At 43.1% G+C, this 144,179-nt stretch overlaps 4 protein-coding genes, 4 long non-coding RNA genes and 1 pseudogene across 11 annotated transcripts in view; 6 read left to right on the forward strand and 3 right to left on the reverse strand.

The window, feature by feature from the left end:
• Positions 1–13,694: 13,694 nt before the first annotated feature.
• LOC146366348 (uncharacterized) lies at positions 13,695–21,775 on the reverse strand. Its single transcript, XR_014797570.1, has 3 exons — positions 21,605–21,775; positions 14,657–14,744; positions 13,695–14,553 (listed from the first exon to the last, which is right to left on the reverse strand). It is a non-coding gene; the product is annotated as an uncharacterized LOC146366348 (long non-coding RNA).
• A 1,413-nt stretch (positions 21,776–23,188) lies between these two features.
• On the forward strand, positions 23,189–27,854 carry LOC146366349 (uncharacterized). The gene is made up of 2 exons (XR_014797567.1): positions 23,189–26,221; positions 26,432–27,854. It is a non-coding gene; the product is annotated as an uncharacterized LOC146366349 (long non-coding RNA).
• Positions 27,855–27,955: 101 nt separating this feature from the next.
• LOC146366350 (uncharacterized) lies at positions 27,956–31,486 on the forward strand. The gene is made up of 3 exons (XM_084912578.1): positions 27,956–28,043; positions 29,940–30,174; positions 30,701–31,486. Exons 1-3 carry the CDS (start codon positions 27,956–27,958, stop codon positions 30,942–30,944), a joined length of 567 nt encoding a protein of 188 aa, XP_084768704.1. The 3' UTR covers positions 30,945–31,486.
• Positions 31,487–43,513: 12,027 nt separating this feature from the next.
• LOC146366351 (uncharacterized) lies at positions 43,514–45,282 on the forward strand. Its single transcript, XR_014797569.1, has 2 exons — positions 43,514–44,574; positions 44,660–45,282. It is a non-coding gene; the product is annotated as an uncharacterized LOC146366351 (long non-coding RNA).
• A 238-nt stretch (positions 45,283–45,520) lies between these two features.
• Positions 45,521–50,579, reverse strand: LOC146366352 (uncharacterized). The gene is made up of 3 exons (XR_014797568.1): positions 49,896–50,579; positions 45,744–47,164; positions 45,521–45,659 (listed from the first exon to the last, which is right to left on the reverse strand). It is a non-coding gene; the product is annotated as an uncharacterized LOC146366352 (long non-coding RNA).
• On the forward strand, positions 50,427–86,351 carry LOC146366353 (rab3 GTPase-activating protein catalytic subunit-like; annotated as a pseudogene). The gene is made up of 24 exons (XR_014797565.1): positions 50,427–50,474; positions 50,565–50,620; positions 52,610–52,688; positions 52,784–52,916; positions 53,888–53,966; positions 54,497–54,616; positions 59,957–60,122; positions 61,114–61,213; positions 63,725–63,805; positions 63,990–64,058; positions 65,017–65,090; positions 65,812–65,904; positions 66,045–66,217; positions 66,819–66,920; positions 67,098–67,270; positions 72,293–72,347; positions 72,648–72,983; positions 74,085–74,222; positions 75,869–76,095; positions 76,832–76,928; positions 79,681–79,784; positions 80,615–80,730; positions 81,028–81,130; positions 84,156–86,351. The product of XR_014797565.1 is annotated as a rab3 GTPase-activating protein catalytic subunit-like (transcript).
• Positions 86,352–90,639: 4,288 nt separating this feature from the next.
• LOC146366354 (actin-related protein 2/3 complex subunit 5-A-like) lies at positions 90,640–102,191 on the forward strand. Its single transcript, XM_084912051.1, has 4 exons — positions 90,640–91,771; positions 96,029–96,102; positions 101,222–101,398; positions 101,603–102,191. Exons 1-4 carry the CDS (start codon positions 91,633–91,635, stop codon positions 101,663–101,665), a joined length of 453 nt encoding a protein of 150 aa, XP_084768177.1. The 5' UTR covers positions 90,640–91,632; the 3' UTR covers positions 101,666–102,191.
• A 631-nt stretch (positions 102,192–102,822) lies between these two features.
• On the reverse strand, positions 102,823–117,566 carry rnf2 (ring finger protein 2). The gene is made up of 9 exons (XM_084912050.1): positions 117,460–117,566; positions 112,861–112,957; positions 112,587–112,747; positions 111,825–111,907; positions 110,811–110,943; positions 110,631–110,730; positions 106,446–106,618; positions 106,144–106,333; positions 102,823–105,553 (listed from the first exon to the last, which is right to left on the reverse strand). The coding sequence occupies exons 2-9, from the start codon at positions 112,945–112,947 to the stop codon at positions 105,452–105,454; spliced, it is 1,029 nt and encodes a 342-aa protein (XP_084768176.1). The 5' UTR covers positions 112,948–112,957; positions 117,460–117,566; the 3' UTR covers positions 102,823–105,451.
• Positions 117,567–122,826: 5,260 nt separating this feature from the next.
• LOC146366356 (ADAMTS-like protein 2) overlaps positions 122,827–144,179 on the forward strand; it is a 32,586-nt gene continuing 11,233 nt past the window's right edge. The window contains exons 1-8 of one of the 3 annotated variants that reach the window (XM_084913630.1): positions 122,827–123,131; positions 128,855–128,938; positions 133,791–133,894; positions 141,002–141,077; positions 141,185–141,287; positions 141,456–141,601; positions 142,404–142,527; positions 143,794–143,874. In XM_084913630.1, coding sequence (XP_084769756.1) covers positions 123,039–123,131; positions 128,855–128,938; positions 133,791–133,894; positions 141,002–141,077; positions 141,185–141,287; positions 141,456–141,601; positions 142,404–142,527; positions 143,794–143,874 — 811 coding nt within the window. In that variant the 5' untranslated portion in view covers positions 122,827–123,038. Of the gene's footprint in view, positions 123,132–128,854; positions 128,939–131,915; positions 133,707–133,790; positions 133,895–141,001; positions 141,078–141,184; positions 141,288–141,455; positions 141,602–142,403; positions 142,528–143,793; positions 143,875–144,179 lie in introns of those variants that run through there. The other 2 variants (XM_084913629.1, XM_084913631.1) reach the window with 2 other exon arrangements.

Consider the following 144,179-nt stretch of genomic DNA (forward strand, 5'->3'; position numbering starts at 1 on the left):
TCCAAGAAATCCAGACGTGGCTCTGATTGCACACACATGTGATTATGCGCAGAGGTCCACCCTACCAGCCAACCTCAGATCTCCACGCAGGCACACATGAACGCACGTACATTCGCACGTACATCCACAGATACACTCACACCAAAGAATCCACATTCCAAGAAATCCAGACGTGGCTCTGATTGCACACACATGTGATTATGCGCAGAGGTCCACCCTACCAGCCAACCTCAGATCTCCACGCAGGCACACATGAACGCACGTACATTCGCACGTACATCCACAGATACACTCACACCAAAGAATCCACATTCCAAGAAATCCAGACGTGGCTCTGATTGCACACACATGTGATTATGCGCAGAGGTCCACCCTACCAGCCAACCTCAGATCTCCACGCAGGCACACATGAACGCACGTACATTCGCACTACATCCACAGATACACTCACACCAAAGAATCCACATTCCAAGAAATCCAGACGTGGCTCTGATTGCACACACATGTGATTATGCGCAGAGGTCCACCCTACCAGCCAACCTCAGATCTCCACGCAGGCACACATGAACGCACGTACATTCGCACGTACATCCACAGATACACTCACACCAAAGAATCCACATTCCAAGAAATCCAGACGTGGCTCTGATTGCACACACATGTGATTATGCGCAGAGGTCCACCCTACCAGCCAACCTCAGATCTCCACGCAGGCACACATGAACGCACGTACATTCGCACGTACATCCACAGATACACTCACACCAAAGAATCCACATTCCAAGAAATCCAGACGTGGCTCTGATTGCACACACATGTGATTATGCGCAGAGGTCCACCCTACCAGCCAACCTCAGATCTCCACGCAGGCACACATGAACGCACGTACATTCGCACGTACATCCACAGATACACTCACACCAAAGAATCCACATTCCAAGAAATCCAGACGTGGCTCTGATTGCACACACATGTGATTATGCGCAGAGGTCCACCCTACCAGCCAACCTCAGATCTCCACGCAGGCACACATGAACGCACGTACATTCGCACGTACATCCACAGATACACTCACACCAAAGAATCCACATTCCAAGAAATCCAGACGTGGCTCTGATTGCACACACATGTGATTATGCGCAGAGGTCCACCCTACCAGCCAACCTCAGATCTCCACGCAGGCACACATGAACGCACGTACATTCGCACGTACATCCACAGATACACTCACACCAAAGAATCCACATTCCAAGAAATCCAGACGTGGCTCTGATTGCACACACATGTGATTATGCGCAGAGGTCCACCCTACCAGCCAACCTCAGATCTCCACGCAGGCACACATGAACGCACGTACATTCGCACGTACATCCACAGATACACTCACACCAAAGAATCCACATTCCAAGAAATCCAGACGTGGCTCTGATTGCACACACATGTGATTATGCGCAGAGGTCCACCCTACCAGCCAACCTCAGATCTCCACGCAGGCACACATGAACGCACGTACATTCGCACGTACATCCACAGATACACTCACACCAAAGAATCCACATTCCAAGAAATCCAGACGTGGCTCTGATTGCACACACATGTGATTATGCGCAGAGGTCCACCCTACCAGCCAACCTCAGATCTCCACGCAGGCACACATGAACGCACGTACATTCGCACGACATCCACAGATACACTCACACCAAAGAATCCACATTCCAAGAAATCCAGACGTGGCTCTGATTGCACACACATGTGATTATGCGCAGAGGTCCACCCTACCAGCCAACCTCAGATCTCCACGCAGGCACACATGAACGCACGTACATTCGCACGTACATCCACAGATACACTCACACCAAAGAATCCACATTCCAAGAAATCCAGACGTGGCTCTGATTGCACACACATGTGATTATGCGCAGAGGTCCACCCTACCAGCCAACCTCAGATCTCCACGCAGGCACACATGAACGCACGTACATTCGCACGTACATCCACAGATACACTCACACCAAAGAATCCACATTCCAAGAAATCCAGACGTGGCTCTGATTGCACACACATGTGATTATGCGCAGAGGTCCACCCTACCAGCCAACCTCAGATCTCCACGCAGGCACACATGAACGCACGTACATTCGCACGTACATCCACAGATACACTCACACCAAAGAATCCACATTCCAAGAAATCCAGACGTGGCTCTGATTGCACACACATGTGATTATGCGCAGAGGTCCACCCTACCAGCCAACCTCAGATCTCCACGCAGGCACACATGAACGCACGTACATTCGCACGTACATCCACAGATACACTCACACCAAAGAATCCACATTCCAAGAAATCCAGACGTGGCTCTGATTGCACACACATGTGATTATGCGCAGAGGTCCACCCTACCAGCCAACCTCAGATCTCCACGCAGGCACACATGAACGCACGTACATTCGCACGTACATCCACAGATACACTCACACCAAAGAATCCACATTCCAAGAAATCCAGACGTGGCTCTGATTGCACACACATGTGATTATGCGCAGAGGTCCACCCTACCAGCCAACCTCAGATCTCCACGCAGGCACACATGAACGCACGTACATTCGCACGTACATCCACAGATACACTCACACCAAAGAATCCACATTCCAAGAAATCCAGACGTGGCTCTGATTGCACACACATGTGATTATGCGCAGAGGTCCACCCTACCAGCCAACCTCAGATCTCCACGCAGGCACACATGAACGCACGTACATTCGCACGTACATCCACAGATACACTCACACCAAAGAATCCACATTCCAAGAAATCCAGACGTGGCTCTGATTGCACACACATGTGATTATGCGCAGAGGTCCACCCTACCAGCCAACCTCAGATCTCCACGCAGGCACACATGAACGCACGTACATTCGCACGTACATCCACAGATACACTCACACCAAAGAATCCACATTCCAAGAAATCCAGACGTGGCTCTGATTGCACACACATGTGATTATGCGCAGAGGTCCACCCTACCAGCCAACCTCAGATCTCCACGCAGGCACACATGAACGCACGTACATTCGCACGTACATCCACAGATACACTCACACCAAAGAATCCACATTCCAAGAAATCCAGACGTGGCTCTGATTGCACACACATGTGATTATGCGCAGAGGTCCACCCTACCAGCCAACCTCAGATCTCCACGCAGGCACACATGAACGCACGTACATTCGCACGTACATCCACAGATACACTCACACCAAAGAATCCACATTCCAAGAAATCCAGACGTGGCTCTGATTGCACACACATGTGATTATGCGCAGAGGTCCACCCTACCAGCCAACCTCAGATCTCCACGCAGGCACACATGAACGCACGTACATTCGCACGTACATCCACAGATACACTCACACCAAAGAATCCACATTCCAAGAAATCCAGACGTGGCTCTGATTGCACACACATGTGATTATGCGCAGAGGTCCACCCTACCAGCCAACCTCAGATCTCCACGCAGGCACACATGAACGCACGTACATTCGCACGTACATCCACAGATACACTCACACCAAAGAATCCACATTCCAAGAAATCCAGACGTGGCTCTGATTGCACACACATGTGATTATGCGCAGAGGTCCACCCTACCAGCCAACCTCAGATCTCCACGCAGGCACACATGAACGCACGTACATTCGCACGTACATCCACAGATACACTCACACCAAAGAATCCACATTCCAAGAAATCCAGACGTGGCTCTGATTGCACACACATGTGATTATGCGCAGAGGTCCACCCTACCAGCCAACCTCAGATCTCCACGCAGGCACACATGAACGCACGTACATTCGCACGTACATCCACAGATACACTCACACCAAAGAATCCACATTCCAAGAAATCCAGACGTGGCTCTGATTGCACACACATGTGATTATGCGCAGAGGTCCACCCTACCAGCCAACCTCAGATCTCCACGCAGGCACACATGAACGCACGTACATTCGCACGTACATCCACAGATACACTCACACCAAAGAATCCACATTCCAAGAAATCCAGACGTGGCTCTGATTGCACACACATGTGATTATGCGCAGAGGTCCACCCTACCAGCCAACCTCAGATCTCCACGCAGGCACACATGAACGCACGTACATTCGCACGTACATCCACAGATACACTCACACCAAAGAATCCACATTCCAAGAAATCCAGACGTGGCTCTGATTGCACACACATGTGATTATGCGCAGAGGTCCACCCTACCAGCCAACCTCAGATCTCCACGCAGGCACACATGAACGCACGTACATTCGCACGTACATCCACAGATACACTCACACCAAAGAATCCACATTCCAAGAAATCCAGACGTGGCTCTGATTGCACACACATGTGATTATGCGCAGAGGTCCACCCTACCAGCCAACCTCAGATCTCCACGCAGGCACACATGAACGCACGTACATTCGCACGTACATCCACAGATACACTCACACCAAAGAATCCACATTCCAAGAAATCCAGACGTGGCTCTGATTGCACACACATGTGATTATGCGCAGAGGTCCACCCTACCAGCCAACCTCAGATCTCCACGCAGGCACACATGAACGCACGTACATTCGCACGTACATCCACAGATACACTCACACCAAAGAATCCACATTCCAAGAAATCCAGACGTGGCTCTGATTGCACACACATGTGATTATGCGCAGAGGTCCACCCTACCAGCCAACCTCAGATCTCCACGCAGGCACACATGAACGCACGTACATTCGCACGTACATCCACAGATACACTCACACCAAAGAATCCACATTCCAAGAAATCCAGACGTGGCTCTGATTGCACACACATGTGATTATGCGCAGAGGTCCACCCTACCAGCCAACCTCAGATCTCCACGCAGGCACACATGAACGCACGTACATTCGCACGTACATCCACAGATACACTCACACCAAAGAATCCACATTCCAAGAAATCCAGACGTGGCTCTGATTGCACACACATGTGATTATGCGCAGAGGTCCACCCTACCAGCCAACCTCAGATCTCCACGCAGGCACACATGAACGCACGTACATTCGCACGTACATCCACAGATACACTCACACCAAAGAATCCACATTCCAAGAAATCCAGACGTGGCTCTGATTGCACACACATGTGATTATGCGCAGAGGTCCACCCTACCAGCCAACCTCAGATCTCCACGCAGGCACACATGAACGCACGTACATTCGCACGTACATCCACAGATACACTCACACCAAAGAATCCACATTCCAAGAAATCCAGACGTGGCTCTGATTGCACACACATGTGATTATGCGCAGAGGTCCACCCTACCAGCCAACCTCAGATCTCCACGCAGGCACACATGAACGCACGTACATTCGCACGTACATCCACAGATACACTCACACCAAAGAATCCACATTCCAAGAAATCCAGACGTGGCTCTGATTGCACACACATGTGATTATGCGCAGAGGTCCACCCTACCAGCCAACCTCAGATCTCCACGCAGGCACACATGAACGCACGTACATTCGCACGTACATCCACAGATACACTCACACCAAAGAATCCACATTCCAAGAAATCCAGACGTGGCTCTGATTGCACACACATGTGATTATGCGCAGAGGTCCACCCTACCAGCCAACCTCAGATCTCCACGCAGGCACACATGAACGCACGTACATTCGCACGTACATCCACAGATACACTCACACCAAAGAATCCACATTCCAAGAAATCCAGACGTGGCTCTGATTGCACACACATGTGATTATGCGCAGAGGTCCACCCTACCAGCCAACCTCAGATCTCCACGCAGGCACACATGAACGCACGTACATTCGCACGTACATCCACAGATACACTCACACCAAAGAATCCACATTCCAAGAAATCCAGACGTGGCTCTGATTGCACACACATGTGATTATGCGCAGAGGTCCACCCTACCAGCCAACCTCAGATCTCCACGCAGGCACACATGAACGCACGTACATTCGCACGTACATCCACAGATACACTCACACCAAAGAATCCACATTCCAAGAAATCCAGACGTGGCTCTGATTGCACACACATGTGATTATGCGCAGAGGTCCACCCTACCAGCCAACCTCAGATCTCCACGCAGGCACACATGAACGCACGTACATTCGCACGTACATCCACAGATACACTCACACCAAAGAATCCACATTCCAAGAAATCCAGACGTGGCTCTGATTGCACACACATGTGATTATGCGCAGAGGTCCACCCTACCAGCCAACCTCAGATCTCCACGCAGGCACACATGAACGCACGTACATTCGCACGTACATCCACAGATACACTCACACCAAAGAATCCACATTCCAAGAAATCCAGACGTGGCTCTGATTGCACACACATGTGATTATGCGCAGAGGTCCACCCTACCAGCCAACCTCAGATCTCCACGCAGGCACACATGAACGCACGTACATTCGCACGTACATCCACAGATACACTCACACCAAAGAATCCACATTCCAAGAAATCCAGACGTGGCTCTGATTGCACACACATGTGATTATGCGCAGAGGTCCACCCTACCAGCCAACCTCAGATCTCCACGCAGGCACACATGAACGCACGTACATTCGCACGTACATCCACAGATACACTCACACCAAAGAATCCACATTCCAAGAAATCCAGACGTGGCTCTGATTGCACACACATGTGATTATGCGCAGAGGTCCACCCTACCAGCCAACCTCAGATCTCCACGCAGGCACACATGAACGCACGTACATTCGCACGTACATCCACAGATACACTCACACCAAAGAATCCACATTCCAAGAAATCCAGACGTGGCTCTGATTGCACACACATGTGATTATGCGCAGAGGTCCACCCTACCAGCCAACCTCAGATCTCCACGCAGGCACACATGAACGCACGTACATTCGCACGTACATCCACAGATACACTCACACCAAAGAATCCACATTCCAAGAAATCCAGACGTGGCTCTGATTGCACACACATGTGATTATGCGCAGAGGTCCACCCTACCAGCCAACCTCAGATCTCCACGCAGGCACACATGAACGCACGTACATTCGCACGTACATCCACAGATACACTCACACCAAAGAATCCACATTCCAAGAAATCCAGACGTGGCTCTGATTGCACACACATGTGATTATGCGCAGAGGTCCACCCTACCAGCCAACCTCAGATCTCCACGCAGGCACACATGAACGCACGTACATTCGCACGTACATCCACAGATACACTCACACCAAAGAATCCACATTCCAAGAAATCCAGACGTGGCTCTGATTGCACACACATGTGATTATGCGCAGAGGTCCACCCTACCAGCCAACCTCAGATCTCCACGCAGGCACACATGAACGCACGTACATTCGCACGTACATCCACAGATACACTCACACCAAAGAATCCACATTCCAAGAAATCCAGACGTGGCTCTGATTGCACACACATGTGATTATGCGCAGAGGTCCACCCTACCAGCCAACCTCAGATCTCCACGCAGGCACACATGAACGCACGTACATTCGCACAACATCCACAGATACACTCACACCAAAGAATCCACATTCCAAGAAATCCAGACGTGGCTCTGATTGCACACACATGTGATTATGCGCAGAGGTCCACCCTACCAGCCAACCTCAGATCTCCACGCAGGCACACATGAACGCACGTACATTCGCACACATCCACAGATACACTCACACCAAAGAATCCACATTCCAAGAAATCCAGACGTGGCTCTGATTGCACACACATGTGATTATGCGCAGAGGTCCACCCTACCAGCCAACCTCAGATCTCCACGCAGGCACACATGAACGCACGTACATTCGCACGTACATCCACAGATACACTCACACCAAAGAATCCACATTCCAAGAAATCCAGACGTGGCTCTGATTGCACACACATGTGATTATGCGCAGAGGTCCACCCTACCAGCCAACCTCAGATCTCCACGCAGGCACACATGAACGCACGTACATTCGCACGACATCCACAGATACACTCACACCAAAGAATCCACATTCCAAGAAATCCAGACGTGGCTCTGATTGCACACACATGTGATTATGCGCAGAGGTCCACCCTACCAGCCAACCTCAGATCTCCACGCAGGCACACATGAACGCACGTACATTCGCACGTACATCCACAGATACACTCACACCAAAGAATCCACATTCCAAGAAATCCAGACGTGGCTCTGATTGCACACACATGTGATTATGCGCAGAGGTCCACCCTACCAGCCAACCTCAGATCTCCACGCAGGCACACATGAACGCACGTACATTCGCACGTACATCCACAGATACACTCACACCAAAGAATCCACATTCCAAGAAATCCAGACGTGGCTCTGATTGCACACACATGTGATTATGCGCAGAGGTCCACCCTACCAGCCAACCTCAGATCTCCACGCAGGCACACATGAACGCACGTACATTCGCACGTACATCCACAGATACACTCACACCAAAGAATCCACATTCCAAGAAATCCAGACGTGGCTCTGATTGCACACACATGTGATTATGCGCAGAGGTCCACCCTACCAGCCAACCTCAGATCTCCACGCAGGCACACATGAACGCACGTACATTCGCACGTACATCCACAGATACACTCACACCAAAGAATCCACATTCCAAGAAATCCAGACGTGGCTCTGATTGCACACACATGTGATTATGCGCAGAGGTCCACCCTACCAGCCAACCTCAGATCTCCACGCAGGCACACATGAACGCACGTACATTCGCACACATCCACAGATACACTCACACCAAAGAATCCACATTCCAAGAAATCCAGACGTGGCTCTGATTGCACACACATGTGATTATGCGCAGAGGTCCACCCTACCAGCCAACCTCAGATCTCCACGCAGGCACACATGAACGCACGTACATTCGCACACATCCACAGATACACTCACACCAAAGAATCCACATTCCAAGAAATCCAGACGTGGCTCTGATTGCACACACATGTGATTATGCGCAGAGGTCCACCCTACCAGCCAACCTCAGATCTCCACGCAGGCACACATGAACGCACGTACATTCGCACGTACATCCACAGATACACTCACACCAAAGAATCCACATTCCAAGAAATCCAGACGTGGCTCTGATTGCACACACATGTGATTATGCGCAGAGGTCCACCCTACCAGCCAACCTCAGATCTCCACGCAGGCACACATGAACGCACGTACATTCGCACGTACATCCACAGATACACTCACACCAAAGAATCCACATTCCAAGAAATCCAGACGTGGCTCTGATTGCGCACACATGTGATTATGCGCAGAGGTCCACCCTACCAGCCAACCTCAGATCTCCACGCAGGCACACATGAACGCACGTACATTCGCACACATCCACAGATACACTCACACCAAAGAATCCACATTCCAAGAAATCCAGACGTGGCTCTGATTGCACACACATGTGATTATGCGCAGAGGTCCACCCTACCAGCCAACCTCAGATCTCCACGCAAGCACACATGAACGCACGTACATTCGCACACATCCACAGATACACTCACACCAAAGAATCCACATTCCAAGAAATCCAGACGTGGCTCTGATTGCACACACATGTGATTATGCGCAGAGGTCCACCCTACCAGCCAACCTCAGATCTCCACGCAGGCACACATGAACGCACGTACATTCGCACGTACATCCACAGATACACTCACACCAAAGAATCCACATTCCAAGAAATCCAGACGTGGCTCTGATTGCACACACATGTGATTATGCGCAGAGGTCCACCCTACCAGCCAACCTCAGATCTCCACGCAGGCACACATGAACGCACGTACATTCGCACGTACATCCACAGATACACTCACACCAAAGAATCCACATTCCAAGAAATCCAGACGTGGCTCTGATTGCACACACATGTGATTATGCGCAGAGGTCCACCCTACCAGCCAACCTCAGATCTCCACGCAGGCACACATGAACGCACGTACATTCGCACGTACATCCACAGATACACTCACACCAAAGAATCCACATTCCAAGAAATCCAGACGTGGCTCTGATTGCACACACATGTGATTATGCGCAGAGGTCCACCCTACCAGCCAACCTCAGATCTCCACGCAGGCACACATGAACGCACGTACATTCGCACGTACATCCACAGATACACTCACACCAAAGAGTCCACATTCCAAGAAATCCAGACGTGGCTCTGATTGCACACACATGTGATTATGCGCAGAGGTCCACCCTACCAGCCAACCTCAGATCTCCACGCAGACACACATGAACGCACGTACATTCGCACGTACATCCACAGATACACTCACACCAAAGAATCCACATTCCAAGAAATCCAGACGTGGCTCTGATTGCACACACATGTGATTATGCGCAGAGGTCCACCCTACCAGCCAACCTCAGATCTCCACGCAGGCACACATGAACGCACGTACATTCGCACACATCCACAGATACACTCACACCAAAGAATCCACATTCCAAGAAATCCAGACGTGGCTCTGATTGCACACACATGTGATTATGCGCAGAGGTCCACCCTACCAGCCAACCTCAGATCTCCACGCAGGCACACATGAACGCACGTACATTCGCACGTACATCCACAGATACACTCACACCAAAGAATCCACATTCCAAGAAATCCAGACGTGGCTCTGATTGCACACACATGTGATTATGCGCAGAGGTCCACCCTACCAGCCAACCTCAGATCTCCACGCAGGCACACATGAACGCACGTACATTCGCACACATCCACAGATACACTCACACCAAAGAATCCACATTCCAAGAAATCCAGACGTGGCTCTGATTGCACACACATGTGATTATGCGCAGAGGTCCACCCTACCAGCCAACCTCAGATCTCCACGCAGGCACACATGAACGCACGTACATTCGCACGTACATCCACAGATACACTCACACCAAAGAATCCACATTCCAAGAAATCCAGACGTGGCTCTGATTGCACACACATGTGATTATGCGCAGAGGTCCACCCTACCAGCCAACCTCAGATCTCCACGCAGGCACACATGAACGCACGTACATTCGCACACATCCACAGATACACTCACACCAAAGAATCCACATTCCAAGAAATCCAGACGTGGCTCTGATTGCACACACATGTGATTATGCGCAGAGGTCCACCCTACCAGCCAACCTCAGATCTCCACGCAGGCACACATGAACGCACGTACATTCGCACGTACATCCACAGATACACTCACACCAAAGAATCCACATTCCAAGAAATCCAGACGTGGCTCTGATTGCACACACATGTGATTATGCGCAGAGGTCCACCCTACCAGCCAACCTCAGATCTCCACGCAGGCACACATGAACGCACGTACATTCGCACACATCCACAGATACACTCACACCAAAGAATCCACATTCCAAGAAATCCAGACGTGGCTCTGATTGCACACACATGTGATTATGCGCAGAGGTCCACCCTACCAGCCAACCTCAGATCTCCACGCAGGCACACATGAACGCACGTACATTCGCACGTACATCCACAGATACACTCACACCAAAGAATCCACATTCCAAGAAATCCAGACGTGGCTCTGATTGCACACACATGTGATTATGCGCAGAGGTCCACCCTACCAGCCAACCTCAGATCTCCACGCAGGCACACATGAACGCACGTACATTCGCACGTACATCCACAGATACACTCACACCAAAGAATCCACATTCCAAGAAATCCAGACGTGGCTCTGATTGCACACACATGTGATTATGCGCAGAGGTCCACCCTACCAGCCAACCTCAGATCTCCACGCAGGCACACATGAACGCACGTACATTCGCACGTACATCCACAGATACACTCACACCAAAGAATCCACATTCCAAGAAATCCAGACGTGGCTCTGATTGCACACACATGTGATTATGCGCAGAGGTCCACCCTACCAGCCAACCTCAGATCTCCACGCAGGCACACATGAACGCACGTACATTCGCACGTACATCCACAGATACACTCACACCAAAGAATCCACATTCCAAGAAATCCAGACGTGGCTCTGATTGCACACACATGTGATTATGCGCAGAGGTCCACCCTACCAGCCAACCTCAGATCTCCACGCAGGCACACATGAACGCACGTACATTCGCACACATCCACAGATACACTCACACCAAAGAATCCACATTCCAAGAAATCCAGACGTGGCTCTGATTGCACACACATGTGATTATGCGCAGAGGTCCACCCTACCAGCCAACCTCAGATCTCCACGCAGGCACACATGAACGCACGTACATTCGCACACATCCACAGATACACTCACACCAAAGAATCCACATTCCAAGAAATCCAGACGTGGCTCTGATTGCACACACATGTGATTATGCGCAGAGGTCCACCCTACCAGCCAACCTCAGATCTCCACGCAGGCACACATGAACGCACGTACATTCGCACACATCCACAGATACACTCACACCAAAGAATCCACATTCCAAGAAATCCAGACGTGGCTCTGATTGCACACACATGTGATTATGCGCAGAGGTCCACCCTACCAGCCAACCTCAGATCTCCACGCAGGCACACATGAACGCACGTACATTCGCACGTACATCCACAGATACACTCACACCAAAGAATCCACATTCCAAGAAATCCAGACGTGGCTCTGATTGCACACACATGTGATTATGCGCAGAGGTCCACCCTACCAGCCAACCTCAGATCTCCACGCAGGCACACATGAACGCACGTACATTCGCACGTACATCCACAGATACACTCACACCAAAGAATCCACATTCCAAGAAATCCAGACGTGGCTCTGATTGCACACACATGTGATTATGCGCAGAGGTCCACCCTACCAGCCAACCTCAGATCTCCACGCAGGCACACATGAACGCACGTACATTCGCACACATCCACAGATACACTCACACCAAAGAATCCACATTCCAAGAAATCCAGACGTGGCTCTGATTGCACACACATGTGATTATGCGCAGAGGTCCACCCTACCAGCCAACCTCAGATCTCCACGCAGGCACACATGAACGCACGTACATTCGCACACATCCACAGATACACTCACACCAAAGAATCCACATTCCAAGAAATCCAGACGTGGCTCTGATTGCACACACATGTGATTATGCGCAGAGGTCCACCCTACCAGCCAACCTCAGATCTCCACGCAGGCACACATGAACGCACGTACATTCGCACACATCCACAGATACACTCACACCAAAGAATCCACATTCCAAGAAATCCAGACGTGGCTCTGATTGCACACACATGTGATTATGCGCAGAGGTCCACCCTACCAGCCAACCTCAGATCTCCACGCAGGCACACATGAACGCACGTACATTCGCACGTACATCCACAGATACACTCACACCAAAGAATCCACATTCCAAGAAATCCAGACGTGGCTCTGATTGCACACACATGTGATTATGCGCAGAGGTCCACCCTACCAGCCAACCTCAGATCTCCACGCAGGCACACATGAACGCACGTACATTCGCACGTACATCCACAGATACACTCACACCAAAGAATCCACATTCCAAGAAATCCAGACGTGGCTCTGATTGCACACACATGTGATTATGCGCAGAGGTCCACCCTACCAGCCAACCTCAGATCTCCACGCAGGCACACATGAACGCACGTACATTCGCACACATCCACAGATACACTCACACCAAAGAAACCAAATTCCAAGAAATCCAGCCGTGGCAATGCTTGCACACACATGTGGTTATGCGCAGAGGTCCACCCTACCAGCCAACTTCAGATCTCCATGCAGGCACACATGAATGCACATACATTTTCACACATCCACAGATAAACTCCACCTCAGAAACCAAATTCCAAGAAATCCAGCCGTGGCAATGCTTGCACACATATGTCAGGACTGCAACCTTTAGGAACAATATGGAATGAGTGATAATGTCATCATTCCATGAATTGAAAAAATTTGTTTCACCTTAAATCTTTTTTTCTTTTCTTAATTGCAAAAACTGTAAATTTGGCTCAGGGGGACCTGAAAGCCAGGAGACAATTTATTGACTTTGCCCACAATCTTATGGAGGAAAAGATTTCAAATAAATATTAATAAAGATTTCTATCAGAGCAAAATCTCTCTCTCTTAAGTATTTGCGCCTCACCACGTCCTAACCTAGCAGTCATATACAGCTATTACAGGGAGTGCAGAATAATTAGGCAAGTTCCTACTGGTGATGATCCAGTGGAGCTCCAGTCACTCCAGGCTCCCTTGTGGTTCCACAAAACAAACAAACTCGTGCATCCATGACTGATCCTGCTGCTTCACTTCTGTATGAATTGATCTTTTCATCACGGTTCACTTTGGACAAGCAGGAAACAGAGGTGACGCTGACTTGTGGCTTTGCAGGATGATTCCCTTTAACAACAAGAGCATGCACACAGTTTGTTTTAGGCCACCATGAATAGCTCACATTGTAAATCACAAAGAGCCAGTATATTATACTGCAGCTTCCACTCACTGTGACAGGATGGCTCGTAGGAGGTGATTACACTCTGCTTCATTTGGTTCCAGTTCAGATTAAGGGACAACACATGAAAAGACAGAAACTGGAAACAAATGTTAGAAAAATATTTACTGTTAGAAAACATTCAGTGATTGATTTTTCTGTTTGGCTTCAAATCTGAGTCTCCAAAAGCCAGTCAGACAGTACAGGGAGTGCAGAATTATTAGGCAAGTTGTATTTTTGAGGAATAATTTTATTATTGAACAACAACCATGTTCTCAATGAACCCAAAAAACTCATTAATATCAAAGCTGAATGTTTTTGGAAGTAGTTTTCAGTTTGTTTTTAGTTTTAGCTATTTTAGGGGGATATCTGTGTGTGCAGGTGACTATTACTGTGCATAATTATTAGGCAACTTAACAAAAAACAAATATATACCCATTTCAATTATTTATTTTTACCAGTGAAACCAATATAATATCTCCACATTCACAAATATACATTTCTGACATTCAAAAACAAAACAAAAACAAATCAGCGACCAATATAGCCACCTTTCTTTGCAAGGACACTCAAAAGCCTGCCATCCATGGATTCTGTCAGTGTTTTGATCTGTTCACCATCAACATTGCGTGCAGCAGCAACCACAGCCTCCCAGACACTGTTCAGCGAGGTATACTGTTTTCCCTCCTTGTAAATCTCACATTTGATGATGGACCACAGGTTCTCAATGGGGTTCAGATCAGGTGAACAAGGAGGCCATGTCATTAGTTTTTCTTCTTTTATACCCTTCAGGGCTCGCAAAATTTTAAAATCCCTGGTAGCCCTTCGGGCAGGCACTCTTTAGTTTTTGGTAGCCCGAAATAAATTTGAGTAGCCCGAATAAAAAAAGATTATTTTTATTGTATAATATTGTAAAGGAAACAAAACATCAATCAAAAAATTGTTAAAACACAAATTACAACAACTGTGTAAACATTACAATCAACTCAAATATCTGGTTCTAATTAAACAGAATTTTCTGTGAACTTGTTAGAACTGTGTAGAACATGAATTAGTCTGTGTCAGATCCTGAATCTGAAATTTCCACTGAAGTCTCGGATGAGAAAATGCCACTCGACATTGAGGGCATAGCATCTCCTTCATCAGCTTTCTCTTCCTGTGCATTGCCCTCCATTTCACTGCTCTTTGTTCTTGTCGGGGTTTTATGATCCAGGTGTCTTGAACCTTTTCCAGAAAACATCCAGAAACGAATCGACTTGTCAGGGCAAAAAGATTCAACTGTTTCCCCATTAATGGAGAGTTGCATGCAGTCATTCAGTGTTTCAGGGTGTGGAGAGGTACGATGTGTTGTCTTCACTCGGTTCATGCAAGAAAATCCTCTCTCACAGATGGCTGTCGATGGACTAAGTGTCAGCATTAATTTCACCAGCAACAAGATATGAGAGAGATGTTCTGGATTCTCAGAGAGGAGATCTCTGTACAAGCAATCTACTTTGCGACCCCGGCGTTCTGCAAGCCACACTTTTAGATCCATCCATTCTTGTGGAATTTTCTCTTTCTCTTCTGCATCTAGCAAACAGGCAAAATGTGTGACAAGATAATCCACCTCTTCATCCCCATAATTTGCTAGTTCTTCTCTGGGGTAGGGAAGAGTGGAAAGGTCAAAAACCTTGAAACAAGAGAGAGGCTTTTCATGGAGATTTTTAAATCTGTTGTCCATGTACTTGACTGTGTTGTCAATAATCTTCTGGATCTCTGCACCAAAGGTGTCTTTGTCTGTTCCCTCACCTCTTCTAGCAGGTCGCTGACTTTTTGTTAGCTGAGTTCCACAGTAGCAAATGCTACCATCCTGGTTCGCTGTGAACTTTGTGTCCAAGGTTTTCTGATATTCTCCTGGTTTTGTTTTTAGGCTGAGTAAGCGTGATGTTGTGCTCTCAACTAACTGATTTGTTCGTGTGATGTTTAGGTTATCATGCTGAAAATCAGTAGAGCACTTGGATAAGATGGTACTGTAGTCCAACATGAAATGCAGGAAGCGAACAAATTTCTCAGTCTTCATCTCCTGCACCACCCCCTTAGCCTTGGCTGCATCCTCGGCTTTGACATCACTTCCTTCTGCCATGTTCTCCATATGAACAACAGTGGGAGTGTAATTTTTTTTCCACAGCCTTTAGACATCTCAGCCGGCTTGGAAGCCACCGTGTGCTCTTCAGCCCACTGAAATGTGCCAGCCTCTCATTTAGCAGTTCACTTATTTCTGTCAGCTCTCTTCGCTTCTTTGGGGAATAGTAGTACATCTTAAAGATGGTTTTCAGTGTATCTTCAAATTTCACCAGGTACTCACAGCCTTTCACGCTATCCAGCACGGCTAGCTCTAGTTTGTGTGCCACACAGTGGATTGTTATGATGTGGGGTATCCTCTGTTTCAGTCTCCCAGCTACTCCTGTTTTCTCACCCATCATCACTGCAGCACCATCAAAATTTGCACACACTACTTTCTTTTTCCATGTGTCCTCTCTGATACCCATGGTGTTCACTGCTTCATCAATAGCCTCTAAAATACCTGCAGCATTTGCACTCTTGACTGGCTGACATTTGATCATGTATGTGGCTATGTCACCATTATCCCTCACATACCTGACGTGAACCAACTCCTGTTCTATTATACCAGTGTCTGTACTGCCATCTGCAAGAATGGATAAGAACCTGCTTTCTTGAATTTCCTTTTCAATCTGGTCTCTTGAAGTTTGTGCTATTGCTCCAATAAACTCTCTGCAAGCATGGTCATTGAGGTAAGTGGAACCAAGATCTAGGCCATTTGCTTTCTGAAGTTTGCAAAGACTGCTAAATTTTGCCAGTGGTAGTTCACTCTTTGCAACATAGTACGCAGTTCTAAACAGCTTTTTCAGGACTTCTTGTTGTGCTTGGTTTATTTTTAGTATGGTTTTTGCAATTGGTGTTTGTTCTGGGACAGATGCTGCAGACTGAGCACCAATGCATTTCTTGTGATGCAGAGATTTCTCATGAGTTCTGATGGGGTCTTTCCTAAAATTACTGGTCCCAGTAACAAAGGCGCTTGTCGACTCAGCAATAGAGGGAAACTCACGACACACCCGGCAGAACATCATGTTATTTACCTTGTCATATTCCAGCCACAGAAATTCTTTTGTCCATGAATCCAAAAAACTGCGCTTTCTTTTTGCCTCGTAATCTGATTTATCATAACTTTTCCGCTTTGTGGTAGGCCTTTCTTTGCCTGTCCCTTCTTCATCCTGACCTGTCTTTTTTGGCTCAGCAGAACTAAAATACCTGCGTAAATCCATCTGTCTTTACACATGCCAGAGATTTTTTTTTTTTAAATTCTCTGCGCAGTCAACCTCTAGCACGTTTAAGCTTGCTGCGGGAGATTTCACGTGCCACGTTTGAAGAGTAAGCTAGTGAGTGATGTTGTGTCCTGTCTGACTATACCATATTGCACCACTAGAGGGTGGTGTCGTGAAATAAGAGGAAAGTGCAGTCGGGAAATTGTCTCGATATGTCTCCCTGTTACCTCTACGATGTAAAGTTATGTGCTGCATTCATTAAAGAGCACTGTTCTTTGATGAGGACTCAGCTAATTACTCAGCTACATTTGCGAAAGAAAGCAAAGGCATTGTCATATATTTTTACTTCCTATGATAGCCCGACGGGCAGGGCTGAGATAGATTTTGGTAGCCCGACTGGAAATATCACTAGCCCCGGGACGTCGGGCTAGCGATTTTGCGAGCCCTGCCCTTTCTTGCCAGCCACGCTGTGGAGTACTTGGACGCGTGTGATGGAGCATTGTCCTCAGAGATGGGATCGGATTACATTAACGCGTTACTTGTAACGGGTTACTGTAATCCGATTACTTTTTTCAAGTAACGAGTAAAGTAAGGGATTACTATTGCAAAAACGGTAATTAGATTACCGTTACTTTCCCGTAGGAACGCTGCGTTACTGCGTTACTTAAACCGTGATTTTTTGCGAGAATGTCTCATGACAGTGACGTAAGCAAGTGCGACGTTCGTGACAACAGCTGTGTGCAGATCAACAATGGATCACATATCGAGTGCGGGAGAGAGTATGAGCGTGCAGCGTTTAAAGCGTGGAAGTACTGACCTTACTTTGAGTTTGATTCCATAAAAAGTGACAAAAACATTAGCGTCCATTGTGCGTGGGAAGAAAACTTCTTTTTACAGCGAAAAAACCCCTAAACTTCCAAGCAAGCACCGAGTGCGCAACGACGTAATGGGAAACTCACAGAGAAACTCGCGGATTCTTCCACTGACTGCCGCGGCACACCTGCACCAGGGTAAACCTCCGCCTACCCAACTCCTGCTTTACAGGTGAAAATAGAGCAAAAGGACCGCTAGTCTTTGATTTTATTTATTTTCTGCTGTGTTTTACTTGCATCTATTTGAAAGAGTGAGTGTAAACACACAAAAAAAAAAATTATGTGCTGGAATGTGCAGAAAATAGGTTTAAATATTAAACAAATTTCTTCCAGTCAGAGAATGTTGCATATAGGGCTGCCACAAACGATTATTTTGATAGTCGACTAGTCACCGATTATTTTTGCGATTAGTTGATTAATCAGATCATGCATCCATTGAACGTAAAACATACAGCTTATTGCACCAGCATGCATCTGCTCTTATATAACTATCATTAGCTTACAGCTTTAAGTGTTTAAAGTATGTGCTAACTAAAAATAAAGACATGATAGTTTATTAAATTTTAATGAAGTTTGCAGATTGTTTCGGTGGAGTTTAATAAACTCAGCCGTCTGCTCCTTGCTATCTAAAATATAACAGGACACCGGAGTATATTCTCGAGCATTTCACACTTCTGATAATCAGTTGTCTGCTTAACGTTTATTCAGCTGTGTAAAAACTATAACTTTAATCTCAGCCGAAACCGATTTACTCAGGAACAAATAAAATACTGAAAAATGCCAAACAATAACATTTTTAAGTTATCTAAGTGACTTATATATCATGTTTAACCTGAGTAGCGAAAGACGGCGGTGGGTTTGAAAACGCTCTAGTGAGCCTTGCCCCCGGCTAGCTAACGAGCTAGTGGGTAACAGACGTCTCTGAAAACGTCGGAGTGCTTTTGAAAATATGTGGTGTCTTGATAAACTGAGCAGATATTTGAGGTTTACACAGTTACATTCTCGTCTGAAAATATGTTAAACGTTTATTTTGTGGCCCGGAAAGAATAATAAGAGTTAACATTAAAACTAACTAGCTGCCGCCATTGTTGGAAACTGAGCAGGGCCGCGCTATGAATTCTGGGACACAGTTTCTTCTTCTTCGGCGTTTAACGGCAGCTGGCATCCTTGTACATGCAGTGCTGCCATCTTCTGTTTCAGTCCGTTATTACACTCTTAAATCCTACTAATTCCTGCGTCTTTTGGGATCTTACAAAGCTTCAAACGACGTGTCGACTATTAAATCAGTCGTCGACGATTTTGATAGTCGACGTAATCGTGACTAGTCGACTAATCATGGCAGCCCTAGTTGCATATAATTAAATTTTTGCTTGATGCATAAAGTTAAAAGATTAAAACTAATAAAACAAGTTTTAAAAAGGGACTTTTCCATTTGATTACATTTTGTATGATGGATTATGTAGAAAAAATAGAATTGGGCTGAAAGATCTATTGCTTTATCACCTATTCAGGTTGTAAATCGTGTTTTTAAAAAGTAACTAAGTAACTAAGTAATTAATTACTTTTAAAAATAAGTAATCAGTAAAGTAACGGGATTACTTTTTTGGGGAAGTAATCAGTAATTAGTTACTGATTACTTTTTTCAAGTAACTTGACCAACACTGATTGTCCTGCATGAAAATCATGTTTTTCTTGAAGGATGCAGACTTCTTCCTGTACCACTGCTTGAAGAAGGTGTCTTCCAGAAACTGGCAGTAGGACTGGGAGTTGAGCTTGACTCCATCCTCAACCCGAAAAGGCCCCACAAGCTCATCTTTGATGATACCAGCCCAAACCAGTACTCCACCTCCACCTTGCTGGCGTCTGAGTCGGACTGGAGCTCTCTGCCCTTTACCAATCCAGCCACGGGCCCATCCATCTGGCCCATCAAGACTCACTCTCATTTCATCAGTCCATAAAACCTTAGAAAAACCAGTCTTGAGATATTTCTTGGCCCAGTCTTGACGTTTCAGCTTGTGTGTCTTGTTCAGTGGTGGTCGTCTTTCAGCCTTTCTTACCTTGGCCATGTCTCTGAGTATTGCACACCTTGTGCTTTTGGGCACTCCAGTGATGTTGCAGCTCTGAAATATGGCCAAACTGGTGGCAAGTGGCATCTTGGCAGCTGCACGCTTGACTTTTCTCAGTTCATGGGCAGTTATTTTGCGCCTTGGTTTTTCCACACGCTTCTTGCGACCCTGTTGACTATTTTGAATGAAACGCTTGATTGTTCGATGATCACGCTTCAGAAGCTTTGCAATTTTGAGACTGCTGCATCCCTCCGCAAGATATCTCACTATTTTTGACTTTTCTGAGCCTGTCAAGTCCTTCTTTTGACCCATTTTGCCAAAGGAAAGGACGTTGCCTAATAATTATGCACACCTGATATAGGGTGTTGATGTCATTAGACCACACCCCTTCTTATTACAGAGATGCACATCACCTAATATGCTTAATTGGTAGTAGGCTTTTGAGCCTATACAGCTTGGAGTAAGACAACATGCATGAAGAGGATGAAGTGGACAAAATACTCATTTGCCTAATAATTCTGCACTCCCTGTAATTAATCCTGCATTTTTTTGTCAAAGACATTTCTCACCATGAAATTACCCGATTCAAAACATGAACAGATTCACGGAGTAATCAGAAAAGTTTAGCATGAATCTGGACATTAGATTTAAGATTTAAGTTTTAAGCTTATCAGATATCACTTGTTAGAAGCTCCTTACCGTTTGAAGAAATCTCTTCTCAATCTGCTGTCCTCTTCTGCTTGCATCTTTTTTTTTTTCATCTAACACTGACGTTATTCCATGTTAATTATTTTTTCTCCGTGAAAAACACAGCAACTCATCTTATCCCGGGGTGCCAGGAAGTCGAGCTCCGGATCTCAACGGAAAACTTTTCAAACTGATTCCAGGTTGATGTTTGAAACAGGTTCTCCTCTGTGACGTGCCAGTCGGAACGAATCTGCGTAACCATGGTTACAGGGGGACGCTTTGGAGCTCTGCTGCTCAGCAGCAAAATATTTCAGATCAATATGTAAATACTCCAACTCTAAAACCAAGTAAAATAAATATGCTGCATATGTGTATAGTGCACCGCGAACGCGTTCAATTTCTGGAAGAGGCTGTAAAACGGAGTTAAAAGGTGACCGATGGCAGCCATACTGAGGTGAGTTGTTGAGGATATGTCGAGCTGTCGATAAGCACGGCTGTTTTTGTGCTCTTATATACTGTTAGCCTGTTTTGCTGGCGTTAGTGAAGCTGTTTTCAACTGGATGTAACATTGTTGAACTCTGATGATTAATGAATAAACTCTCGATGTGACGATGTGAGCATGTAATTGTAACCCTGTGTTCATTTAGTCGTTTGATACCGTTTAATATCCAGTACATCTATTGGGTGTTTTATAACATGCCCTGGAATCATTTTAAGTTTTACAATGCCGGTGATTTACGACTCTTTCGCGACAGTCAACTGTGGCGTAAACTTTGGCGGGTCTCAGAGCTAGCTTATGTGAGCCAGCAGTGATATCTATACACGCAGTAGCCTTAAAATACTGATTATTTATTCTCCTGCTAGGTAAGAATTTGTGTTTTATACGTTTATTGTCACATTGTGCGCCATGTTATTGTTTCGGTGAAATGAATTTCTACAATGGCGGACTTAGACAAAATAGTGTTACTGTTAATTTGACTCTCTGCAGTGTTTAAATGCTTACATATACACACACAGTTACTGTCCCTCCACACGTAGGACTCAGTTCTGCTTCTATGCCCCATCTTTGTTTACTCTTTCCCACCCAACAAGTGCATAAATAAGATGTTAAAAACGTCATCATCATATCAAACATGATAGATTTGGGGGGAGTTTGTTTGGCACATGCTGACTGCATTCTAATTATAACCAGAAGAGGAGGCGAGAGCAGATGTAGCAGGTTGAAAAAGCTACATGTTTATTTTTGTAAGAAAACCAATTACCCCCTTATTTTTTGTTTATTATTGTGACTTATTTTGACATTGTTATGTGTTGCCAGACCATGGTTATACTTCATTATGCCAGTAGATGGTGCTCTTGCATTGCTGTGGAACTACCAGAGAGACTCTAGCTATAGGCTCTGTGCATGCGCAGCTCAGGAATAAATGAGCTCCGGCCTGAGCAAGACGCTAACTTCGGTGTCCTCTCTATTAATCCACAGGTACTGACAAACAAACTTTTATGTTACCGAACTGGTTCTAAATGTCATGTAAGTTGAGTAACAACTGTTCGGCTATATTTTGAGATGAGAGTGATGATGTTGTTTTGTGGTATTTTGTTGTAATGAGTATTAGTGTATCATCGGCATAATGCTATAATGCTACATCGCACTATAAGTATATGCTATGACAGTCGCAACCTGCGGCTTCAGAAAATGTGTTGTAGTGTTTGTTTTAGTGTTAGCCAAGCAGTACTGAGTACATGTATTAAGGGGAAAGCTTTTCGTTGGTGAAACAACGTTTGCAGTCGTCTGCCGCCATGTTGTGTTGCGTTCAGGGGACGCCATGTTCAAAAGTAATAGCGTATATGGCGCGAATGTGGGGAAAGGTTGTGTGAATGTGAGATGGGTTATTTTGGTATGTTGTTATGCTTTAACCGTGAGTGTTTTGTTTAAGTTGTGAGTATGTAAAGTCATTTTGAATTAGTTTGTATTTATTTTGCTTTTGAGAGAATGCTTTTTGTAACTTTATTTTTGTTTATGAACTCTGTTATTTTATGGGAAGAATGCATTTGTATTGTGTATATGTTGCAGAAATAAATGAGCTCCGGCCTGAGCAAGACGCTAACTTCGGTGTCCTCTCTATTAATCCACAGTTTGCTCATATTTGGCTACGCAGTGCTCTCTAGCCTGTGTGCCGCTTGCTGCCGGTCCAGATTCCCCTAGGTCTGGTGCCGGTAACACAGAGAACGAGAGTGCAGCAGTTTGGTGGAAGGAACAGGAAAGATGAAGAAGAGGTGAGCATCCAAAAGACGAGCAAGAGGACAGTTTCAAAGCAGACATTATGGCACAATAAAAGCTGTAAGAGCAGAGATTCATTCATATCTTTACTATTTTTCTTTAGCTTTTACTCCCGCTGCTTACAATAAATCCGAGATAAAGAACAAACAAGAACAACTCACATGGCATTGATTGTTTAGTTCAGTGTCACTCTGTGATTGTTTGACATTTCATATAAATGTGACTCTAAAATATAGTCAATAATATTAAAAAGCTGCTGTTACTGAGTGAAACTTGAAGGATTATGATAAACTTCAGTTCTTACTGAATCTGTAACATTGCTTTTTAAAATTGTTAAATGACTTTTGTGTCACTGTGCACAGTGAAAAGCTCACCTGATGTAGTGGTGAGGCCATGTTCACCACTAGATGGAGACAACCTGGCACAGGTATTTTCTATACACTAAATTTCACACTGAAAAGCCTTGGTGGGAATTTTTGTTTCATAGAAAGTAAAGGAAAACATGTCTTGAGGTCTTTTTCCAGTGTTTTCAAAATTGTGTTTTTCACATACACATCAAAACTTCACACAGACAAACACACACACACAAAACAACAAAATATGTCAAATTACATGCACGTCTCATTCATTTTCTGAGAATTTCACCACTTTTAGTTTTCATGGAAAATAACTTTGTCAGGTCAGTAAATAGCTGCCACATAAGTACAAATCTAAATCATACATGTGTATTATAGAAAAAAGCACAAACCGTTGTGCTGTTAGTTCATAATAAATGGGTAGGGGTGCATAGTCAGTAAAAGTCACCAAGGCTCTGCAGTAGGGCTGCCACAAACGATTATTTTGATAGTCGACTAGTCACCGATTATTTTTGCGATTAGTCGACTAATCAGATCATCATCCATTGGACGTAAAAGTACAGCTTATTGCACCAGCATGCATCTAACTATCATTAGCTTACAGCTTTAAGTGTTTAAGGTCTGTGCTAACTAAAAATAAAGACAAGATGATAGTTTGTTAAATTTTAATGAAATTTGCAGATTGTTTCGGTGAAGTTTAATAAACTCCTTGCTATCTAAAATATAACAGGACACCGGAGTAAATTCTCGAGCATCTCACACTTCTGATAATCAGTTGTCTGCTTGACGTTTATTCAGCTGTGTAAAAACTATAACTTTAATCTCAGCCAAACCGATTTACTCAGGAACAAATAAAATATTAAAGAAGCCAAACGATGACATTTTTAAGTTATCTAAATGACTTATATATCATGTTTAACCTGAGTAGCGAAAGACGGTGGTGGGTTTGAAAACGATTTGCCGGGAGTCCGGTGTTCTCACGGGCTCTAGTGAGCATTGCCCCCGGCTAACTATTGAGCTAGTGGGTAACAGACGTCTCTGAAAACGTCGGAGCGCTTTTGAAAATATGTGGTGTCTTGATAAACTGAGCAGATATTTGAGGTTTACACAGCTACATTCTCGCCTGAAAATATGTTAAACGTTTATTTTGTGACCCAGAAAGAATAATAACAGTAATATTAAAACTAACTAGCTGCCGCCGTTGTTGGAAACTGAGCTGGGCTGCGCTATGAATTGTGGGACAGAGCTACTTCTTCTTCTTCGGGGTTTAACGGCAGCCGGCATCCTTGTACATGCAGTGCTGCCATCTTCTGTTTCAGTCCGTTATTACACTCTTAAATCCTACTACTTATTCCTGCGTCTTTTGGGATCTTACAAAGCTTCAAACGACACGTCGACTATTAAATCAGTCGTCGACGATTTTGATAGTCGACGTAATCGTGACTAGTCGACTACTCGTGGCAGCCCTACTCTGCAGAGCTCCAAACCTGCTCTGCCACAGACAGAAGCATCAAAAATGTGCGCTGGGAGCTTCATGGCATGGATTTCTACAGCCAAGCAAATCTATATGTGTGTGGCCAAGAACCTTAGTCCATGTAGGGCATCTTAGCACAGTTTACTTGTGTCAGCTAGTGGGAGGGCAGAGAGCGCAGCCTTTACATTGTTTTATTGTAGAGTGACAGGAAGCTTCTAATCAAGCAGAAGTGTTGACGGAAAATCTATCAAAGGAAATACATTGATGAAAATCAAAGAAGAGAAATATTTATGTGATGTTCCATTTTCCTGAGAGCTGATTGGCTGTGATGACTCCTTCAAGTACTACATGCTACTTTGTCCTGCTAGTTAAGCCTGCTGTCTGTTCTCAGGCCTCCTCCTGTTTCACTGCCATATATCCATCACCAGAGGGCTCCACTGACCTGCCTGCTGACATCAGAGCACACCCCTGTGTCATGTGACCTGGCAGGAGTAGCAAAGCTGGACTCAGACCTGGCCCAGGCAAGTTCAAAGGCAGCTGTGGTAGAGAGAGTATATGGGCTCAAATTGTGGTCATAAATATTTTGTACTTGTAAATCAGGATTTGTGTGTGTATGGGATCAGAACGATGCCACCTTGAAATGAAACCGAAAAAAATATTGAAACTGAAATAAATGTACAACGCGGCTGCGGTCACGGACAAACTTGCATGTGTCTGTTCGGGAATGGCAGATGCTGAGAGGTCCAGCGTTTACATTACCGGCTATTTCAAAGTGACAGCCTGAGGTGTTCTTCAGTAAATTGGACTACCAGACAGGAGGACCTGAGGCCCCACCGTATTATTTTCGGTAAGTTAAATGTGTGTGTAAGCTAATCCGTAACTTAGGTCCTTAGGTGAGCACTCGGCTGTCGGGGAAACTTGTTTTGTAAAGGTCGTTTAGCTAACCCGTGCAGGTGAATGAATTTACCCTGACTAAAGAAATCAAGAGAAACGCACCGGGCTGCTCAGTGACTGACCACGGTTACTGTACTTTTATTATGAGTATTATACTGTAAGAGCAACAGGCTGGACTCTGCTTCTGCTCCTGTGCAGAGCTGATTATTAAATATGTGCAAACAGCAGCATGTTTTCTGTCGCTTTCCACATGTGGAAGGACATTAACGCCAACTTTTAAAAACCTGGCACTTCAGTAACCCCTCATTAGTCAATAGCTACGGATTAAATAGCAAAGCCCGATACTTATGTACTGAAACCAACTACTTCCGCTTGGCAGCTTAAGTTAAAATGTTAATTTTTTCCTCTGATTATTTTTTTAGCACTGACTCTGTATATTTTTTGTTTGTTGCAAACATTCAGGTTAAAAAACTGTCCGAATTATATTTAATGAGGTATGTTCACAAAGTCACATGTGCAGTACTCTGTACAGCTTGCATCCTTTAGGACAAATAATTTGAAGCATTAATATTTCTTGTTCAATACTGAGCTGATAACACCTCCGTATTGTCATGGCCCTGGGTCATGTGACCCAGTATTCTGAGTTTCTTGGTGTTTTGTTATTCTTTTTAGTCTAGTTTCATTTCGGTTTATCTAGTTACATTCTGCCATGTTTCATGTCCAAGTTTTCTTTGTTTGTCAAGTTCATGTCATGTCTAATCTCCATGTTTTCTGTTTTACTTTGAAAGTCTGTATTCAATGTCAGTGTATTCAGTTTCACTTCTCCTGTCCTGTCGTTAGGTTCATGTGTGTCAGCTGTGCTCCCATGTGTGGCCACTTCCCCTGATCACCCCTCATGTGTATTTAGTCTCTGTGTTTCATACAGTCTGTGTCGCGTCGTCTGTGTACTTCCCCCCTGGTCAAGTTAAGTGTTTTTCAGGATTCTGTGCAGTTCATGTTTGCCATTTGGTTTGTTGTTTTTCATGCAGCCGCACGATGAGGTTCCGTGCAGGTCATGTTCATGTCTCTTTCGTCACGCCACTTGGTTCACAGCTTCCATGCATCTGCACAGCATTCTGTTCACAGTGATCATAGTTATGCCTTTCAGTCAGGTTAGTGTTTTTCCAGTTTAGGTTTTTGGTTAGTTGCAGTCTCTGTCCCTGTTATGTTTTGTCTACTCCCTTCTGCATCAGCCCAAATAAAGGCTCGCTTTCAGTTTAAGTTCACTCCCGTCTCCTCGCCTGTGTTCGCGCCTGGGTCCACCACACACACTCTCCACACGGTCTGCCCCCGCTGGCCGTGACACGTATGTTGTGACCAGGATGCAGCAGCAGACTGAACCTCGACTGAAACCTGCTCCATCATCTCATCTTTGCAGATGTCCATTTATAAAGCATCAACAACTCAAAGGTAAGCATGATATTAGAAAATGTGTTAGTATATAAGGCCTTTAAAACAAATAAAAATAAACAGCTGTCGGCAGAACTGTAGGACTGAACAACTTCAGATTCCGAGTGTGTGAGGACAGAGAAGGATCAGCTCTATTTCAGATTTGAGAGATAAACTTTATATTTCAGTTTGTGATGAGTTTACAGGACGGCTCCTGTAAACTCTTTGTGATTACAGGAGCCGTCCTCAGATTCAGACCTCAGCACCACCCAGTGACAGCAGACAGATCATCCTATATCTTCAATCTTTGTAGTAACATCAAATTAACTGAAGAAAACAGTACAAAGGTTAAAGTACCACATGTGCTGTCAGTGAAAGCTGCAGCTGTTTTATTGATAAACAAAGTCAAAAGGATTAATCACCCATGTAACTGTGTCACTATACATCAGCATTAACAGGACCTCAGTTTGGTGTTTCAGGAAACTGCTGATCTCAGACCTGCACAACTTCTGTTTTAAACACTGAATGTACTCGGCTACATGAAGAGCACATGATGTTTTCTCTGACACAGTTAGAGAAAACTAACCCTTGTTACTTGTATTTGAACTAAAAACTTGTGATCTGGAATTCTTTCACTGTTTTTGACAATAGTGTTATTTATCATAAAGTAATTCAGAGTCATTCATACCAGAGTAACCAGAGAGCACAACATATATTTAACTTTCTACAGGACTTAAAGCTATGATATTATGTTATGTTATATTATATGTTGATATGTTATATTATATTATGATATTAAGTCCAGACCCTCTGAGGATTATCTGAGTACTTCTAACACTTGAGGGAAGATGAACAACTTTAATAATAGACCAACGGTCTGTTTCGGCTTATTATTAAAGTTGTTCATCTTCCCTCAAGTGTTGCTGGAGTTCCTGCTTTGTGAATTCTTTTATCCTCTCCATGCACCTTGGAAGCAGGTGAAGTTGTGCCAGAAATTTATTTATTTTTTGCTACTTCTAACATTACACAAAGCAAAGGTCTCCATCAGTGTTCATGAAATGCTGGGTTCATCCTTCTTGTAAGGGAGCTGCTGGTGAAGATCACGAGCCCTGCTTCATCCCGGCGATGAGTTTCAGTCTTCCTGGTGTTTCTGAAATGATGCCTCTCACTGTGGGTCAACGGAACATCTGGCACAGGACAGCTGTAATGAAATAAATTGAAAAAGTTTTGAAAAAAAATCTTGGAAATGCCCTATATGTGAGAAGCAGATTTTGTAGATGACTAACAAGATAACTAAAAGTATAATTTTCACCATACAATTACTATCTTGTCATCTGCTGCACTGTCTGTTTTGGGCTCTGGGCGTGTCCTTCCCAGCGCTCATGAGACTGCTTTGCTGCACTGTGGTATGAGGTGCTAACCTGTTGACAGTGTTAATTTTAAAATGTATTCCACCAAAGATTATAGAAGTAACATATTCTGAATACTTTACAACTACATGAATGTCCTATTGCTGTGTGATTTATTACTATTACTGAAGGTTACTCTCCATACCAATACCAACTAGATGTTTAAATCTTAATATAAATGAGTAACAGTAGGTGCACATCAGGTAAGGCTGCACTTTTTGCAGCAATCTCGTATATAAAACAGGTCCGCGGCTCCGAACCGTAGTAAAGGGACCTCTGGCTAATACGTCGGGGTCTTTTTTTTTTTTTTCCTGGATCACCTGTTGAGAAAGAAAAAAGAAAACAAGCAGAAGAAGACTAGAGCAATAAAATAAACAACACCATGATGATCTATGGGAATATAACAGTAAATACTAAATGTTAAACATTATTGTGCAGCACGTAAGATCGACAGCGCACAGTGTGCTTTAAGGTAGGAGCCAAAAAGGAGCAGAGCAGTGGCGTTAAGGACGTCCTCGCCGTACCTGGGTCCATCAGGTCCTCCAGACGCGTGAGCAGTTTGGCGAGTTTCACCATTTGCTCCAGGAGCTGCGCCTGGATGACGGCCGATTCCAGCAATACCACCGTCTTTCACTCGCTCAGTTTGAGGACCTGCTGTCCCGCGTTGGTCCCAGCATTGCCCGCCTAGACACCAACTACAGACGCTCAATCCCACCTGCAGAGCGCCTTTCCATCTGCCTGAGGTTAGTAAAAGTGTTTAATACGGTAGTCCTTTATTGATACCTGTGCTAACATGGATGTGCTATGCTATCAATGAATGCTGTCGGTGTTTACTGATAGCAAACTGTGGTACGGAGAAGACTGTTTAAAATATTTCTAGTGATACTCAGAAGGTCTCATCAAGTCCCAATTGAATTCGATTTATGCTGTTATCAGTGTTTGAATGATAGCATGGCTGTGGCGTCATATCAATGTATGCTCCCGCTGTTTGCTGATATCAAACTGTGGTATGAGGACCACTGTGGGTTAATCTTTGTAGTGATACTCACTCCTTTCGTTTTATTTAGACCTGGTTTAATTCTGGGATAGTTGAATATTTGTATATAATCCCAGCAGACTGTTTTAGATTATGTCTAATATATATCATGTAATTATCCTTGTAATTACAAAAGGTTTTATGTAAGATTTATGTTTTGTAATTTAAATCTGACATCACAAAAGTATTTTAGAATTTGAATAATGAATTTGTAACTGCAGCATTTTGTCCAGGTTCCTTGCCACCGAGGACTCCTTCAGGACCATCGCATTCAGTTTTCGAGTTGGCGTGTCCTTGGTGAGCCAGATCACCCCCCAGGTAGCGACGTCCATCTGGGACTGTCTAGTGGACGACTTCATGGCTGTGCCTTCAACTGAAGACTGGCGGTCCATTGCAGAGGGATTCCAGGAGCGCTGGAACTTCCCTCTCTCCCTCACAGTAGAGGTTGTATCTGCGCTCCATGGAGCTCCGTCCTGAAATTGCGGAGAAGTGTGTGAAGGCAACGTGTGTTCTCCACAATTTTCTGCGCTGTTTGGACAAGAGAGGGGCTGTGAGGGGTGTGGCACCTGCTGTGAGGGGTGTGGCACCTGCTGTGAGGGGTGTGGCACCTGCTGTGGTGGAGCCATTGCAAGGCCTGGGTTGTGTAGCAGCAAACAACTCCTCCAGAGAGGCTGTCCTGGTGGGGGAGAAGTTCATGGCCCACTTCTCGGCGGAGGGAGCCGTGTCTTGGCAACCAAAGGAGTAGCCTGTTTGAAGTCTGAGTGACTTCCCCACAACGGCTCTTTTAAGAGCCACCCATAAACCTCTAAAGAGTGTTCCTGTCTTTTTTAAATTTTTCTTAATAAATGGAGCTCTACTCCAAAATAAACTAACCTCTTTTTACTCTCTTAAATAACTTGTCTTCACTATGTTCCTATATACAGTGTGATGTAAAAGTTTGGGCAACCTTATTAATAGTCATTATTTTCCCGTATGAATCGCTGTTACAGTAAAAAATGTCACTTGCATATATCATATAGGAGACACACACATTGATATACACTAAATATTCATTTCATTTCTCTTTTTTTGTGTTGCCAATTTTTCGCGGGACACGCAATCGTGTTCTCTGATTGGATAGTTAAATTTGGCCAATGTCATGTCAATCACAATCAGATGAGAGGAAGAAAAATAGGGTCAAAATTTGTACTTGTAACTTGAAAGTTTAGTGCAGACTTTCACACGTATTTTTTGGATAAGTCCACACAATCTTTTTTTACACACACAAATCCTGATTTACAAGTACAAAACTGATTTACAAGTAGGGCTGCCACAAACGATTATTTTGATAGTCGACTAGTCACCGATTAATTTTGCGATTAGTCGACTAATCAGATCATCATCCATTGGACGTAAAACTACAGCTTATTGCACCAGCAGCATCTGCTCTTATATAACTATCATTAGCTTACAGCTTTAAGTGTTTAAGGTGCTAACTAAAAATAAAGACAAGATGATAGTTTATTAAATTTTAATGAAATTTGCAGATTGTTTAGGTGAAGTTTAATAAACTCAGCCGTCTGCTCCTTGATATCTAACATATAACGGGACACCGGAGTAAATTCTGGAGCATCTCACACTTCTGATAATCAGCTGTCTGCCTGACGTTTATTCAGCTGTGTAAAAACTATAACTTTGATCTCAGCCAAACCGATTTACTCAGGAACAAATAAAATACTAAAAAAAGCCAAACAATAAAATATTTAAGTTATCTAAGTGACTTATATATGTTTAACCTGAGAAGCGAAAGACGGAGGTGGGTTTGAAGCCGGGAGTCCGGTGTTCTCACGGCTCTAGTGAGCCTTGCCCCGGCTAGCTATCGAGCTAGTGGGTAACAGACGTCTCTGAAAACGTCGGAGCGCTTTTGAAAATCTGTGGTGTCTTGATAAACTGAGCAGATATTTGAGGTTTACACAGATGCATTCTCGCCTGAAAATATGTTAAACGTTTATTTTGTGGCCCAGAAAGAATAATAAGAGTAACATTAAAACTAACTAGCTGCCGCCATTGTTGGAAACTGAGCTGGGCTGCGCTATGAATTCTGGGACAGAGCTACTTCTTCTTCTTCGGGGTTTAACGGCAGCTGGCATCCTTGTACATGCAGTGCTGCCATCTTCTGTTTCAGTCCGTTATTACACTCTTAAATCCTATTACTTATTCCTGCGTCTTTTGTGATCCTACAAAGCTTCAAACGATGCGTCGACTATTAAATTAGTCGTTGACGATTTTGATAGTCGACGTAATCGTGACTAGTCGACTAATCGTGGCAGCCCTATTTACAAGTACAAAATATTTATGACCACAATTGAGCCCATAGTAGTAAAGCACTGGAAGGATGAGGTGGAAACAGGAAGTGTGTAGATTCAGTGGACTTGGCATCCTCCATCTGCCTCCATGCTCTCTTTACTGGTCTTCTAAAAACTTCTCCTGTAGCTGTTTAAATGTTTAGGATAGCATTTAGAATTCAACGTTTGTCATTACACATGTCTAAATACAGGTTAACAAAATACAGTTTGCATCTAATCAGTAAGTGCAATAAGAGCAGATTATGTATAAGTTCAGTAGAGAGCAGATATACAGATGCACTGTTGTATACATATGTACAGATATACAGATGGTGTAGCATACAGATGTTCTGAATTGCTGTACAGATGGGCAGCTATACAGGTGTACTGTGAACAAATATACAGATGTGCTACATATATGCAGATGTATCGGTGTGAGGTAAACAGATCTACAGAGTTCTATGAATATATCTACAGCAGTGGAAGCGTAGCTCTCTGAACAGACTGTAACAGTGAACAGTGTAGGCACTATAACAGAGACTCTGTCAGTGTCGTAAAACTATAGCAGTAACCAATGTGAGCATGTGGTGAATGTTGAGAATGAAATGATCATGGTCACTGGGAGGAGGAGTGTAGAAGGGATCAGTGAGTGTGGATGGAAAGGCTCAGCGGGGGCTGAGTTCAGTAGGGTGACAGCTGTGGGGGAGGAGCTGTTCCTAAACCTGCTGGTTTTAGTCTGAAGGCTCCTGTAGCACCTTCTGGGGGGGAGGAGCTGGAGGAGTTTATTGGCAGGATGAGAGGAGTCCCTGAGAATGATGCGTGCTCGGCATAGACATCTCTTCTTGTGGACATCCTCAATGGCAGGAAGTGGAGTCCCTGTGGTGAAAACTGCCCAACCCGCTGCAGTGCCTTGTGGCCAGCAACAGTTCCCATACCAGAGTGTGACACAGTTGGTCAGGATGCTCTCTATCACATAGTGGTAGAAGTTAACCAGTATGTCAGTAGACAGGTGGTTCTTCTTCAGTGTCCTCAAGAAAAAAAGGCACTGATGGGCCTTCTGACCAGGCTGGAGGTGTCAGTTGACCAGGACAGATTCTCAGAGATGTGGATCCCCAAGAACTTGAAGCTGGAGACCCATTCAACAGCTGTGCCATTTATGTAGATGGGGACATGGGGGTCTCTGTTCTCCCTCCTGAAGTCCACAATGAGCTCTTTGGTTTTGCTGGTATTCAGGAGCAGGTGATTGTCAGCACCACACAGCTAGGTGCTTTACTCTTCCCTGTAGCAGACTCATCATTGCCTCTGATGAGACAGTCACCGCGGTGTCATCTGCAGACTGGATGATGGAGTTGGATCCGGACCGAGGTCTGCAGTCATAGAGGAACGGGCTCAGCACACAGCCCTGTGGAGTGCCAGTGTTGAGTGTGATGGTGGTAGAGCAGTTATGGCCTGACCTTACATGCCAGGGTCTGTTGGTCAGAAAGTCCATGATCCAGGTACAGATAATAATAATAATAATAATAATAATAATAATAATAATAATGGATTGCATTTATATAGCGTCTTGCCCAAGGACACAACGACCAGGGGGATCAAACCGACAACCTTCCGGTTATAGATGAGCTTCCCAATCCCCTGAACCACGGTCGCCTGGAGTTGCTGAGTCCAAAATCCACAAGTTTGGTGATCAGCTTAGAGGGAATGACTGTACTGAATGCTGAGCTGAAGTCAACAAACAGCATTCTTACATAAGTAGTGCATAAATATCTGAGTACACGTTGCAAGAAACTGCATTCCCAGATCACATCCAGTGTGTGCTGGAAAATTTGCAACGATTCTACAAAAATGTTCCACGTGGTGGGTTTTTTTCTTCCTACTGGTGATGATCCAGTGGAGCTCCAGTCACTCCAGGCTCCCTTGTGGTTCCACAAAACAAACAAACTCGTGCATCCATGACTGATCCTGCTGCTTCACTTCTGTATGGATTGATCTTTTCATCACGGTTCACTTTGGACAAGCAGGAAACAGAGGTGACGCTGACTTGTGGCTTTGCAGGATGATTCCCTTTTAACAACAAGAGCATGCACACAGTTTGTTTTAGGCCACCATGAATAGCTCACATTGTAAATCACAAAGAGCCAGTATATTATACTGCAGCTTCCACTCACTGTGACAGGATGGCTCGTAGGAGGTGATTACACTCTGCTTCATTTGGTTCCAGTTCAGATTAAGGGACAACACATGAAAAGACAGAAACTGGAAACAAATGTTAGAAAAATATTTACTGTTAGAAAACATTCAGTGAAAACAAAATTGATTTTTCTGTTTGGCTTCAAATCTGAGTCTCCAAAAGCCAGTCAGACAGTACAGGGAGTGCAGAATTATTAGGCAAGTTGTATTTTTGAGGAATAATTTTATTATTGAACAACAACCATGTTCTCAATGAACCCAAAAAACTCATTAATATCAAAGCTGAATGTTTTTGGAAGTAGTTTTCAGTTTGTTTTTAGTTTTAGCTATTTTAGGGGGATATCTGTGTGTGCAGGTGACTATTACTGTGCATAATTATTAGGCAACTTAACAAAAAACAAATATATACCCATTTCAATTATTTATTTTTACCAGTGAAACCAATATAACATCTCCACATTCACAAATATACATTTCTGACATTCAAAAACAAAACAAAAACAAATCAGCGACCAATATAGCCACCTTTCTTTGCAAGGACACTCAAAAGCCTGCCATCCATGGATTCTGTCAGTGTTTTGATCTGTTCACCATCAACATTGCGTGCAGCAGCAACCACAGTCTCCCAGACACTGTTCAGAGAGGTGTACTGTTTTCCCTCCTTGTAAATCTCACATTTGATGATGGACCACAGGTTCTCAATGGGGTTCAGATCAGGTGAACAAGGTGGCCATGTCATTAGTTTTTCTTCTTTTATACCCTTTCTTGCCAGCCACGCTGTGGAGTACTTGGACGCGTGTGATGGAGCATTGTCCTGCATGAAAATCATGTTTTTCTTGAAGGATGCAGACTTCTTCCTGTACCACTGCTTGAAGAAGGTGTCTTCCAGAAACTGGCAGTAGGACTGGGAGTTGAGCTTGACTCCATCCTCAACCCGAAAAGGCCCCACAAGCTCATCTTTGATGATACCAGCCCAAACCAGTACTCCACCTCCACCTTGCTGGTGTCTGAGTCGGACTGGAGCTCTCTGCCCTTTACCAATCCAGCCACGGGCCCATCCATCTGGCCCATCAAGACTCACTCTCATTTCATCAGTCCATAAAACCTTAGAAAAATCAGTCTTGAGATATTTCTTGGCCCAGTCTTGACGTTTCAGCTTGTGTGTCTTGTTCAGTGGTGGTCGTCTTTCAGCCTTTCTTACCTTGGCCATGTTTCTGAGTATTGCACACCTTGTGCTTTTGGGCACTCCAGTGATGTTGCAGCTCTGAAATATGGCCAAACTGGTGGCACGTGGCATCTTGGCAGCTGCACGCTTGACTTTTCTCAGTTCATGGGCAGTTATTTTGCGCCTTGGTTTTTCCACACGCTTCTTGCGACCCTGTTGACTATTTTGAATGAAACGCTTGATTGTTCGATGATCACGCTTCAGAAGCTTTGCAATTTTGAGACTGCTGCATCCCTCTGCAAGATATCTCACTATTTTTGACTTTTCTGAGCCTGTCAAGTCCTTCTTTTGACCCATTTTGCCAAAGGAAAGGAAGTTGCCTAATAATTATGCACACCTGATATAGGGTGTTGATGTCATTAGACCACACCCCTTCTCATTACAGAGATGCACATCACCTAATATGCTTAATTGGTAGTAGGCTTTCAAGCCTATACAGCTTGGAGTAAGACAACATGCATGAAGAGAATGATGTGGACAAAATACTCATTTGCCTCATAATTCTGCACTCCCTGTAGAGTTGGTATAAACAGAGAGAGGAGATGAAGCTTTTTTTTAGACAGAGGAAGGAAAATATTTAGATTCACTTAAAAGGATAATTCTCTATTTTTAGCACTTTCCACTTTCACTTTCTTGCCATTGAACCATAATTAGCTTTAATTTCACTTCAAATACACGAACACAAAGTAAAAGTGTGATTCTGCCAAAGGTAAAACCTAAAATGTAGCATTTTGAAAGAGTTCAGAGAGTTCAGATATTTGCTGGTCACTGCATTTTTGTGCGTGCAGAATTGCTAGTTTGTTGCAGAGCATGGTTCGAGGTTTTGGAGAAGCGAGGGGAGACAGCCACCGGAAGACACCTGGCGCGGAGGCGAATAAGATGCTCTTTTGAACTTTTTTAAAATCGTTAATGAAACTTTTTTGGTTGTGAAACCTACGTATCTATTGTATCTGTTTGACGTTGAAGGGGCGTCATTAAATTTAAGCCCTAATGGTATAAAACATCTGCTTGTGCATTGTTAGTTAGAGATCGATGCTGTCTGCGTACAGCGGTCGTCTCTCCACGCGTGTCATTAAAATCATCGTTTGACTTCACCCGGCCGGATCAGTGTTGTTATTTTTTGGATTACCTCCTGTATCCCTCCTTGATATTTGAACCCTAACACTGCTGTATATGTGCTGGATTATTTGGACTACATTGCATTGTACAGTTAAACTATGATTGTATCTGTGGGGCTTAAAAACAATGACATGTGTGCACACACTCACAGTGGATTCATTTTCACTTCTTTAGGGCTGGTCTGGAGACATTAACTGGCTCTAGATGACAGAAAGCGCTGCAAGGGCAGAAAAAACAGTATTAAACCCTTTTTGGTGCACATTATGACAGCTGGGATTCATGTATTGTGCATATTATGTGTTGAGGTTTTCTCTTTGTGACTGAGGTCCTTACTGGCGGTGAGATTTGTATTGAGCGTGCAGTGCAGAGTGATCAGACACATATGTGCTGTTCCACAAACGGGATGTTTTTATTGTAGTCACTGTAGCAAGTGAGATCATTGAGAATTAAACCAGGAGGGATGGAAGGAAAAGATCAAACAACAGATCTTAAGTCCATGATACAATCTGAATGAAGAGAAAAGGCTCACTGTGTGGAAGGCTGAGATACTCGTCACTTCTGCAGACGAGCAGCAGAGACAGTTCAACAGGCCACAGAGTATTTTCCCAAAAGTCTCGGGGATCATTGAGATGTTTTCTGGCAAAACTGAGAGCAGCCTTTGTTCATTTTGCTCAGCAGGGGTTTCATCTTAGAGTGGGGGAACCCTAAAATCAGCAGTAGTGGCTCTTTACACCAGTGTGTGAATGCGAGAGTGAATGAATAGTGGCATTGTAAAGCGCTTTGGGTGCCTTGAAAAGCGCTATATAAATCCAATCCAATTCATATTACACAACTGAAATCAACAAGATGCAAGCAGGTATTTCATGAACTGTCCTGGCTTATTTCCACCCTCTACACTGACAGGACGCTGTTTACACAGTCTTTTTTCTATATTTAAGCATCACCAGCTGAAATTCATATTCATCTCTGTTACACTTGATGTAACAGACCACGAGCACCACAGCCATTGTGCATCAGTCACACGCAGTTCTTTACTGTAAACTAACCTGATTATCCTGCACTAACCTGCAGAGGATTTTCATGTGCTCTTTAAATAAGTTAGTTTGCTTTGCAGCGTGTTTCACAATATGAGAACATGAGGAAATCCATGCAAGCTTTAAATTTGCATCAAGCAGTCCTGAGCAGTCCTTACCTTTAAATATAAGCTCTCCTCTTCCTGTCCTGTATTCTTTCTCCATCTCTGAGTGAAGTTATCTCAAACTCGTTTCTGTCTCTGTGAAATACAGCAGCTTTTAGCTGCAACACACTGTGAAACAAACTGCACAAAAACAGTTTGTGTGTTTGCTGATGTTTGTTAAGCTGTGTTAAGGGTTCAGTATTGAGGAGGAGAGTAAAAACAACCATGGCCCAGAAGAGCTTGGTCAAACAATTGATTTTAATGACCACACGCAGCGTGGTGAGATGTACACTGCAAAACATCAGCTGTAGATCTCCGCCCAAAAAGACACTTCAGATTGCTTTTGATTCATCAGGGTTAACGCCCCCTCATGCGTCATCAGATACAATACATGCATACGTCAAATCAAAACCACAATGACTTTTAACACAGTTTGAAAAGAACATCGCCTCGTCTCCATGCCAGGTCCATCTTCTGACTCTCGCTTCTCCAAAACCTCGGGCCATGCTCTGCAACAAACTAGCAATTCTGCACGCACAAAAATGCAGTTGCAAGAAAATATATCTGAACTCTCACCTAGAACATAAGCCTACCTACAGTGTGTGCAGGTGTGTGTGTGTGTGTGTGTGTGTGTGGCTCGACCTCACACGAACTTTGTCTTATGAGAAGAAAGGCCAATTCTCATGTGCATAATAACCTAACTGAAACTATATCTGTAATATGTTGAATAAATGTTTTAATCAAGAACCTCTACTAAAAGCTTAATCAAAAGATATAAATGAATAAAAGACAATAATGAATAACCTGGTTATTCAAATAGCATCCAGACAGCTCCTCAAAGTCACTTTCACTTTGACAAGCACGCTCTGCAAAAGCCTGCGCTTCCTGTCTACTTTAACACAGAGTGTACTCAGAGTTAGGCCTTTCTTTTATAATGCAACAGAATCAGCACATACACATTTAAGATTATAACAAGCATTCAAAAGCATTTAAGATTATAGATTTAACTCAACAGTTTAACGTGGTTATAACTGCACCTGTAATAAAGGCTAATTGGGTACCAATATGTTTAAACATCTGAATACAATATCAATGCTGTAGATTATGTTATTAATGTTATTACTGCAATGGTAATGATGATGACCATGAACCATAGCAGTGAAATAATTTCCCTGATCTCCACAGCTGATAGAAACGTTGCATTTGAAATTACCTGCCACGACATGTTACTCCCTTTATGCTTGATCGTCTTCTGTAGGGCTCATTAGATGCTGAAGTACCGCGGCCACAACTTATGGACACCTGCAGTCGTTCCAGAGCTGTGCCAAAAAAACAAAACCACACAGCGGCCCACTTGGACCCTTTACTATGGCACACGTCATCTCTTTTTATGTGACGTCCCCTGGTGATTATTTTAAATGAAGGCTCAGAGTGACAGAAACAATAACTCCCTGCAAATTTGTTGAACCAAAAGTAACGAGAAAATGTAAGAAGTTTCAAAATAGGGCTGCTGTGGCTCACTGTATGCTGGACCAGTGAAACTCTCCTTTCTGTCAGTGTAAAGATGACATATTTAACTGTTTTTCTACATGATAAAGAAAAAGCTGCTGTGACAAAGACAGAAATCTGTTGGCACAGCTCTTTGTACTTAAATCGTAAGAAATAAACATGTAAGATTACAGAAAAAAGCCCTGACAGCTCATTGCCCAAACTGCACAGTTTTTCCTTTCGTTTTTTAAACTGTAGTTGTCAATAGAAAATTGATTAACCGCATAATCGTTTCGACTGTAGCTGCGTACATAGCCGTGACAAATGATGATGATGATGACCCCGACCTGTTGGAATGTGAAGACTTTGTGTGATTAATGATGATGTGACAGAAAATGTACAACAAGATGTTACATACTGATATCTCACTTAAAGGTTATACTGACAACAGGAGGGAATGTCAATAGAAAATTGTATTTGTTTAGTCAGTATAAACTTTTAATGATATAAGTTTATTTGTGATAGAATGCTGCATGATGATCTTTTCATTGCTCAGAACTGATTGTTCTTTATGAAACGTGTTCTGATATTCGTATCTGAATCTTTCCACAGCGATAGTAAGAAGTTGAACAAGCAGTTCTGACCTCGCACACACGCACACATGCACATGCACATGTCACTGAACGAATGTATTAATTCCTGTTGTATAAAGAAAGAAGGCAGACGGTGACAGAGCGCGAGTCCATGAATGTCTCCTGTGCGAGCACTCTGTGACCGTCCTCGCGAGTAAAGACAACTGCAGTGTTTGTGTTTTCTAACTCAGGTGTCTCAGCTGAAGAACTGCGGGGTGATTTTTAAAAATCCCCTGTCAGTAGTCATATAAAACAGATTTCTGTAGTAAAAAGTGAAAAACAAACTTTTCTGTCATTTAATTGTTATTTGCTTGATGTCTTTGTGTAGCATGAATGGCAATAAAGGAGGTTTTTATCACTAGGAAAAGCTGTAAAACTTATAAAAACACAGTTAAAAGTCCAAATTTCATGCTTGTGCTTCTTTGTTGTGAGCAGCAGATCCAACAAGTTAAGAATTATTAATGACTTCAAGCGAGCGTTCAGGCCTGTGAAACTCATTTAGACACTCACAGTGAGCCATGGCTCTGTGGTATGTGCACACATCTCTGCCATTCAAAGACACTTTGTATAACTTGATTTTATGTTATTTTTCAAATGTACATTTTCTTTTTCAACAAAGCAACATTTTATTCAGTGTTTTCATGAAAATAGTATTTTTATGCATTAAGTACTACTTGGGAGAACACACCTGAGGTCTAAGGCCTGGACAAGTTTGAAACAATGGAAAATGGCAGAAAATAAAAACAAGTCTGCACTCAGCTTTGCAGTCTACCATTGAAATGCAGTCAGATGCTGCCCACTTTACGTTTTCACGTTTTCACAGTTGTTTGGTGGTGGCTATGGCGGAGCTGCCACGAGAGGCCAGGTGGATGAGGGAAAGGTGAGGCAGGAGGAGCAGAGGCCCGAGGCGGCCGCCGGTCCGAGTGTCAGGTGAACTGAACTTCAGGTAAGAAGTTATGACCTGCAGTCTATCTGGATCAGATATAAACCAAGTTTAGGTGGAGTTTATTTTCGTTGTGCTGACTTTTTACAGTCAGTTACAATAACTCGTACTGCGTACTAGCCAGCATGATGGAGTTTCTACAGCTGGGTGGTGCTATGATGTTACTGATAGTGAACTTTATTTTATTCATAAGGTTAGTTAGTAGAGTTGCCAACCGTCCCCTAAAAAACTGAATTGTCCCGCATTCAGAGAAAATATTACTTGTTTCGTATTGAGGTGAAAAGGAGCACAGTTTGTCCCGGACTTCAGCTACAATGGAAAAAGACACAAAGCTGGATTTATTCTGTGTCTTTAATTCAATTCAATTCAATTCAATTTTATTTATATAGCGCCAAATCACAACAAAAGTCGCCTCAAGGCGCTTCATAGATACAGAGAAAAACCCAACAATCATATGACCCCCTATGAGCAGCACTTTGGCGACAGTGGGAAGGAAAAACTCCCTTTTAACAGGAAGAAACCTCCGGCAGAACCAGGCTCAGGGAGGGGCGGCCATCTGCTGCGACCGGTTGGGGTGAGAGAAGGAAGACAGGATAAAAGACATGCTGTGGAAGAGAGACAGTCAGCTGTCTCTTCTTCTCTCATTAAATCATGAACCTGATCAATGATCAGCTGATCGGCTTTTCTCTCTTGTTTGTTTATCGCCCACTTTGCGCCAGAAAGAGGAAGCCAGCGGTTGTCGCGCTAAAAAAAACAGCAGCACGTTTAAGCTTGATCAGCTGTTGTTAGAATTTATTTAATATTAATTTCTAGTATCAGCTGATGTTTGCTGGAGCCACAGCTGTAAAGCTGCTGGTCATGATGTCGGTTTGGATATGTGGTGAGAAACATGAAGATGAAACCAGGAGATGTCCTTACTGAATCATCAGAGCTGAACAGGTGATGGAGAAACAGGTTTACCTTTTAGGTGACATGAATGAGTTGAAGTTATGAACTGTTTCTGAGAGACAAATAACACCAGGATCCTTTTCTAAGTAGCTGACAGCTGGTAACTGTGCAGGGGCGGATCTAGCAAAGTGTTGCCAGGGGGCCAGGAAGGGCATTAACAGGGAGAGGGGGGCACAAAGAAATACTTTTCTTTGTTATTCTCATTTAAAATGTCTAGCTTTTATTAAATATCTGAATCTTACAACCAAAGTTTTTATCTGATGTACAACATATAGAAATCATACATATATACCAACAAGACTGTACATCACTGTCACAACAGTGTTTGTTTTCATTCAAAGGCTTTATGGTTTTTCCTATAATACCTGGGGGGCCGGTCTCTAGTCAAAATGCCCGGGCCGATTTTTTTTGTCCCAGTCCAGCCCTGACCCCCAGCCATTAATAACTTGGATATGAAATTATATCGGGGGCCAAATATAATTGTATAAAACAGCCGTGGTTTAGAGGCTGTTTCTACCCAATAAACCATCACACAGACCCACTGTAAGCTTCACACATGTCTCAGTTTATCTGTGTGCAGTTACCTGGAGAGTCAGAAGCTGTTTCCTCTTCCTTGAAACTTGCTCCACTCCGTCTTCATCGCTGTGCTCTGCACTCTGGTTGCTCGCCCCATCATGTGAATGTTCTCAGGTGCTTTTGGCCAGAATTCATAGGACGGACACAGACGGGGTTCATGGATTACTGCCTGTATCATTAAATGAAGGAACGGGCAGAACACATATTAGTGATTCCTGAGATCAGGGACAAAACAGGTTTTAATTTTCTAAAAAATATTTTTTGATTTTTTTTAAAGACATATTTACATATAATTGTTACACAAAGTTTTGGCTGGCTCACCTTGTTTTGGTACAATCTGCCAGGTGTAACAATTTTTAATCATGTTTTTGCTGGAGAAGTGCAAGGTTTTAGTCAACACCATCAGACACAAAGAAATGTAAAAATATATATTTTAAATTAAGTTGTTTCAGCTATTTTGACTATTAGCGGCTTCTCTGTTCTACTGTTTATGCACATATGTTTTCAAAGTAATTATACCACATTTAAAAGTAAGATTGTTTTGGCTTTTTATTATTAGAGTTAGGCAGCACGGTGGCACGGTGGTTAGCACTGTTGCCGCACAGCAAGAAGGTCCTGAGTTCAATTCCAACATCAGGGCCCTATTTCAGGAAGCCGGTTTAGTGCAAACTCTGAGTAAGTATACCCTGAGTGAACGAAAACTCTGGGTCTTCGGTTTCACAAAGCGAGTTCAGATGAACCCTGAGTGAGTCACCATGACGACACACTCCGTGAAGCTAACCTGCCCCCTAGCAGGTTTACTGCAACTAACCCTGACTGTCCCCGCCTCTTTGTCGGAAACCTGACTGTAGGAAGTGTCAGACATGGCGTGCCCCTTCCTTGAAGAGCCAGTAGATGTTGAAGCCCAAATTCTCCGCAGAGCTCTCCGCCGGGAGAGAGTGATTAGAGCGCGTTTGGACATTTTATCATTTCCTGATGATTTTCTGTGTGAACGTTACCGTTTTTCAGCACAATCTATAATTCATTTGAATAACATCCTCAGGCCTAATATTGCTCATGTGACACATCGCGGACATTCTCTCAGTTCTGTACATATTATTTGTATTGCACTTCGTTTTTTTGCAAACGGGAGCTTTCTGTATAATATTGGTGACGCTGAGCACGTTTCCAAGGCTACCGTCTGTCGGGCAGTCAGGAATGTTACAGTTGCACTGAAACGTCTCCTGCACTCGTTTGTGGTGTTCCCCGGTCACAGACCCACAAGATTTATCAAAGAGGGATTCCACAAAATTGCAGGTATCAGGATGAACAAAACTTAATTCATGATGTGGTGATACTTGAACTACTACTTAAATTTTACATTTATTTTCAGGGTTCCCAGGCATGATTGGCTGTATAGATGGCACTCACATTCCAATCATTGCTCCTTCAGTAAATGAAGGAGACTATGTGAACAGGAAGTCTTTCCACAGCATTAATGTACAGGTACATAGTTCCCTGTAGCATTTCAAACTAACAAATTATTTCATTATAGTAATGGATGCTAATTTGTGTTCTCCGCACTGTGAAGATCATATGTGATGCTGCCAACATTATCACAAATGTGGAAGCCAAGTGGCCAGGCTCTGTTCATGACTCACGAATTTTTCGTGAATGTACACTGAGCACAAAATTTGGACATGGTGAGTTGAAAATACTTTAAAATATATAAAGACCAATTGCTACAGGGACATTTGAACTGAAGTGTATCCTTCTGTCTTAGGAGAGTTCACTGGCTACTTGCTTGGTGATAGGGGGTATCCATGTTTACCCTATTTGCTTACCCTGACCCTGAACCGGGCCCACAGCAGCGATATAATCTGGCTCATTGCAGGACAAGAGCCAGAGTTGAAATGACTATCGGAATGCTTAAGGCCCGGTTCCAGTGCCTTCAAAGACTCAGGGTCACCCCAGAAAGGGCATGTGACATTATTGTGGCATGTGTGATTCTTCACAACATTGCCACAATTAGAGGAGAACACTGTCCTTCTGAACCAAACATCAGCAGTGATCCAAACCATGAACATCCTGACCCTCCCACGGACATACAAGATGGAAGAGCAGTCAGTCGACACCATATGTCACAATCATTTCCTTTGACCCATCACCTCAACATGTTGAAAGAAGAATAAACAGATTTTTTGTTCAACTGGCTTTATTGGTCGCCTGTATTTCCTGTACACAAAGTATTAATAAGTATATTATTATGTTGTTCAAACACTGAAATAATTCGTCCATCTCTGACCACTTCACCCACCCTTAACTGATGTTCCAGCAGTAAAATCTCAATCTTGGTCTTTTGGATCTGCTGCTTGAAGTGTTCCATTTCCAAGTCGCATTTTTTTATTTTCTTGATCAAATAGGTCTTGTACAGCTGCTTTACAGGGAGCTATTGAAACACAGAAAATAGCATTGACATTCATAGTACATGCCTACTTAGGTTGGTTGTAAATCAGTGCTGAACATCTTACTGAGGAAAGGTTTGTTGGAGAAGTGGCTGGACCCTCTTCCTCTTCATTTCCATCATCACTCTGTTAGAGACATAGAAAGTCCATGGTTTTATTATAGTACCACATTTTATTCAATTGTTATATTTTCCACTGTAAGATGTAAACCTCATAAAGTGTCTCTGTTGCTTCCTCCTCTGTAACAGCTGTCAATGTTTCTTCATTATTTTCCTGTAGTAAAGAAATTAACAACATTGCTGTTCTACTGTAAACTCATATAATCTGTGGAGTATTAAGAGTACTCACAACTGCATGTTGGTCTGGCTCAACAGGAGGCTGCACCAGATGCAGTACACCATCACCATCAACTGATAGAATATGAGGTTTATACAGGTCACTTATAACTTACAAGGGACCAGATGGCAATTAACAAACATATACCAATCACCTTACACTTCATTGTCATTATGCTCTCAAAGACAACCAAGACTGAGGGAAGGCTCACTCTGTGAGTGGTGGTGGTGGAGGACCCCCACCTGTTTTTCGGGCCTCCGCTTTTTTTTCTGTTGGCTATAACGGGTCACATTTGAGCATACAGAGTAAGCAAATATGTACTTGTAATGTGCTCAGATAATTTCAATAAGTGCTTACAGGAAGAAAATTAATGTAGCCTCTAACTGCAATTGATTTACATAGGACAAACAGACCAAGCACTATGGCTCATAATACAATTACACCTTACCTGTTTGGACTATATTTTTATATTTCATTTTTACTTGCTGCCAGGAACGTTTGGGGCCTGTTGGGTTGCACCTGCGCTCACATCACATCACAAAATAAAATGTATAAAATAAAAAATAAAATATAATAAAATAACGTGTTAAATGGGTGGAGATCCCTAGATCAATGTTTAAATTAACACTCACGCATTGACTCTGTCGGCTATGTTTTGCCATGCATGCTCCCTTTCTTTTGCAGCTGAGGCTGTGTTACTTTTTTTCCGCAAAATTTGCATGTTATCGGCATATGCTGCCATCAGAATTTCGGCCTCAAGCGCTGTAAAATACATTGACCGCGCCTTCTTTCCCTCCGTCTCCATGGTGACTCGCTTAATCTGTGCTCCACTAATCAGGGCTTTATGTATCCTCGTGCGCGCGCTTAACTTGGGGTTAAAGCAACTCCGCGTTGATTGAACTAATTGTTATCAGCCTTTCTGAAACCGAATATTCCGAGTTGGACAGTTCGGGGTTACTCAACCCTGAGTATCGTTTTTCACTCTGAGTTTTCTAAACCGGCTTCCTGAAATAGGGCCCAGGCCGGGGTCTTTCTGTGTGGAGTTTGCATGTTCTCCCCGTGTTTGCGTGGGTTCCCTCCGGGTACTCCGGCTTCCTCCCACCGTCCAAAGACATGCAGCTTGTGGGGATAGGTTAATTGGATAATCCAAATTGTCACTAGGTGTGAATGAATGTGAGTGCGAATGGTTGTCTGTCCTTGTGTGTTGGCCCTGCGACAGACTGGTGACCTGTCCAGGGTGTATCCCGCCTCTCGCCCTATGACAGCTGGGATAGGCTCCAGCGCCCCCCGCGACCCTGAAAAGGATAAGCGGAAGCGAATGGATGGATGGATGGATGGATTATTAGAGTTACAGTCATACATATTTTCAGAAGCTTGTATTTAATCTCCATAAGAAACAATCATATTTAGCAGCATGAAAATTACATATTTATTTAGAAAATTACGTATTTTTATTGGAAGATCATGAGGGAGGAAAATATATGGTTCTTCAAAACAGAAAAATAAACAAAAAATCCATATTATGGAGTTGACAAGTGGTGACACAAGAGTAGAAAGCAAGATATTATTTCTTTCAAAATTACCATTAAACCTTAACAACCTTTGTAATATCACAAGACACATCATAACAATTCTGTTTTTGCACATGTCAAGTTCTACATCTTAATAGTTCACCAGCAAGTAGCTGCCTACTACTCCTTGATTCCTAAAGTACTCTGTGGTTGTGTGTTTAGACCCTGCTGGACTTTCTCTCCTTTTGACTCTCTGTGCTTGTTTCCAAAACCTTGTCTTCTGACTTTTTTCTCTTCCTTTCAGATCACTGATGTTCTTTATTTTTCCCTCTTTCACTCTATTTCTCCATCTTTCCCTTTATGAGAAACTCAGGCTGGCTGTTAATTTTTTCTCTACTTATTTTTTGATCATCCCTGTTCCTTCTCTTTTGTTCCTCTACTGACAGCTTCCCCTTTGCTATTCTAGCCTGAAATGTACCATTTTGTAATTGCTATAATTTTTCTGAAGCATATGCATTTACACAGATTAAGGATGAATATTCACAACACAAATATGTATTAAGCAACAGAAATGCTATCCGGTCTTTAAGTCTGATGTCATTAGCCGTTTCCAGGTCCAAACTCCGCTGCAGATCCCAAAGTCAAAGGAACTCTGCGGCATCACTGAGAGTTACAAACTGTCTGAATTCTTTCATCTTTAATAAAATGATCAGTGTGGCTGTTTTACCAGGTGTAACATCCAGGCATCCATGAAAACAGAATATATGAAATTTAACAGAGTTAGAAGTTAGCTCGCCGGTTTCCACCTTAACACCAGCTCTGCTACCACTTCCAACATAAATGAAGACAAAACTAAACAGCAGTGACGTTTGTAGGGTTACTGATGTTGGACTAGCTGGTATATAATGATGTGCTACGTGATTGCTAGCGACACAGCTATGTTAGCGTAACATAAACACAGTGAAACTTTCTTCCACTTGATAAAAGTTAACATGAGGGTTCCTGATGGTTAGGCTGACAGTGATCACTAACTGTTTTTAGGGGCTTGTTCAGATTAAATAGAACAAGATAAAAAAAGAATAAAAACATGTTAAAACACAACAGCCTTAATAAACACAGAGTAGTTTGGACCTGAAAGCAGGGTTCATACATCATCACTTAAAAGACCAGCTCTCGGGGCAGAGATAGCTCAGTAGATAGTGTGTTTGCCCCATGATCGTTGGGGGTTCAAATCCACCGAACAGCGGCTATCCTGAGATACCCTTGAGCAAGGTACGTCTCTACACACTGCTCCCCAGGTCATGGATTGGTAGCTGCCCACTGCTTCACTGAGTAAATGGGTTAAATGCAGAGGACCAAGCATTTTCCTACAGGATTAATAAAGTATACATTAACTATGAGATTCAAGATCAGGCAAATTCCATAATATTCGACACATCTGTAAAGCAGAAATATCAGTAAAATACACAGGAAGTAATATGACTGAAATAGTAATAAAAATAACTTAATATAATTAGTGAATAGGACACTTTTGTGACATTTGCCAAAATCATTAGAAAAAGGGTCAACACCGTCAGGCAAAAATCCTGATGGTGCTGACAAAATACCCTACTTTCTCTCATAGCACGTTTTTCTGACAGACGCCATCTTGTTTTTCATCAGTTGCTTATGGCCTCTACTGTGGTGTTGATGCACTATGGTTGTGACACAGAGTTTTATCAGAAAGGTATGCAATAAATGAAATAAAAATTAAAAAAACTCACCAGAGCAGTGACCTCATGGCATGTGTATCAAACAGGAAGTGGTAAAGGGGTCCTCACAGTGTAAGTTACCCACAATAATTCCTGATTTTTTTGTACTTTTTAAAAAATCTGATGGTGTTGACAGAAACTTTGGACATGTTTTGTCCCTTATCTCAAGAATCACTGATATATTCTCAAAATCTTTCATAAACTGCCTGCTTTTCAGGAATGAGGTGGTAATTCGATTTTGGAGCAGTTGTTGAGCCATAACCAATGATGAGCAGCTTTCCTCACTGTCACTGGTACAGTGCTGCACTGATGCCTTCCTGAGAGCCAATGCAAGCACAAAGAGTTAAGTCAGCAGTTTTTTGATGAGCTTTCAATATTTCCTTTAACTAACGGGGAGTGAGGTCTTTTTATCTCAGGCATGTCAGGAACACTGAAACCTGGGCTGACTGACCTGACCACAGCCTCTATGACTTCAGCATCACTGTGTCCTTTACACAAGAGGCCGACTGGCCCACAGATCTTGACACCTCTCCTTACTGTCACTTCTTGAAGCCTGTTTGCTGCTGTAGGAAACACGTTTTATGGAGCTGTCAGCTGACTCGGCGATGTTCTGTTCACTCTTTGACACACACCCTGCTAATTGCTTATATTAACATCTCTTGGCTGGTCTGAGAATGGGTTGGTGTTCCCCGGACAAGCTGGAGGAGGCTTCTCTGCTTGGGCTGCTGCTGTGTTACTGCTGCATTTCTGCTCATCAGACTCACCTAATGAGATGGCTGGAACTGTTTCTTTTTGGCGAGGTGTCTGATGTCAGCTGGCAGTGATGATGATGATGCCACTCGAAGCTGCTTTTTCAAGTTTGATTCAGTTAGTCTTGAGTGGAAGCGCCTCTTTGCAAGAGTCAGTTTTGAAAAGACCTGTTCAAAGTGGTACGTTGTCCCAAACAGATGCAAATTTCAGGGCATGTCTCGCCAGGATGGGAAAAGCCTCAGCATGAACGTACAGTTTGTGAAAGTCCAGCAGAGAGAGGCTGTTATACTTAGCTTTGAGCTCGTAGTTGTTTTGCAGCCCAATTATTTCCACTTGGAAAGTGTCTGGCACAGATGGTTGCACATTAAACGGCGTAGCAAACATCTCCAGTTCCTTTTGGATATTCTTCACATCTTGAAACCTGTCATCAAATGCCTGAATGAGTTTTGCACAACGACTGTTGTTGTGATTTGGCGCTACACAAATAAAATTGAATTGAATTTAGAATTTGTTTGTTTTATTTTATTGTGAAAGAACTATAGAGGAAGCGACCACCTTTTCGCACATGCGAAGAAAAACATCCTAGTTTCGATGTGAGTTTGTTTTGTAACATGTCAGTGTGGTTGTTAAGCGCGCTGTAACAACACGACAGCTGATTTTACGTTTACGTTTGTGTTTTGCAGCCCGAGTCGGAGGTTTTCGAGATCACCGACTTCACCACTGCGTCCGAGTGGGAGCGGTAAGCCAGCTGGTCACTACTCTGAAAACTAGGATTAGTCCACAGCTTTACGTGTTCCGCACAGCTCTCCCTCGGGAGACACGAACCTGCATTTATTTCTTCAGGCCTAAACATAACAACATGATTGTATATTACAGCGAACCTAACCTCAAATAGTCAAGCTAAAGAGTGAGGCTGTGTATCTGTGTATATACATTTACCACCACTCTGATATCGCACACCAGCGTCACTAAAACTATAACACTGCACAGATATAGATGTGCTTCCGGTGTAGATGAATAGGAAGACTGATGGCATATGTGTGAGCCATTTTTAAATAATCCTCTGGATATTGATTACCAAACAAACTATAGCCAACTAAAATGTATTATTACAAAATGTGCGTTAAATAAAAATGCATTTTCCAAGAACTGACCTGTAATTAGACACATTTGTCAATAAAGAACTCACCTGCTTGTTAGGGCTTGAGCCAGAAGTTTGAACTAGGAGTGGGTTTCCATAATCGATATTCCAATTAAAATCGATTTTAGCTTGAATAAAGTGATATTGATTCATTAAATCCTGAATCGATTTTAAATATAAATGTATTTTGCCAGAAACTCCAGAATCTCAGGTTAAACCTCACAAAACGATTTCAACAATCACCAAACAGCTGAAACAGTAAATGAGAGCAGCTGCACGGGTTCCACACAAAGACGTAAACACAGAGCGTGGACCGTTCACCCGACGGCACGTACACAGACGTATGAGCTGACCGCTCACAGAGTCTGAGCTGCAGGTTTTGTCACTCTGACCAAAATTGACTGAACCAGCAGCAAAAGAAGATCCAGACTAGGCTTCACGTTTGATACACATCGTCATTAAATCTCTTATACTTTGGCTGGTTTGCTTCCACCACAATAAAATCACACTTCCTGTACAGCTCTCTCTCTGTGTGCTTCAAGAAAAGTTTCCCATCTCAAGTCTCTGTTTTCTGCATTATTCGCTGCTTATTATGCACCCGTCTACCGTTGTTTACAGTGCTGTTGGACGCTGGGTTTTTTTGTTGTTTGTTTGTTTTTGTTTTTTAAACAAAACAGCAGTAAACCAGTAGGCTGTGGCTCCTTGTGTTTGTCAGGTGACAATAAACTAAATATAGCTAGATGGTACAGATTAGAGTCACAAGGGAAAAGAGTCACTCTGTCAAAAGTCGGAATTTTCAATCTCAAAATCAGTAATAAAATAAATGGACTGGTTCTTATACAGCGCCTGCCTGCTCTCCTGGAGTACTCAAAGTGGTCTATACAACATGCCACACTCACTATTATCTATACGGTGAGTGCTTTCTAACTATCATACATATGCATTTATACTCTGATGGATACATCGGAGAGCAAGTCGGGGTTGGTATCTTGCCCAAGGATATTTGGCATGCAAACTGGGGGAGCCGGGGATCGAACCACCAACCCTCTGATCAGCAGCTGACCTGCTCTACCTCCTGAGCTACAGCCAGCCCTTAAATAAATATATAAACTGACGAGAAACACGAGCGCACACTGAAAAAAAACAAGGGACTCTGAGACACTGAGGCAGCTGATCTGGTTGGCCAGTGTTAGCATCAGATTGATTCTTGTTTTAGTGGTTCCTTCCAAAATCACAATGCCACTAACCAAAGGTCATGAGGAGGGGGGAGGGGGGGGGCTAAATGGTTGTTTGTACCAAAGCACTGTCTCGGCAAATTACTGCGTTGTCATCTCCTAATATGTTGATCCATTGGTTGGTGCAGCTCGTGTGTGCAGAGGCAGTTCAAATGGCTGCAGCCTCTTTAACTTGTAACGAATCACAGTTAACATTTGCATTCAGTCATATTCATTGCTTACTGTGAATGTAATATTTGAAGCACAGTGTGCTTGGAGGGAAATTCATTTCTGAAGATTAGTTTCAGTGGTTATTTAGCATGAACCAGACACTGTGCATGTATGCTGGGCTAATCTGTTCATCTGCCTGAAGTTTTGTGTCCAGAGTGGAGGAAGTGCTTAATGATTGGAAGCTGACAGGGAACACTGCACGGAAGGTTTCTCCAGAGAAGGTATTTTTCACTCATCCAACCTTTACATGCGTGTGAAGTATGCAGAAAGGAAGTATCTCACCTTCATCGTATGATGCTGCATTATCTGAACACAGGGGGAATACACCAGTGGAACCTGGGCGGAGAAGTCACAGGAAATTAATTTTGCTGACTTCAAGTTCTACATAAGCCACTGCTTTCTGAAACAAGAGTGTGAAGAGGATGATGGGAAGGACAACCTCGAGGAAGGTAGAGTCACTTTGTCTGCACTATTATCAACATCAGCTTTTCATTGACTGTTTGTTGTGAATGATGTTGACAGTGTTGGACAGTCCTGCTCAGTGCACATGCAGGCTGTGGTAGAAGGACCGTCACGTTTTCAGAATTTTGTTATCAGAACGATGGCAAGCTGACATCCAGACTCCACACCCTTTATTATGTAGCTTTAGTTTTTATTATCCTGCAGATTTGCAGAAATATTTATTATTATTAACATCATCCCAGGGCACAGCTGTGGGCCTTCATCCTCTGGTTTTCATGCTTTGACTCTGGCTTGTACCACAGCCTGCTCCCACACCACTGTTGAAACACTGATGAAGTAAACCTTCTTCTCGGAAAAAGCACGAGGTTTGGATGTATCCGCTTAAAAAAGGGAATAAACACCTTTTTTCTTTGTACAAATAAAAGCAGGCAAAGCAGAAATGTTACCTGGATACTTGCTTATTTGGTTGTGAATGGCAGTGGGCGTCCACTGAGGAGGGTAGCAAGGCTCCATCTTTGAAATTGAACGCTGCACTGAGGTCTAGCAGGACAAGCACAGAGATGAGTCCACTGTCAGAGGCCATAAGAAGATCATTTGTAACCTTCACTAAAGCTGTTTCTGTGCTGTGATGAGCTCTGAAACCTGACTGAAACTCTTCAAATAAGCCATTCCTCTGCAGATGATCTGTTAGCTGTTTGACAACTACTCTTTCAAGGATATTTGATATGAAAGGAAGGTTGGAGATTGGCCTGTAAGTCAGCTGGGTCTAGAGATCCTCAGACATCAGTGATGTACAGGACAGTAAATTACTGCCACCTTGTGGCCGCAACAGAAATGAGCATCTGTGAAAGTCAACCCAGTACAGTTATTTTGGTAGATGTCCCACTTTAATAATCATATGCACCTCAGATGGTGTTTAAAATGAACAATGTTTTTGACACAGTTCTTCTATTGGCAGATGCTATACCGTTGGCAATGCAGGATCTTCTCTGTATGAACAATGATTTCCCTCCACGAGCCCACTGCCTGGTCAGATGGTAAGTTTAGTCTTTACTTTTTATGCTAAAAAACTGCTTCACTCAAAGTGGAGTGGAGTCATTTATCTGCACGCCTCACAGCGAGAAGGTCCCGGATCAAATCTGTGTGGAGATGCATCCTGTAACTGTGCCTGCGCAGGTTTCCTCCACAGTGCAAAGATGTGCATGTTAGGTTAAATGGATATGTGAGCTAGATACAGTGCATAGCATAAAGTGCAACATGAACATATAGTTTAAGTGTGTCTTTCATTTAAGAGAGCAAGTCCAGAAAGTGCAAGTGTTTCTGGCTTTGAGTTGCCAGAAAGACTTCGTAAATATAAGCAGAGAATCATAGATGCGTCTACAAACCAGTAATTCAGACAATTTCTGAATATTTTATTTTTCTTCAGAGTGAAATAGTAAAATAATATCCCATTGATTAGTGATGGTCTTTATTGTTACCAAGGGATCTAACAGCATACAGAATGAAGCAAATGTTTCTTCCATCCTATGTGGATAAATGTCTGCTGTGATGCTGTATGTGTTGGTAGGTTTGGCATACGAGAGTTTGTGGTCATCAGCCCTGGAACGAACTGCGAGGCCGTCATCAGTGAGTCGAAATGCAACCTGCTTCTAAGCTCCATCTCCATCTCTCTGGCCAACAGTGGCTGGTAAGTTACGGTCATCGCACTGCGTGGAAGGTTTTGTGAGCACATTAGTGCCTCCTGACGGTGTGATGTGTGTTCATGTTTGAGTTTTAAGTGTGCAGCTGAAGGAGTGATGGTTCACCTTTTGAAGGCGAACCATTTCTCTCTCACTATCAATAACTCCAGTTTTCCCTTCTCCTCAGGTTAAGAGCTTTGGTGTCATCCTAGACAGTTCACTTTCCTATAAATCTCACATCAATAATTTCACCTGTTCTGCCTGTTTCCGTCTATGCAGCATTTTTTTTTTTTTGCCTGTCCCATTGGGTCTTTTAGCCGTCAGAATTGTTGTCTGAAGACCAACAAGGAGACCCAATGGATTTACTTTGCCAAATGGATCATCATGGCATTGCCGTATTGGTCCATTTGATCGACCTTTGTTGTTATTATTTATTTTATTTTATTTTCAGTTGTTACAGACGGGACAGACATGACTGAGGGATAGGAAAGGGAGAGAGAAAGAGGAAGGGAAAGAAAAACAGAAGGGGAGAGGGACAGTGAGAGAGGAAACTTAGAAAGAGAAAGAAGAGAAAAACAAATCTTCTGGATCACCTGTTGAGAGAAAAAGAAAAGAAAACAAGCAAAAAAAACAAAGCAACATACTAAACACAACACCATCACGTTAATCTAGCTCAGTGTAAACAGCAGTAAATACTAAATATTGAATGTTGTTGTGTAGCAAGCAGGACCGACAGCGCACAATGTGCTTGGAAATAGCAGCCAATAAAGGTGTAGTTTATGTCTATGAACAGTGAACACCTGTGTGCACACCTGTGTGGATCAGCGCGCTTGTATTCAAAAGGTTTCCCCGTGTAACGGTCTGTAAGAGGATGTAGAGAGCCATAGCCCGTCCTCCAGGGCATGAAGCAGGCATGGAGGAGATCCAGGCTCCAGACATCCAGAGACCCCAGAGTGTGAGAGCCCAAGGAGGACCACCGGAGGGGCATCCGTGCCACCCTCCTGGGAAGAGCTGAGGAGAGCCCCAGACGAGGGGTCACCCCAGTAGCCACGGAGCAGCAGCCAGAGGGGGCTGCAGTGGCGTGCCCGCCGGCTCTGCCGGCAGCCAGCTGTGCCAGAGTGAACCGAGCCGCAGGCCCAGAGGCCGGAGGCCCGAGGGCCCCCTTTGCCCCGGAAGAGGCCCCGATGGCCAGCAGAGAACGGGGGTGTGTGAAGACCCCAAACCTCCCTCCTCTCGCTCATGTGTAGTGTTGCTGCGTGTTGTTCTAAGGTGCATTTAAAACATGGGAGAGCATGGTGCTGCTGCCAGAGAGCAGCAGGTGTTAGCACGGCCCCTCCCGAGAACCCTCAATGTCTACATGGATTTAAAGTTGAGAGGTGGGCACCGGCGCCAGAGGTGGGGTATGCAGCATTAACAGATTACGTCCTTCTCTCTCCACCCAGTCTACGTCCATTCTTGTCCACAGTCTCGTTACCTCCCGTATTGACTATTGCAGTTCTCTTCTGCATGGTCTCCCCCATAAATCCCTCCATAAGCTTCAACTGGTTCAGAACTCTGCTGCTCGCATTATCACCAGAACCCCTCCTACCAGCACATCACCTGTTCTTCAGGAACTTCACTGGCTCCCAGTGGAGTTCCAGATAATATACAAACTTCTGCTCACCTTCAAGGCCCTTCATAACCTCGCTCCTCCTTACCTTTCTGACCTGTTCAGCACTACCTGTTCTGCCCGCTCACTTCGATCTTCTTCTTCAATTCAATTCAATTCAATTTTATTTATATAGCGCCAAATCACAACAAAAGTCGCCTCAAGGCGCTTCATAGATACAGAGAAAAACCCAACAATCATATGACCCCCTATGAGCAAGCACTTTGGCGACAGTGGGAAGGAAAAACTCCCTTTTAACAGGAAGAAACCTCCGGCAGAACCAGGCTCAGGGAGGGGCGGGGCCATCTGCTGCGACCGGTTGGGGTGAGAGAAGGAAGACAGGATAAAAGACATGCTGTGGAAGAGAGACAGAGGTTAATAACAGATATGATTCAATGCAGAGAGGTCTATTAATACATAGTGAGTGAGAAAGGTGACTGGAAAGGAAAAACTCAATGCATCATGGGAATCCCCCAGCAGCCTACGTCTATTGCAGCATAACTAAGGGAGGATTCAGGGTCACCTGGTCCAGCCCTAACTATATGCTTTAGCAAAAAGGAAAGTTTTAAGCCTAATCTTAAAAGTAGAGATAGTTTCTGTCTCCCGAATCCAAACTGGAAGCTGGTTCCACAGAAGAGGGGCCTGAAAACTGAAGGCTCTGCCTCCCATTCTACTTTTAAATACTCTAGGAACAACAAGTAGGCCTGCAGAGCGAGAGCGAAGTGCTCTAATAGGGTGATATGGTACTACAAGGTCATTAAGATAAGATGGGGCCTGATTATTTAAGACCTTGTATGTGAGGAGCAGGATTTTGAATTCGATTCTGGACTTAACAGGAAGCCAATGAAGGGAAGCCAAAACAGGAGAAATATGCTCTCTCCTTCTAGTCCCTGTCAGTACTCTTGCTGCAGCATTTTGGATTAGCTGAAGGCTTTTCAGTGAGTTTTTTGGACATCCTGATAATAATGAATTACAGTCGTCCAGCCTGGAAGTAATAAATGCATGAACTAGTTTTTCAGCGTCACTCTGAGACAGGATATTTCTAATTTTAGAGATGTTGCGCAAATGGAAGAAAGCAGTCTTACATATTTGTTTAATATGTGCGTTGAAGGACATGTCCTGGTCAAAAATGACTCCAAGGTTCCTCACAGTGTTACTGGAGGCCAAGGTAATGCCATCCAGAGTATGAATCTGGTTAGATACCATATTTCTAAGATTTTCAGGGCCGAGTACAATAACCTCAGTTTGATCTGAATTAAGAAGCAGAAAGTTAGCGGCCATCCAGGTCTTTATGTCTTTAAGACATTCCTGCAGTTTAACTCATTGGTGTGTGTTATCTGGCTTCATGGACAGATAGAGCTGGGTGTCATCTGCATAGCAGTGTAAATGTATGCTATGTCTTCTAATGATGCTGCCTAAGGGAAGCATGTATAATGTAAACAGAATTGGTCCTAGCACTGAACCCTGTGGAACTCCATAATTAACCTCAGTGTGTGAAGAGGACTCTCCATTTACATGCACAAACTGGAGTCTATTAGATAGATATGATACAAACCACTGCAGCGCAGTACCTGTAATACCTACAGCATGTTCTAATCGCTCTAATAGGATATTATGGTCGACAGTATCAAACGCTGCACTGAGGTCTAGCAGGACAAGCACAGAGATGAGTCCACTGTCAGAGGCCATAAGAAGATCATTTGTAACCTTCACTAAAGCTGTTTCTGTGCTGTGATGAGCTCTGAAACCTGACTGAAACTCTTCAAATAAACCATTCCTCTGCAGATGATCTGTTAGCTGTTTGACAACTACTCTTTCAAGGATGTTTGATATGAAAGGAAGGTTGGAGATTGGCCTATAATTAGCTAAGACTGCTGGGTCTAGAGATGCTTTTTGAGTAAAGGTTTAACTACAGCCAGCTTGAAGGCCTGTGGTACATAGCTGATTATTAGAGATAGGTTGATCATATTTAAGATCGAAGAATTAATTAATGGCAGGACTTCTTTGAGCAGTTTTGTAGGAATGGGGTCTAAAAGACACGTTGATGGTTTGGAGGAAGTAATTATTGAAGTTAACTCAGAAAGATCAATTGGAGAAAAAGAGTCTAACTTAACATCAATGGTACTAAGAGTAGCTGTAGATAATATTACATCTGTGGGATGATTACTGGTAATTTTTTCTCTAATGATAAAAATTTTATTTGTGAAGAAGTTCATGAAGTCATTACTAGTTAACGTTAAAGGGATGGTTGGCTTCTTCTATCCAGCTTTCTGTGCTTTGCTTCCGCCTCACCACCATGGGAAGCAGAGCTTATAGCTGCTCTGCTCCCAGGCTGTGGAGCTCTCTGCCCCCACATATAAGAAACACTGGTTCTCCCCCAGTTTAAATCTCAACTCAAAACCCATCTGTTCAAATCTGCATGTTCACTGTGAATCCACTGTTTGTTCATTTTATCTCTTACTTTTGTTTTTATTGCTCTTCATTGTGTCAGTGTTCTGTTATGTGTTTTTATCTATTGTACAGTGTCCTTTGGTGTCTTGAAAGGCGCTTTATAAATACAATTTTTTATTATTATTGTTATTCTACTGGAAGAAGAGTTTTACATTTAGATTGGCTTTTATTTTTATATTATTTCACTATCAATCTGAAAAATGTTAAAAAGCCTTTAAATTAACATGGTCTCATCCACCCCATGCCCCCCCCCTTTAGACTCACCCCTGTTTGCTGCAGGTAAAATGCGACGGTTGCAGGCTGTGACATGTAAACATGGTATCAGACTAAATGAATAGTTCATCAACATATTTGAATGTAGCCTGACTTCTGTAGCTTTCCTGCTGTGATGGAGGACGAGCTCTTTCAGAATAAAGGTTTTAATGATGATCACGAGAGCAGCGCTGCTGAAAGAAGTTTTCTTTCACTTTACCTGAGCTCACCGTCTCAGTAACGCCTCTTTGCTCCTGTCAGTGTGTAAACTTCAGCTCCACGTCAAACTGTGCAGCGTCATCATCACTGCTGCTGTGTTATCAGTGTTTTGGTTTAACACTGGGGATGTGTGGGCTTAATGTTGTCAGACCTTTTATTCACATGCTGCTCCTAAATAAGTTTGGTTTGCATGGCTGTTTATACTCACAAATGTGGCTGAATAATGTATATGTGTTAGTCCCCGTAGGCCGTAGGGAAATAACTCTGCATTTAACCCATTCACCCAATGCAGCGCCTGGGGAGTGTGTAGGGACCTTGCTCAGGGGTACCTCAGCTTAGCTTTTCACTTGATTCAAACCCCCAACCTTCTGATCCTGGGGCAGCCACTCTACCTACTGACCTATCCCTCACACACGTTTACATCGTTGAAAAAGTCTGTGCTACAGAGCACGCTGCATCGCTGCATCGCTGCATCGCTGCATCGCAGCAAAGAATTGGTTTGGAGGATTTTTTTAGAAGTGATGAATTGCTGCAGCCCCAGATTACGCCAATGAACACAACATATTAAAACCAGTCTGTGTAGCACTCAGTGGTCCGTGCAGTGACAGTGCTGACATACATGCCAGTACAATGCAGTTCTGCAGCTTGTTGCTCTGTGTTTCAGTCGGGCTGTTCAGTTTAGCTGGATTGTTGCTGGTTGAGAGAAACTGAAGCTGGATGTCGGGCGTGTACCAGAGATCCTGCTAGTAATGCCTTCTGCTGTTTATCTTGTGTTCAGTCAGGTGCCGATGTTTGCGCAGATCCAGCAGAAGTGGAGGCGGATGTATGCCGGAGAGTGCAAAGGACCAGGCGTGCGCACCGACTTTGAGATCGTTCACCTGCGTCGAGCGCCCGTGCCGTACAACCACCTGTCCGGCCTGCTCGACATCTTCAAATCTAAGATAGTAAGTGCTCTGGAACAAACATCTTTATATGGATCATATTTCAAGGTTGTTTGTTTGTTTTTAATAAAGAAAAATTAAAATTGTGCAGCCACAGAGCGTCATGTACCCATGTTCTACAAGTATCACCTCAGCATCCTGTTCCAGACGATTTTAGGACGATGTGAATCCTGTTAAATGCAACTAATAATCATGAAAGCATCCACGAAGTGCATGTAAATGTATTTTCTAAAACATTTATTCATCTGGTTTTTCCTGCTCATGTACAGTCTCTCCTCCTCCTCCTCCTCCTCCTCCTGTGCTCTGACAGTCACACAAAAACTGTATTCAACTTGAAAATAACAAACATCTTATCTTATAATAAGAATATATTCTTGTAATAGTTCATCAAAGAGCAGGTTGATAACAGTACAGCACACTGCTTAGTTATGTGAACATTGGAAAAACAGAAGAGGAAGAAGAAGACGTCTAATTCTGTGTAAATTCGGTTTCTGGATTTTTGTGGAGTTAATTTGTGAATAAAATAAAGACTGTTAGGAAGTGGATGTTGGTTTAATGATCAGTTTGTTTGAACTTTGTTTATTCCTATTCCTGGAAACACAATGGATTCCCAGACATCGCGTTGTTTAACCCTTTCATGCACAGTGGTCTGCAGCTATTCAAAGGCTGTTTTCTTGTATTTGTGTTGGTGTTGATGGTAAACTTGCACAGAAACACTACACACTGATGTCTCCATACCCTTCATAAGTCAAAACCTATGTTGTCCACCTAAGTGGACATTTAAAAAATGAAGTTCAAAAATCTTATATTCATTCCTAAAGAAGAATAAAAATCCTGATTGATGTTGTCATCATCCACACATGAGGGTTAAATGTGTTCAGTATGTTCCCAGAAACAGCCGACAATGACGAGGTGTAATCCACGCCTGTACAGAGAGGTCAATGCTGCAGCTTGTTACCATAAACATGAGCTGATGTCTTCCTGTTGTCATCAGGGTTGTTCCCTGTTCCCTCTGCCTCCAGTCAACATCGCCATTCGCTTCACCTACGTGCTCCAAGACTGGCAGCAGTATTCATGGCCGCAGCAGCCTCCAGGTAGGCAGTACATGTCATGTCATTAATACACAAATAGAAAAATGTAATATTATTATTAAGAAATTATTTAATTTTTTTAAATACATGTCAGCAAGTGGCTGACATCCAGAAACCCTGCCAGTGGCTTTTAGGAGTCGTGTGTGTGATGCAGGTCATGTTGTTTCCTGTGGAACGATTGTACCTGCTGGTTCCAGGTCGTTCTTCTGATAAGTCTTTTCACTCGTCTGTCTGAAAGCGTGTGGGGAGCGCTTGGTCGTGGCTGGTTTATCGTAAATAAATAAAAACCCTGCAGGGGCAACGCCAGGTTTATGGACCCAACAGTGCTCACTGGAACCTTCAGTAACTTAGAAGTTCTTCTGTAGCCGATGCCATCAGTCTTAAGTGTGCAAAGGTCTTGAGAGAGCTTGTTGGTTTTACCCATCATGAGACACTTCTTGTGTGAAACCTGGCTAATGAGGCCATAGTTGGGACTGAACCGGCTGATATTAATTTGCACTAAGTGGCAGGATTGCTCTGTAATTACTCATAAATGTGTCTTTTTGCACCTTTCTTTCTGTCCAATACATTTCCCCCGTGTCATTCTTCATTGTTAGACGTCATGTACGGACATCTATGGTAGCGCTGGGTGATATGAGGAAAATGTAATATCACAATATTTTTTTGCTATATCACAAAACACGAAATAAATCACGATATGTTTAAGTTATTTTCAACCATATAGGATCTAAATTTGCACTTTTTCAAACCGACCATTCAGGATGGTTTTCTATTGTCAACATAAAAATGATCTGAATGAACTGAAATGTTTTCTTTTAACCATCAGCTGCACACAGAGGATTTTCACAGATTACAGTATAATCACAGTAAGTCTCTTTCTGTGGTCAACACTAGACTTTAACATCAAAAGATCACAACAACAAAAAACGACGTCAAGAAAAAAATCATGAGTCAAAATAAAACGACTGAAATGAAAAAGCTGCTCTGTTGTTCTTATAAAAATGGCAAAATAAAAAAAATGGATGACATCAAATTACAGAAACAAGTCGAGACAGTGACTATAAAACAGTTTATTTAATGTTTGCTTGGTGTGCAGGGAGACGTTGACATGCAGGGTTTAAAACATCGTTTCTTTTGCAGCGAGATTCATTCTCTCACCGTCTGAAACTCCTGATGTCGCCATATTTTTACCTGTTCAATTCAGTTCAGTTTTATTTATACAGCACCAAATCACAACAACAGTCGCCTCAAGGTGCTTTATATTGCACAGTAGATTGTACAATAATAGATACAGAGAAAAACCCAACAATCATATGACCCCCTATGAGCAGCACTTTGGGGACAGTGGGAAGGAAAAACTCCCTTTTAACAGGAAGAAACCTCCAGCAGAACCAGGCTCAGGGAGGGGCGGCCATCTGCTGTGATTGGTTGGGGTGAGAGAAGGAAGACAGGATAAAGACATGCTGTGGAAGAGAGACAGAGGTTAATAACAGATATGATTCAATGCAGAGAGGTCTGTTAACACATAGTGAGTGAAGAAGAAAAACTCAATGCATCATGGGAATCCCCCGGCAGCCTACGTCTATTGCAGCATAACTAAGGGAGGATTCAGGGTCACCTGGTCCAGCCCTAACTATATGCTTTAGCAAAAAGGAAAGTTTGAAGCCTAATCTTGAAAGTAGAGATAGTTTCTGTCTCCTGAATCCAAACTGGAAGCTGGTTCCACAGAAGAGGGGCCTGAAAACTGAAGGCTCTGCCTCCCATTCTACTTTTAAATACTCTAGGAACAACAAGTAGGCCTGCAGTGTGAGAGCGAAGTGCTCTAATAGGGTGATATGGTACTACAAGGTCATTAAGATAAGATGGGGCCTGATTATTTAAGACACAGGCATCGAACTCCAGGCCTCGAGGGCCGGTGTCCTGCAGGTTTTAGATGTGTCCTTGATCCAACATAGATGATTTAAACGGCTAAATCACCTCCTCAACATGTCTTGAAGTTCTCCAGAGGCCTGGTAATGAACTAATCCTTTGATTCAGGTGTGTAGACCCAGGGTGAGATCTAAAACCTGCAGGACACCGGCCCTCGAGGCCTGGATTGGCAAAGCCTTATTTAAGACCTTGATGTGAGGAGCAGGATTTTGAATTTTCACCATCGTACGTAGAAAAACTCACAATACATCGAGTTTATTTGTTATATTGTTTGATTTGTAGTTTGTATAGTTTAAAGTTGTTTCTCTGCATGTGTGGATTGGATGGGTTGTTACCAACATCTAGTGAGAATTTCATGTGAACATCACCTTTAGAAATATATGTAGACAATTGGTGATGCATTCAATATGTTTTACGTGTGTGTGTGTGTGTGTGTGTGTGTGTGTGTGTGTGCGCGCTCACAAACAGAGGTTGGTTGTGTTACTGAACTCCCTGACTGTGAGGAAGCCCTGGGTGGGCTCTGGTGACAGACTGCCTGCTCTGCTGTTTGGACGATTATTCAGTTTTTTGTGTTTTTTCTGGCAGATTGTGATGCGCTCCTTGGTGGCGAGGTGGGGGGGTGGAGTTTGGGAAGTTTCCATTCGGTGCCTGTGAGGAGCCAATAAGGTAAAAACTGATGATACTTTCTAAAAATTACAGTCACATGTTTTCTGCACACTGAGCAGTCGGTGTGACGGCTTTGTTGCTTATCACATGGTCTCGGAGCCTCTTCATCGTCATCCTTATCTGTGGGTCTGAGGAAGACTTACTTTGTTTGCTGTTACTGTCTTTCTGTTTTTCACTTTTGTAGTGAACTTCATCTCGCAACAACCTGGCCTCATCTTACTGAAGGCATAGTTGTGGATAATGACGTGTACAGGTAAGGCTGTGTGCGCAGTGTTCTGGTGTACTGTACTAAGAGCAGCTGCAACATACCAGCTAGATCGTTTTGTTACCTCGCAACACTCAGCCTCACTGCAACTGTGTCACCAGCTGAGCCACGAGGAAACCGATGGGCTCAAATTGTGGTCATAAATATTTTGTACTTGTGAGTTCAAACTCACACACTGCCAGGGGACCTGAGCGCAGAGTTTTACACACAGTTTGTTGCTTTGTGTCTGTAAGACGACCTTAACAAAAAAAATTGTAACTCGTGTAAATATTTTTTACAAACACACAAATTCTCATCTGTAGATGCACAAACATAAAATCTTCAGATATTCTGGCTTACAAGGTTACAAAGCTCACAACTACACATTTGATTTACAAGTACAAATGACCACAATCTGAGCCCATAGAAACCAGCACCAGTCAGCCAGTGACCACAGCTGATGCTAGCGTGGGCTAAAGTGCACCACACTGAGTGATGAGGTACCCGGGCTAGAAAGACAACTCCAGTTTGAGGCGCACGTCCTCCTGACATTTGGTGTTTGTGTTAACGATCCAATGGGAAAGCTTTGATGGGAGTGAGCTGTTCACTTGCACTATAGCACACAAAACGCTGCGCTGAGCACTGAGTGTTGCATCCGTGTACACACTGCATTGCTTCATATTTCACTCGTAAAGTAGGAAATGGGTGGAGCAGTTTATTAAAAGGGTAAACGTACACGGGTTTGATTGTAAGGCCCAAACAGAGCTGGCACAGGTCTAACAAGCTTGTGCATGAAGGGACAAACTGAGTGTGACATAAGGAAATGCTTACATGTGTAATTATCTTGATTACTGGTGAAGGACTACGTCACATGTAATCAAACATGACTCATTACTTATAAAAACCCTTTAACTAAAAGTGTATCAGAAACTCTCCTCTACTGTTTACTCTGTTTATCACCCAACAGTGACCTCGACCCTCTTCAAGCTCCTCACTGGTCAGTTCGAGTCAGGACGGCTGAAAATCCTCAGTGTTTACTGGGTAAGTTAAACTGATCAGTGGGACACTCAGGGACAGAGACCATGATGCTTTGGGGCAGACCACAGAGGTTTTACTAGTCAGTACAGATTTCAAACACACCGCTACATACTACATTAAGGTCAGTGCATTAAGTGCACTGACCTTAATGTAGTATTTTTCTGGTTACTAATACACTTGGATCCATTACAAACATACACATTGTTGTGTGATGTGTGAAGACTTTTTATGGCTTTGTTTTTTGTCCAAACAGCACAGAGGAAACTATTTCTAAGCCAAGAGGCTAAAATTCATGCATCAAATGATACGCAGCAGATAAGACGGATGTAATCAAGCTACCGATAGAAAGAACATAGTAAAGGACAAATAAAGTGTCTTTTTTCCTCATTGTTCTCTGTGTGGGCCTCCCACTTCCTCCCACAGTCCAAAGACATGCAGTTAGTGGGGACAGGTTCATTGGGGCTCTAAATTTCCCACGGTGTGAATGTCTGTCTCTGTGTTTGCCCTGCGACAGACTGGCGACCTGTCCAGGGTGTGCCCCGCCTCTCATGACAGCCCCAAGCACTTTACATGTGATGTAAAGTGGACTTTTCTTTTGTTGCCACGTCCATGATTTAGAAAATGTTACACAGATGTTGTCCTGCTTCGCTGTGCTGAAGCGTGTGCTTCATGAAAAGTTTGAATAAGAAAATATCAGGTCAGTAACTGTTTTCGTTCCCTGCAGGTGAGGCTGTGACAGAGCTCTTTAAACTCTGCTGTAGGACTGAGTCTACAGAGGAGATTCCTGGAAGAGGATACGCTGAAGATGAGGGCAAAGGTCAGGTTCCTGGCTTTACTTGTTGAGTGACCATACTGCATTCTGGAAACGTGCGTAGCTTACTGGGAGATCTGGGCATCTGTGCTGACCCGGGCCTCAGTAATTGAACAGAAACTCTTGGATGTGTTTGTCGTCTGTAGAAAACAGTGATATCAGCTCTGCTTTGTCCAAGCTGACCGAGCCAGCAGCAACTGTGCCCATTTCCAAACTGTCCGTCTCCAACATGGTGCACAGTGCCCGGAAGCACATTCGCCGCCATCGACGCATCGATGAGTCGCCCCTTAACACCGAGATACTCAATTCTGTCCTTCTGGTAAGAGTTAATCATGTAACCTGTTTAAAAGGCATTAACTAGTCGGAGTTGACTAATACTTGACTGAGTTTTAATGGTTTCAGCTCATTTTATGAGGAAACTGATTCTGACAGAAGAGGTGTGGATCCCGTGTTAGGAGACGGTGAGCGTGATATTCAGAGCAGCAGAGACCTCGGAGCGTGTGGTAGTTTGACTCGTACTGATGTGGCCCCTCTGCTTCTTTTCACAAACAGTTTTTCCTTCCTGGTTACTGTTGAGCCCGTCACACTCAGCAGGTCGAGCTCGAGCTAAGACAGCCTTGACTCTTAAAACTACAGCCGTAATTGCATTTATGTCTTAGAGTGCTGGCCACAGATATTGATCCCATCTGACAGCAGCTCAGTAAAGCACAAGAGCGTCATCTTAAACAGGATATCAGGCAGCGTTCTTATTTTTATTGTCTACTTCTGGTCACGTCCTGCTTTTGCCACTGAGCGATCAGCATCCTGTGTTTTATCGTGAAGTGATGACTACGTGAGCTCCACTTGTTTAATTCTTCTAACATCTATAAAACAACAGAGTTTCTAAATGACAGACTTGTTTATTTGTGTTTGTGTCTCAGTATCTGTTTCCAGATGCTGCTGTGGAGAAGTCTGACTGTAAGAATAACACTCAGCTGTCCAACTCCAGTGGGACATCGGAGCAAGAGAAAACCTCTGATTATGTATGTTTGCCTCTTCACCACTCGCACACTCAAGGTTACACTCAGGTCAGGTCCAGTATAAGTTTCAGAGTGAAGACAGGCTCAGTGCTGTCAGTACTTTGTCAGGATTTTTATTAGAATGTATTAAATTTGGTGTCCTGCTGTTTGATTTCATGCTGGTCTTTTCCCTCGTTGTAGAACCTTTCCCACCAGCTGAAGTCAGCCCCCAGTGACAGTCTGACCTACCGTCTGGCTCTGTGTGTGTGTCTGGTCAACTATTACTACGGTGGGCTGCGGGCTGTTGGACACCTCTGGCAGGAGTTTGTCCTTGAGTTGCGTTACCGGTGGGAAAATAACCATCTTATTTGTGGGTGGGTACCTCACAGGCTCGTGCTGCTTTGATTTTAAAGATGTCACACATATTAACATTTTCATTTTATAGCAGGTAAAATAAGTATTGAACACGTCAGCAGTTCTCTAAGCAAATATATTTCTAAAGGTGCTTTGATGTGAAATTATCACCAGATGTCGGTAACACAGGGACATTAAACACACAGACATTTATTTATTACTTTATACAAATGTTGCTGATGACAGTTCATGGCAGCTTCTGTATGGAGAAACCAGTCCCATCATTGCTCATGACTTTGACCCACTCACCACACAAACAGTCTATAGATCCCGAATGCTCCGTGGATCCTTCCCACAGATTCGGCTCAGGTGATTGGCTGGGCCGTTCCAGCAGCTTTACTTGATTTCTCTGAAACCAACAGTTTCCATTGGCTGTGTTTGTGATCATGGTCTTGCTGAAACATCCATCCTTGTTTCATCTTCATCATCCTGGTAGATGGCAGCAGATTTTAATCAACAATGTCTCCATTCATCCTTCCTGGAGTTATATTTAATGTCTCAGTCCCTTTTGCAGCTTGTTATAAAGTTTTTATGCATAACTTTTCTAAGCAATCACACATTTTTTTGGGAACATCAAAATCATAATGCTCCCACCTCCAGCCTTCAGTGTTGCTGTGGTGTTTTTGGGATGAAGCCGCCCAAACACGGTGTGTTTACAGCATTCAAAGAGTTTTGCTCTTAACAAAGGCAGTCGCACTTTTCTCCTCTCCCTTATCTTCCCTGCTTAGCCTCTTGTGTCCTTGTCTAGTCTCGTGTTTTTACTTACTTTTCCCTGGAATACTCTCTCACAGTCTGTTCTCTAAAACCTAAAAGAGGAATTATGGATTGGATCAACTGGTCCCTGAATGCAATTGACACCCCTTTCTCAACGAGAAGTCTGGGCTCGGGTGAGCCTGAGTGCTGAAGATATCTACCTATTCTGAACCATGATAACAGGGTTCTGGCTGATCGGAGCTGGCTTGGCCCTGGCTTATCGAAGAATTAAGAAAGCGGAACCGGCTGTTCAAACCCCCACAAGGCTGCCCGCGGGGACTGAAACGATGGGAGAGGCGTGAGTTTCTCAAAATGGGCTCATTGAACGCAGCATGGATAAGATCTTGGAGAGGCTACGGCTGCTGTGAATACTCAGAATAAGACTTCTGAGTGCAAATTGGATCACATCTTGGAGAAGCTCACTGCGGTCGTTGTTAACTTGTTATTTTCTGTTATATTGCGAGAGTACTGTTGCCCGCGAAGGGTTGTTGTTGGTGTGGAGAAAAATGGCGTAACAAATAAAGCGCTTGGAGTGAGACTACAACGTCGTGTCTTTTGAGTTAACAGTCGTGAGTTCTCAGAATTGGCTCTCTGAGCACAAGAATGACAACATCACGGAGCGCAAGTTTGATAACATCATGGAGAAGCTCACGGCTCTCCAACGGGAGATTGAGAGACCAGTGTCGGAGTGTTAGAACAGCTTTGAAATTCATATGAGCTGTTCGCACTAAAGTAAAAACCTCCATCACTTATGCGGATACCCCTTCGGCGCCAGCTGTGGGCTCAAGGCTGGAGCCGAACAAAAACTCCCTGATAACGACTGTGTTTAGACTGTTCTTCCCACTCCATGCAAGGCCACCTGGGTTGGCTGGAAGACTGTTTACTTAGCCTGGCAGGGAGGAGGACACTGTCTCAGCTGAACTCTGGACACGCACACACTTACACAGACATATATACACATGCAGATGTACACTCCTCCCCCTCCAAACGCCTTCGACGCTTATTCCCCTTCGATGCTGACGGTGGATCAAGGAGACCAGCGCACGCAGGCCCGGATGTACTGTCTACACTGGCTGTCTCTCACCCTTTACCCATCCCTGTTGCTTGTCATGTGTTTCTTTGGTGTATTAAGAGTTTTTTCATGTGCAGAGGTGTTTTTTCTGTTCTCAAACTGATCTCCCTGTTGGAGCTCAGTCTGGGGGGAGCTATTTTTTTCTCCTTATCTTTCCTCATGTGGTGCATTTTCCATTGTTATACCTCTCTGACCTGTCTTCCCCATGTGATGTTTGTGTCATGTATGTATGGTCAGAAGGGTAAGATGGCGCTGGCAAAGGTCGGCAGCCTTAACCCAATATCCATCGGGGTCAGCCTTCAGGATCAATAAAGTTTTATTGAATTGAATTGAATTGAATTATGTGACCAAACTATATTAAAGTTAAAGCGTATTGTTGTACCTATGCATTACACTGGAGCAGAGCTTACATACATTCTTACCTGCTTACACTCATCAGTCATTCGTCAAACTGAATAAAATAGCAATAAAATAGGGTGGCTGCAGCTCAGGCGGTAGAGCGGGTCGTCTACTGATCGGAAGGTTGGTGGTTCAATTCCTGGCTTCCCCCAGTCTGCATGCCAAATATCCTTGGGCAAGATACTAACCCCAAATTGCTCTCCGATGCGTTCATCGGAGTGTGTGTGCGTGTGTGTGCGTGTGTGTGTGTGTGTGTGTGTGCGCGTGTGTGTGTGTGTGCGTGTGCGTGTGTGTACGTGTGTGTGTGTGTGCACCTAGAAGAATGTGCTTGTGCAAATGGGTGAATGCACAAGTTGTGTAAAGCGCTTTGAGTGCTCAGAAGAGTAGAAAAGCGCTGTATAAGAACCAGTCCATTTACCATTTAACCAGAGGAGTACTGCACTGGTTGGATGGCAGCAGCCATGGAGGGAGGGTGTAATTGTCCCGTGTTATGCTGGTGTTTTGTATTAGATGTAAGCTTACATTTGGCAGCATTAGTGAACATTATACTGAATGTTACACAGGAGTGTCTCAGGCAGGAGGGAGGCTCACTCGGTCCATTCACTGAGCTTAGTGTTCAGTGATCGATGGTCCAGGGGAAAAGCTGTTTTCTTAGCCTGGCTGTCCTGTTTCTTGAACAGCTGCTGTCCAGGATGAGATGAGATTTGATTGGCTCTCCTGAGACAGCGAGTGCTGACCATGTCCTCCAGGGAAGGAAAGGGACAGGCACTATTCTTCTGTGCTGTCTTAATGACCCACCGAGCAGTTAGTATACCAAGCTGTTAGCAGTAGGTGGGGACACACTATGGTGCTGTGGTAAAAAAGCCACCAAGACTTTCTTCTCCAGATGGTTCCTCCTCCTCCTCAGCATCCTGAGGTGGAGTCTTTGACTTTGGACCATGAGAGGTCCTCAGCTATGTGAGTCCCCAGGAACGAGGACACTCGCTGAACACAGTCTGCTTGATGTGGAGAGGAACGTGTTTCCCTCTGCTGAGGTCACATCTCCTTAGTTTTGATGCCGCTGAGCAGACGGTTGTGTTCATTGCAGCAGCCTGTCAGGTTTTTAACCTCCTGCCTGTTCGCCGTCTTCTCCACTGATGATTGTCGCATCATCAGCAAATGTAACGATGGTGTTAGAGGGGCAGGTAGGTGTGAACTCATGAGTGTACAGGAGAGCAGGCAGAGACGCCTGTGGATACTTTATGAATGCAGATGATAATATTCTGCCAGCGTTTCACAGACTTGTTCAGCAAACTTTAAACACACTTCACGCTTCTCTTTTTTTCTGTGGCTCTTGCGCACATATTGTTTTCTTTGAAACAGTCGTACCTGCTGATTCCAGGCCTTCCTGTGGCTCTTCATAACTGGGCCTTGACTCTTCTGATAATTCTTTTCACTGGTCTGTGTGAAATCTTGTGGGAAGCACCTGGTCGTGGCCCATTTATGGTGAAATAATATTCTTTCCACTTTACCAAAAGTGCGCTGGAACCTTCAGTAGTTCTTCTGTGACCACTGCCACCAGCATGTTTTGCAAAAGTCTTGAGAGAGCTCGTTGTTTTTACCCGTCATGAGACGTTTGTTGTGTGAAACCTGAATAATGAGACCATCAGTTGGGACTGAACCAGCTGATATTTGATTTGATATTAATTGGCGAGGTCTGTGACGAGTTACATGACTCTTTGGTGGCAGGAGTCCTGGGCTGGAGGTGCGAGTCCCACTGAGTCTGTGGATGTTGTTGGACTGTCCTGGTTTCCCACCTCGGGATAAGCAGACTGCAGTAGCGGTTTCCCTTTCTAAGAAGTGGGACTAGGGGCTGTGCTTGAACTTGGGAATGATACTCCAAAGGAAGTCTGTGACTGGGTCAGTTCGTTAGTTGAACCTGAGGTTGAGGATATATTTTCAGCCCTGGAGCTCCTCTGCCTGCTGTCAGATGGTGACGGCATACAAAGTATCTGGTACCACTGTCCTCTGTGTGCTGCTGTTGGTCCGTCAGCTGTGGAGAGAGTGAAGAATAAGTGATAATGAAATGTTGTTGTTCTCGTTGAACTCTGTTATTGCTGCTTTATTCGTGGCCAACACTCAGCAGATATTGGCATCAGCCGATTTCAGTCGGGATCTCAAAGGACTTCATGGAAGAGCAGAACCTATTTGCAGACATTTGTGGGACCTCGTTAGACTGTTGACTTGGACACAGACAGAAGACAGAAACACATTTTGAGACCAGAGGAGATGGATCTGTCAGAGCGGGGCCCCCAGGCTGTGGAGTGCTTTGCCTCCATCATTATGTTGCCTTGATTGCATTTATTTTTATAAACAGCAGCTTGAGACTCATTTATTTAGCCTGGCTTTGAACTAGATTTGTGCTGTTTCATATTATTGTGAAGCACTCTGTGGTTCTTATCCTGTGCCATATAAATAAAGTCAAATGCTGGATGTCTGTACTTTGTCCAGCTTCAGCTGTCCAGCTGAGCCGACACTTTAGAATCGGGCTTTGGTGTTGTTGTCAGTCATGTTGGCTCTCCGTCCGTCTCTAATAACAGACAAATGACCAAAATGTAAAAATCCAACTCCAAGTACATAATACCAGGCACAAAAGCCCCTGCAGTGTTTGTGCCGTGCTCTAACTAAAACTTTGCTTGAAATTGTTTAAGCAGTATTTGTTTCTCTGTTAACACACTGGTGTTCACTCATATCCATCTCTGTGCTTCCTAATCTGCAGGCTGGCAGGTGGAGCTCCTGATCTTCGCTGTTGTCTTTTGCATCAGAAGTTCCAGGTAGCCACACAGTGCACAAAGTGCAAGGACTAATCGAACGATTTAAAAGACAAAAAACAACATCATGCACATTTGTAGACTTGCAACTTTAATTCCAGTGGTTTATCAAAAGTGTTGTGTTAACTTTGATAATTGGAACGATGTTTAGGTGATAAAGAGAAAAATGAATTCTGAGAGCTGATGCTCAGTGTGATACAGCATCTTCAAACTCCCAAACACCTGTTCATGTCGTGTTGTCTGTTGAACACAAGTAGCAGTGTTATGTTTCCATGTGTGAAAAGAGTTTTTGTTCCTGGACAGATGCTGAATTGTTGTATCGAAAGGAAGAAGGCCAGAGATGAATCTCACAAGGTACCCGAGGGGAAAGAAAAGGAACACAGGGTCTCAGGTGCCTGCCAGAAGAGCCGCCAAGGACCAGAGTGTGCAACCAGTGCTTCCAGTTCAACAAGAGAGATGTCTCAAGGAAAATCCTGGGACTCGTGGAGTGACAGCGAGGAGGAATTCTTCGAGTGCCTGAGTGACCAGGGCGAGACTGAGGCGACACAAACTGAGGGCAGAGCTGAGGGCAGGCTGCACCCCTACAACAACATGACTCTGCTCAACTCTGCAGAGCCTCTCTATGTTCCCGTCACACAGGTCAGAGTCACTGCCTCACTGTGCAAACACATCATATGCTGTTATTTATTCCAAATACAGCATGTTGAAAATAATAGTCGGGGTCACACGGGGTGGAGCCTATCCCATACCATAGGGCGAGAGGCGGGGTTCACCCTGGACAGGTCGCCAGTCGCAGGGCGAACACAGAGAGACAGACAAACATTTATCCCAGGGGTGGGCAACTCCAGGCCTCGAGGGCCGGCGTCCTGCAGATCTCACCCTGTGTCAACACACCTGAATCAGATGATTAGTTCAGCCTCTGGAGAACTTCCACGATAAGGATAAGCTTTATTTGTTGGTTGCCTGCAGCTGAGATGACCTAATCCAGCGGTCCCCAACCCCCGGGCCTCGGACCGGTACCGGTCCGTGAGTCGTTTGGTACCGGGCCGTGAGAGTTGAGGCTCAGGTGTGAAATGTTTGGTTTTCAGGGTTTTTATCGGTTTTCAGCGTTATTTTGTTATCGTTTTGATCGTTAACTCGGTTTTCCTGGGTCTTTTCACGTGTGTTATGAATCTTCTTTTTTTCGGTACCGGTACTAGTTTTATTTTGTTGTATTTATCCGCGACACCTTAAAGGCCGGTCCGTGAAAATATTGTCGGGCATAAACCGGTCCGTGGCGCAAAAAAGGTTGGGGACCGCTGACCTAATCGACCATACATACAATGTACAAACTTAACATTGGGAATACAGGTCAGGCTAACTAGCAGCAAAGGATAGCCCTAACCCAAGACATGTTGAGGAGGTCATTTAGCCATTTAATCAGCTGTGTTGGATCAAGGACACATCTAAAACCTGCAGGACACCGGCCCTCGAGGCCTGGAGTTGGACACCTCTGATTTATGCTCTCATTCACACCTGTGGGCAGTTTAGAGTCAGAGTTAACCCAACCCCACTCGCTCCATGTTCAAAGACGTGCAGTTAATAATTAGAACTAAAAGAAAGCGGTTGTAACAGTACAGAGGCGACCTTTGTGTGACAAAACCATGAAAGCAGATCTCATATAAGTGGTTCACAGAAATGTCATTAACCTCAGCTGAAGCTGACTGAGTCTGATATCTGTGCATCATGTTTCATTTTCAGGAACCAGCTCCAATGACAGAGGACCTGTTAGCAGAGCAGTCAGAGGTACTGACCAAACTGGGCACATCAGCTGAAGGTACCCACCTGCGTGCTCGGATGCAGAGTGCCTGTCTGCTATCTGACATGGAGTCCTTCAAAGTGAGTCGGACACACTCTGGGTCAGCTGTCTCCTAAGTTTCTTAGTGCTTCCTGTCTAACATCCACACTTAGACGGACACATCGGAGAGCAGCTTGGGGTTAGTATCTTGGCTAAGGATACTTGGCCTGCAGACTGGAGGAACCAGGGATTGAACCACGACCTTCTGATCAGTAGATGACCTGCTAATGAGCTACAGCCACCCGTTAGCCTTCAGCATTAGCCACATGTTGTGGAAGTTTTCCATTAAATAAAGCCTGCAGACGAGCGGTAGCTAACATTCTTTAATCAAAACAAAGAACAGAAAACCAAGCTTGGTGGAGAGCCTGCATGATCGCGGGGCAGACGGTCAGCAGAGTCTCCCTGAGCCTAGCATGGCTCTCAGTTAAAAACCTTCTTCAGGAACAAAAGGCAGTGCACAGCTGTTTCACACCTTAAGGTTCACACTCCCTTGCTACCTCCCAGAGTCCTCGAAGAGACAAAAGATTCTTCCTGTGGAGTTCTGCTTCCCCCAACTTCCTTACCAGACTCCCACCATCTGTCTAACTGCATGAGTGTGAGACATGCTAAAATCCAGTGGCACCAAGGCATTATACAATAACATAATATGAATAATACATAAATAAAAGAAATTCTTATACACACATTAGCGTCAGTGTGCCCTGGAGTTGCTACATGTCTGCTAGTTTTACTGTTCAGGATGTTTTGTGTGTGTGTGTGTGAACTGCCTGCAGTGAACATAACTGTGCAGTCACACACACACACACACACACACACACACACACACACACACACACACACACACACAGTAGTCACAGAGAGTACCACTGTGGTAGGGTGACCATAAAGAGGACACTGGGCCCAGTCATGAAGAACTTTAATAATACTGTTAGCGTAAAGAAAACGACGTCTTCTCTGTGCAGTTAATGAATGGGATATTAATGAATTAATAAAAAATGTCATGTAGGCTTTTACAAGTAAACTAGTGTGAAATAAGAGGACTGTTGATCAGCCTATGCTGTGGAAAGCTGTGACTCTGTCACTGACACGTGTGGCATGATGGATGCAGTCATGCTGGGAGAAGCTACGTGAGTGCAGAAACCTCTGATCACCAGACGATCACGTGGTCGTCAGTTTTCAAACAGCTCATTGCAGTTTTATAAATCATCTTCAGAGGTTATTTGAACCTTGTCTTTGCAGAGACCTGCAGATCTGAGGCAGTAATGCAGTGATAATGACCAGCACACAGTGTAAGTCATGCTGCAGCTGCCCTGAATCTGCAGTGTTGGTTATTCCCACCATGTCTCTATGTTTCTGATCCAGTGTGGACGAGCTCTTTATTCAGTCTGAACTGGTTTTAATACTAAAATACAATTGATTTGTTATTCATAGATTTTCAGATTTACACAAAAAAGTAAAACATTTGTTGCCAGATCACACGTATTTACTTCCAGTCCTGAACAGAAGGAAATCGTTTTGATGCCTAAATGACATTTTATGTTCAGTGACAGCCTGGTGTGCTTGGGTCCATGAATGCTGTGGTGTCGTGAGTGGGCCCTGTTAGAGTCGTCAGTGCCAGTATGAGGTGTCAGTGAATATATTTACACATTACTTCATTTAAAGTACGAGTTTGTGTCTCTGTCCACAGGCAGCCAACCCCGGCTGTGTCCTGGAGGATTTTGTGCGCTGGTATTCACCTCGGGATTACGTAGAAGAGGAAGTGGTCGATGAGAAGGGCAACACGATGGTGACGGGGACACTCAGTCCCAGGATGAAGATCCCAGGCAACATGTGGGTGGAGGCTTGGGAGACTGCCAGGGTCACACCTGCACGACGCCAAAAAGACTTTTTGATGACACCAAGGAGGCCGAGAAGGTCTGAAGCAGGTCGTTCGTTTTGCGTGTTTTAAGCCAAACGTGTTTACTAAGTGGATCACAAAGTGTTTTCATGAATGTTTCTGCTGATTTTCAGGATCAGCTTGTGCCATGGGACCGTTTTGGCTCATGTCTGTTGGAGAAGTCAGTTTAACACAGATCTGTGCTCACAGACATGTTGAAGCATTTTCACATGTTGATGAAAAAGGATCTGATGCTGTCACACACGATGTTTAACTGACACACAGCAGCTCTCTGTGGTGTGATGGTGTTAAATGAAGAACAACTTTAAACCAGCTTCTATTAATGATCCGGTCGGCTTTATGGGAAAGGGACAAACAGTAACTGGGTTAGTTGTTTCCTCACCCAAAGAGGGTCCTGGATTTGGACCCGGGCAGGTCCCTGCCAAGCGTTTGCATGTTCTTCCTGCACATATGAAAGCAGAGCTTGGAGCTCCAGTTTGCACCATCACTGAAAATGTTGCCTGTCTTTTAAAGACATTGTTTATCCAAAAAGAGAAAGTTAAAAATAATGCTCACTGATAGTCTTATGACAGATTTAAAGATCTGGGTATGACTGGTCCCTCTGTGAATAACCATCATAGAGAAAGGTCACCGTTTATCTGGAGTCTTCTTCAGAGGCAGCCTGTTGGCTGTGCAAAAATATTCTGTTGATCTGGAAGAGCAAAAGGAAAACAGAAGCCAGGCAAACTAAACGTTTTGGGGGTTTGTCTTTAGGTTCTGCTCTACATGGCGATGCAGAAACCTGCAGACCTGGCCCGTCGCCTCCTGCCCTGTATACTTCATGCAACTATTCTGAAGTTGAAGGAAGAAGGTAAGTCCTCACCGTTTGGTTGAAAAACACGTTTATATGAAATAAAATCAGGGAAAATAACTCTGAGCCCACAGCAGGTAAATTACAGTCAGACCGAAATACAAAAAACTAAAGATATTAAAATAAGTACTAAAAAAATGAAATGCAACCCGAGATGTTAATGGAGAAAAAAAACCAGAAGCTGCATGAATAAAAAAGTAGAAATCTTGGACGCTGCCAGCATAATGCACAGGCTTTTGACGGGGCTCGCACACAAACACAAAGCAGAGGATGAAGCATCACCAAATATGTTTCCAAACCAAAGAAGATAAGAGGAAGCATACCTGCGCAGCGGTGGGTGATGAGGAGAGGCCGCAGCGTGTCTGTCTTAAAGTGCAAGTTTGTGACAGTTTAAAGCTTAACAAGCTAAGACGCCAAACATCCAGAGCACAAAGACAAGTCAGAGGGCTTTTTCAGACACACACTTCTAAACTGTCGTGCTCAACAGTGTCTCTGCTAAAACTGCGTCTGTGCTCTGCTCCTGTAAAGTTGCCTATCGAGTGCTTAATGATAAGGTGCATGGTAGCTGCTTTCCTCTGCAGGTGGATGAAGCCACTGATAGTGACAAAGGAATGACTTCTCTGCAGACAGGCTCCTGGCAGAGCCACTGCAGAGGAACTCTTTACAATCACTGACTGTGAAACGTGAGGACTGTGTGGGGATGTGCAGACGGGGGCGCGACAGCTGGGAAACGAGGAGGGCTGCAAGTGGACGCACTGTATGATACACGCTGGCGTCTACACAGCTCAGTCCTGAGCTGAGTGATGTAATGACTGATTGCATCGACACAGTCATTACATCAAAATACAACCCCTTTTTTTCGGCACTGAAACGAAACAGGCTCCGCCCACACAGCCGTTCTGTATCACAGCTGTGATGCAAAAAGATTTGGGCACCACTGGTATAGAGTGACTGGAACCCAGAACCTGGAAGTGTCCAGTGATGTGAGGGTAAAGGACGTCTCACTGAGTACTTTGGTGCACAGATGAGTTTGTGGTCAGTTCAGTGAATGCAGCCCATGAGCTGCAGAAAAAGCCCAAATCCTGAGCCCCCCAAGATTTGGGCTCAAGATGTGTTCTGCACTGCAGGCCCTTGGACTCCATCAGGGTTTGGGCCAGTTTTGAGCTCTTATAAGTATCAGAGATGGACACGTGATATTTTCAGGGCTGCATGAACATGACCCTGGTGTTAAAATGCAGGTAAATGTGATTTAGTTCGTTTACTCTAACTAGCTGCCCAACCCTCACTGTGAAAGGAGCCTGGAAAGTTAAGTTTTCTCCAGTAATGATCAGAAATCAGATAAAACCCACTCTTTATTTTATTCTACACACAATAAATTGATAATTATTCCAGGATACAGAAAAGTCTAGATTTCGTCTTCAGACTGTCACATCTGGAGCAGGGCATAATTTGATTTGGTTTTTAGAAGAAGCTAAAGATCTTTCAGTCGTGTTGCTGTTGTTCCCTGACACCTGCAGTGCAACCATTAATTTAGCTAATGAGAGTTCACGTATAATTATAACAGGTCTTAGTTTCTGGATCGTCTCTAAGTTGACGGTATACTGCTAAGACCAGTTCTGAGTCTAGAGACAGCCAATGAGAGACACTAGTAAGGACATCACTGAGGAGAGTTTTCTAGTACTTTGGAGAAACCTCAATCAGCTAACGTCCTGCTGTGATACTCAGACCTTTTCTCTAATTAAACCAGAAAGCTAGTTTTCATTTATTCTGTAATATCCCAGAATGTTTCAGCAGGTCAGAAATGCTTTGGTGCATATCCAGGTTGTATGTAAATTCATTCTGATTAAGTCGGGACTACAAAATACAAAACATAGCTTGGACACAACAATAATGTCCTCGTTTCACTTCTTAAAAAAATGTATTTTGATCTTATGACACTTACTAAAAGCTTTACTTCCAGAGGTTGACAGAGACGCTCCGTGCTGATAACACGTGAATGTGTCAAGGTTTGTATCATATCTATCTAATAGACTCCAGTTTGTGCATGTAAATGGAGAGTCCTCTTCACACACTGAGGTTAATTATGGAGTTCCACAGGGTTCAGTGCTAGGACCAATTCTGTTTACATTATACATGCTTCCCTTAGGCAGCATCATTAGAAGACATAGCATACATTTACACTGCTATGCAGATGACACCCAGCTCTATCTGTCCATGAAGCCAGATAACACACACCAATGAGTTAAACTGCAGGAATGTCTTAAAGACATAAAGACCTGGATGGCCGCTAACTTTCTGCTTCTTAATTCAGATCAAACTGAGGTTATTGTACTCGGTTATTGTAGATGGCCCCACCCCTCCCTGAGCCTGGCTCTGCTGAAGGCTTCTTCTTGTTTAAAGGGAGTTTTTCCTTGTGCCAAAGCACATGTGGGTATTTTCCTGGACAAAAGGCTTAGTTTCTATTTGCAGATGTGTTCTGTGATCCTCTGAAATAGCTGGAATAATTAACTCCAATAATAATCCATCAAGACTTTGTGGATATGTTTTAATCTCTGTAAAGATTATTATAAAATGTTGTGAAGGTTTTGTTTATTTCAAAAGGATCTGTATTAGTAAGATAATAGTTTGCAGGTTTACTCGATTTTAGGCTTTTTCTCATGTTAACAGTAATTGAGGTTACAAACGTGGCAGGTCTTTCTTTTAATCACAGCTTTCTGTCACTCTGGAAACACTGTCATTTCTTCTCTTTCAGAGTCTGCTGAAGATATTCCATCAGTGCAAAAAACCATTCAGTAAGCTACAGTTCAAGCGAGCAAGCTCCTGCAGTCCCCCAACCAGGACTACAAGAAGTTAGAGGTCAGTGAAAACTCGACCGGACTTTCCACAAATAATTCAGTTTAAAAGAAAGTATCATTAGATTCACCCAAAAAAGTTTTGTTTTTAAATAAATTATTGATTGATTGTTAACTGTGTTTTTGTTGTAGGTGAGTATGTGCTGTACATGAGGTGTACGTAGACTGGACAGTGTGCACCATGGCTGAGAACTTGGCTGATAATTATTATGACCATTGATGGTTGAACCATGAAAACAGGGGTGTGGTGCAGTGGGATTGTAGTGGGAGCTGGAGTAACAAACTCCAGTGCTTCCTCAGTGATGGCTAACTTTTTTTCTAAACCTAGGTAATTCCTTCGGCTGTTCCCACCTGGGCTCAAAGCTTTTATACTCTGCTGATATCGGATGTGTTTATCAGTGATCGAAAACAGAGACTGAGATTGTTATTATTGAGTTTGATCACACGTTAGGTGCATTAAACACCTGCTTTAATACTGTCCTAAAGTCTGAGAACAATCATCACTTCTTCACATATAAAAATGTTCTTCTCACTAGCACTCAGTATCCATACAGCCCCTCTTCTTTGAATAACACTGTACAGCTGCACAGCTAAACCCCACCATGTTAGTTTTGCTTGATTGGACAGTCTTGTTGTGTAAAAGTATTCTTGGCTTTCTCAAAGTACATTTCAGTATGCCATGTATCCACTGTGACCCCAAACACGCCTTTTACACCCCGAGACTCAGCCCATAACGTTCCACGTAGGAAAAACCACGTATGTGTATAAATGTGACAGTCTTGGGGTCTCATGCTGTCAGGATTGAGCAGACAGTTGTTCTTGTCCTGTGTGCAGGATTTCATTAACCAGCTGCTGAGCATGGAGACAGTCATCACTCAAGCTCGCTCGCTCAAGGCCAAGTTCTCCATTCCTGAGGACGACAGCGGAGAGGCTGCTGATGAACTGAAGAAGTGAGTCGCAGAGTTTGAGCTGCGCTCACTGACAGCTTTGTTTGTGCTGTTGGTAACACGTAACCGTCTTCACCGTCACTATAGATAGTTTGTCAGTAACAGGTTGTCACGATGAATCTGTTAACGTTTCACAAAGACGGCGTCTGAAGGATCACAGTCAGTTCACACGTTTCTTTCTCGCTCATGTTGTTGGTCTTATTTTATAGTTTTGGTGTCTTCAGGTTTTACATGTTCTTATTTAAGTGTTTTGTTTTGTGGGAATATTGTAACATTTTCCACATTGTGTGTTGTCTCTAGGTTTGTGAGCTCCCTGCTGGAGGAACCAGAGGTGGTAGTGACAGGAGCAGGCCAGGGCCTGGCTGGCAGTATAATCCACAGACTCTTCATCAGTGCTCAGAGGGTAACTCTCACTCTGCCTCCGTGTCCTTCCCACGTCTTGCTGTCAGTTTCATGTATACAGTCATGTATTTGTCATCTATAGAGACATCTTTAGAGGTACACACACACACCAGTCAACCACTTATTCAATATCAGCATCAAGAATAGGTCGGTGTCCCGGTCCTAGAACAAGACATGAAGTCAGCGCTGTTTTATTTATATATACTTCATGTAGATGAAACTGGAAGGACGTGGTCAGCACTGATGTAAAGACGCAGTGTTGTCTGTCAGTGTCAGGAGAGTCTGCTCTATTGTAACGTTGTTTCTTCCTGAAACACACAATTGCTGCTGCTGTGAAGCACGTTCAGAGCTATAAGAACCAGTCTGTTTAACTATCAATGAAAAATGAAGAATTATCAGTTTGACTGTGTGACAATTCTGCAGGAACAAAGTTGTGCAGCTCTCTCCACAGTGGAGCAGATCTCCTTCCTGTCTTTGACGCTTCTTTTTCTCTTTCTGCAGTAACAACTATTAATGTGCATTTGTATATGTTTACAGTGTTAGCAGAAACAAAGCTTTGGTGGCCGTGACTCCAGAGATGGAGCCGAGTATCTAATCGAATCATCGGTTTGTTCTTTAAGCCTTAAAAGTGTCCATGTGCTCCACACTGGATCCCAGATTGACTCTGATGCATCGACTGGAACATGAATCCAAAATCCTGCTCCTCACATTCAAGGTCTTAAATAATCAGGCCCCATCTTATCTTAATGACCTTGTAGTACCATATCACCCTATCAGAGCACTTCTCTCTCACTCTGCAGGCCTACTTGTTGTTCCTAGAGTATTTAAAAGTAGAATGGGAGGCAGAGCCTTCAGTTTTCAGGCCCCTCTTCTGTGGAACCAGCTTCCAGTTTGGATTCAGGAGACAGACAAAACTTTCCTCTTTGATAAAGCACATAGTTAGGGTTGGATCAGGAACCTTAATTAGTCTGCAATAGACCCTGTGCACGAGAAAATGCTAACTTCCTGTTTTAAGATCGGATGCAGGGTTGTACATTTCCGGTAGCTTTACTTTGCGGTCAATTGCTGCTGCAAAGATGGACTCCAAAATCATGTCCAAAATATGAAAACAGAAAGATGGCGTTAAGTTCCAAAGAGCAGAAGGTGGGAACACTCACCACTGCTGTGTCATAAAAAAACCTAATGATCAGTTTTGACGTTTGAAGCGTGCAGATCGATTGGTGGTTTACATCACTCAACACAAGCAGAACTGCATTACAGAATCAGAAGCACATCTCTGTATAGTGACAGTTCTTATGATTTAAACAGGCAGATGTTCAGCATTCAAACTACAGGTGAACAATAGTCAAAGGTTTCCCTGCTAGTCAAGTACACACCTACACAGCATGTCAACAAACCGTGGTAAGGGTCTCTATGCATGAGTATTTACGAAGGGTATGTTGTGACGTACCTTCAAAATTACAGCGGTCCCTCGCTATAACGCGGCCTCGCTGTTTCGCAGATTTTTTTTGTGCAAGTTTGCATGCTTTTTTTTTTTTTTTTTTGCGCACAGCGCTTTGTGTTCTGCGTCCTGATTGGCTGCAGACTATTGTTGATCTCCTCCGTGCCGTCTCTCCTGTACAGTACAGAATTGCTGATTCATTAATGATTCATTGATGTTGAATTATCTCTCAGCTGCTCTGTTCTCATGTGCTGGACCTGAAAACACGGTTTGATCTTTGGTGTCTGTAATACTGGACTTATTTGTCTACGAAGGTTTGAACTTTGAGAGTTTAAACAAGAGAGAAACGTGTGAAAATGTTCATGTCTGTCTGAGTGTATAAAGCGTGTAGTGAGGGGTTTTACCTTAAAACATCTGTAATAATTGTAAAAAATAAAGTTGGCTACTTCAGATTTCACCAATCGCAGGTTATTTTTAGAACGTAACTCCCGCGATAAACGAGGGAGCGCTGTATACAAATACTGAGAAGTATAAAATTTGAATCCTGTCTCTCTCTGAGGCGCGGGGGGAAAAAATATCGACAAGTCGATCAACATCATCTACAGATACATTCGACATCTCGAGAAATGTAAATCGCCACTGATTCGTCCATTTGGTTGAAAAACCCGACCGTGAACAAGGAGCGAATATCACACCGGAAACTAAGCGCTATGCGCCGGAAGTAGCATATGCTAAGGCGCACAGGTCTAAGTTATAGGTCTAAGTTCCCCATAATGCACTGGGTGTTTCTTCTTCACTCAACATGTGTTAGTAGACCTCTCTGCATTCAGTCCGTCTGCCCCTCATCTATCGATGGATGTTTGTTAGAGGCTTTGGTTCCCACTGTTGCTCACAGATGGTCACCTAATGTTTCCCTGTGTAACTGCAGGGTCTTTGCCTTATAACATAGAAGCAGCTTGAGGTAACTGTTGTTGTGATGCTGTGTGTGTGTAATAAAGCTCCCTTACTGACAGTGGGTCACCACAGCTTGTAGCTCCATGTATTTGATGTGGCACGTTTGCCCTCGCTGACACAACCTTAAAGGGATTTGTGTGTATGAATAAAGTTTATTGTTCATACAGTTCATTGCCGTATGTCTGTGAAAGGCTGAATGAGGGTTGTAGCTCCCTCAGCAGCTGTAGAGCGATGGAGATGTGGTTGGTTAAACGCTGCTTTAGTTTACACTACAAACCACACTCACCTGTTTACACTCCTTTTGTGTTACAACCACCTTGTTACACTCAAACACCAGATGATGCATCTGAGCCAACTAAGGATTCACTGAGACTGAAGAAGCTCGAGATCATAAGAATTTGAGGCTCAGCTGATACAGTATCATAGGAGAATCCAACCATTGTATGTCAAGAGACTATAGGCAGCACAAGCTCCATCTGTTAATGCATGAGGAACGACGTGGTTCAGAGCGTTGCCTCCTGCAGCTGGTGACATGTTCAGATTTCAGCTCTGTCGGTTAGAAAGTCTGTTTTTGTTTTTCATCTGTGTGTTGCTCTTTCATCCTTTTGTTCTTCCTGTTTCTTGCATCAAGCTGGCTGACTTCACCACTGATGAGGTAACCATGAGCAGTAAGCCTCGTGTCGCTCACAGTTACATTTAACATAGTGCGATAAACACACTCAGTCATTATAAGGTACATCCTCTCTAAAGGTTCACATAACAGACAAACAGGATAATAAAAATAATCTGGTTCTTTGCAGCGTCCTCAGATGAACAACACACGACATTATTACACGTCTCAGTATTTGTTACACTGAACACAAATATAAACACAACACTTTTGTTTCCATGAGCTGAACCGGATCCTGACTGGTTTTGCGACATGTGTTTCATTGTGCTACACATGTGCGGCATATTTCAGAGTGGCCTTTTATTGTGGGCAGTCTCAGACACACCTGTGCAATATTCATGCTGTCTAATCAGCACCTTGACATGCCACACCTGTGAGGTGGGATGGATCATCTCAGCTAACGAGAAGTTCTCACTAACACACATTTAGACAGATTTGTGAACAGTGTTTGCGAGCAGTGTTCCCTGTAATGTTTCATGTGTCTGAGCGAACACACAAACTCCCTGAGCGTCCCTTGGACCACTGTGAGCAACAGCAGACGTGTGCACTGTGGTCACGCCAGCATCCAAGTTACATGTTTATTAAAATAATCAAATTACAGCATTTACATTTATGTTAGACGACTTTTAATTAACTGCTTTAGCCCACTTACAATGGAAATTAAAACAATCTTGTTCATGACCTGTGCAGTATGTTAACACTATTGAAAGTAAAAATAACTTGAACTCCAATTTTGAAAACACAACTTTCTTTAAATAAAACTCTGACTTGTATTATGAGTCTGTGGTCTGGGAGAGAGTCTGTAACTCTGTCTGCAAGTACAGTAAATAAAGACCAATGTTGGGCAATTAATTACATAGTTACTTCTTCAAAAAAGTAACTGAGTTATGCAAACAAAGTTTTTTGCAGCTGTTTACCTAAAAATGCAGCCAAGGCGTTTTTAAATAAACATTTCAAACTATTTACAGAACAATCAGCTGTTCTGCATCAAATCTGATGCCACACAAATTATTTGTGCCACTCCAAAAAATAATTTCTGTCCACTATGAGATGAAGGAGAACAACAGCCTGATACCTGCAGGCCTGACAGCAGCAGATGTATCACTGCTGTAACACCTGTAACACTCAGCAGTCGCCTCATTGTTCTGACATACACAACAACACTATTGACTACACTACACACTAACTACACACTAACTACACAAGATTTGTGCTAAACTTGGCAATCGCATCTCAAACACGCCGTCACTCCTAAAACTTCCCCCTTCCTAAACAACTAAATGCCATGTAGCCATATTATTTTGATTGGTCCACATGGTACATTTTTCCACCAATAGGAAAGGCTGGGGTTTGTTTTGGTTGTGTCTTTGCTCACAGGCTTTCGAGTGTTTTCCTTATAAAACGCAGTTTTTACCGTTTCTTCCCGCAGTAAATATAAACAACGACAGTATTCAGGAAGAAAACCAAACATTGCAGATATTTTATCATAACTCTGGTTTTACGTGGCCGATCAACACAGTTTAAAAACTGGTATAAAGTCCACACTTTTCCGTCAGTTGTTCGTCTGTCCTGCTCACATCTCCAATGGTTGTACACGCTGTCATTAACGTGGCTTCACTCCACATCAGCCGCTTTGCTAAAACACCGGTGTCGGCACATAAGGACGCTGTCAGTCAATTCAATTCAATTCAATTTTATTTATATAGCGCCAAATCACAACAAAAGTCGCCTCAAGGCGCTTCATAGATACAGAGAAAAACCCAACAATCATATGACCCCCTATGAGCAAGCACTTTGGCGACAGTGGGAAGGAAAAACTCCCTTTTAACAGGAACAAACCTCCGGCAGAACCAGGCTCAGGGAGGGGCGGCCATCTGCTGCGACCGGTTGGGGTGAGAGAAGGAAGACAGGATAAAAGACATGCTGTGGAAGAGAGACAGAGGTTAATAACAGATATGATTCAATGCAGAGAGGTCTATTAATACATAGTGAGTGAGAAAGGTGACTGGAAAGGAAAAACTCAATGCATCATGGGAATCCCCCGGCATCCTACGTCTATTGCAGCATAACTAAGGGAGGATTCAGGGTCACCTGGTCCAGCCCTAACTATATGCTTTAGCAAAAAGGAAAGTTTTAAGCCTAATCTTAAAAGTAGAGATAGTGTCTGTCTCCCGAATCCAAACTGGAAGCTGGTTCCACAGAAGAGGGGCCTGAAAACTGAAGGCTCTGCCTCCCATTCTACTTTTAAATACTCTAGGAACAACAAGTAGGCCTGCAGAGCGAGAGCGAAGTGCTCTAATAGGGTGATATGGTACTACAAGGTCATTAAGATAAGATGGGGCCTGATTATTTAAGACCTTGTATGTGAGGAGCAGGATTTTGAATTCAATTCTGGACTTAACAGGAAGCCAATGAAGGGAAGCCAAAACAGGAGAAATATGCTCTCTCCTTCTAGTCCCTGTCAGTACTCTTGCTGCAGCATTTTGGATTAACTGAAGGCTTTTCAGTGAGTTTTTTGGACATCCTGATAATAATGAATTACAGTAGTCCAGCCTGGAAGTAATAAATGCATGAACTAGTTTTTCAGCGTCACTCTGAGACAGGATATTTCTAATTTTAGAGATGTTGCGCAAATGGAAGAAAGCAGTCTTACATATTTGTTTAATATGTGCGTTGAAGGACATGTCCTGGTCAAAAATGACTCCAAGGTTCCTCACAGCGTTACTGGAGGCCAAGGTAATGCCATCCAGAGTATGAATCTGCTTAGATACCATATTTCTAAGATTTTCAGGGCCGAGTACAATAACCTCAGTTTGATCTGAATTAAGAAGCAGAAAGTTAGCGGCCATCCAGGTCTTTATGTCTTTAAGACATTCCTGCAGTTTAACTCATTGGTGTGTGTTATCTGGCTTCATGGACAGATAGAGCTGGGTGTCATCTGCATAGCAGTGTAAATGTATGCTATGTCTTCTAATGATGCTGCCTAAGGGAAGCATGTATAATGTAAACAGAATTGGTCCTAGCACTGAACCCTGTGGAACTCCATAATTAACCTCAGTGTGTGAAGAGGACTCTCCATTTACATGCACAAATTGGAGTCTATTAGATAGATATGATACAAACCACTGCAGCACAGTACCTGTAATACCTACAGCATGTTCTAATCGCTCTAATAGGATATTATGGTCGACAGTATCGAACGCTGCACTGAGGTCTAGCAGGACAAGCACAGAGATGAGTCCACTGTCAGAGGCCATAAGAAGATCATTTGTAACCTTCACTAAAGCTGTTTCTGTGCTGTGATGAGCTCTGAAACCTGACTGAAACTCTTCAAATAAGCCATTCCTCTGCAGATGATCTGTTAGCTGTTTGACAACTACTCTTTCAAGGATGTTTGATATGAAAGGAAGGTTGGAGATTGGCCTATAATTAGCTAAGACTGCTGGGTCTAGAGATGGCTTTTTGAGTAAAGGTTTAACTACAGCCAGCTTGAAGGCCTGTGGTACATAGCCGATTATTAGAGATAGGTTGATCATATTTAAGATCGAAGAATTAATTAATGGCAGGACTTCTTTGAGCAGTTTTGTAGGAATGGGGTCTAAAAGACACGTTGATGGTTTGGAGGAAGTAATTATTGAAGTTAACTCAGAAAGATCAATTGGAGAAAAAGAGTCTAACTTAACATCAATGGTACTAAGAGTAGCTGTAGATAATATTACATCTGTGGGATGATTACTGGTAATTTTTTCTCTAATGATAAAAATTTTATTTGTGAAGAAGTTCATGAAGTCATTACTAGTTAACGTTAAAGGGATGGTTGGCTCAACAGAGCTCTGACTGTTTGTCAGCCTGGCTACAGAGCTGAAGAGAAACCTGGGGTTGTTCTTATTTTCTTCAATCAGTGATGAATAGTAAGATGTTCTGGCTTTGCGGAGGGCTTTCTTATAAAGCAGCAAACTATTTCTCCAGGCTAAATGATTACGAGTCATCTGCTTTAGGCTACGTGTTTGAGAATTATACCACGGAGTCAGGTACTTCTGATTAGAGGCCTTAGTTTTCACAGGAGCTACAGTATCCAGAGTCATACGTAGTGAGGAGGTAAAATTATTAACAAGATAATCGACCTCTGTTGGAGTAGCGTTCAGATAGCTGCTCTGCTCTATGTTGGTACAGGGCATTGAAGATGATAACAGTGGGTGTCTGTGAAGGTTCTCAGTCATCCAGGTCATCGTAGTCAAAGGAGCTTGCAAAGAAAAGCGTCTGGACTTCTTTAAGTTACTTGAAGACGTTTCACCTCTCATCCGAGAAGCTTCTTCAGTTCATAGCAGTTCATAACAGTGGGTGGATTATATTCTTAAACTTAGTTACAGCGCTTTCAGAAAGACATCTGCTGTGATAAAGTCTACTCTCCACTGCTGTGTAATCAATTACTGTAAATGTAAATGTTATCAGGAAATGATCAGACAGGAGAGGGTTTTCAGGAAACACTGTTAAATGTTCAGTTTCTATGCCATATGTTAAAACAAGATCTAGAGTGTGATTAAAGTGGTGGGTGGGTTCGTTTACATTTTGAGAGAAGCCAATTGAGTCTAATAACAGACTAAATGCCATGTTGAGGCTGTCATTTTTAGCATCTACATGGATGTTAAAATCACCCACAATAATTATTTTATCTGAGCTCAGAACTAAATTAGATAAAAAGTCTGAGAAATCAGACAGAAACTCTGTGTAAGGCCCAGGTGGACGATAGATGATAACAAGTAAGACTGGTTTCTGAGTTTCACAGCTGGGGTGGACGAGGCTAAGCATCAGGCTTTCAAATGAATTAAAAGTCTGTCTTGGTCTTTCATTAATTAATAGGCTGGTGTGAAAAATTGCTGCCACACCTCCCCCTCGGCCTGTGCTTCGAGGTTTCTGGTAGTTAGAATGACTCGGGGGTGTTGATTCATTTAAACTAACATAATCATCCTGCTGCAACCAGGTTTCTGTAAGGCAGAGTAAATAGATTTGTTGATCAATTATTAAGTCATGTACTAACAGAGACTTGGAGGAGAAAGACCTAATATTTAATAATCCACATTTCACTGTTTTACTCTTTGGTTCAGATGTGGATACTGTATTGTTCTTTCTTTGTGATTGTTTATGTTTAAGTTGTTTGTTGCTGGTTTTTAGTTTGTTTTTTATCTAAATTTGTTCTGTTCTTTTGTTTTGTTTTGTTTTTTAAAAAGATAGTTAAATTCAATTTATTGTGGGTACAAATTAAGTCATTATAAGAGAACTATAGATTATTAAAGCACCCGGCATTCAAAATGAGGGTTGTGTACAGAGTTAGAAGTACTGTGGAAGCTGGAAGAGTGAGAGGTGCCTAAAGGAACAGTTTGAGGAACATTTTGCTGCTAATTAGGTTAATTAGGCATCAGAATGTTCTTCAACATGTGTAAAAGTGTGAAGACTGTAAATATCTCATAATATCTATACCAGTATAAGATTCCAGACTAAGACAGATACCAGTACTTGGTGATTTAAAAAATTGCTTTATTGTCAAATTCATTTATGCTCTGCCCAACACTGTTTGCACAAACAACAACACTGAAAATCTGAATTAAAAACAGGATTTATTCTGTCATTGAAATCACTGCATGATCTCATCCACAAAGCGTTGTGCGATCAGCAAACCAAAACTTCTATCATGCAAAGAAGGAGCCATAAGTGGACATCATCCATCTTCTCTGGACCAAATGGACAGAGCCAAAGTGGAAAACCCTTATGTCCATCTGTAGTCATGAATCAAATTTTGAAATTCTTTTTGGAAAACATGAGCACCACATCCTCTGGACTAAAGAGGAGAGGGACTATCTGGGTTGTCATCCAGCACTTAGTTCAAAAGCCTGCATGTCTGATTGTATGGTGGTGTAGTATCAATCAATCAAAACAACACAGGTTGACCAAAGTGCTGTACATAGTAAAAAAGTAAAAAGTAATGCCTGTAGAATTGGCAGCTTGCACATCTGAAAAGGCATCATCAATGCTGAAAGGTATGTAGATATGTAATAATATTACCAAATGTACTAATTATTATCTTTTAAATTATATTGCTGCTGATATTTTATTCTTAATGATTTGTACCTGCTTGTTTTTTTTCTTATTTGTATTTAAGGTGAACTGATGTTGTGCTACTGGAACCATAATTTCCTTGAGGGATTAATATTCGAATCCCTCTATTCTAATAAGAATAGCATATAGTTAGGGCTGGATCAGGTGACCCTGAATCCTCCCTTAGCTATGCTGCAATAGGTGTAGGCTGCTGGGGGATTCCCATGATGCACTGGGTGTTTCTGCTTCACTCACTATGTGTTAATAGACCTCTCTGCATTGAATCATACTTGTTATTAATCTCTGTCTCTCTTCCACAGCATGTCTTTAGCCTGTCTTCCTTCTCTCACCCCAACCGGTCGCAGCAGATGGCCCCGCCCCTCCCTGAGCCTGGTTCTGCCGGAGGTTTCTTCCTGTTAAAAGGGAGTTTTTCCTTCCCACTGTCGCTAAAGTGCTTGCTCATAGGGTTCATATGATTGTTGGGGATTATTATAGGGTATAATATAATAATCCTTATAAAGCGCTTTGAGGCAACTGTTGTTGTAATTTAGTCCTATATAAATAATAATATAAATAAAATTGAATTGAGTTGAACTGACTGAAAAAGCAAATTCAAGAACTCGGGAGAGTTTCATAAGGAGTGGAGTAAGGCTGGAGTTCCCACGTCACCACGCACTGACATCTTAAGGTGGGGGCTGCAGTTGTTATTTCTAATATCAAATCACTTTTTCAGAGATAACTGGAGGAAGAGTTTCGATGCACAGAATCCAAGTTGTTTGAAGTACAGTATAAGTTTACTCACTCTGTGATGATTTGTCCTAAGTCCCCAAACCATTACCGAATAGTTTGCTGACCGTGACATCACCGTGCTTGAATGGCCAGCCAGCTTAACCAAGCTAAACCCTACAGAGCCTAGGTAACCAGTAGGCGGACTGTACTGTAAATCTTTTTTGATTGGTCTTATAAATACATTTCAGAAATACCTTTCGGACTTTCATGAAATAAATCATAGTCATCAAATTAAAACAAAAAGAATTCACTTGACATGTAATATAGATTGCATAAAAAATGAGTTTGCTCACGATGTTCTCGTTTCTTCATATGAGTTTGTATTGCAAATATTAAAAAATGTTCTGTAAACTCCGTACCAGTTGGAGGCAGCACTGCGCCAGTTTGGGTTTTTTGTTTGGCCCGAACATGAGGAAGAAGTAGAAAGAAAGTGAGGAAGTGAGGAGGTGAGGAAGTGGACCTGCGGGGCTGCGAAGTGGACAGCAGAGTTTCGTGGCGTGTGCTGTCAATAGAGCTTTGTCTTTTTCTTTAGCCAATCTTTGTTGTCGTGTACAGGATGTCTAAGAACACGGTGTCCGACCGCTTCAGGAAAGTAGATGTCGATGAATACGACGAGAACAAGTTCGTGGACGAGGAAGAGGGAGGAGAGAATCAGGGCGGTCCGGACGAGGCCGAAGTGGACTCTCTGCTCAGACAATATCCTTTAAGTTGGCTGCTGTTCTGCTGACGGCACGGCGAACAGTGATGCGTGTACGTGGACAGCTCCGCTGTTTGAAGGGCAGAGTATCGGTCCAGTATCGGTGCTTCTCGGTACCCGTTTTTATATGGTTAAAATAACGTTCCGGGTATTTACAGTGACATAAAGTTGACGTTTCTGTGACATCCTGTGTGCAGTTTGTTGCATAGGAGCCTGTGAAACCTGACTTCCGGGTGTCAGTCACAGGAGGGTGTGGTTTTCTGTGACTTTTTCCTTTTTAAGGAAATGTTTCAGCCCCATTCTTTGTCCGTGTGTCGGACTGTGTGTATTATCAGAATTGTCATGTATTCACGTTAAAGAGCTGCTGTTCGACTGCAGCCCGTGTAATAAACCGGATTTCTTTCACCTGCAGCTTTCCGCGCCTTTAAAGGCCTCGATGAAACCAACAGCAGTGCTTTAAGGTGAGCTCGGCTGCATAGAGAACAGGCTGAGGAGCTGTGCAGGAGGACCCGCTGCCTCTACTTTACCGCTGTCGTTTATGGAGCACCATAGAGCAGCGGTCTCCAACCTTTTTTGCGCCACGGACCGGTTTATGCCCGACAATATTTTCACGGACCGGCCTTTAAGGTGTCGCGGATAAATACAACAAAATAAAACTAGTACCGGTACCGAAAAAAAGAAGATTTATTCATAACACACGTGAAAAGACCCAGGAAAACAGAGTAAACGATAAAAACGATAACAAAATAACGCTGAAAACCGATAAAAACCCTGAAAACTATACATTTCACACCTGAGCCTCAACTCTCACGGCCTGGTACCAAACGACTCACGGACCGGTACCGGTCCGAGGCCCGGGGCTTGGGGACCGCTGCCATAGAGTAGTCCTTTTACTCTGAACTAGGGCTGCCACAAACGATTATTGTGATAGTCGACTAGTCACCGATTATTTCTGCGATTAGTCGACTAATCAGATCATCATCCACTGGACGTAAAACGTACAGCTTATTGCACCAGCAGCATCTGCTCTTATATAACTATCATTAGCTTACAGCTTGAAGTGTTTCAGGTATGTGCTAACTAAAAATAAAGACAAGATGATAGTTTATTAAATTTTTTTTTTTTTTTTTTTTTTGTGTCCCGTTTGGATCTTTAGCCATCAGAATTGTTGTCTTAAGGCCAAGAAAGATGCCAAGCGGATTTATTTTACCAAGTGGATCATCATGGCCTTGCCATATTGGTCCATTTGATTGACCTTTATTATAATTATGAATTTATTTTATTTTCGGTTGCTACAAACGGGACAGACGTGACTGGGGGATAGGACAGGGAGAAAGAATGAAAGAAAGAGAGGGAGAGAAAGAAAACCAAAGGGGAGAAGAGACGGTGAGAAGGGGGGGAAGAAAGAAAAAAAACAAACAAAACACCTGGATCACCTGTATGGAGAAAAAAAACAGAAGAGAAAGCAAACAACAAAGAGCAACATAATAAAAACAGCACCATCACAATAAACTAGCTAGCAGTAGATAACAGTAGATACTAAATAATAAACGATATTGTGCAGCACGCAAGATAGACAGCGCACAATGTGCTTTGAGGCAGCAGCCAAGAAAGGTGTAGTCCGCGTCTGTGAACACCCGTGTGTACACCTGTGTGCACACCTGTGTGGATCAGCATGCTTGTATTCCAAAGGTTTCTCCATGTAACGATCTGCTAGGGAGTGTGGGGAGCCATAGCCCCGTCCACCAGGGTATGAAGCAGGTATGGAGGAGATCCAGGCCCCAGATATCCAGAGGCCCCAGAGTACAAGGACCCGAGGAGGACCACCAAAGAGGGGGGAACCGTGCCACCCTCCTGGGAAGAGCTGAGTAGAGCCCCAAACGAGAGGTCACCCCGCAGCTACGGAGCAGAGGCCAGAGGGGGTTGCAGTGGCGTGCCCGCGGGCTCTGCCGGCAGCCAGCTGTGCCAGAGAGGACCGAGCTTCAGGCCCAGAGGCCTGAGGGTATCCCACCCCCCGGAAGGAGCCCAGCCGGGCCACAGGCGCCCGGCCCCACCAATCGGCCACCAGGAGTGAGCCGGTACATGCATGAGTGCCCAGCCCCAGACGACAAGGACCACCAACACACCAACGTCTGAGGGCATCAGCCACCGGCAGGGAGTGTGGTGAGGGGAGATAGGCCTCCGTACTTTAGAGGGCCTGAGATGTACCCAGAGAGGTTGAGTCTAAGACCCAACCTGACATATAGACACAGACGAACAGGCACACGCGGACACAGACGTGCATTCCCACCCCCATATACACAACCAAATACTCGGCACTCACCCAACGTGTAGACAGACACAAATAGACACTGCACAGACAGTCGCACTCCCCAAACATACTCTATATCCCAGGTCCAGGTATCCCCGCCCTCAGAGGGGAAAGCCGCACCTAGACCCAGGAGATGTAACCCTTCTCTCTGGGGCGGAGGCAAGCAGACCACCTCCTTATCTGCAGTAGCAGGGAGGCCCCGCATCCCAGACCCCAGTCTGACGGCCAGCACCTCCTCCCAGCCCCCCAGCCCTGACGGCTAACAGAACCGGGGTGAGTGAAGACCTCAAACCTCCCTACGCCTGCTCATATGTAGTGTTGCTGTGTGCTGTTCTAAAGTGCATTTAAAACTCAGGAGAGCATGGTACTAGCTTCCTCTCAGAGAGCAGCACGGCTCCTCCCGAAAACCCTTAGTGTCTATATGAATTTAAAATTGAGGGTAGGGCACCAGCGCCAGAGGTGGGTTGGAGTACACCGACCATCCTCTGGATGCTGTAAAACGTGCCCACCCCCACGGCCCTATATGTATGTGTTATGTGAGAGTGTGAGTAATGTGGATGTCTAGGTTGCAGAATAAAATTGAGGCACAGGCGGCCAGAAGGGGACAGAGGGGGAGTGCCTCCCCTGCACCCTGGTGACATACCTGCACCCCAAGCCCTGCGTGTGTGGGTGGGTGTGGTAGAGCGGGAATAGGGAGGCGGCTGAGGATGGGGAGGGAAGAAAGGGAGGGGCAAGCGGCCCCTCCCTGGGGCCAGCTCCCCCGCTGACCCCAGTAGGCACCCCCACACTCTTATTAAAGAAAATCCACTCTTATTAAACTTTTAATGAAATTTGCAGATTGTCTCAGTGGAAACTCAGCCGTCTGCTCCTTCATATCTAAAATATAACAGGACACTGGAGTAAACTCTCGAGCATCTCACACTTCTGTTTAATCAGTTGTCTGCTTGACGTTTATTCAGCTGTGTGAAAACTGTAACTTTAATCTCAGCCAAACCGATTTACTGAGGAACAAACAAAACGCTGAAAAAAGACAAACAATAACATTTTTAAGTTATCTAAGTGACTTTTATATCATGTTTAACCTGAGTAGCGAAAGACCGCGGGGGGTTTGAGAACGTTGTGCCAGGAGTTGAACCTTGACCTCCTGGCCAGCACATCTCCGAAAATGTCGGAGCACTTTTGCAAATATGTGATGTCTTGATAAATCGACCAGATATTTGAGGTTTACACAGCTGCATTCTCGCCTGAAAATATCTGAAAACTTTATTTTGTGACCCAGAAAGAGTAATATTAAAACTAAGTAGCTGCCGCCATTGTTGGAAACTGTAATTGGCTGGGCCGCGCTATGAATTCTGGGATAGGTTGGGTCATGAAGGATACACCCGACCCATCCTTCAAATCTGGGGAAATTAAGGACGCATTTGGAGAAGTCTTCGAGTTTGGACAGCCTTTGTCGCGTCGCTGTAACGTAATAAGCCTAAGCCTCTGAATTTGGACACAGCTACGATACCGGAGACTAATTTTTCCTCGGTGTTTAACGGCAGCTTGCATCCTTGTAGACGCAGTGCTGCCATCTTCTGTTTCAGTCTGTTACTACACTCTTAAATCCTACTACTTATTCCTGCGTCTTTCAGGATCTTGCAAAGCTTCAAACGACACGTCGACTACTAAATTAGTCATCAATGATTTTGATAGTCAACGAATCGTGGCAGCCCTACTCTGACTCTTGACTTTGTGTGCCTAGTTGTAAAATTGAGTCACAGAAGTCTTTTTTTTAATGTTATTTGTAATGAAACCTGCTGTTTGCTTTAGAAACAGTTTACTCCTTGTTTTGTAGTTGTACTTTATAGTGTCTATAGTGTATACTATATGTGTATTCATTTAAAACAGGAAGCACAGGTCGTGTATCTCCATCTCTGTGTTGTCCTTGACTGATATTTTGTAAGGGGAATCTGAATGGAGCTCTCAGTGCTGTCCTAAAGAATCCTCCAATCAACACCAAGAACCAGAATGCCAAGGTATCCGTGTTTTTATTCAACCTGCCTCTCTACATTTATTTTCAATTCACTTCAATTTCATTTATACACTACCAAATCACAACAACAGCCTCCTCACGATGCTTTATATCGTAAGGTAAAGAATCAAGACAACAATAAAGAGAGCAAGCACTTGGTGACAGTGGGAATAAAAAACCTCCCTTTTAAAGGAAGAAGCCTCCATCAGAACCAGGCTCAGGGAGGGCCAGCCAGGATGATCTAATATCGTCGTGTTGGTGTTGTTCCCAGATCATCATGAAAATGTTGTTCCAGGTTCAACATTGCAAGTGACCAGTCACATTGTTGTGACGTTATTCTTTTGCGCACCAAGCCATTCGTGCATTTATGAAATTCCAATGTTGCAAGGACAATATCAATTCAGCCTACCGTTTATTAAACGGTCAGGGTCCGTTGATCGGCGGACAGAGGCGGTTTCTTGCAGCTTAAGTACAGTTTTTTGTTTTACGGCGGTTTTTCCCGTCGCAAAAGTATGACGTCACAACATTCTGATTGGTCACTTGCAATGTTGATCCTGGAACAACATTTAGTATGATGATCTGGGAACAACACCAACACGACGATATCAGATCGTGCGGGCCAGCCAACAGCTGCGATACTCCACAGTGGCATTTAGCTTCTCTGAATGTGGTTCTTTATGTTTTCCTAAGAGATTTAAATGAAACATAATCCAAGAGTAACGCTTCAGTTTTAATTAAAAGGTTTTCATAGAAAAGCTCCATTAACTGCTTAGGAGTTACAGCCATTTTTATAGGTAGTGCACTGTTTCAGGGCCCTGCTCAACTTTGTATAGATGGTTCATTCTCAGTACTTTGTTTCTTTATAAAGTACTGAGAATGCAAGAAACACTTGCAGACGGTGGCTGCCTGGAGTTTGGTTGTCATCAGAGAGTAATGTTAGTAGGTTTGCAGTAAAACAATTTCCACTGGGCTGGATATTCTGTTGTTGCTGAAAGGTTATTGTGATCATCCACTACTGTTTTCATCTGTGGATTTCAAAACCTTGTTTTACCAGGCTTGCCATTTCATTCATTCTTTTTTTTTTTTTTTTTTCCTCTCAGACTGTCGATGTGGCCACTTCTTTAACCACGTGGAAAATTAATCGGTTCTACAAAAGTAACCGTGTAACACTAGCTCTTGAGTAATTACTGAGAGACTATCTCAGATGTATCTGGATTAAGGGCCCAGTACACCTGCTGCAACCTCATCTTACAGTGTCACTTGTACTTATACCCGCCGTTAAGGCTCTGTAATATTCTCCTGAACGATAGGTGTTGACACTCAGTCAGTATCGGCACATAAGCGCTGCTGTAGGAGAAAAAGAAATCAAAACTGGAGGCAACACTTTGCCAAGTGTTTGTTTTGGGGTTTTGTTTTTGTTTTCTTATATAGCCATTTGCATATTGAAACTAAAATTAGTCATTTTTGTGTTTGCATGGGTTTTTTCAGATCTTAATATCTCGTGAGACTTGCAGCTAATGTTCTTGAATGGATCATTTTAATACTGTTTTAATGCATTTTGGACCTTCCTAATCTAAACTGCAGAGGTTTTCATAAAGTGTTGGGCATCAGTGTCATGGTAATTTCAGGCTTTTAATTGTTACATTGAAATATTCTTTTTCCAGGGTTGAATGATTGCACATATGGGCTCAAATGTATACATCAAAACATTTTCCTCTCCTTATCCAGTTCAGGGTTGCAGGAGGCTACAGCCTGTCTCAGCTGCCACGGGGCAAGAGATGGGGCACACCCCGGACAGGCTGTCAGCCTATCGCAGGGCTAACACAGGGAGACAGACAGCCATTCACTTTCACACCTATAGTCAGTTTAGCATCACCAGTTAGTCTTTGGACTATGGGAGGAAGCCAGAGGTAGCCCACACTGACATGGGGAGAGCATGTAAACTCAAAGTAGAAAGGCTCTGGCCAAATGGATTCAAACACAGGACCTGGGATTGAATTGACCTTCTTGCTGTGAAGCAAAAGTCCTAACCACTGTACCCCCATGCTGCTTATATACTAATATTTGGTTAACATATTTTGGTTGCACCTTGACAACATGCTTTTGGTAGCCATCAATAAGCTTCTGGCATAATTCTGGACTGATTGGAAACTCTTCTTGGCAGAATTGGTTTAATTTGGTTAGTTTCCTTGCATGGACCTGACTTAAGTATATATACTTAACAGACCATCAGAGCATTATATACACCTGCTATTTAATAATATTTCTTATCTAAATAATTTGACTTAACAAAACTTTATGAAGAACAAAATATTTTAACCTCACACATAATACTAGCCAGGCCCTTGTAGTCAGTGTGACCAAAGGTAGCATAGCTACCATTAGCTCTCCCCCAGCAGGTTGTCCCTAGCAGCCGGGAAAACAGGATGGTTGGTTGATGGTGAGGAGCAAGCGTAGTCTCTCTATCAATCAGCTATGTACCACAAGCCCTCAACTGTTATTTAAAAAGCCATCACTTGACCCAGCTGTCTTAGCTAGTTATAGGATCATCTCAAACCTCTTTTTATTGCAATTTTTTTCAAAAACACAGAAACAGCACAGAAACAGCTTTAGTGAAGGTTACAAATGATCTTCTTATGGCCTCTGACAGTGGACTCATCTCTGTGCTTGTCCTGCTAGACCTCAGTGCAGCGTTCGATACTGTCGACCATAATATCCTATTAGAGCGATTAGAACATGCTGTAGGTATTACAGGTACTGTGCTGCAGTGGTTTGTATCATATCTATCTAATAGACTCCAGTTTGTGCATGTAAATGGAGAGTCCTCTTCACACACTGAGGTTAATTATGGAGTTCCACAGGGTTCAGTGCTAGGACCAATTCTGTTTACATTATACATGCTTCCCTTAGGCAGCATCATTAGAAGACATAGCATACATTTACACTGCTATGCAGATGACACCCAGCTCTATCTGTCCATGAAGCCAGATAACACACACCAATGAGTTAAACTGCAGGAATGTCTTAAAGACATAAAGACCTGGATGGCCGCTAACTTTCTGCTTCTTCATTCAGATCAAACTGAGGTTATTGTACTCGGCCCTGAAAAGCTTAGAAATATGGTATCTAAGCAGATTCTTCCTCTGGATGGCATTACCTTGGCCTCCAGTAACGCTGTGAGGAACCTTGGAGTCATTTTGACCAGGACATGTCCTTCAACGCACATATTAAACAATCGGAATACTTTATTAATCCCTAAGGAAATTATGTGGGTTACAGTTGCTCCAAGACAGTAACAGTAATAGACTAAACTAATTACATGATACAATATGTTACAAAGTTTAGAAATATAAGAAATAGCTCTAATATAAACAAATAGCTCAATTATAAATATCAATAATATATGATGGACATTTAACCTGTGAACTTTGTCACTTGTTATTTTACTGTAGAGCGTGTGCAGCAGTGTGTAGCTATTGCAGTCTGTACTGTGCATTAGATGGAGGAGTTGTACAGGGAAATGGCCACAGGCAGAAATGATTTCCTGTGTTGTTCAGTGGTGCATTGTGGATAATCTTAGTCTCTCACTGAGCGTGCTCCTGTGACTAGCCAGCACATCATGGAGTGAGTGGGAGGTATAATCCAGCATTGTCTTCATCTTGGATGATAGCTGCCTCTCAGATACCACCTTAAGGGAGTCAACCCTAAACCTGCTGCCCCAGCATGCAACACCATAGAGGATAGCACTGGCCACAGCAGACTCATAGAAAATCCTGAGCATTGCCTGACCAATGTTGAAGGACCTTAGAGACGACTCTGGCCCTTCCTGTAAAGTACAGTGATGTTTTTTACCCAGTCCGGTTTATTATCTATGTGTACTCCGAGGTATTTATAGTCCACATGCATTGAAACAGGGATCACAGGTTTCCTGGTCCTCCTAAAGTCCACAATCAGTTCCTTTGTCTTTGCCACACTAAGCTGCAGATGATTCTGCTCACATCACGTGACAAAGGACTCGACCACAGCCCTCTGGCTACTCTGACTCATCATCCCTGCTGATGCATCAAACCACCGCAGAGTCATCAGGAGACTTCTGAAGATGGAGGTCTCTGTGCAGTGAAGTGTGTGGTGTACAGGGTGAAGAGGAAGGGGGAAGGACGGTCCCCTGTGGTGTTCCTGTGTTGCTGATCACCTTGTCAGAAACACACTGTGGGAGACGTACATATTGTGGTCTTCCTGTCAGGTAATCAACAATCCAGGACACCAGAGAAGCATCCACCTGCATCGCTGTTAGCTTATCACCCAAGAGGGTCGGCCTGATGGTGTTGAAAGCACTGGAAAAGTCAAAAACATGACCCTCACAGTGCTCGCCAACGTGTCTAGATGGGTGTAGACGCGATTGAGCAGATAGATGATGACGTCCTCAGCTCCGAGAAGGGGCTGGTAAGCAAACTGAAGAGGATCCTGACGTGGTCTGAGTATGGGTCGGAGCTGGTCCAGGATGAGTCTTTCCAGGGTCTCCATGACGTGGGATGTCAGTGCCACAGGCCTGTAGTCCTGGGGTCCTCTTCTTGTCTCTGTCTTAGAGATAGGCTCAGCGTAGAGCTGCTACCCCTCCACATTGAAATTAAAGGTTTCCTCTTTGATAAAGCATGCAGTTGGGGCTGGATCAAATGAACCTAAATCCTCCCTTAGCTACCCTGCAGTAGGTTTGGGCTTCCCGTGATGCACTGAGTGTTGACTGTGCACTGACTATATGTTTATACATCACTCTGCATATGAGTTATTATTCATCTCTGGCTCTTCTTCCACAGCGTTTCTTTTTTCTGTCTTCCTTCCCAGCCCTCCCTGAGTGGGATTCTGCTGGAGTCATCTTCCTGCCAAAAGGGAGTTTTTCATTCTCAGTCTCCTCACAGTGCTTGCTGTTTTCTTTGTATTATTGTAGGGTCTTTACCTTGCAATATAAAGTACCTTGAGACAACTGCTGTGAATTGTGGCTATATAAATAAAATTGAATTGAAATGATGTGAGAGAGCTCAGATGTCTTGATGGAAAGTGTTCATTTAGGTACCTGCTTTTTAATATGCAGTATCCTCCCCCTCTTTGTGTGTGTTGGTGCATAGGAGCGAGCAGAGCAGCTGGTGGTCAAAGTGTTGAGCAGCTTCAAGAGCAGTGACATAGAGAAGGCTGTGGGCTCTCTGGACAAAGCAGGAGTGGATCTGCTCATGAAATACATCTACAGAGGCTTTGAGAAGCCCTCTGACAACAGTAGTGCCGTACTTCTGCAGTGGCATGAAAAGGTCAGTGATTTCTGTTAATAAACATCAAGCTAATACAATCTTAGAGTGGAAACTGTGCTGAAATCGAAACCAGTTTCCATTAAGTGGTTAGTGCCATGTTCACAAAGCCAGAGCTTTGATCACAATCACAGACGATTCCCTCAAATCGTAATGCAGAGAAAAGTTTATGGACGTTTCTTTTCTGCCTGATCTGTGCGTCCTCAGGCCCTGGCAGTGGGAGGAGTTGGCTCTATCGTGAGAGTCCTGACTGCGAGGAAGACGGTCTGATGTTCGCCGAACCTGCAGCGTCCAGTCACACGCCACAGCTGATTGTGTTTCTGAACTTCTGTCTTTATATGGGACTTTTTTTTCCAACTGCTCTTCTTTCTACTTTTTTTCTACTTTCTGGATTTCACACACATTTCTAGGATTTCAAAGTGCTGGGTGTCAGTCAGGCGGCAAGGTGCTGGCACCTCACACAATCTGTTTGGCATCCCTGCAAAGAGACCTCTCACTCAGACGCAAAGCAGCTCTGCAGCTCCTCCTTTAAACAGCTTCCCGGCTGCTCTGCTGGCTCTCGCACCATTTGCTCTGTCTTCTCTGCATCTTTCCCCTTTTCCTCTGGTAGAGTCGGACTCATCCAGAGGAAACGTTCCTGTTTACCCTCAACTTTCTGAAGATGTTTGTCCACTTTTTTTTTTCTACTCATGCCAAAACTGTGTTTGGTTCAGCCTGATTCGTGGCTGTTCTTCTTACGTTGATTCTTTGTATATTTGAAACAACAAAAGAATAAAGAGCCGAAGCTGAACACTTATCTTTTCTGCTTCTGTTGAATCCTTTTATACATCTAAAACTACTGTAGTTGTTTTGCTCACACATTTGAAAATGATTTTGTATTCTGCTATTATCACAACAGCAGGATAGTTGTTAGTGATGGGACGAGCAGAGCCGTCGGAGTGTGTCGAGAACTCCGGACGGTCTCTGATGAACCACCTTTTGAGGCTTTCTGCTTTATGGGCGAGTGATGTCAGTGATGACTTTGAGCCAGTGAAGTATTAGACACGATATGCCTGTAAATAATGATCGTGTTTACTATAATATTCATAAGTTTTATTTCAAGTTTAAGTGTTTGTTGTGCACCAAGCTAGAGTAAAACACCATCTCATCTATGGGTGTCATCTAGATGTGAGACTTTATAGGACTGTTTTACTGGTGCAGTCTGGCTTCCTCAGTGCAAGAAACCAGTGGAGTCTATGGAGAGCCACATGTGCCAAAACTAAATGCATCATTAAATAATTCTCATTAATTAAAATATTTTAATTAAATGAAACAAGCTAATTTTGTTTAACATTCTGGTATTGTGAGCGATGTTTCTAACAAATGACTTTAATTATTGATATTTTTTATTTACAAAGTAGCAGAACAAATGATAGAATCAGCCAATGTTCAGGGGAAAAACTTTAATATGACAACAATCCAATTCATTAAAAATACCTTTGATGTGAAGTTACACTGATGTATTCAGCACTATGCCGAGGTCATGTAACACTGGACTCCACTGAACTGAAAGGATGTCAAACATGATTACAGAGCAGAAACAGCACCGTGTGCTCCATGTTGAACTCTTTAGCTTTATTGACCAAACAGAAGGATGCAGTATACAAGCTCCACACACTGCTGATCAGATGCACTCGTCCTAAACGAAACATGAGTAACGCTGTGACTCGTAGGGTTCTCTGACCCACTCTCATGGTGAGCGTATTTTGTGAAATGGGACCATTTTCTTTGCCAAAGTTGGAAAACAGAAAATGTTTGAATTGGAACGCTCCTCTGTGACTTTCAAAAGTCCAATGTTTTTATTTTTATTCAGAATAATGTATAGGTCAGTAAAGCGAAACAGTATCTGCTCAAACACTGAGGTTAGTTGCAACAGCTAGTTTCTACTTTTCCTTCAGCTGCTACATTTTGCTTAATTACCTTTTTCTCTAGAACGGCAGAAATGAGTAAAATGTCATCTACACTCTCCAGAACCCAAGTTATACTTACTGTGTCATTCGTTCTCTGGTTATCGACTCGAATGAAAGAATAGCAGCAAATCATCACCTGAGACGAGCTGCATCCGAAAAAAGAACGTTTGCTGTTTTTTAGTTTCGAGGTTTAGGAAACAAACGAGTCGTTCTAAACTTTATAAACTTTGTTTCACCGACTTTTATCCATAATTTAGACGTTTCTCTAATAACATTTTGACTTGCAGTGAGCAGAGCACTTTCATTTATTTAAATTAACAGATTCTCCAACTCCTCTAATATAACCCATACTATACATTAATCAGAAACATGGCATTGTGCTATACCATTTGTTTAACAGCTGCAGGTTTTAAAGACAGACGGAAAACACGTTACAGGATATCAAACATGATATTTGTATGAAACCAAATCATTTCCACGTTCTGTGTCTGAACACTTCCTTTTCCCACCATCAGTGAAAACAAGTTCATGACATGACACAGGCTGTACTGACAGTTTATTCCCTTCACATTCTCATCAACACATTTCAGTAATCACTCACAAGTAGTGTCCATGCAACCGAGCATGAGCTCACGCTAGCACAGCTCAAACTCTGCACATGTTTGTGGTTTGTTGAAATGTACCAACTGGGAACCAGTCTGAACACAAATTGACAAAGTCACAACATTTACGGTACATGTTTAGACTCACACTCACTCAGGAATCACCCTTTCCGTGGAGTTTCTCTTCCGAACACTCAGGAACCTGACTGCTGGGTGGAAAATGAAACAAACTGTATCAAAGATTTCTCCAGGATGTGTCTGTGAGAGCAACGAGTTAACCTCCCTGTGATGGACAGCCACCCTCAGAAAACAGGATAAATACTGTAAAGGTCAAACTGTCCAAGCCTCCGATCACACATACTGTTACAAAAGACATTTATAAAAGGATGAGCGATAGAGAGCAGCCACAGATATTAGAAGAAAGTTTGTTCCTACAGATCAGGGCAACTGAGATTCTCCAACTCAAATCAGGGTTCATAAACCAGCTGTACACGTCAACTTTGTGACCATGACAAGACGACCAAATCTGTTGGTTTGTTTCCATTTTCATGTAAACTAACAGTCACACGTGGCAAGATTCTCTTCCGCTTATCAGGACTGCAGGGATGCTGGAGCGTATCCCAGCTACCACAGGGCGAGAGGCGGGGCACGCCCCGGACAGGCCTGTCACAGGGCGAGCGACCATTCAAACCTGTGGGCCATTCACAATCACCAGTTAACCTAACCAACTGTGATGTTCTGGGAGTACTGGGAGAGAACCACACAAAACACAGCAAGGCTGGACAGTGGAGTCGAACTCAGGACCTAACCACTGCACCACCGTGCCGCCATAATTATATATAGAAGAGTGTTCTAACAGAAACACATTTCAATGCAACATATTCACATTGTGGCTTTTATTTACTTCCATGCATGTCAGATGCATCTTACATGGCCCATTAATGCATGGCAAACTGTTCACAGGCATTTTAACAAAGCGCATCATTCTGATATCCCGGAGGTCACTGGGAGTGATCGTGTGCTCCTACACTGTTTGGACAGAGCTGGTCCTGGTTTTTAAGGCCCTAAACCCAGCCACATGTCACCCATGTGATGCAGGGCGGTTTCAAACAGACCCACGAGTCCCGGCCTAAAGGCCATCCAGATGAAGACAGTATACCATGTGCTTTTAACTTCACGCTATAGATGGACCCTGGATTTGTTTGGAGAGAATCCACAGTTACTGTCAGCAGTCCAGTCTGTCGGCTGCTGTTCTGATCTGCTACATCATACTAAGATAGAAACAACACGGATACAGATAATATAAAACAAGGGGTTTCTTCTATGTACAAGAGTCCTTTTGAGGGTTTTAGTCAACCCTGTTCATCTCCTTCAGAAATACACTTCTGCTCTTGTTTCTGTGTGCCGCACAGGTAGCCATGTCCATGCATTTGATTTTCCTCTGAGTGTGTGTGTGTGTATGTGTGTGTGTGTGTGTGTGTGCGCGCGTGTGTTTTCCTGGCCGTCTACTTGTGTTCTTTAGTAGGGGCAAAGTAGAGCTCCATGGGCTTGTTGACCTTCCAGTACTTTTCACTGACCAGTTCCAGGGAGAAGGAACCATTCAGAACCTGTGGACAGAGTTCAACACGTCATTTCCCAAACACACTGAATCACGCAGTATTTTGAATGTAGCCATTGAATCTGTTGTTGTTACTGTGAACTGTTTTTGCACATAGAAAAGCTAAACCTGCTGTCTCACCTTTGTGCACATCCCTTTACAACATCGTACGTCTACATCAAATGTGCCAAGTGCCAGTGTTTTACATCATTTCCTCAAGGATTAAAAAAAGGGAATAAGTGGTTAGCGCCCCCTAGTGTGGTGCCTCGTTGACTACAGCCAACATGAATTCTTCCACTTTAAAAATAAAACCACAAAGCTAAACCTTGGTATACTAATAATAATTCTATACTATATAACTTGTTTTATTTTTGTGCCAGCCCCTAACACTGTAAGAAAAACATGGGTTGGAAAAATTAAAAACTAATGGCCACCAGATTATCATACTGTGGGTGCAAAAAGTCTTCCGGTCTTACAGTCTGTGGGACAACAGCCTTCAGTCCACGTCTGTGTGATTTAGCCAATCACTGTGGATCACAGTGAAAAAGACAGGATAGATATATGTTTAGTAAAGCTGAGTGTGTCTGTGTGGGTGCTCACAGTGAACTGGTTTCCAGCTGTAGGTATGTAGATGGTGTACTGTTTCTCTGAAGCTGCCTCCACATTAACAGGACTGGCTTCAGCGTTTCTCCTCAGCTCCTCCAGAGCCAGTCGCACAGCCAGATATTTAGACAGGTGATCCACTGTGGCGTTACCGGATGTCTTTATGTAGCGAGGGACAAACTCCACACTGTGCAGACACAAAAGCACTCGTGTGAATATGTGCAGGAACTGGATTTTCAGAGCTAACGTAGGGTGTGTATTATATTGAAATGGATGTGTCAGCAGCAATGTCTGACTACCTGTTGTGAGCGTCATCCTTCTCCATCAGGGTGGGGTGTGGCCTAAAGACCAGCTCTATTTCACTGGCACCACCATCAATCACCGAGTCCCCGCCCCCGTTCTCTGCAGCGTTATCCATGTCCAAACCGCTGTCGTCGCTTGTCTTGGTGCGCTTGATGCTCGGCCCGGCCTCCTACAGAACCACAGTTAAAGATGAAGAGAGCTCACCCATCCTAAAAATCACTGTGGTCCTCACACTTGTGTGTTCGTCTCTTTTCCATTAGTACTCGGATCGACTCGCCACGCTTTTCAGGGTTTCCCATTAGATCACAGCTCCTGGTACCAGTAGGGATGGGTACCGGTATCCGGTGCCATGATGGCACCGGTTCTGACATAAACGGTAGTAACCAGACCGAAAAGCAGCGCACATTTCGGTGTTTTATTTCGGTGCTTTTTTTCCCCTGAGATGTCATACACTTTGGATTCTAGCCAATCATTTTACGTTTCCGAGGATAGTAGGCGGGTCCAGGTACGTACGTTCTTTTAGAGCAGAGCTACAGATTAAAAATGCCCAAGGCGAAGCGGTCAAAAGATGCAAACTCAGCAGCCTGCAACAAGTGCTTTAAGCTGATACTGTGATACTGTCAAAGGAGGTAACACCTCGAATCTGATGAAACACCTGCCGACGGGTTTTTTTTTTAAAGCTGAGAAATGCACCGTATTTGATAGCTTGCTGCGAGACCTCACACCGAGCACATCTACTGCGGGTGTGGTGCCTGTTATCGAGTTAGCAACATCCCCCAAGAACCCGAAGAGGAGAGTCCTGGCCCCTAGCCCTGCCAGTGTAGCAGAAATGATGAGGATGATGATGGCAGCAGCAGCAGCTTCTCTGCGTGAGTAGCTTAATGTTGTTCGTGTGTAATTTAGGTTGAGTAGGCTAACCACGTTATTACATTAATGCATGTAAGGTGAACTAGCAAACACCGTCGTAGTTACATGCGGCTGTCTTCTTGTTTGATGGCAGATGCTCCCTTCACCCTGGCCAAAAAGGCTAAAATGACCAAAGAAAAAGTGGAAAACAGCTAAACATGAGAGGTTTTTGGACAAAGTTTGTGTTTTTTCCATTGTTTAAGCACTGCTTCCAGCCAAGAGTGATGCCATAAATCCCCTATAGCTGCAGAAAAGGCTAACATTGTTATCTTTTTACAAAAAAAAAAAAAAAACAGCTAAACATAGAATAGAATAGAATTCAACTTTATTGTCATTGCACATGTCACAGGTACAGGGCAACGAAATGCAGTTTTTGGACCAATTTTGTGTTCTCTATTCTTTAAGCACCGGTTCGAGCACCGTTTAAGCACCGGCGCCGGATAAAACCTAAACGATACCCATCCCTAGGTACCAGTAACTAAAACTGAACCTGCTCGCCCAGGATTCCAGAACGATCTGAGCGGGCGGGTTAGGGGTTAGGGTTACCCTAACCCTAACCACCGATTGGCTGCTCAATGGCGTCACTCAAGGAGTCATGAGAGCGTCTTGTTCACGAAAACCAAACGGCCATTTTTGAAACACCGTGGTCCTTAAGTCTGACAAGAAGCCACAGATCGAGCATCAGGCACATCAACGTGGAGCATATTAACTATGCCACAGACGCCTGACCGCGTTGCTATGACAAAGAGGAGGAACAGGAAAAGTGTAAACTTCATCCTCCGTAAAAAAATTGATTTCCCAATTCAAACACATTTTAGTTTGAATAAAGTGATATCGATTCATCAAATCCGGAATGATTTTTAAATATAAATGTATTTTATCAGAAACTCCAGAATCTCAGGTTAAAGCTCACAAAACTATTTCAACAACCATCAAACAGCTGAAACAGTAAATGAGAGCAGCTGAACTGATTCCACACAAAGACGTAAACACCGAGTGTGGATCGTTCACCCAACGGCACGTACACAGACACGCCGTTGGCACTGAAAGCCAACAGCTCAAACATTCTGAGCTGCAGGTTTTGTCGCTCTGACCAAAACTCACTGAATCAGCAGCAAAAGAAGATCCAAACTACGCTCCACGTTTGATAAACATGGTCATGAATTCCCTTTGACTTTGGCTGGTTTGCTTCCAACTAAGGCTGCCACGATTAGTCGACTAGTCACGATTACGTCGACTATCAAAATCGTCGACGACTGATTTAATAGTCGACACGTCGTTTGAAGCTTTGTAAGATCCCAAAAGACGCAGGAATAAGTAGTAGGATTTAAGAGTGTAATAACGGACTGAAACAGAAGATGGCAGCACTGCATGTACAAGGATGCCAGCTGCCGTTAAACCCCGAAGAAGAAGAAGCTCTGTCCCAGAATTCATAGCGCAGCCCAGCTCAGTTTCCAACAATGGCGGCAACTAGTTAGTTTTACTATTACTCTTATTATTCTTTCTGGGTCACAAAATAAACGTTTAACATATTTTCAGGCGAGAATGTAGCTGTGTAAACCTCAAATATCTGCTCAGTTTATCAAGACACCACAGATTTTCAAAAGCGCTCCGACGTTTTCGGAGACGTCTGTTACCCACTAGCTCGATAGTTAGCCGGGAGCAAGGCTCACTAGAGCCGTGAGAACACCGGACTCCCGGCAAATCGTTTTCAAACCCACCGCCGTCTTTCGCTACTCAGGTTAAACATATATGAGTCACTTAGATAACTTCAAAATGTTATTGTTTGGCTTTTTTTTAGTATTTTATTTGTTCCTGAGTAAATCTGTTTGGCTGAGATTAAAGTTATAGTTTTTACACAGCTGAATAAACGTCAAGCAGACAGCTGATTATCAGAAGTGTGAGATGCTGGAGAATTTACTCCGGTGTCCTGTTATATTTTAGATAGCAAGGAGTTTATTAAACTTCACCGAAACAATCTGCAGATTTCATTAAAATTTAATAAACTATCATCTTGTCTTTATTTTTAGTTAGCACAGACCTTAAACACTTACAGCTGTAAGCTAATGATAGTTATATAAGAGCAGATGCTGCTGGTGCAATAAGCTGTACGTTTTACGTACAATGGATGATGATCTGATTAGTCGACTAATCGCAAAAATAATCGGTGACTAGTCGACTATCAAAATAATCGTTTGTGGCAGCCCTACTTCCAACACGATAAAATCACACTTCCTGCACAGCTCTGTGTGCTCAGAGACCAGTTTGCCATCAAAAATCTGTTTTCTGCATCATTAGCTTGATAATTACACACCAGTCTACTGCTGTATTCAGTGCTGCTCACTTCAGCAGCATCAGGTCATGTTTATATGTTGATTCATGGTTTTCTTCAGTTTTTGATCTACTGCAGAATATTTTTAAGGTTATCTGCTGTAAGAAGCCAGGACAGGAAAATCTCTTCATGTTTTTCTGTGTTTGATCCTCAGTTACTTTGACACAAAGACATCCGCTGTGATGCTCTGATGAAGTCTCACAGTGTCAGCTTTGTTTTTATACACAGACATAAATGTAAGGAGATGTAAATGATCAGAATTATAATATTTCCGACTGAGTAAACACTGAATCAATGGGGACTTTGTGATTCGATGATAGAAGTCAGTGATGATACCCAGCCCTAGTCATGCTCTACATGAAAAATAAAGAAAAGGAAGACAAAGACGCCAATGCCTCTGTTCCAGTAGTACCTATTGGTAAATGGACTGATTCTTATAGAGCGCTTTTCTACTCTCCCGGAGTACTCAAAGCGCTCTACACAACATGCCACATTCACCCAGTCACACCCATACTCACAAGCACTTTCTCTATATGCTTTCTAACTACATTCACACACATTCACGCGCCGATTGATGCATCGGAGAGCAACTTGGGGTTAGTATCTTGCCCAAGGATACATGACATGCAGACTGGAGGAGCCAGGGATCGAACCACCAACCATCCGATCAGTAGGTGACCTGCTCTACCTCCTGAGTAACAGCCACCCCAAATCAACCTAATCCTAATCAACTACACTCGGCTTAGGTTGTTTTCCATTACAACTGAGTCAATGTGGGTGAGGTTGTTACAGCAACGCGGCCTGAAAGTTCTGCGTGTAGCTTGTACCAGGTAATAACACCTAATGGAAAATCCTAAAACCGAGTCCAGTTGAATCAAACAGGTACACGTGGAAAAGAGGCTTAAGCGGTACACAGAAAGCGTCCATGTATACCACATCATACCTGGTTGCTGTGGACGGAAGCGTTGCTACAGTGGGAAGAGTCTCCATTATCCTCAGCTCCACTGCCGTTCTCCACTGTGTGCCTCTTACCACGCTGTAGTCTGACACAGAGGTAACTCTCATTCATTGAAATGGACTGAGTTTAATGTGAGTATTTGGAGCATTTGTACATGTCCTTTACCTGGTCATAGCCTGTATCTTCAGCCCTTCTTCTATGCTGTGGGATAAGGCTTGCTGGTTGTTGTGTTTGCTGATGCGGGCCAAAACTCTTTCCTGGTGGGCTTCGTACTCGTCACGGCTCGGGTAAATCTTACCTGAAAGTAGAAAAATGCCACCGAAAGACTTCACGCACCATGTCCACACGTAAATAAACAGGAAATAACTACATAATATATACACACACGTTTTCAGACTGGGTCTGAAAGTACACGTACATAACAATTTGTTTTTACATAATGATCCAATTACAATAAATTAATGAAGGCTGTGTTTAAAAAACATTTATTTTGTATTATGTTTCTCTACAGAAAACTTGAGTATGAACCAAATAGTGATTTTGGAGAATTGTTGATTGTAGTGATTTCATACTGTGCTGTAATCATCATCATCTGATTTCTAAAACTGAGAAAACTAAAGAAATGATTTTGGACCTTAGGATGTGCACATGACTCAGTGGTGATTGATGGGTGTACGACACAGCAGGTTAGCTCATATGAATACTCAGGCATCTATATGGATACCTACAAAGAGAACCAGTCTCTCCAGTAAAGATATGAAAAAGATTGTGATTCATCAGGATCATAAAACTGTTAATGATCCATCCCATATCTTCTCTGCAGTACGAGCCGTTACTCTCAGGGAGACGGTACAGAGCAAAGAAAACAAAGCAGCAGAAAGTCTCGTTCCTCCCTACATCTGTTGCACTTTTAAATAAGTACTTGGCACTATTTAAACCTCTGGAGCAACATCGCTGTGTAACTGAACACTTGCTGGCGTCGTGTCACAGGAAACAAAGGTGTATTGATGAATCTATTCACTTATTTATGGATTGATCTTTGTTGCTGCTTTCATTATTCAAATGCTGCCATGTTTCTTCTTCCACAGTAACGTGAAAATGACACAAAATGTTCTTCCTGCAGGCATAAGAAACCATCAACATGTGGATGTAAAGCACAACTTTCCTGACATCACTTACTAATCAGAGCATCAAAATTGGGGTCTGGACGCAGCGATCTCTTGGACACCAGCTTCTTACGACAGGTAGGACACTCTTTATTACTGCGGAGACAGCAAACGGCATCAGTGCCACTTCCACATGAACAACAGGTAATCATGCACAACATCTCAGTTGTTTTCCAACGTCTGTATCGGTGTTATGAAAGCAAAACTCATGACCTGTGAAAGCCTGAACAACAACAGACGAAGTGACAGTATGTGAAAACAGTATATCAAAAACAAGGAAAATTCATACCACACTGAGGCCGTGCTAGCCCATCAGCATGAGACGATGCTCGGACTGTTACTGTGCATCTGCATGCCTAATGCCTATATCTGTAAGTGTGAGTGGAAGCAGGTGCTGTGACTGTAAGATGGTCACTCTCACACATCAACCTTCAGGTGAGAAGCTTTGGCTTTTTGAACCAGTCTCACTGCTGTATTATTACTATGCTAATATCCTGTGGGGTAGGTGCAATGTGTTTTATTAGCCATGTTTTAGTGCCATTAAAAGAGAGAGTGGATTTGGAAAGAGCAACTCATTGATAAAAAGTTAAAACTAATTTCCTGGGCTAAATTTGGCCGTTAACTCTGGCCTTTGAATAAAGCTCGCTTCAGCCAAAACCAATCATGGAAGGCTACACAGGCTTCCCGACAGGTTGACAGATGCTCCGTGACTTCACTGCCGCTCTCTCTGTCCAGCTGTGACGGTCATATTACTCAGGTGTTCCCGTGCACTCACCCAGATCTCAAAGCTGTGATGATGCAATCAGCACAGAAGCGATGCAAACATTCTTTGGTAGTCATTGTGTTCTTCAGCATGTCCAGACAGATAGGACACATAAGTTCACTGTGCAAGGACCTGGGTGACACCGCTATTTCCAGGCCATCTGTGATAGCCTCCTGTGGCAGAAGCAAACACACAGACTGAGGTTAGCACCAAGACGAACCAGGCCTAACATCACAAACACAGCCGTGCCACAGGCTGACTGTGATGAGGTGGTATTAATGATTACCTGTGGAGTCCTCTGTAGCTCGTACAGACTCAGCTCCCAAGTCTTGCTGAGGGGTTGGACCCCATTGGTCTGAACTGTCTGAGTCATCACTGAAACTCTGAAAAACAGAAAGGAAAAATGGAGACCCTTCTGCAAATCAATGATAACGAGTTATTCACTCCAAATTAATGGTAAGCACAGCACACTTTTCTATTGTCACACATAAACATGTAACCTGTAATGTCAATGAGTAAAATAAAAGTTCAGCAATGAACCAAAAATCAAAAAAGGAGAACAACCAGAAAGAAAGACAAAAAACTGGTGGACAGGGAGTCGGGTTGGTGGGGGGTGTGGGGGGTTGGGCGGAAAGGGAATGGGACTGGAAGTCAGCCAATCAGAAAGCAGAAGACCAAAAGGTCTCACTCCCCGCTGACCTCTGTTCACCGTGCTGGATTCACAGCGCACAGGAAGCCACGATTTGTTTCCTTCAAAGCTTGCTTTAGCACATCAGTGCTGCGATTAATGCAGAAGTCAACACAGACACACAAACCCTTCATTCCTCATGAGCAGCAGCAAAACTCAGAGCAAACTTTTTACCATAAACGCACTGACATTAGTGTTAGCGCTGGCATCTGACACATTCTCACCCAGTTTGTCCGACTGGATGAAACACAGCACTGTCACTGAGACATCACACTGATCCACAGTCTTACTCTGTACTTTTTTCTATTATAGTTATTTACTTATACCTTTCATAGTAAATTAAGCTGCCAGTAAGTTTTTATAGAATTAGAAAACAATGTGTTTACAGTGTCTATTTTATAAAATCCCCATCTAAGCTCAGAACAGAACAGAAATATCCTTTATTGTGCCTCATTGGGAATATTCAGGTGTCGCTGACAGGCAGACATGCAGATTAAAATATTTAAACTTGTGGGTGCTGACTTCTCTCAGACTTTAATTCAGGACTCTTGGAGGGACTCGTCTCTCTCGCGCTCTCTTTATAGTCTCCATTCATGGAAAGGACTAAGAGGTTTTTTTACTTTCCAGACTGAAGCAGCTAAGGTCACTGCGCCAGTAAAATGCATTTCTTGGATAGCAGTTGGAAACATCGCCTTCAACAGCATTTCATTGTCATGTTATCATTTTAACAAATGTAACTCTTTAGATCAGCGGTCCCCAACCCCCGGGCCTCGGACCGGTACCGGTCCGTGAGTCGTTTGGTACCGGGCCGCGAGAGTTGAGGCTCAGGTGTGAAATGTATGGTTTTCAGGGTTTTTATCGGTTTCCAGCGTTATTTTGTTATCGTTTTTATCGTTTACTCGGTTTTCCTGGGTCTTTTCACGCGTGTTATGAATAAATCTTCTTTTTTTCGGTACCGGTACTAGTTTTATTTTGTTGTATTTATCCGCGACACCTTAAAGGCCGGTCCGTGAAAATATTGTCGGGCATAAACCGGTCCGTGACGCAAAAAAGGTTGGAGACCGCTGCTTTAGATGTAATAGGGTTGTTAGGAATCTTTATGGTCTTGTTTTGTTTAGACGTAGGGCTGGGCGATATGGCCTAAAAGCCATATCGCGGTATAATTTGAAGCATGTACGGTAACAATATATCTCACGATATATTCTTTTCTTCTGTATACTGTATATTCCGCACTATAAGGCGCACTTAAAATCCTTTAATTTTTTAAAAATCGACAGTGTGCCTTATAATCCGGTGCACCTTATGTATGAATTCTGGTTGTGCTTACTGACCTCGAGCCGATTTTATGTGCTACAGAAATCTGTCAAAATGTTTTAGTACGACTTTGGTAGCTACGAAGCCGCACCGCTTGATGGATTGTCGGAGCTTTAAGGCTGCCGTAGTCAGGAGCCTCGCGGAGTAATCTGGGTCCAAAACTCCGTCCGCTTCAGGTCCCAAAGTCAAACAAACACTGCGCCATCACTGAGAGTTACAAACTGTCTAAATTCTTTCATCTGTAATAAAATGATCAGCGTTGCTGCTTTACCAGGTGTAACAATTAAGTTTAACATCCAGGAAAACACAATTTATTAAATTCAACGGAGTTAGAAGTTAGCAGGAAGTTAGCTTGCTAGCTGAGAAAATTCAAACATACAGCTCTGTTATCACTTCCAACATAAATGAGGACAGAAAACTAAACAGCAGCGACATTTGTAGGGTTACTGAAGTTGTCGAGAACCTTAGACAAAAATAGCAGCTTAGAGATTGGTCTAAAATTGCCAAGAACTGACGGGTCCAAACCAGGTTTTTTTAGAAGCGGCTGAACAACAGCTTGTTTAAACGAACGAGGAACAGTTCCATTTGAGATACTGCCATTTACAATAGCGAGGATGTTAGGGCCGACTGTCTTCAGTACATCTCTGAGAAATGGCGTAGGTAACACATCCAAGGGGCACGTAGTTGGTTTCACGTAGTTGGCATTATTATATCAGAAAAATGGGAAAATGAAACTGGTTTAAATTTGGAGAGAATGAACATGCAGGTGGTTCAGAAGGGTCGTGGGATGGGAGCGGGATATGTGCTCTGATATTATCAATTTTTTCAGTAAAGAACTTTTGAAAATCCTCAGAAGTGTGTGAGGCAGTCGAAGATATCGCTCTTACTGTCGCCCGGCATAATTTCCACATGATGTTGTTTGCAGCCGCTGCAACGCTTTCGACCAAAACAGGTGCAGCTTGATGACACCATCAACATGCGCTATCGCGGTATAGCCAAAATCTCAACTGTTGGCCAAATTCATATTGTTTCTACCGTATACCGTTTATACCGCCCACCCACATTTAGACGCTTCAGTGTGATCCTTACTAGATGTCATCTTTACACTGAAAGCACACATCCAACTGTTACATGGTTACAGCTAATGCAAAGAGAAATTGTATGCTTTTGTTGAAAGGAAACCCATCTATGAAATGATTATGAGTGGGTACCATCATGACACCTCGGACACACAGAAGCCCTTGTATACTTCTCATTGGTATCCACACAGGTACTAATACCCCAGTAATCGGCTTGGCTCAACTCAACTCGGTTTTTAGGCTTTTCCATTGGGTGTTAGAACCTGTTACCAGATACTTTTTTAGTACTTATTTGGCCAGGCTATCTGAAATTGTGTCGTCAACAGACTGCCATCAATGGGCTGGTCAGTAGAGTCGCTTGATGAGTCACGACTCCTTCGCGATAATCCAATCCAAGCCGAAAGTGGACAACAAGGGAAAAGGACACACAAAAAACAACACTGTGGTGTCTGACGAAAAGTCATACGCCAAACAGCAGGCATTTCACATTTCACGCAAACAAATGACATCACGGGGTCGCTATAACGACTCCACGCAGATTAGGTGGTACTCCACTGAAAAATGGAAAATTATTTCTAATTCTTAACTGGGCTGATGTGTTTGGTGCTCACGACACACAGGTTTGTGTAACCTGAGCATATGGATCACTCCTAATAACAGTTCGTCTATGTACAGATAATACAAGAAACCAGTGTTATTTGTGTTGTATGGGGCTGTTCTGTCGTGGGTCTGAGAGGTTTGTCTAGTCAGAATGTTATATTGTATATATGTGTGTCTGTCTTACAGTGTACTCTCATAATGTAAAGAATAGCTGCTGCAGATAATGGAGACCTTAATAAGTTTCAAGTTAGACTTCTGTGCCTCCCTGCTTGGCCTTATTTCTCTGTCTTGTCACGCCGCTGCTGCGTCTCATTTGGGTGTTTGCAGCTTTGCTCCTTATTACCTGTTGGCCTCTGTCTTTGTTTTGGTTTTGCCCGAATAACAACATGGCAAAGACTACCCAAAATGCATTGCGATACCCAGCACTAAAGAGGTGAAAATGGGGGTGGTTCACATAAAACACAACGAGCGGTTTGAAAGGCAAGCTACACAATCTTTCCACATATGAAGAATAAAATATCAATAAACACAGTACAATGGGACGTAAAACTGGGGCTGCGTTGACCAGTACATTACCATGACGTGTTTGTACCGCAATCATTAATCTGTGTCCATAAACAAAACCCTGTGTGCAGCACACATTCAAATTAGACACGGTTTCTACGGCTGTTAGCGTGTAAACGGGTTTTCTAAAACGCACAGGCAGCTGAGTCGACTCTAATATTAATTTTCCACCAAGTTATTAGTGTTAGCTTATCAACTGTTGTTCACGGGCAGACCTCGAGCACAGATTTCAATGAACCCACGGTGCTCGGCTGCTAACCACGGGCTACCGAAGAGGCTAGCTGCTCCTCGCAGCGCTAACGCCAGAAAGGAGCTGAACACAGACCGTGACAAAGACCGCACGATCGTGGCGGACACTCATCTCGTTTCCATTTAAATAGCACACACAATTACACGACGAGTTATTCAATAAAATACTCGGGACGGAGTCACGAATGTAATTTGTGGCTGTGACAGAGGGGAAAACAACAACAGACAAGAGCCGAGCACCGCTGTCCTGAGCTGAGCTGTGCGGCTGTCCAGCCTCCAGAAAACAGCGTGAAACAACCACAAACTGACGCCTGGAGCTTTTTAACCACAACTTCCCACACAGGAGCGAAGCAGGGATCCCAGCTGGAAACATCATTTTTTCCATACTTACATTTTCAGTTGTAAGAGACGATCCAGCCAGCGCGTTTAGGCGAAGGCAATATGGCGGACACACAAGAAGCAACGTAACCTGGGAAACCGAGTCCTGTGCTGGAGGGGCCTGATCAGGTGACATCTGTACACGTCAACGACTGTAGAAGTCACTGCTACACACCCATCACCCAAACTCCCATCAAAATCAATAAAAAACACTTTAACGGAAGCCAGCTTCACCTAATTATGACCTATTGTCTTATTATATGGAAAAATGTGTCATGAGTAATAAGTAACAATCTCATCATATTAATAAATCGAGTCATAATTTGTAAACATAAATTATACCAATAGTTTCTGATATATGATATAGTTAATCATGATTATGAAAAACCCACCTCATAAATATAAAATCTTAAATAACAAGTGTTTTTGTTTGTGTTTTTTTAATTGGACTGGTGGATGGTGCAGTGGTAAATGGATTGGTTGTAATATAGTTATTCTCAACTCTGCTTGAGCTCTCAAAGCACTTTACACCACCAACCTCAGTGACTTTTTCTGTGCCTGAGCGCATTCTGTCGAACATTCACACACATTCACACTCTCATGAATGCGCTGGGAGCAGCTCTAGGTTTGCGTATCTTGCCCACGTACACTTTGGCATGCAAGCTGGGAAACAGAGCTGCTGTGTCAGAAGGAACCTGTGATGCTTGTGTGCAGCCATTATCCAGACACCTTCCAGTGCAAACATAATAATATCGAAGCCCTGGCAGTTTTTAAATAAAGTCATTATAAAGATGTGTATGTTAATATAACACAAAGTGTTTCTTATTCACAATGTCATCATAATGTCATCATTTTAAAGAATAATTTAGAGATAGTCCTTATAACACAGCACAAAGTGCTGATTATGAAAACTTAAACATAAACTCCTTTTCCATATGTAACTGAATCAGAACAGGTGAAGCCATATTGAAATGTATTTTTCTTTATTTTGTATAGATTTTTTCTTTTCTTTGCTAAATGAACTTCTGAATATTGTTTACATGATTGAAATAAAATGAACAAACAAACAATAAACAATCATTTTAAGAGGTGTTTCATTATTGTGCCAGTTTCTTTTCTCTTTTCAGTGGCAGACGTGGACTTCCACACTTTTCTGTTTTCCCATCAGAAACAGATTTGAGTCTTGACTTGTTCATTGCTCTTCTATGTCTGGTTACCACCAGCACAAAAGCCACAAATAGTTTTCCTTTTTATATTTTTTGCTGTGGGTATGAACCAATCCAACGAGCAGATACATGCATAGCATCTCAACATGATGATGAGACGCTATGGAAGAAATGAGGGTATTGTGTTAGGGAAAAACCTCGGTCTGTCCGAGGGTGGTATTTTTACACCAAATGATCAGAAATACACACAAAGTCAGACAGAAACACTCTGATAAGGATGCATTTTTCTGTCTGCTTCACAGTCAGCCACACATCAGAGTCTTTAATTGTTGTACTGGAACGTAGTTTTTAATCACTGCCACTAGAGGACATCAGTGCTCGAGGTTAGCCTGTCACTGATTTACAGGGCAGTTTGCCAGTATGGGAACTAAGCTCATGTCTATGTTAATAAAATAATTGTTTAAATAGCTTTTAAATTACTATGCTTTAGTGTGAAGCAGGTTGAAATGACTGTATAAGTTGTGATATATTGCATAATACATCTTTTGCTTTCTCACACATAGTGTATGGTGTTAGAGGGATTGGCCACACCCAGCTGGTACGAAGAGAAAGAGACTGATAGGAACTGTGAAAAGACAAGAAAAAGTAAAGAGAGTAACTGAATGAATGGTTTTTAATTATTGTTTCAGATAACTAAAGTAAATATTAGAAAAAATAATATGTAGATATAAAATACACAAACTACACCTTTGAGGAACACTGAGAAAATAAGTCAAGGCACTAGTTGTGCTGTTTGTACCCATTCTTATGTGTGGTATCAGTGAATGGACTGGTTAACACCGATTTGCATGAGCTATGGGGACTTTCAACATCCACACACTGTGTATTTTATGACCACACACAACCTTAGATGTGGCATGAGCCGTGGATGTCAGGATATCAGGACATGCCTTGAGGCGGATCTATTTCAGATGATTAAAAAAACGAGGGGAATTAGTTTTTGAAAATAGAAAATCACCCAAAATTACAACGAGGAGCAATATAGGCAAAAAAAAGTGCAAAATGACACCAAAATGTTGACAAGTAGGAACAAAATGATCACAGAGATACTAAAAGACAGCCAAGAAGAGCATCGCTAATTGTAAGCATGTTAGGGGGCTAAAACAGGAGGCTTGAGGCAGAGATGAGCTGCAGACCGACCATGTGTTTATTCACCAACATTAACAATGCCAAACCATAACACATAATAAAGCGATGCAGCCCAGTGGTGGGACATGGTTCCAGCAGCCTCTGATGTCAGTGCACTGCTGCTAACTGGCCCTCGACCATAACCTCATCTGGGGTTACCTGCTAAACCAAACTAAAAACTGCAAGGATTTTCTGCAGGGAGAAAATGTACGTGAGACACAATCTTGTCACCAGAATACTCAGTTAGGATATAATTTGGCCCTCCTACCTAAGGATGCACATCAGGTAAATATTAAAATAATATTTCCCACCTAGGCAGACATTAACCAGCACTCACTGAAGGACTGCCAACAAGAAAAACCTGAAGACAAATAACCAATAAAAACACGTCAGACTTCTTCTATGACTGTCATCTTTTACACAAATGTCATGATTACTCATGTATGTTAATCTGGCCAAGCAATGAAGAAGACCTTCATTACACATTAAAAGGTAATAAATAACCATAAAGAAGCCCTTTTAAGCACGAGCGCTGGAAAACAACAGGGACAAATTATGTAAAGTCAAACTATGTAAAATCATCCAGTAGTCCACTTCACATGCACCATCAGAACCGTTTGGTTTACGTGCAGCTTGGATAGAGTGCTCAGGGGGCAGGACACATGGAAACCTTTGCTGTGAATGAAGGAGAAAATTACCTACACTGTTGTCTGTGCTGCAGGACATCACAGTTTCTGTTGGAGACCTGGTAGGACTCTGCTTAAGGCCAACAGCATCAGACATTTTCTTCAATTCAGTGTTATTTATACAGCGCCAATTCACAGCAACAGTCGCCTCAAGGTGCTTTATATTGTAAGCTAGACCCTACAATAATACTTCATTTCAGTTCATTTAGTTAATATAAGACAGTAGACATAATGAAATTTCATTTATTTTCAACGAACGGCAAGGTATAAAAGTACTTTTTACAAATGACACCAAAATAACAACAGTAAAAAAAACCAAACTGAAATAGTAATATCTATACTGATGTGGACTAGGTAATGTGTTAGTAAGGAAAGGATGCTAAGGCAAGTCAACCTACAGAGGGCTGAATTTAAAGACATCCTAAAAATCAAAGTGGAATGATGAGTGGATGGTGTTCTGGGGGATTACCTCCCAAATCTGGACCAGGGCATCACCTCCACCTCCAGTCTCCCACAAGAGCACTGGTATTGTTGTGCACAGTGTTGGGTAAGTTACTTTAAATTAGTAACTTAGTTACATTACTAGTTACTTCTATCAAAAGTAACTCAGTTACTTCAAGTTACTCGTTACTTTCAAAGTAACTAGTTACTAGGGAAAGTAACTTTGGTTTTACTCAGAATTCTCTTGTTAATGTGTTGCTTCTGTAACTGGATGCCAGCCAGATTGCCAGTCTTCTAGCTTGCTTACTTGCCACAGTGCACTGTGCCACCTACCAACAGAAAGGAAAAGATAATGTGCATATTTCCATGAGAGAAATGCCACGCCTGGACCGTCGTTGACCACCGCCGTGATTCTAGCCTACGTCACAGCGTCATGTGCGCTTTTTACATCCAACACAAAAACTGCAGTCGTGGTGCTTTGATTGTACTCAGAACTCGGAAATTCTGCCTTCCGAATAGGAAGATGTAGGTAACACCAGACTGCAGAAGAGCTGCATACAGGGCTGGACTGGGACAAAAAATCGTCCCGGGCATTTTGACTACAGACCGGCCACCATTATAGGAAAGATCATAAAGCCTTTGAATGCAAACAAACGCTGTTGTGACAGTGATGTACACTGTCTTGTTGGTATATATGTATCAATCTATCAATCGTTTGTTGTAAGATTCAGATAATTATTTGTTAAAAGCAAGACATTTTAAATGAGAATAAGAAAGAAAAGTATTTCTTTGTGCCCCCCTCTCCCTGTTAATGCCCTACCTGCCCCCCTGGCCAGGTAGGGCATGATGCCTAATGATGCCTCACACGTGCTCTGTTTAGACCCAGACCAAACAGTATTGTCTGACTGACGGACGTTACATATGGCCTAATAATGATCCCGATTGCTGTTTTAGAGGAGCGGTGCTTCTAGTTGCAGATTTCTGTCAGAATCTGCAGATTATACAGTACAAATAAAATGTTCACGTTTCTCCAATGTTGTCTTCCAAACAGTTTCACTAACATCTACACTGGATGGCCAGGAAGCGTTCACGATGTCTTATCGGGCGCTTCTCCGGCGCAGATAATTGGCGTTTTGTCTTGTGTCAGTGACGTAAAAGACGGATTTAATGCGACATGACCATCAAACAGCAGTTGCTTTCTAAAACATCGGATATGTATCGGATTCGGTACCACATACGAAAGTGACCCAGGTTGGATTTGAAAATATCGGATTTGTGTTCACACTGTCATACCATGATCGGATATGGGTCGCATAGGGTCAAAGAAGTCGGATTTGATGCGCTTTCGCCTGCAGTGTGAACGTAGCCTTTGACTGCCCTGTTCAGCTCTCCTGGAGTAACTGGCTGTCTCCTGGATTTTCTCCTATGCTCTTGACTGTGGTGAGAGACAAGCCTTGTGTCAGCGGCACATATTGATGCGCCATCCAGGCAGAGTCGGACTATTTTTGCAACCTCTGGAGGCTCACCTAATGCAGCCAGTAGTAACACTGACCATAACCAAATGGATAACTAGTGAAAAAACAGTCAGAAAAGATGAGAAGGGAAAAACTGTCAATGGCCCCCCACCCTCCTGCTATAAAAACACTCCTGTTTTGGGGGTTGTCCCTGTAGTGCGCCTGTTAATTTCATTAACACCAAAGCAGCTGTAACTGAGAGAAGAGCTGTCAAAGAGAAAAGGTAATTTCTCTTTGACAGCTGGGTTTTCTTTACAGAAAACCCAGAATAGTGCATCCACGGTCCTCTGCATACATTGTTACACTGTATTATTCCAAACCAGACATCTGCATTTCCTCGCTTTTTAGGTTCCCTGTGCCACCCCGACTTATAATTCATGGAAACGCCCCTGCCTTCATGTCATGTAGCGGTCAAGAGTTGTGCTATCCGGGCAAGCAGATTAGTGTGCACATGCGTGCGTGTTCGTGCAAGTGAGAGCAGAAGGCGTAGCTACTTCAAAGGGGGGGTCGAAGTGGGGCACAAGGAGAGGAGCGAGGAGGGTCCGGAGGTAACGAGGAGGGAGGGGAAGTGTTGTAGGTCCCTGACATGAATGGACTATGTTCGCTAAAGGAATCGTAACTCTCCCGGTTTGCTCAATTCTCCTGCTTCATCTCCCGGTTTTCCTGCTAACGGACAGCTGGCCCGTTAAGGTAAATAACTCGGGTTGTCGCCGTTCACTTCATTCCGATCAATTCTGTGTCTGTTCAGACGTTATGAAGGGGGTCTTGGTAATTCACGGTTTTATCACCAGTTTTCGTATCAAGTTCGTAATTGATGCCATCCTCCGAGTCGCTTTATTAGTAACATGGCAATGCGGTCTCTGACTGAAAGTCGAGCTTCCCCGTACAGGCGGATGGGAAGATAAGTCTTACCCAGTCCGGGGAAGTCACTGTTCCCCTCGACGTATCCGCGTTGGACTGTAAAGAGCCATAAAACTGCTCAACACCGTTCACATTAGACGGCAAACAGACAGCAGTGAAGTGGCTTAAATGTTGCTTATGATCAAAGCAGATGTAACACTAGCTGGTATCATATACGTTCAAACATGCCCTGTATGATGTGTGCTTTATGTTTGAAGCCAAATGAAAAAGCGTCTTTTGTCTTCGGTGGTTCAGTGTTTGGGCTGTTCTGCCGCTTCCCCCCATTCAGCTTTCCTGCTTGTTTATCACAGTGTGGCTAAAAACATCAGCTTCTTGAACTACTGTCTAATTCAAACAGATGGTTTGCTGCAAGAGTAGATCTCAAAATGTTATTTTTGTCTGAACTTTGTTCATTTACTAGGCTAACTACAGGTAACTAACGGAAACTTAATTAGAGCATTTTACAGTATGCAGTAGTTTCTCAGTAACAGCTGTGGTCCATACAGAGCATTTATTTTTTGAGTCAGATCCTCTGACTATAAATAAAAGATGGTCATAATAAGAAAATTACTCTTATTTACAAAAAGGGACTCAATGCTCTGTGGAATATGACCCCAAGCTAGCCGCTGGCCCACAAACTCAACAGGAAAATGTTTACTAAAGGTCATAGATACAGAGGGCTGAGAGACATTTTCCCCATAGACATCTATACAACCAGAGAGCAGTTTCTAAAGAGAATGCGAGTTTAAGACATGTGTGTGTTGGCTTCACTCTTCATGCGTAGAAGCTGCATATCCCTCTTTTATACTGTCTGGGCCATCCCATCGTCTCATATTTATTAAGTTTTAAACTTGGTCAGCAAGTTGCATCCATAAACTGTATGGGTGCTAAGGAACACAATAATGGGATGCATGGGTTTCACTCAGTTAAACTACAGCATATATTTCTTGGATGAACCGTATCAGACAGCAATACATATCTGTAATATACAGTGGGTAAAATTAGTATTGAACACATCACCAATTTTTATACTTATAAAAGTGCTATTGACATTAAATTTTCAATAGATGTCGTCAACAACCCATCCGATCCCCACATGCTAAAAAGAAAAAAAAAATCAAACCATAGCTGTCCATAAATTATGTGCAATAATGAGAAATGACAGAGGGAACCAGTATCGAACATGTTTACTGAAATGGATTCAATACGTCGTACAAAAGCGTTTGTTGGCTTCAATACGCCTGCTGTATGCAGAAACTAGTCACAGTGACAGGTGTGATTTTACCCATGCTTCCACACAGTCCAGAAGGTTCCGGGTCATTCTAGCAGCTTTAGTTTGTCTCTCTGGAACTAACCGAGTTTGTTGGCTGTGTTTGGCATCAGTGTCCCCCTCGTTTCATCTTCATCATCCTGGTAGGTGGCAGCAGGTTTTTATCAAGAATCTCTCAGGACATTTTTCCACTCATCCTTCCTTCAATTATCTGAATCACAGTGCTGTATGCTGAAAAACAGCCCCACGTCACGATGTTCCCACCTGTTGGTTTGGTGTTTTTGGTGATGTGCAGTGCCGTTCACCTCCAAACATGGGGTGTATTCTGGCATCCAGAGGTCAGTTTTGGTCTCATGTGTCCAGACTCTACTCTCCCAGTGTTTCACAGGCTTGTCTAAATGTTGTTCAGCAAACTTTAAATGTACCTCATTATGTTTGTGCTTCATTATACTTGCTGTCCCTGTGTGGAGACTGAAACACTGGGTGGATTGAGAGTTTACTGTTGGTCCCCAGATTGTGGAATGGGTTGTTCCTGTTAGATTGGCCCCAGCAGTTGCAGTTTTTAAATCATGTTTAACCTCCTAAGACCCAAACTCTTTCATGGCATGCATTTTTAATTTTTCTTTGCTATTTGGGTTGATTGGGACCTAAAGAATGTAAAAACAAAGAATTACCAATTCTTTTTTTTTTTTACCTAATTTTTGTTTTTGAGAAAAATGAGAGCCACATATGAGGACATTTGTTTCAAATTTTGATAGCACAGTGGCAGTATAATGTCCTCGTAAGTGGATATCAGGCCCTTGTAGAGAAAAATTAAGTATTTTGGTCTAGATGTCCCAAAATGTGATGTCCACATATGTGGATGCCAGGTCCTAGGAGGTTAAAAAAAAACCCTTTGGATTTCAATGTGAGTACTACTGTTAGCGCCTAGGTAGTTTTAGTCAGTTTTTTCATCAATTTTAATCTTTTGTACCCTTTTTAAGACTTATGTTTATGTATTGTACATTTTGTGTTTTTATTTTTCTCTTTTCTTTATTTGATATGTGTTTTTGTATTTTATTGTCGCCGTCTTCTAACTGGAAAGCACTTTGGGTAACTAAATTCCTTTAAAGTGCTCTATTTTAAAGTCAGTCACCAGAAGTCGTTAATAGCTTTACGTATCGGGCAAATAAGAACAAACTGAACAGGATCGTCAGAACTGCTGGAAAAATATTAATCAGCAACAAACTTCATTGGATAAACTGTATCATCAGGTTGTTTAAGGAAGGTCCGGTTTATTGTTGCTGACCGTGAACACCCTCTTTACTCTGACTTTGAGTTAATGTGCTCAGGACGATGATATAGGACGCCTGTCTAGAACAAAAAAGTTGTATAAGGCATCATTGAGAATATATAGACTTGAATGATTGCCTATGTTGGATTCTCTCCAACAACCATAAACTGCCATATTTGGTCCATCTTTGTAAAGTTTTCCTGATTATATCTCCCTCCACGTCACCTCCAACTCACGGGTTATCATCCAGTTCCAGGCTTCTTTACCCATTTAAAAAAACTAAATCAAATTAATCTCCTTTTTCAAAACGTCCTTGTTTCCTGTCTTTCTAAATAGCAGCTGCTCACCTGTTAGGACATCTAAACTTTGCCCTGTGCAAAAATCCACAAGGCTGCGCTTTTAACCATCTCTCCTTGACACAGTCACTCTGGACAGATCTTCCGAAACTGAACAGCAAGTCTGGTAACTTCTGCTCACCAACTGGAATGGAATCACTTTCTTTTATCATGTTCAGCTGTCCTACCCTGAGGATATTCAGCTCTACACACATGCTGCTCCTTCTGCCAGATTTGGGGATTATTATAAAATGTACCTAGTATTCAGTGCGGGTTTTTTATGGAGCCATGAATGGTCAAAAAGATCCATTCCCATCCACTGAGACAACCTTGCCACTGTAGACCAATTAACAAAGGCCAAAGAAATTCCCCTTCCATCATGAAGCTGTCAGCCACCAGTTCTTACTCAGAACACATCCGTTATAATTCCACCGCTGTCTCCCTGTCTCGTCATTCAGAGCCTCGGCCCTCATGCAGAGGCAGTCCCGATGCAAGTACCTAGATTTTTGGCCACAACATTCGAGATCTAAACCCCAGCATTGCAGAGCTCATGAGCCTTTTCCAAGAAGTTATTATCAACAGCCTTGCTCCTGGACTGAAATCAATTTTTATTAATTTCACTACCACTTTAAACTTCTTTAAACTTTAAACTTCTCTTCCCATCCATCTTCGACCTCATGCTGTCTACCTCTAACTTCGGATCTTTCTGTTATTTTCATGCTCCGTTACAGATATGGTCACTGCTACCTGGATTCATGCGCTGTTCAGAGTTTACCTCAACGACGACCAAATTCAGTTCAGATCTTTATCCCTGCATAAGTGACCTTCACCCAGTCTCCGAAGACTGCATCGTCTTCTCTCTCAAACAAAGTAAAACCTCACCACACCTCACATTCAGACCCTCTGTTTATACCTGAGTCTGGCCACGTGGATACCAGATCCTTGTTTCTCTCACACTTCAAGATCTCTTACTGTCCGGAATATCTCCTAGTCTAATATTACTAATAACAGTAATATTGGTAAAACTTTTCACCATATTTAGGCCTAATACTTTGTTAATCAGATCAACATGATCTTTGGTGAATACAGTGTTAAGACGATGTTGACATTATATTGTGAAGCTTTTGAGTTTTCATGTAAGGGTGTGGTTGTAGCAGCATGCCAAACTTGGGGTGCAACGATACACAAAATTCACGTTTCGGTTCGGTTCCATACTTTGGTGTCACGGTTTGATATTTTTTCGATACAAAAAATGTTCATGCTTTTTTTAATTTGTCATTTATTAAAATTATAAATATATATTTTAACTCAAAAGTACAGTTTTTAAATTTAATGTTGCTGAAACAACAAAGTAATAAAATAATAAATCTATCTGATTGAGGAATCCCTCATCTTTGGAAAAGAGAGTTTATTACAGAGAAACGTCTCTTTCCAAAATAAAAGCTATACTATATGCTTCTTCTGGGCTATATTCTCAGCAGCATATTAAACATATCAGGTCCCCATAAGGAGAATCCTGTGCTAACGGCTGTCTAAATGACTCGGGTAAAGTTTGTAGCATGCGTGCTTGTTGTTTTTGTCTGCTTCCACTTGTCTTTGCACTAGGATGATGTCGGAGTAAATGTGCAGTCATATTCGTTGTGTTCCCACTAGTGCTGTCAGCGTTAATCTCGTTAAAATGACGTTAACGCCACAACACGGCAAATCTCCGTTAACGAGCTACCGCGGATCGCCCCGTGCGTGGGGCTGGACGTTAATGAGCAAACTGCGCTAACGCACTAGTTCCCACCAATGTAATTGAGCATTGCGTGGCACATCCGACATACTGTTTTACTTTAGTCCATGACGCGCTTACCTTCAGGGTCATACTTCACATGAAGACCAAAATAGTTCCAAACGCCAGATCTGAATGAGGGTGGGGGAGGTTCAATTTGCCATGTTGCAACGAGCTTAGCTTCTGTCTCGCTAGCTTGCCCTGCAGTCAGTGAATCTGCGTTTGACTACTCCGCCTAGGCTGCACTGTCGAGCGCAGATCCACTGAGCGCTCAACACAGACAGCATCGTCAGAAGAAAAGTTGTTCAAACAGATTAAACATTTTGTATTGTTCGATACACATGCGTACCGAACCGAAAGCACTGTATCGAACGGTTCAATATCGATACGAGTATTGTTGCACCCCTGATATCTATATATTTGTGTTCTGTATATTGTATATCAGCATTGTACCAGTCTGTCCCAAACTTTACCTGCTTGACGGGAGTCTGAGTATGGCAACATCATCCAGTCTACATGAAATTTTCATTTATAGTTTCATGCATGATATATATCAGCATTACATACGGGTAAGTATCTCTATCGCCATCTAGTGGGCATAGATGGCAATCATTACATAAACGACCCAACAGCCAATTATCATCTCAAGCTAAAGAAAACCGCATAAGAACACGATGCTGTTCACCTGCAGCACGCTCAACCGCAGTGCGCCTAGACGTGCAGCGGTGTGCGAGGGCTCTGTCATCACTGGTTGCAGGTTTAAATTTATATAAATATTTTTCCTTTTATTTTTCTATAAGCCGTCCTAATGTTCTCCATATTTATGTGTCTGTGCATGATTTGTCTGTCTGTGTCTGTTAGGACAGAAGTGAAGTAAGGGTGGGGCAGCATGACAGCCATCTACGATCACACGGAAGTCAAAATGGGAAACAGACAGGCAAAAAGGTGATCACAGTCTTTTGAGTTTCTTTGCATGCAGAACTGTTGTCATGTAGATTTCAGTCTGACTCTGAATTTTTGCAGGTGGGGGCATTTTTAACATGCTGGCTAAAAGGGGGGAAAATGGCGATTATCAGTAAAGCTCAAGTATGGAGAGAAATGTGCATCAAACGGGTTACAGACGTGTACAGTGATTGCTTGTGAGTACACATAAATACATAGCAATTTGAGCACATGTAAAACTGCTTTACATCCAAACCTGAATAAAAAACTGGTTGTTTACACACAATTAAGTTCAGCTTATGGAGTCGGATCATTTTCTTTTTCTGTGGATACAACTATCTAAAAGTTTGAATAACAACTCCGTCTCACTCACTTACAAAACCTTAATTATGATGTGAGTCTTCAAAACTTACACACAAACCACTGCACACGTTTGTAAGTACCATTACCATTATTAAGATACCATTAAGGTAAATCTATGTTTGCCACAAGTTCCTGAAAATGTCACAGTGCAAGTCCTGTTAAGAAGTGAAGTGTTTTTGAAGTGCTTTTACTTTGAAACAGAAGCGTGGAGTTTGTATAATATACAATTAGAAAGTTTAACAGAACAGGATTTGATCAGACGTTGTAAAAATACTGATGGATTATTATCATTATTACATAAAGAGACCAGATGATTGAAACAGGAGTGTTCCTATTATTGTTTATGCTCGAGTTTTAGTTGTTAATGTCAAACCAGTACATCCCAGCAGCTTTTAAGGTGGAATATTTTACCAGTTATTAGTAAAATATTTCACCTTATTCTTGACTCAATACAACAGGAGCACCAAATCAACCCATGAACACCTTAAATGTCAGCTCTCTGTTGATTGCTTTAGTCTATTCAGTTCACTGATTGCTGGGTTTTAGTGTCTCTACTGGAACTGCAGAAAAAGGCAAAAAAGTGACACAGTTAATGTTTTTGGTTTCTCTTCATGCCATGGAGGAATGCAACTATCTGGTTACTACTTCACAAATTGTGTGAGGAGATAAAGAATTGGACTGGATGACTGTTCCGAGATGTGGACTGGTCTGTTGTGCTGAACAAAGGGCCAGGCCTGAAGAAGTTTACCAGTTCCTCTACAGTATACTTAACTGGAAGATCTCCTCTCATCTATGACCACAACCTCTGGATAGTTACACAAAGAATAAGATTTGGATACAAGCAAATACCTGTTAAGGTATGGCTTTATTTCTGTGCCACTATTCTGAGCGCACATCAAAAAATTTTGGAAACACAAATGTTGCATTTTGAAGAGAAAATGATTTTGAGTATAGAGAATTCATTGCTGCATGCAAGAAATGTATTTCACTGTTTGCTATTATCCACACACACACACACACACACACACACACACACACACACACACACACAATAACAGCCGCTCTCACTCAGATCTCTGCTCTGTGTGCTCACAGACATCTGCAGACCTGCTCTCAGTGTGTCGCTCTCAACATCTCTGCTCTGTGCAGGCTCAACTCTCTGCACACCATTATAAGTGTGCCACAAAACCAACCAATCACAGACTTTCACACAAAATTCTGATTGGCTGTTACAGTCTCCAATCAGCTTGCTAGCTACTGCATTCTGGAAACATGGTCCAGAGTGTAGAAAAATCCAGTGGAGTGGTTTGGTTTAAATTAGGTTAAAACCAACAATGGTATTTAAAAATAAAAATAAAAATTTTAAATAGAATAATTCAACATACTAACTGAAAATGGATTTAACTACATTTTGGAGCGTGTTTTGTGGCACACTTATAATGGTGTAGAGAGTTGAGCGTGCACAGAGCAGAGATCTGAGCGAGAGGGGCTGTTATTGTGTGAGTATGGATAATAGCAAATACTGAAACACATTTCTTGCAGGCAGCAATCAATTTTCTTAGCTGAAAATAATTTTCTTCTCAAAATCCAACACGTGCACTTGCAAAAATTTTTGTATTTGCGCTCAGAATAGAGGCACAAAAATAACGCCATACTTAAGCTGTTCTGGAGGAGCTAACAGTACAGTCACTACACAGTAGAGCAGGGCGATATGACCAAAAATATTTATCACGATATACATTTGAAAATTTGCAATAACGATATAACGGACGACATAACTGACACGAGACCAGGGGTCGGCAACCTGCGGCTCTTTAGTCCTTATACTGCGGCTCCGCGTGGTTTGGGAAAATAAATTACAAGTATTTAGCTGAAGTGTATTTTATTTATATTAGTTCTTTTTAAACTTGTAGTTCTAAATTGGAAGATTGTGATATTGAAATATAAAAATAAAATTATATTTTATTATTGTTCGTCGCTCAAAATAAGCGTCACACTGGCGGAAACCGGTGTAGCCGCCGAAACGCCGTGCATTTATCGAGACTTTAAACCCCAGGTAGGCCAGTTATGGATCTTCGGATCCACATTATGTCAGCAGCTCCACCGTGAACTATGTTAAAAACAAACAGCGCTCACGCCTCACAGACGACAGCTTACAGTCCTGCGTAAAGACGAAAGTGACTTCGTACAGCCCCGATCTGCAGACGCTGTGCGCAGAGGCTCAGGAGCAGAAGTCCCATTGTAAACATATCACGGCAGACCCGACGATGTTTGCATGAACACGCTTTATTCTTTATTGACCACTTTTCACATACGGTTGCTGTACGCACACAGCCGGCTGTAGCTTTGCAGCTCACAGCCCGACAACAAAACATCCAAGAGAGCACAGACTTTAAGGAGGCGAGGTGTGATTGCAGGTGCAGCTCAGGTGCGTCCGTCTCCCATGCAGCGGCGCTGCAGACCACGCCCCGCAACACACATTTACCATGTAAAATAAATATAAGTAAATAAATAAATATTTATGCAGAATTTTGCAAATATTTATTTTTCATTTTTTTTAGTAGCATAGTGCTTTTTTCCAATTATTTTTTTTTTTTAATTCAGGTCAAGGCTCTGCTATGCTCCAAAAGCCCAAAGGCGATATAAGGGTGGCGGCTCACAACAGTTTTTGTTTGCTGGATCATTTTAGTTCAGCTTTCCTTTTGTTATATTTCTTTAAGAGTTCAAAATGTGTTCATTACATAAATAAAATATAATTTTCTCTGTAGCACTTCATGGATTTCATACGCAACACACTTTAGTTGTTCACACAAAGCATAAAGGTAAAAAACAATACAGTGTTATCTTCATTTTAGATGTCACAAAGTATTTGCAGCTCCCAGTGTTTTCTTTTGCGCGGAAACTGGGTCCAAATGGCTCTTTGGGTGTTAAAGGTTGCTGACCCCTGCATTAGACAAAATACTTTACAACTCCACAACTTCATTAGTGCAAAAAAACCCATCAATGTATTTTCACTTAAACAAGCAGCTGTTTTTTATGTGCATTAAAGTTATATAAAAATGTAACAGTGCAAATTCCTCGCTGACAGTTTAACCAAAAGGCATTTCCAGTGGAAACTGGCCGACATATCCTCAGCATAACCATGTATAATATCCACTAAACTTAAAAAGAGGTTATACACACACAATACGGTAACATTATGTTGAAGCACAGTGCGTATCACTCCGCGAGGCTCCGCCTACGATAGCCGTAATGCTCCGACAATCCATCAAGCGGTGCGGCTTCGTAGCTTAGCAAAGTCGCACTAAAACATTTGACAGATTTTCGAGTGCCGTGCACATAAAATCGTTTCGAGGTCAGTAAACACAACCAGAGTTCATACATAAGGCCCACGGGATTATAAGGGGCTCTGTCGACTTTCAGAAAAATCAAAGGATTGATTTTAAGTGTGCCGTATTTTCCAAACAACACGGTAATAACGACGGCCCGCTAGCATGCGCTACCAAAAATAGTGCTTTGTTGTGTACAACAACAGGACAAAAGCTAAACCAGTTCCACACCAGTGAAGCTGCAGCATTTTTACAAACCAGTTCTGGTTCATCTGTTTCATTTAACAATCCGCTTTCGCACTTCTCGTTCTGCGTCGCTTTTTCCGCCATGTGCGTATGTAAACAAAGGTACTGCGCATGTGCGTTTTACCCATATTCTATCGCGATATTTCATTTTCTTATCGTTGCCCAACATTATACCGGTATTACCGTGAACGGTATGATATGGCCCAGCCCTACTACACAGCTCCTTAACAAGGTGTTTCTTGTTGGAGATCCTGGGGAAACTCAGGACTCAGTGTCTGAGGAGACCGATGGACGGAGTAGGCATCTCAGCTTGGGCTGCTGTCCTCTTCAGCCTGGACTCCAAAAAAGTGGTAGACAACTGATGACATTAAAATTGTTGCTTTTCTATAATACTTGGATACAAAAACATCTCAAGTAAGTCTGAAGTAAGTGCTTGCAGACATTTCCAGCTCCTGCAAAATATTTTCAGCGTAAATAATTTACTATAAGAGGCAAAACACATTTAAATCTGAATTTGAATGATAATATTTTACTTTTTTGTACATTTCTGTAAACAATAATGCAATAATTTGGTTTAAATCAGTTCTTTTATCTTCAATAACTCATTGTTCATATTGCGATAGACCTAATGAACAGCTTGCATTGGCCTGACTAGTGTAATATTACACTTTACACAGTCGTGTTTCAGCGATTAGTGAGAAGTTTAAAAAGGTGAACTTTAATTGTCAACGTTTGGTTGGTCAGTAGGTCCACAGACCACTGTTTGGTGCCCACTTCTGTGACTGCTAAGGACGACATCTGCGTTCTTCGTAACAGTGGTGTCAACAATAACGGTCATTATTTTAATGTTTGATGGCTACAGGCTGACCTTAATGACCCACTTCACATTACTCACTGACCTGTATATTTTCTCCCAGGAGGAGGTGTTTCAGTGGTGGGGGGAGTGGTCTACGTGGTCCTCCTGTTCCAGGAGCTGTGGAGGAGGAGTGAGGAGCCAGGAGAGACACTGTCTCATGCAGAGGTAACTGAGTGACTTTCAGATGATATTCCACCTTCTGAATATTTTGGTTTCCAATACATGTGCAGTCTCAGCCTACAGATGTAACTGTAACCCAGACGCACAAACACCAAACATTGTTCTGAAGAATAAAACAAATCAGCTGTGCCGTGGCTATCGATTCGTTTAGTAATTGCAGTGTTTCTGCACCATATTAAAATCATATTAAAAGAAAACATTTACATTTTAGTACAGTCATTTCAAATACAGTAAAGTACACATACAACCTAAATTAAGGCATAAAAATCATCTCTGTCCTTTGAAAGGCTGCCAGTATCTCCTGGATGAGACCATTTATGTCAGATAATTAAACGAAGTGTGATTCCACAGTGCTTTAATTCCACAGCTGTTCCCACACAAACAGCAGCACGAGCAAGAGTCGCCCACAGACTCCAGACTTCCTGTTTTATTGTGATAGTCCTCGTCTTGTGTGTCTCATGTTAACTCGTCCCTCCTGACGTGTCCCAGCTGTCTCTACTCACTTGTCTTCTTCCTCCAAAATAAAAGTCTGTCTTTGATTTATCCTTCATTTGTCTGTGAGTCTGCACTACATTCATCACACGGATAGCAATTTTTTTTTTCGCCTGTCCCGTTTGGTTCTTTTAATAATAATAATAATAATGGATTGCATTTTTATAGCGCTTTTCGAGACCCTCAAAGCGCTGTACAATTCCACTATTCATTCACTCTCACATTCACACACTGGTGGGGGCAGCTACAGTTGTACCCACAGCTGCCCTGGGGCAGACTGACAGAAGCGAGGCTGCCATCAGAATTATTGTCTAAAGGCAAAGAAAGCTGCCCAACGGATTTACTTTACCAAATGGACCATCCCGGCCTTGCCTTATTGGTCTATTTGATTCACCTTTGCTTTTATTGTTTATTTGATTTGATTTTCACTTGCTACACACGGGACAGACTTGACTGGGGGAAAGAAAAACAGTGGGGAAGAGGGACGGTGATAAAGGGCAAAAAACAAAAACCAACAAAACAAACAGACAAAAAATACAAATATCAATCACCTGGATCACCTGTTGAGAAAGAAAAAAGAGAAAACAAGCAAAAAAAGAGAGCAATATAATAAACAACATGATCGCAATAATCTATGTGAATATAACAGTAAATACTAAATATTGAATATTATTGTGCCGGATCGACAGCGCACAGTGTGCTTTGAGGTAGGAGCCAAAAAGGGTGTAGTTTGTGTGTGTGAGCACCCGTGTGTACACCTGTGAGCATGGACGCACCTGTTTTTAAAAGGTTCCTTCATGTAATGATCTGCTAGAGGGTGTGGGGGGGCCACAGCCCCGTCCACCAGGGCATGAAGCAGGTATGGAGGAGATCAAGACTCCAGACATCCAGAGGCCCTCAGAACACAAGAGACCAAGGAAGACCAACAGAGGGGCAGCCGCGCCACTATCCCAGAAAGAGCTGAGGAGAGTCCCAGATGAGGGGTCACTCAGCAGCCGCGGAGCAGAAGCCAGGGGGGGTTGCAGTGACGTGCCCGTGAGCTCCGCTGGCAGCCAGCTGTGCCAGAGTGACCGAGCCCCAGGCCGAGAGCCCGAGGGCACCCCACCCCCGAAGGGGCCCAGCAAGCCCCAGGCTCCAGGCCCCGATAAGCAGCCACCAGGAGTGAGCCGGTGTGTACCTGGACGCCCATCCCCGGACACAAAGAACCACCAACGCACCGATGTCTGAGGGCGTCTGCCACTGGTAGGGGAAGTGGTGGGGGAGATAGGCCTCCATACCTTGGAGGGCCTGAGATGTCCCAGAGAGGTGGCGTCTGATACCCAACCTGACATATAGACACAGACATACAGGCACACACAGATACAAACATCCATTCCCACCCTCATGCTCTCATATGCAATTACTCAACACTCACCCAACGTGGAGACAGACATAGAGAGACACTGTACACACAATCACACTCCCCAAGCGTACTCTAAGCCCCGGGTCTAGGTACCCTTGCCCCCGGAGGGGGAAACTGCACCCAGACCCAGGTGGTGTTACCCTTTTCCCTGGGGTGGAGAGAAGCAGACCGCCCCGACTCTGCAGGGAGCAGCAGGGAGGCCCCACACTCCAGACCGCAGTCGGACGGCCAACTCCTTCACCCAGCCCCCAGCCCCCCACCCCAACAGGCAACACAGAACGGGGGTGTGTGAAGACTCCAAACCTCCCTCCACCTGCTCATATGTAGTGTTGATGCATGTGTGTTCTAAGGTGCATTTAAAACCCAGGAGGGCATGGAGCTACCTGCCAGAGAGCAGCAGGTAAACGCATAGCCCCTCCTGATAGCCCTCAATGTCTACGTGTATTTAAAATTGAGAGGTGGGCAATGACGCCAGGGGTGAGGTTGTACACCCTGATGGTCTTCTGGATGCCGTGTAGCGTGCCCACTGTTGGGTCTGTGTTTCCACAAGCCCCGCTGGTTCAGAAACTTATTCTCGTTAACGACAAAAACAAGGCGAACATCTTTTATTTGCTAGCAAGGGAGGCCCCAGCCGGTGTCTCAGAAAGCACTCTGAATCCTACCGCGTGGGGGCCCTACCCCCACACCAATCACAACAGCGAAGGTGGGACCAAACTATGACCCCCCCCACCCCCACTAGGTGATGAAGCTGATCAAAGGAGCCCAGAGCAATTGATCTGATGTGGTGGCAGAGGCTGTATCAAGACTAATATAATCTATTAGATAATTTCTATATTGGTTAGAATTAACCTCCTAGGACCTGCGTCCACATATGTGGACATCACATTTTGGGTTATTTAGACTAAAATACTCAATTTTGTTCTACAAGGGCCTGATATCCACTTAGGAGGACATTATACTGCCACTGTTCTATCAAAATTTTAAACGAATATCCTCATATGTGGCTCTCATTTTTCTTAGAAACAAAAATAAGGTTAAAAAAAAATCTGGTAATTCTTTGTTTTTACATTCATCAGGTCCCAATGTGACCAAATATCAAAGAGAAAGTCTTCACATATCTCGCGCCAAAACTTCTGAACTGGTGGACAGAACCAAAGAGCGTGGATATAATTGTCCGGTGAATTGGTTTGGCAGTGTGAGCAGTTGTTGGTAGACGTAAAGCCCATCTTGAACATCCGATGACCTGTATAGTGCACTCTATGTAATATTTTGTATTGAATTAATTGAAGACTGGGATTTCTGATTAGATGAAAGGTTTTTAAGCAAATCTGAGACCAGAAGTTTTGGTCTAAGTTAACTGATAAATCCGCTTCCCATTTTGCAATAGGAAGTGATATTGATTCATCTGTTTTAGAAAGCATTCTGTATATTTTGGATAGTAATTTTGGGGTTTTAAGAGTAAGAAATTGAACCACACTTGGTGGTGTTTGTAGTTCAACTTGACCCGGTTTAAATTTCTTTTTTACTATGGATTTAATTTGTTGATATTCTAAAAATATTTTCTTGTTGATCCCATATTGTGTAACTAGTCTGTCAAATGAAATAAATTCTGTTCCTTCTAATATATGTTCTAAGTATTTGATTCCTTTACCACTCCAATCTGAAAAGTTTATCATATTATTGTTTTGTAATATGTCAGGGTTGTTCCAGATAGGTGTACGTTTGCATGGGATTAATGAAGACTCTGTCAATTTTAGAAACTCCCACCATGCTGTCAGAGAAGAGCTGATGCTGACGCTTTTGAAGCATTCATGTCGTTGGATGTTTGAGCTGATAAATGGTAGATCTGAAATCTCTAGATTATTGCAAAGTGCTTGTTCTACATCTAGCCAAGGTTCATCTAAGAGGGTATGTTTTAGCCATCCTGAGATAAACTGAAGCCTGTTGGCTAAGAAGTAGTGCTGAAAGTTAGGTAGTTCTAATCCTCCTTTATCCTTGGTCTTTTGTAGTGTTTTTAAGCTTATATGTGGGGGTTTATGTTTCCAAAGGAATTTGGACATATATGAATCTAGAGATCTGAACCAATCTTGTGGCGGTTTAGTTGGGATTATTGAGAATAAATAATTTATTTTTGGTAAGACCATCATTTTTATAGCAGCAACCCTTCCCATGAGTGTTATGGGTAAACATTTCCATCTAGCCAGATCGCCTTCTACCTTCTTTAAAAGTGTGATATGGTTTAATTTAGTCAGATCTGCAAGCTTGGGAGAAACATTAATACCTAAATATTTTATATTTCCCGATTGCAGTGTAGTAGAAGAAGAATTATGGAAGGAGCAATTAATCGGGAGGACTGTAGATTTTGACCAGTTAATTGAGCAATCTGATATTCTTGCAAAAGAGTTTATCAATTCAATCACCCCAGAGATATTGATTTGTGAATTTTGGAGAAAGAGTAACACATCATCCGCGTAAAGGCTGATTTTATGTTCCACGTTCTTGCATTTTATGCCCTTAATTACTGAATTCTGTCCAATTGCTGCTGCTAGTGGTTCAATAAAAATTGCAAACAGTGAAGGGGAGAGTGGGCATCCCTGCCTGGTGCCCCTCAAGAGACAGAAGCTGGAGGATGTTTGGTCATTTGTTCTGACACAAGCTGTTGGGGAATTATATATTTTTAACCAGTTAATGAAAGAGGATCCAAAACCAAATTTGTGTAAAGTTGCAAATAGAAATTTACAGTTAACTCTGTCAAATGCTTTTTCTGCATCTAAAGAAAATATTGTAGTTTCAAGGTTTTTACTGTATGAGTAGTCTATCAAATTAAGTAATCTGCGTGTATTTGTTGATGAGTGCCTACCTTTTATGAAACCAGTTTGGTCAGGATGAATTAAAAGGGGGGTTATTTTCTCTAGTCTCTTTGAGAGAGCTTTGCAGATTATTTTAAGGTCTACATTTATAAGGGATATTGGACAATAGCTTGAGGGACATACAGGGTCTTTGCCTGGTTTTAGCAGGAGATTAATGTTTGCAGAATTCATATTTGATGGAAGTCTGCCCTTTTCTTTGATTTCCAACAACGTTCTGGAAAAAACTGGTGCTAGAATCGTCCAGAATTCTTTGTAGAATTCTGCAGGAAAGCCGTCTGGACCTGGAGCCTTATTATTGGGCATACTTATCAGGGCTTCCTGGAGTTCACCTGATGTCAGTGGTGAATCCAGTGCCATTGCTTGGGTGTCTAATAATTTTGGAAGAGTAATGTCCAAAAACTGATCAATTTCGTTTTTAGACGGGTTTATTTGTGGTGTATATAAAGTATAAAGTTTCCTTTCGTTACTCCTCGTCAGTGTTTGACCCACCTCCTGCCCCCCCCCATCCTGCTTTATGGCCTCTGTCTTCACAGTGACCTAGCGTTCATCTCTTGTCAGCATCTCTCCTGTTTTTACAGTCTAAACAGTGTTTGAATGGAAGCAGATACAGTGAGAGAGGTGTGTGTTTGGGAGATATTAACGCTGTAATAAAAGACAGATGCTGTAACTCTCTGTCCTCCCAAAGTTACACACAAACACATAAATAAAGCTATTTAGTCTCTTCTTTTAGTTCAAAATAACACACACACACACACACACACACACACACACACACACACACACACGATGGCCTCCTCCTAAGAAACAGATCCACTGCTTTGGCTGCTAAATAGTTTACTGTGTTTACATCTTACTGCTGTAGGAAAGGAAGTTTTAATGAGGCCAGTACTCCTTCGGTCTGTTCCCACAGGCTACAGACAAGCTTGCTGGGTTTCTACAGTGGTGTCGAGCTTCTTCTTGCGTGGCCCACTTTGGAATCTGAACAAAAAGTTTCATCCCTTTTTAATGATTATGATTTTAAAAAACACATTTGAATTTTACCTGAACAACAGTCAGGTTAGAGCTGCAACATCCCACCTACAGTGACTCAGTCTGAGAACAACAGAATGAAGTGATGATCCTAAAAGGGCCTTTGCTGGGTGGGAGTATTTATGTGTCTCTCTTTGTCTTCACCCTGTGATTGGTGAGTTAACCCAGGTGTGTCCTGTCTGTGCAGGGATAGGCTCCAGCTCCACTTCAATTCTGACCAAAGCGATTAAGAAAAACGGATGAATTTAGCAGGCAAATAAAGATACCCACTGTGCCACAGTAACCATGGTGTAACTAGTGGGCAGTGGAAGGAAAGTGCAGGATTAGGCATGTCCATTCAAGAAAATCAGTCATCTCTAAGAGCTTACCATCTAAGGTAAGACCTGGACACTCTTGGTGGGTAGCTTGGTGACATCATCCATGATACTCAGTTACACACAGTTTATTTATTGTCAGTGTGTTGGTGTGATGGACTGAGTTGAAAAAGCAGGAGGAGTCACAGGAATTATTAGAAAAACCAGGGTTTCCATTTACACCCCAAAAATTATATTTACAAAAATAACAAACGTTGAGCTCATAAAAGAGGTCAAAGAAACAAACCTAAACTCAGCCCAAACAAACATAACTGACCTAAACAGGAAATGACACACAAGGGTTTATATAATGGCTGATCAGACCACTATGACCCACGAGGGGTAACTAAATAAAACGCAATCATAAACCACAAAAATTACGCAGTACAGTCTGGTTTGTTTATAAAGTCAACACCAAAGAAAGTCAAAACCACTGAACCCTAAACTCAAATATGTAATCAAATACAAAAGCTTTTTTTTTAATTAAAGAAAATACACATTGTCTCCTTCAGCAGGAAGTGGTGGTGCGGTCCAATTATCCCTCTTTGTATTTAAGGGCTTTAAACCCTGGCCTCCACCTTTTGTCTGGTAACGCTCAGGGATCATGGCAGGTAAGCAGCAAGTAAAAGAAACAAAGGTTAGTCAAACAAAGTAATGAACTGGTATGAATACATAACCTAAATGTGCGCGCTTACAAAAAGAACAAATGTATCCAAACCAATCAATAAACTTATTGGAAACTAAAGTGTGTTATTGTGTTCAAATGAAGAAATGAAAATACAAGAGTTACCGACTTTCGAGTGTGGCCGTGGGTTGGGCCATCACAGTTGGCAAATTGAAGCTTTGGTGTGAAAGCACAAGCTGCCAGCAGCACTGCAGTTAGATGGACGGTGTCATTAATAAAAGTGTTGATCATCCTGCACCCTGACACTCCTGTCTGTCTCAGGCTGTCCTCCACCCAAAATGTTAACAGCTCCTGTTGTGTTGGCTCCCCTAAGAAGTACCAGCTCTGTTCAAAGCAGGTATGATATTGATCCTTTACTGATTGATTACAATAAGGAAACAGTAGAAATAAGCATTGAAGCTTTTGTCTGTGTTTGTTCGTTTTGTGTATGTATTTGTTTTGTAGCCGTGTCCCAGCACCAGTGTTAGCTTCAAGCAGCACCAGTGTTCCCAGTTCAACTCTAAAGCCTTTGGAAGGCGATACTATCAGTGGATACCTCTGTACCCAGGTCAGCCTCATGTGTCAGTTCACTTTCATCATCTTCGTTTGACGATGCAACAGTAGATATAACATGTGAAGATTGTGTATTTGTCTGAAATAATGACACGATGTAGCCAGTGCAATTTGTTGATGTTGTTAAAGAAATGCTTTCTTAAATGTGTCCTTCCCCATGTAGCCGATTACATCAGCATCTCCAATAGACCATGTGACCTGCAGTGTACCACCATCAGTGGTGAGCGACAGCTGCTGGTTCCTGCCCACGATGGCACCTCCTGTCGGGATACTGAAAACCATGGAGTGTGTATCGAGGGGATGTGTCAGGTAACCAACCAGAAAAAGTTCAGATGCTTTTTTACTGTAGAAAATCTTAATGAAATATTTTCAACATCATAGAAAATACACTCGTTAGCTGCTTCGTTAGCTTGTACACCGTGGTGTTCATTCAACAAGGCGCTCAGACTTTTTCGTCTACTTTGGCAGGATGGCACAGTTGCTGCAGCTTTGTGGTCAGCATTTTCATGATGTTCCACTACCACTCCACTCCCACAGCTGCTCTGTCAGACTCATGGTGCTCGTCATGCATGATGCTTTTAATTTACCGTCGTGATTTCTCAGGCAGTCTGAGATGATATGAGCTGTTTGACGTGGTTCGAGTATCTGTTAGAGGAGGGTAAACTCTGCAGAGGAGGACGCAGCTGCTGTCAGTACTGAGGCATGCTGGGAACAGCCTTCACCTTTCAACACATGGTTTCACTTCACTATAAAGAAGTTCTTTGTATGTTCTGCCGTCGCTGTAGTAGGGGTGGAGCTAAAGGAGCTGACATTCATGACCTTTCTTCTTGAACCCAGATGTGGGGCAGCTGACTGCCCTGTTGGGCTCCACGTCACCTTTCCTCCCCACTCTGACATGTGGTTGAACTCGGCTGTGTTTAAAAGTGTGCTTTAAAGAGCAAAACATGTGAACACCTTCACCCAATCACGTGGCTTGGAAGAATATATTTCCTGGTAGTAAAAATTCAAGTCAGGTGTTTCTGGCTGTTGTGAGAAAAAGCTGCATGAGTGTTGTCTCTGAAGAACAAACAGTGTCACATGTATGTGTATTATGTCTGCTCCTCTGTTCCAGCCTGTGGGGTGTGATGGGGAGCTGTACAGCAGTAAGACTGTAGACAGATGTGGTGTGTGCGGAGGAAACGGGACATCGTGCCAGCGGATCTCTGGATCCTACAGGAAGGCACTCACACAGTTAGGTAACACACACACAGATAACCACATTCAACATACATATCTAACTGGCACAGGACGAGCATTTAGTGATTATTTCACTCATCAGACAGCTCAAGGAAACCATTATCTTTGCAACCACCTCAGCGAAATCCACTGCACGGTGTCCTGTAAACACGTGTCGTCATAGAAGCCTGAAACCGGGGTGGATGACTCCATGATGTCTTCACCCCCTTCTGCTGGTTCGTTACTACGCTGCCCGCCAGCAGGCTGCCCGCCAGCAGGACTCTCGAAGCGAGGGAAGCTTTTTCAACATATTTTTTAATGCTTTGATTTTGCCTGCAAGGAGCCAGACTTTGTAATCTTTTTTAAAACATTGGTCTTGAACATTAATGTTCTTGAATTTATGAGTTTTTATTTGGACACGGGAATGTTTTTCAGTCAGTTAAATAACTTTACATTGATCCTGACATCATTCTGTTTCTACACATAACAGAAAACTTAGCAAATAAGACATTTTAAATTGCATCTGTAGGCAATTTATTGCTAGCAACACATACGCCAGTTTGTTCTTACTTAGTTGGACCAATGAAAAATGTTGTTTGACAGCATGGTTTTGTACCAACACGGCTTCCCAAAGAGATATTGCCATGAAACTTGGCATATTGCAACATGGTGTAAAGTACGTTTTTAAAACATCAGAAGAAACAGGACAAGTTAAGGACAAAAGAAGTGGCACACCTGAAAGAAATTCTACAGCAGATGAACAGTTATGTCCTTCAGTAATAAGGAAATATCCAGCAAAGACCTGACAGGACCTGAGAAATGCATCTGACCCTTCGGCTGATTCATTTACTTTCCACAGAAGCCTCATTAGAAGTGCTCTGAATGGAAGGACGGCTGTCAAGAAGCCACTGTTAAGGAACAGAAAGAGGGAGAACAGGCTGAAGTATGCCACATTAGAACCAGACTGGAAATCGCAGCCAACGTAACTCTTATGGAGTGATGGATCCAAACTGACTGGATCTAATCAGGAGTCCAACTGTCTACAGCAATGTTTCAAAGATGTTGGAGGCAGACGTCGACGCATGGTGTAATCCCATCTGGGAAGCGTGTGATGCAGTACCAGTGCATTAAAAACATACTTAGATGGGTTAGCCTTCCCCAGAGATCTGTCCTCACCAGACTGAGTCCTCGTATTCACAGAAATGTGTTCCTGCTGATAAACTCTTGGAGTGTTTTTTCTTTCCAATTGTGTTGCAGTTTAGTGACAAGTTTGTTTTTGTCATCAGGTTATGTGTTTATCACCAACATCCCAGCTGGAGCTTCAGACATTCAGATTATAGAGAGGCACAAGACGGAGAACATCCTGGGTGAGAACGTACAGCTTCTTTAAGGTCAATATCATCAGGGACCATGAGGGACCATGGTTCAATATCATCAAATGTATGCATATATATGATTAGTGTATTACAGTAAGCAAACTAATCCAACTCCTAAGTAACTTTTTAAAGGAAGAGAACAGGATTAGTAGCTAAACTCTGGGTACTGCTATGTTAGAAAATGATGACTCTGTGTTGAGGTGCATTCTGCATGGCTTCCAACACTCAGCTGTTCGTTCTGTAATTTCACTACAGATCCCAGACCTGCACAGGAAGCAAATGTCATCACATTTCAG

This window comes from Perissodus microlepis, chromosome 18, assembly GCF_051167445.1.
Source record: "Perissodus microlepis isolate ML-2025 ecotype Zambia chromosome 18, ASM5116744v1, whole genome shotgun sequence".
NCBI classification, from domain to species: Eukaryota; Metazoa; Chordata; class Actinopteri; order Cichliformes; family Cichlidae; genus Perissodus; species Perissodus microlepis.

Bases quoted from the DNA above. Each gene is read 5' to 3' on its own strand.
- LOC146366350 (XM_084912578.1), top strand. From the start codon at position 27,956: ATGCAGCAGCAGACTGAACCTCGACTGAAACCTGCTCCATCATCTCAT. The intron at 28,044-29,939 runs GTAAGCATGATA...AGTGGCGTTAAG, and splicing joins AAAGCATCAACAACTCAAAG to GACGTCCTCGCCGTACCTGG. The intron at 30,175-30,700 runs GTTAGTAAAAGT...CATTTTGTCCAG, and splicing joins CGCCTTTCCATCTGCCTGAG to GTTCCTTGCCACCGAGGACT.
- LOC146366354 (XM_084912051.1), top strand. From the start codon at position 91,633: ATGTCTAAGAACACGGTGTCCGACCGCTTCAGGAAAGTAGATGTCGAT. The intron at 96,103-101,221 runs GTATCCGTGTTT...GTTGGTGCATAG, and splicing joins CCAAGAACCAGAATGCCAAG to GAGCGAGCAGAGCAGCTGGT. The intron at 101,399-101,602 runs GTCAGTGATTTC...GTGCGTCCTCAG, and splicing joins TTCTGCAGTGGCATGAAAAG to GCCCTGGCAGTGGGAGGAGT.
- rnf2 (XM_084912050.1), bottom strand. From the start codon at position 112,947: ATGACTCAGACAGTTCAGACCAATGGGGTCCAACCCCTCAGCAAGACT. The intron at 111,908-112,586 runs GTGAGTGCACGG...CTGTCTCCGCAG, and splicing joins ATCACAGCTTTGAGATCTGG to TAATAAAGAGTGTCCTACCT. The intron at 110,731-110,810 runs GTAAAGGACATG...CCTCTGTGTCAG, and splicing joins AAGATACAGGCTATGACCAG to ACTACAGCGTGGTAAGAGGC.